Genomic DNA, 125,790 nt, shown 5'->3' on the forward strand with positions numbered 1-125,790 from the left:
AGTCAGCATCTTTTCAAGAATAATTTCTTCACTGAAAGGTTTGTCAGTTGAACCAGTCTGCCCAGGGAAGCAGCAGAGTCCTCACACAGCACTTGGTGCTATGGTTTATTTGATGGTGATGTGAGTCAAAAGTTGGACTCAATGATCTTGGATATCATTTCCAACCTTAGTAATGATTCTATGGCTGTATGATACAAAGCAAGCAATAATATCCATCTTTTTAAGCTACCACAAGTTGTTCACAGGGTAAATACTACTGGTATTGAGCTGACAGCTAATTATGCCAGATATAAATGATGACTACAGAAAATCTAACCAAATCCACTAAATATACCTTAGATAACTATCTAGAACAATGTTTGACAGAGCAAGAAAAGCTCTTCAGAAAGGTCTAATAGGAAAATAACATCTCTGAAAACACCAGTTTTCACTAGTATTTGTTGCACTTGGGAAGACCTAATTATAAATGCTAGGTTTTCCCATTTCTTTCAGTAGATTCTGCTATCCCTTGAAGCCTGCCACAAGTATTTAACAAATATTATGTTATTAATTTCTGGAGGGAGGCGGGGGTAGGGAGAAAACAATGTGTTAATCATTTCACAAACCATACATTTTTATTTCCATATGAAAATATAAAAAAGCTGAATATATGCTTTTTGGTCAATTTTCATCAGCAGTCTTCTCCAACATGCACTATTTTCCTTGGAAAAAGTATCCCTAGAATATAAATAATGCCATAAGGTCATGTGCGCTCTGTATTTTGGAGGATATTTTGGAGACAGTTTTATGGTGAGAAAATGATGGGAGTTAACATATATGATTAAAATATCAATGATGTATCTCACAATTTAAAAAAAAGTTCATTACACAATTATCAAACAATTAATTAACCTTCTGGTGAAACTGCAGAAGATGCTTTTTGAGGATCAAAAATCAGTGAAAATTCATACAGTTTGTCAAAATATCCCTGTGGATGAAGATAGATACATGTTTGAATAAAGTCTCTGTCTTGATGTGGAATGAGGCACAATGTGCCTCCCTTCCTCAGCTGTGGCTATTGTGAAATTACCACAGTATTTTGCAAATAGTTATGGTGAGCAAGATGTTTCTGTACTCTCCCTTTGAATTTTAATACCAGATGTCCTTAAGTAGCTCCTAATGATCAAAGCCATGTTGAGTTCTGTGGTGTCAGGTGCTGAACAAAAACATAGCAAGTAAGTAGGCAATGTTGATAATTTCCAGATAAATTGGCTGGGGGGTTCCATCTGCTTTGTGTTGAATTCTAGAAGTGTTTCCAAGGATTAAATGAGTAATGGCTGTGCACACTTTATAACATGGTTTTGACAAATTGAGAAAATGCTATAAAAACATTGTAATCCTTTCTTCAACCAAATAAAATATCCTTTTACTACCCATGCCAGTGACAGCAGTCTAGGTAAATATTACTTTGGCATTTGGCATGATCTGAAGATCAACAAGACTAAGCCTCCTTATTTTGCCCAAGTTTCAATCAATCTATACATATTACAGATTGGATTACTTACCCAGAACTCCACTAGGTGTGTTTTAGGTTGTGATTTAGTATTCCCCATTGTTAACAAATTTTGCTACGCTATGCTTTTTGAAAATGACACCCTGTTCTATAATTCCCTTTAACTTGTATTTTGATCTAAAATGGCATCCTAGAACATTGGCAATCCATACATTAAAATGTTATATGAATCATTAACAAGCTTGTATTGTTTCTAACATTGAGTTTTTTTGAATTTTGACACCCCTCCAAAAACAGTTTGAATAATTATTTTTTAGTTCATAATAACCAAGTTTCCCACCCAAGTTTTGTTTGTAATCTAGAGGTACTAAAGGATTGTTGCTCAGCAGCCTCATGTTTTACAGAACTGAAAATTAATTCAGTAGATTTTGAAAGGGAGGAAGTATATCAAACATAATCAAAAGCTGATTTGGGTCACTTTAATTGCTGGGTTGCTTTTCAGGTCAGTCCACTTTGTCTGTGTCTCATCCCTATTCACCTTTGTCTGCTTCCAGTAAAAACTGAAAGCAATAGCTAAATACTTCAGTATAGTCAACACCTGTCTTTATGCTAATTACACCTAGAGACCAATAACTGCTTTCAAAATATTGACAGCTCATGAATAAACCAATCTGACTTTTCCATTCATCCCCAAGAAAGTCACCTCAGGAAAATCTTTGGGGTCATTAATAACAAACATTCTGCAAAACACTCAGAGATTTTTATCTTGGTACTTGGTCAGTACATACTGATGAAATCAAAATTCAAAAGTTCCAGGCACTACCAGTGAATTAATTTCTCATTACATAGGTCAGTTTTTATATGCTGTTTGTTTTTATAATTTATTTACATTATTATCATATTTAGTGGTAAATTTTTTGTTAAGCAATAAGTACTTCAACAAAAAGAGGCAGCATTTCAGTTTACACTTTAATGAACTGATACAATAAGTTACATGTTCCAGTAATTAAATAAATTTTCTTATTACAGACTTAATATCACTTCATCACTGTTTGATTCGTCGCAATCATGAAGATAAATATCACCACCACTGGTTATGAATATTTATTGCACAATATCTCACACTTCAAGTTCTCTAAGGTTTGGCTGGTATATAATTAATTTTCTTCTTGGTCACTGGGAGAGTGCTGTGTTTTGGGTTCAGCATGAGAGTAATGCTGGTAGCACACTGATGTTTCAACTGCTGCTGAGCCAAGGACCTTCCAGTGCCCCATTCCCCATCAGTGAACATGTGCACAAGACACTGGGAGGGAGCTTGGCCAGGGCTGCTGACCTGAACAGGCCAAAGGGATGTTTCGTACCACAGAACATGATGTCCAGGATGTAAACTGTGGGGATCTGGCCAGCAGGGCTGACTCCTGCTGTGGGTGGGCTGGGCATTGGTCAGCAGCTGGTGAGGCCTTGTGTATTGTGCATCACTTGTTTCTCTTGGGTTTTATTCCTCTCTCTCCTTTTCATCATGATGAGTAGCAGTAGGAGGAGTAGCAGTAGCGGGACTAGCAGTAGTGGCAGCAGCAGTACTTACAGTAGCTGTTGTAGTATAATAATATTTTATTTTGTTTCAATTATTAAGCTGTTCTTATGTAATAACACGATTTTACTTTTTTCTTATTCTGATTTTCCTCCCCACCAGGGGAACGGGGAGCGAGCGAGCAGTTATGCAGTGCTTAGTTGTCCACTGGGGTTAGACCACCATGCCAGCTAATCATTATTTTTGAATCTTTCCCCCTAAATTCTTCTAACTCTTTTACTAGTTAGGTAAAAATTACAGCTGTTTCAAGATAGTTTTTTCTTTCTGTTTAGGTAGTTTACATATTGTGTTTTAGCTCTCTCTTTTTGCTGCACATCTCACAGGCTTTACTCACGTCTCTGCCAGCACAGCGATGCTCTGTCCTTGAGGCTGGAGTCAAGGCATCCCGAGCAGAGGCATATTGGCTGAGGAAATCACTCCCTCTGCTGGATATTCGAGCCTCTTGCTCTCACTGCAATCTCAATCCAGCGTTTATCAAATGGATCTCAACTGAGGGTTTACATTTCCCTACGTGCTGGTGGCCCACTGAAACCACAGCCAGTAGTCATCTCATATATATTCCTATAATCAGCAAAAGATACGGTCTACATGTTTCTGCTTAGCTCAGAAATCAAAAGAGAGAGAAAAGCTAATGGAAAGAGAAGACATTTTGAAAATAAATGAAAGAAAAAAAAGCACTGCCAGATTAAAAGAAAAAATGAAAATTGAGTGCAGATAGGAAAAGGGTAGGTAAAAAACTAGAACAAAAGGATATTAGCACCTTGCCAAAATAAGGTTCCATGTGCAAATGGAACAAAGGAAATGTTTTAGAACAGATACCATGGAAAACACATAGAAAATAAGCAGGTACTAGAAGTGCCTAAAAAATATAATTAGGTGGAACATGGAAAACTTTTTAAAAATGCACTAGGCAGCAGATTTCCAGAACCTAGAGGGGCTTACAAGAAAGCTGGAGAGGGACTTCTTACATGGGCAATTAGTGAACAGACAAGGGGTAATGGCTTTAAAGTGAAAAGACAATAGGCTTAGGAATTTAGGATATTAGGAAGAAATTATTTTCTGTGAGGGTGGTGAGACACTGTAACCAGAAAAACTGTAAATGTCCCATCCCTGGAAGTGTTCAGCGCAGGGTTGAATGAGCCTCTGATCAACCTGATGTAGTGGGAGGTATCCCTGTCCACGGTTGGGGGATTGGAACTAGATGAACATTGTGGACCCTTCCAGCCCAAGCCATTCTGTAATTCTGTGGCTACCCCAAGCATGTGCTTTTTGTGAGGCAAGGTGAGAAATTCATGCATCCTATGTAGTGCAGGACCCTAACTGTGCAGGACCATCAGCTTACATCAAGGCTGTAATGCGCTCAGTCATTGACAACTCAGTTTCTGGGGAAAATATGAAGAGCTGAAAATTCAATTTTCCTGACACCTCTATTTCAAAATTGTAATATTAAAAATATGCCAAACCATACCTCTGATTTCCCAGCGTAGAAGATGTGTGAACATTGTAATGGACATGAGTCAGACAATAATATCTATCTGATGCAGAAACAGCATCTTTAGCTCTTTTGGTCAGTGATGTGATATTTGAAGGCCTCAGTACAGACGGGTCACTTTAGGAGGTGCCTATGTGTTAGAATCATTCAGAAGCATCCAGAGCAGTTTCAGATGTTCTGCCCACACACAGTGACTACTCAGAAAGAGAAACTTCAGGGCAGGCATGTGTCTAGGAGGGAGAACCCCAGTTCACAAATTTCTCCAGCTGTTCTGGAGTACTACAAACACTAATACACTCTCACTGCCAACTTGACAAAGCTGGGGAAAGTGACTCTTTGATACATCAGTGGTTTCAAATTGAAAGAGAGTAAGTGTAGATTAGATATTACAAAAAAAATTACATACTGTGAGGATGGTGAGGCACTGAAACAGGTTGCTTAGCGGATATGTGTCTGTCCCATCCCTGGAAGTGTTTAAGGTCTGGTTGGATTGTTGTTCAGAGCAACCTGGGCGGCTAAAAGTTATCCCAGCCCACAGCAGAAGGCCTGGAATTAGATGATCTCTAAGGTCTGTTCCAACCCAGGCCATCCTGTGATTCTGTGATTCTTTACTGTGAAGGTGACAGAGTAGTGGAACAGATTTCTTAGAGAGGCCATGGAGTCTCCCTCCCCAGAAATATCCAAAATCTGGCTGGATGCAATACTGTGCTACATGTTTTAGGTGAACCTGCTTTAACAGGGTGTTAGACTAGATGACATCCAGAGGTCCCTTCCAACCCCAGCCATCCTGCAACTTAGTGATCCTGTGAACAGACTCCATTTCCCACCTACTTTTTGTAGCAGGTATTTCTGAACACCAACATTTCTGGGGGCATTCAATCTATCTAACATAATAAAATTCTTATGTTCTTGTGAGCCCACTTCTCAAGCTTGTCCAGGCCCCTCTGGATGACTTTCCATCACTCAGGTGTGTCAGTCACACTACTGATCTTGGTGTCATCTGCAAACTTGCTGAGGGTGCACTTGGTCTTTGTCTATGCAATTGATGAAGATATTAAACAGTCCTGGTCCCTGTACAGACCCCTGGGGGACACCAGTCACCACTGATCTCTGTACAGGTGGTGAACCCTTGACCACTACCCTCTGGATGCAGCCATCCAGCCAATTCCTTATCCACTGTCCATCCATCAAATCCAACTGGGAGAGAAGGATGTTGGGGGGTAGTCTGTCAAAGGCTTTACAGAAGCCCAGATAAATGACATCTGTAGCTCTTCCCTTTCCTACTGATAGAGTCACTCCATCATAGCAAATCAGAGGTTGATCAGGCAGGACTTGCCCTTGATGAAGCCATGTTGGCTGTCTCAAACCATACCCCTGTTGTCCATGTGCCTTAGCAGAGTTTCTAGAAGGATCCTTTGTCATTTTCCCAGACACAGAAGTGGTGCTGACAGGTTGGTAGCTCCTTTCATACTTTTTAAAAATGGGTTCCATGTTTGCTGCCTCTTTTCCACACACCCAGGACATCATCTGACTGCCATGAATTCTCAAATACTAGAGAGTGGTACAACTACAGTGGCCAATTCCTTTAAGACTCTGGGATGCATCTCACCACGTCCCATAGACTCAAATACATTCAATTTCCTCAGGTGGTCTCAAACTTGACCTTCTCTTACAGCAGGTGTGACTTGGCTCCTGCAGATGCTTCCTTGAGTTCCATCCACTTGAGAGATGTGGAAAGAGAGAGTGCCACTGAAAGCTGAGACAAAAAAGCTGTTGAGTACCTCAACTTGTCCTTGTCTACTATTACTGGATGTGTTAACACATATTTTCCTGATGAATTTGTTTTTCCGTAGTAGAAATCAGTAAGGTCTTTGAACAACTATTCTAAAAACAAAAATCTCTTTTAAATAGGCAGATTTTCATTTAAAAAGCTCTGAGTTTAAATTCTTTTCTTTTTCCCAGTAGAAAATGTAGATTTGAAAGTCATCACTATTTTTTTTAATAAGAAGTATGTCTCTGTTATTAAAACTTGAGAAATACAATAATCAGTTAGGGATGCTAGAGTGTCTGGATCTTCGTCTTGTACCAAAGTCAATTTCTTTGGAGCAGTTCCCATACTTCAAAGTTTAACAATTTTTCTTTTATTATCTACAAAACACATACAAAAGTATTTTATATGTCAGGATGTGAGAACATGCTACCACATAAAGAGATTTTAGGAATGGTTTTATTTTTCATTTTTCCTTCCATTTCTTCTTCTCATTTTTCTTTGCTTTTCCTTTCTTTTCTATTTCTTCCTCCTTTCCATTCTTTAACCTACTTATTTTATGGTAATGATAATTAGGTCAAGTTTCAAACATAAGAGAAAAAATAGGACAAAGTTTCTTGGAGTTCAGTCTGCTACAGTTTTTCTGTCTCATGTATTTTAAGATTCTGCTGAAATGTGTCAAATATTCATCACCTATCAGCTGATAAATCTTGATATTTTCTCATATTTGGAAAATCCTGTATATAAAATGCTGTGACTAACTACTATGTATTTTGGGTTCACTCAGCAGTATGTGTGTCCTGAGACATGACAGGAAAATATATTTATCACAGTATGAAACTTATGATGCGTATAGCCAACTCTACTGGACTAATAAGGCTGCTGAACTTCAGGTTCCTTATTTTAAAGTTTAAAAACTTCTATTTTATGTCCGGATTTGGCAAAGCAAACAGCAGTCAGGGGAGTGAAAGCAGAACATTTTCATTATCTTCCCTGGAATCATTTTTATCACTGATTTTCCCCTCACTATTAACAGTAGATTTTTTTTTTTTTTGTGCCTTGTTAAAAATTTTGACACTAAAGGAAGTTCATAGTCTCAGCATAATAAGTTTCACAATAAAATTAATGGGCATATTTTTTAATATGTACACAAAAGAAGGAAAGTACCTGTGATACTAAACTGCATTAAGAGTTCTGCATGATCTTTGCAATTGCTGGAAATTTCTCTGTGTATAAGAAACCCGGGAAAGAGTTTCTATTGCTCCTAATGGACATACCTGGCCATATGCAACCTACATTTCAAAACAGCAAGTCTTCCTATTTTGTTGATCTAAAGGTGGATTTCTGACACCTTCTTTCAAAATTGATGCAACAGTCAATAGCTCCAGTGCAGACAGCGTCCCTGTGTTCTCATTCCTAATGAGAAGGCAGACAGGGAAGATCCAGCTTTTGGGGACTGACATAAGGGACAGACCACAGCATGGTACAGATCAAATACCTGGGCTTTTGTCAACTGTGCAGTTTTTTCCATCACCAGGTAGGAGCAAGCTCCCAAACATGGCATTTCTGGATGCAAGCATTGGCTTTGAAAACCAAAATGGAAACAGCAGGTCTCTCCCCATAAAAGGCCACACAAACACTTCCAAAGGCCGGGGAGACGAGAAGACAGTACAGCCTGATTGCAGATGCTGTGAGTTCCCATATGTTCAGAAGCTCTTGCCAGGTTCCTGGCTAGAAAGGCTCTCTTTTCACACACCATGAAGTGCCTCTACAGCAGAGTTCCACACAAATTTCCCCAGACTGCTTGCAACACACACAGATTATGTTGGGAAGATGTTTACAGTGAAGCACACCTTTGCTAAACCCAGGGCATCCCTGAGGAGCAGTTTGATTTAAGTCATTCCCATCTTCTGCCCAGGAGATGAAAGCAAATGGGATTGTGCCTCTGCTCTTCCCAGGATCTGAGCCCCACCCTGCCTGCCTTCCACATTCCTGGGGTGGAAAGGGAGAACCTGCACCTCCACCCTTGAGCCCCATAACGCAGGATCAGGCCACAGCCATTGCCAGCAGCTGGATGCAGACTCTGCAGTCTGCTCAAGACCTCACAGACGGCTCAGGCATGGTCTGCCCAGGATGTGGCCTGGCCAGCCTGGAAACGGGCTGAGCTGCCATAACACTTTCCCTGCAGACCAGGTGGCCATGGTGCTTCTGTTTCAGTCCTGTGCACCTCATGGGAGTACAGTGACAGCTCTACACAAAGACCAGAACAAAGTTGTGCTTCTGTGCAGAAGGGAGTATTGAGTGCAACCATACCAAGACTGTAGTGAGCAGCAAAGGCTGGACAAGAGCTTCATGGTGTCAGCACAGAGTGAGGCATGGAGGAGGCCAGGTCCAGGCTCATGAGCAGTGAGGCATAGGTTGGGCCTGAAGACCTCTCCATCCTGGCAAAGCACGACATGGCTGTACCCCATCCCACCAGACAGGCCCCATCAGTCTCAGGCTGCCACAGACACATGAGGGGAAAGGTGTGCACAGCACCCAATTAGGAAAAAATTTCACAAGTGGGCATAGCAATACCAGCTGCAATACTTTGATGGGAAACCAAGACTTTTCCTGTGGTTTTATATTCTTCTTTTACAAGTGCCTTCTTCTTAGGGGCCAGCATATTTCCCAGCTGCTGACTTGCCCCTGGTTTCACTGCTCTAGTGTTGCCAGAAGTGTGACTTCCTGGCCCTCCTCCTTGGGGGTCACTTGCCTCCAGCAATGTTGATGAGCTGACACACAAAAATGACTGTCTGGTTTTGTAGAAAGGGCTGCAAGTCCCAAACAAAGGCATCCTCACTCAAGTGACAACTTTAAGTAGCACTGAAGACATATATGGGGGGTATCTCAATCAAGTCTTGTATTAAAAAAGACTCAAAATACCAGCTGTCCGTGGCCAAGCAGCTCCTAAATTGTCTGCAGTTTATAATGCCCAGAATATAAACTACAAGATTTTTAAAATATTTAAGCCTAGAGTCTTGCTCGGAGACTGTGGGCACATAGGTTCTTCGTTAAGCATTTGTCCTATGGCTTAAGCCTGAAGTGAGAGTGTGACTAAGTCATGTGAAAGGGAATAAAAGCAATTGCAGTGTTAGTTTGTGGCATTACTGATTCTACCTTGAGTTCAGAGTCATGGCTATGTGGTTGGTTGTTCTTACTGAGAGCTTTGGTAGCATCCTCCTCAGTGCTGGGTCAGAGAACATTTTAAGGAATCTCACTCTGCACTGACTCTGCAAGAAGCATAAGTAAAGCAGAGAGCATCCTTTCAGCCCATCAGTACTTAGTTTTGGCAATTGAAATGGTTACTTTAACAGATCTGTTAGTTGGGATCAAACCAGACTTTACATTCAAGGATTCAAGAAAGATTTCAATGGCAAAAGCAGTAAGGAAAGAAGAAATTTATATAGAATCTGGTAACAGATAAATAACTAGAGTGAAAACACTATTTACTGTAGCATCATATTATATTACATATTTTCAATTACTCTATGATAAGAATTTTGGATCTCTGTGAAATCTGTCTGGAGCATTCTTAGGCATCATGTTTCAGTAATAATGAAAATATTATGCATAATCAGGGATGAGTGTAGGAGGTTCTTTTGACTACAAGAAAAGAGTATTTGAACACAGTCGCATGTTAGAAAGCCTCAAAAATCTCCATTTTAGTTTTGTTATGCCATCAATTTGCAAATAGCAAGTGCCACATAAAATTTGTCAGACCACAATTCTCAAGTCAGAAACTGTGAAACAGAAACAATTTTCAAAAAATAGAGCTAGAAATATCTCAAAATTCTTTGTGTCCTCAACTGAAATTGTTATCTGAATGAGAATATTGTCTTCTGAGTGTAAGACAAGTATATTTTTCAGAACTAAATATTTTAATTACATAACTGAAACTGGAACATAGACATGAGCAAGATAATTTCAGAGTATTTCAGAGGTTGATTGATTGCCCATTGATTTATTACATACCAAGATTTTTATCTGCTGAGTTCCAGCAACTTCAGAGACTAAAGAGAGTTCAGAATGGCATAAAAAAGAAAATAAAGAGAATTGTAGTGGTTTGAAAGCAAAACAAATGAGAAGCTCCAAGCCAGAGATACAATTTAATAGAAAAAAAAAAAAAAAAAAAGAAAAGAAAGTAAAATAAAATAGATGCAATAATACAAAAGACCACTGACAGAATCAGAATACAACCTGAGTGGAGTGATGGAAGCAGTCTAGATGAGGTGGTCTTCCTGAAGCAGTGATCCTGTAGAAACATCTGGTAGCTCGGGTCCTCTGGGATTCCAGTGGGTAAGCGCCCCTCTGGTGTTCAGAGTCTCAGCTTATATCCAGGCTGGAATGCTTGGTTTCTCCCTCTGGGCGGAGCATCTCACAATGGGATGGTGAGTCATGTGATAAGGCCTGATGGGCCCATTAACAGGAGGTAGTCCAGGAGGGGGTTATCTGTGAGCAGTGTAGCAAAGGTGCTGATGGGCCCATTCACAGAAGATAAGCCAGAGTGGAGGAGGCAGGGAGCACTGCCTCACCTGGTTTCAACAGTTCATGAAGATGGTGATAGAATATACTTCAACCCAGGACATAATTTAATACATAAAACATAAAAAATCTGTGGAAATCATTATCTCTACAAAATTACTTTGTTCAGAGTATATATCCACTCAAACAGGTCATGCAAAATTAATATTTTGATCTGTTCTCAAGGATAATGTGATTCTTTAAGCTGGAGTATCTTCTAAAATCAAAAATGGATTATATTGTTTTCTTCAGCAGTCAAACAAGTTAATAATTCCCTCTGCTTACTCTCTTTTTAATATTTGTAAGGAATAAAATTAGGCATACTTAAAAGACAAACACTACTTAAAAGCTAAACTCAAAACAATTTTCAATTTAACAGGATAGTAACCAGGCAAGAAGTTGGAAAAGACCCAGCCATGGGCACTCACAGCCCAAAAAGCCATCTGTGTCCTGGGCTATATCCAGAGCAGTGTGGGCAGCAGGGCAGGGAGGGGATTCTGCCCCTCTGCTCTGCTCTGCTCTGCTGAGACCCCACCTGCAGTGCTGCAAAAGCTCTGGGGTCCCAGCACAGGAAAGATGTTCACTGGAATGAGTTCAGACCCAAGATGATCAGACTTCTGGAGTACCTCAGCTATGAAGAAAGGCTGAGAGAGTTGGGGCTGCTCAGTCTGAGAAGAGAAGGCTCCAGGGAGACTTTATAGCATCTTCAAGTGCCTAAAAAGGGCAGCCTACAGAAGAGCAGGAGAGAGATTTTTACAAGTAGCAATAGGACAAGGATAGCAGTTCTAAATGGAAAGAGGGCAGTTTTAGATTAGATATTAGGAAGACATTATTCAGAGTGAGTGTTGTGAGACACTGGAACAGGTTGCCCAGACATTTTGAGGATGCCCCACCCATGGGAGTGTTCAAGGTCGGTCAGGATGGATGGGGCTTTGAGCAACTCGGTCTCATGGGAGATGTCCCTGCTCATGGCAGGAGGGTCTGGAACCATATGATTTCTAAAGTCCTTTTCAATCCAAACCATTTTGTATTTAATTTCGTTATATCTCAGCCTCAGAACAAGTCTGGTACATGTAGGTATTAGCACTAACAACTGAAAGAAAAGAAAGAGTGGAAGATTTTCACTGTTTTCCATCCATTTCTATTGAAAAGGTAAACTGATTATTCTAGAAAAGAAATGCATTTCAAACTGCTTCATATAATGCTGCAATAAAAGTATATTTACAGAGATTTAATTTAGATAATGGTGAAACAGGATGATGCTGGAGTGTCATGAAATATTAAACTTCACCAAACAGAAATTACTGTGCAGAACTGCTCAGAACCTTTGAATGACAGCAAAACTGAAAAAACCTGAATTCCTTCATATTCCCTCTGAAGGATATAAAAGATATTTTTACAATACTTAGGAAATATTATCTTCATATACATATTAAGCACTGACAAAGCAGTGCCTCTCATGGGAAAGGAAATCAGGACTAAGAACACGGAGACATAAGGTAGTAAATTACCAAGGATAATCTTTTCACAGAAAGTGTAAAATTAAAAATAAAAGTGCCATCACTAATTTTGGTAAACTTCATATCATACAGCTGTACTACAAGCTAGATGGTGTTTTTTTTCTTCAGTATTTTTCTTAGGAAGCTTTTCCAATAATTTCCCAGCTAGTACGACTAAAACTTTTCAATAACTAAATTTCTTATTGTTCAATTAATTTGATTGTTGGTTGTTTTTTTTTTTTCTTTTGGTACACACTTGCTAAGTTATATAAGGCTGCAATAGTATTTTATTTCCTCAGTGATGACCTATCAAGAAAAACTTTTCACAGCATTTTTTTTTTTGCTGCACTGAGTAAGCAAAGCCACTTCTGTTTTCCCATAAAGCAAGCTCTATCAATTTTTTATCACCTCAGTATTTTTCTTTGTGTCTACTCTGGCCCAAATTTTTTTTTTAAAATTATTATCACTATCCATATCATTTTAAATTAAAAATTATCAGGGCATTGATATTCACCTGCATGTACTGGAAATTTACCCACAGTCCTGGGCAGAATTAGTCTTTTCAGAGCTGCATCACACAGTCGATGCACAGACACTCTGTGATCAATTAATATACTCCTTTACTTAACCTCTTTATTGCTTCCAATAGATGAGTCACCACCTGACAGCAGTAATTCTTGCCAGCAATCTCAAAGTGCATAACCTTGTATATTATTCACCTGAATCTCATTCATTTTGCAATTCTCCAACAGCCAAGGTTATAAAATTAACTTTGCAAGTTCTAATGCAGCTTCAATTTAAGCAGTTTTAATTGCTATTCCACATTCTTAAAAAAGATGTCATCTGCTGATCAGTATTTTTTCTTTACTTTCTGATCTTTTCTATTCCTTAAAGGTCTATTGAAAATACTGCTTCAAGTAATTATCTGTTTCATTCTAAGATTATTTCTGAAAGTATTATCCTTGCTTGGATATAAATTCATGGGTTTTTAAAGAAATATACCTTCAACTTGAGGTATCTTCCTCAAATTCCTGAGCAGTTCAGATTGGCTAAATTTCTTTAGCTTATCTAAGCTCACTTCACAAGTCAAGCACTTAAGTTGAAGACATACTTTTGTTTTTCTTTACTGTAAACTAAACTGAACCAACTAAATCAAAAGCCCTGATCAAAATTTACAAATACAAGCCTAATGGTATTACTTCCACAAACTAAATATAACATAATACAAAATCCCCTTTCAAAGGGTTTTTAGTGCAATTTTACATCTGTTTAGTGAAAAACACTTAAATTCTTCCTTAAAGATCCTTGACACTCCCTTTCTGACACAAGCTCCACAATCTATTGGGCACAGACATGTTTTTCTCCATCCTGTATATTCCCATACACCACAAATCCTTTGAAACCATGCCACCATGGAGAAAAAAACACAGTGCTTTATTTTCAGCTGGATAACTAGTATGTTCTCCCAGGTTAAGGGAAATGTGAGATAAATCTCTTTTCTGTATAAGTAGCTTCCATTCTAGGAACTAGCTTTCAACAACTGATAAGCAAAAAAGTTCAGTGACTTACTATATTTGCAGTATATTTTTAAATGTTTTCTTTTGTCCTCTCTCAAGATAGCAGGATTCCTTGACTAGCAGGGTTGTGAAGCACAGAAAGGATCTCTACATTTAACATAGCTCTGTATTCTGTTCCAGAGAATGAGCAACCACAAATTAAGAAAACTACATTAAGAATTGCTTTATTAGATCTAGTCTTATGTGACTTAAAAAATATTTTCTCTAGCTATAATCCAGCCAATAATTATAATTTTAAATGGACTTGATTGTTTTTCAAAAAGAAGGAAAAGCAAAGCAAAGCAAATGTGTTGTTAATTGATGGATATTCTGTATAGACTTTGTATTTCTTACAGAAGCATGACAAGACTTACAAATCAAATATAAACCATTATCTTCCAGTAAAAGAGCATGAAATGTCATTTTCTAACAATTTACCTTGTAATAGGAAAAGATTTTCAACAGTGTGCTGAATTGAAAGTCAGGCTGTATTCTCAATAGGATAGTAATACACAAAAATATAATCTCAGTAAAAATGTACAGTAAATAATACAGTAAAAATGTTATGCTTGATGGCTATTGTAGCGCCTAGTTTTAACAAAAGTTTATCCAACAATTAATCCTATAGTGAAGGGTGAAAGAGGCCACTGTTACTCACTGGGCTTCTGATACAATGCTGTTCAAATATGCAAGCTGCTTAGAAAAGGGGGGGAAAAAAAAGGGAGGGGGGGTGCCGGGGAGGTGGAGACGAACAGGGCAAACAAACAAAAACAACAAACGAAAAAACCCAAACTAAACCAAAAATCCCAACAGGTAATGGCAAAGACTATTTTCCTTCGGTGCTCTGTATCAAGTCCCTAAAGTTCTACCCAACAATTTCTATTTCTTCATTTTTTTCTCCTAATGCTCCCTTTTCTGGCCATTTTCTAAGATATTTTACTCCAGAACACATGACTAAATAATAGCTATGCAGGTCTTGGAGATGACCCCACGTAATGGAGCAGCCTAATGGGTTGAAGAACCAGGGTTCACAGACTGGGCTAATGCCTTGGGTAGTCATTGGTGCACTACTGAACAGCTGCAGAAAATGTAACTTCTTATGTTGAAGAAGTATTTTGGTAAATAAAGAAACTCTACAAGAATGACAATAAGGTCATCCTTTCCCTTAGGCAGCCATATCAACAGAATTGGAATGGAAATGACACATTGCTGGTGTGATTATTGGAATACATGGCCACTTGTTAGAGGTTCTCACTGAGTACCTGTGAGCTGGATACCCTCTCCATTGTCACAGCCATGAAAACAGAATGTGCCACTGTGTATGCACCAAACACTACAGCCCTGCAGGGTGCTTCAGTGTTCAATGACCACTGCACAGACCTTCAATGCAGTCTTCCCGAGACAAGATCAATGGCTCAGAACTGCAAAGACACTCTCTGGTTTCTGACCTACAGTGTTCATTTGGCAATGGTCCTTGAACGCCATCACAGACTTCAGGGGCTATCCCAGCAAAAGGCATTTCATATATAGCCCATCTTGGAATTAACTATTGCATCAGCCTGTCATGAGTCCCAAAGCCACAGCACAATTCATTCTCTTTAGCCTTCCACAGTCCAGCTGCCCTGTGATAGACAAACATTATCTATAAGATAATCAATACAGTTAACCACACAGTACGGCTGAATGGCTCTGAATATAGTCTTGTAGTCAGCAGCAAAGTTTCATTTTTCCTCATTCCATTTGCTGTTGCTGTGATGTGAGCCATATGGTCCTTTTCATTTCTTACTCCAGTGCCACCTTCATGACTATTTCTCTTTATCTGTGGGATTCCATTAAATTCAAGTAGTCCAACCCTATGTTCTACTTAAACTGAAGCAAATGAGATGAAAAACATTGAAAACATCTATCTCCTAATATTTTCAACATTATTTTATGTCAGAAGTTGAGACCTTGAATGTCTTAAACTCATTTTAATCTGTGTTTTATTTCTTCTGTTCCTCTATTTCATGTGTTTCTATTAAAAATTAAAATGTGCCTTATAAGCTGCAATTCTTTATGACTGATAAATATTGCTTTTTCTAATACTTCAGTCTAAATTTGAGCATACTGTAGCACACTATAAATTATTTGAAAATAGCAATCTGTTTCTTCTACATGTAGTTACTGTACTGTACATGGCAGAGTAAAACAGAATTTAATTATTGTGAGCATCCTACTTGTAACATTGTTTACAGGGTCTACACTATGAAAGAAAATGTACCAAATAGCACAACATCTCATGTTGTAATCTCATGCAGTGCACTTTGGTCGCCATGAGAGCCCAGATCTTAGTGTGAGCCCTACATTATCCAAAACAGCTCCCTGATAATATAACCTTGTCTTGACCTACAAGGATTGTGAATTGAAATACAAGAAAGATCATCGAACATATTTATCATAAATATAGGAGAAAGCCTGAAATGGAGGTTTCAATTTTCCAAATCCCCTCCACAGGCAAAGAAGTGAACAGACTCTAACTCAATTTTCCTCAGAAGTCTCCCAGCCTTTCTTACTCTCACATTGCTTTAAAATTGTTCCCTTCCCGTGTTTGAAGATTGTCTTTGGTATCTTTCGCAGATCGTCAGCTACGAGCACTTTTCAGCTCCTGGTCAAGTCACAGGGTCACCGCAAGAGACAAGTCCCCACTGAGGTGCAAAAGACGCCTCACGGGTGAAGTCCTCCTCCTCCCCGGCCAGGGGCCGCCGTGCGGCCCTTCCTTCCATGGAGCCCCTCGTGATACGCAGCAATTTCCTACACAGGTTCTTAAGTGTGTTTCGTCCCCTCGCCCCACTTCATTTAATGCTTCCTCCTTTCTCTTGCTACTTATCAGGACAGTCGGGGGCTGCCGAGGACACCCAGCCTAGCAGGTGACGGACGCCGGGCGCTCGCGGGTACCGGCGATGTCCCAGGCCTCGCTCTATGAGAGTACGATCTCTGGGTTTGGGTTTATTCCCAGGGCCTGAGGGAACGTAGTTTCTGTCCCAGGGCGCATTGAAAAGCTTCCGTCCACCCTCCTAACCTTAACTCCCTCCGCCTCACTTCTCCCCGGTCACAGCCGGCCGCCGGAGCTGACCCCACCCCGCTCCAGTTCTGCCAGTCAGGAGACGAGGAGCCGTGCCAGCCTCAGGGCTCGGCGCGGCGCAGGGCGGCCCGGGTGTTTCCCCCGTTCCTGCGATAGTCGGGCTGGCCCCGCCGCCGCCGAGGGTCCCTGCCGGCCGCAGCGGCCGCCGAGGCGGCCACGGCTACCGCCGTGTGCCTCCTGAGGGCAGGGGCAGCGCTGGCGGAGCGCTTTCCGCCGCCGTTTGTCTCCCGTCTCTTCCCGTTCGCGGGAGCAGCTGCTGCTGCGCAACCCCTTCCCCGCCCGCCCGGTCGCTCCAGCGCCGTCGCCTTCTCCTCGCAGCCTCGCACGGCGCGGCCCGGTGAGCTGAGCGGGGCCGGGGCGGCGGGAGGCGCCGCAGCCGCCCGTGGGGCCGAGGCGGGCCCGGGCCGGGGGGCGAGGGGGGCGCGGGGTGAGCGCGGCGATGCGGACACCCGGCCGGAGCCGGGGGAGCCACCGGCCTGTCCGTCCCCGAGTGAGCCCGGCGCCCGCCCGAGGGGCAGCCCCGCGCCTTCCTGCCCGGGGTTAACTCGGCGGGGCCGCCGCCGGCCCTCAGCACCCGGCGCGCCCCGTCCGGCCTGGGTGGGCTCGGGGGTGTCCGGGGGCAGCGGCTGCGGCAGTGCTCAGCCCGGTGTTCCGCGCTGTGCTGGGACAAGGGCACCCTGTTCTTGCTTGTTTTGGTTTTACTTTGTGCAACAGCTAATGCCTGTGTGAGTAGGAGCATGAAACAGGCAGCTCTGATCTCGGGATCTCTTTTGGGAAAACGGGATTACACGCCGATCCGTGGTACTCCAGTGACGCGCCAGGTCTGTTCCCTGTCAAAGCCATTTACACACTCCGTATCCTAGCTGTGTCTGAAGACCTGTTGACTTAAGCAGCATGCAGTAGGAGATTTAGCAAGTCAAGAAATAGGTTTCAAGTAGCAAGTAGGTTTTCTTTTTTTAACTTCATTTTAATTACATATGTTAGTCTTGCTACAAAAGAAAGTATCACAGTGGCCACCCACTGACATCAACTGGTCATCACTGTTAATAACTTCCATGATAGAGAAGCTGATCACACAATGGCTGAACTGGTAGAAGAGTTCATAGACAGGAAGGAGATGCACAGAAGCAGATGATGCATCTTTCTGCTTCTCTTCTTTGGCAGCCTGGAGACAGGTCTTTAAATTTTCTTTTCTGTCTCCCGATTTTTTGTGCTATTTAATTGAGAAACATTGTTGAAGTGGGTTTTTTAAAGTGTTTCTTTAATCAGAAATACTTTGAAGTTCAGAAACTAGCAGCAAGTTTGTGACTGTACACTGATGTCTTCCGTGGTTGTTTCTCTGTCTGGTAAAGTATCAATTCCTCCTTTTGTGGGGACAGGAACTTGGTGTATGGACTCTTGTTGGCAGGACAGCTCATTTAACTTTTCTCTGTCATCCTCCTGTGAAGCTGACACTCTTCTAGTTTTTTTCAAGACTTTCAATAACTATTGTTGACATTTCAGTGCCCTAGTTTCTTGCTGCAACCTAATTATTATTGTGATTTTCATGGTTGCAATATTCCGAAGGGGTCACAGGTGATTTTTGAATAAACTGAATCGATAACTGCTTGTGCTGCTACATTCATTTTCTCATTCTTCTGTATTTGTGAATGAAGGGCAAGTTAGTTGAAATTCTAGACCAGGTTTCAACAGAAGTTTAGGGGATTGCGTTTAGTTCTTCACTGTGAACATATAAGAATTTTTAATTGGAGTTGTACTTCATGTTTTTTAGTGATCTTTTTGAAGACAGAATGACCAAAATGTAATACATTATACAATTTGGATTTTATAAGAAATTTAGATATAAATAGGCTCTTTTTTTCTCCCCCTTGAAAATTTATGTAATCTGTCTAGTCTCCTCCTAAAACTTCAGTGAGTTCTGCATCTAGAACATGGATTCAGCAAGAATAGCTGACCCATTTGAAAGAGTTCACAAAACAGCAGTGGCAGTTGGAGATCAAGAAAGCATTATCTCTGAGGAAAAAGAGAAAGATTTATTTAGTTCAAAGACAAGATTGAAGGGAAGCTAATGTCTAATAAGTGTTTAAAGTTGTAAAATATTCTGCACGGAAGAAAAAGAGCAATTTTGCTCGCTGTATCCACAGCAAATAAGGGAAATTACATAAAATTCCATTTAAGTATTAGGGGAAAAGTTAATAATAAAAGATAAGGAGACAATGAAATAGTTTTGGAAGGCTGTAAAATCTTCATCAAAGGTCTCTAAGAGTATGTTAGACCAGTGATTTCCAAGAAAGAGAATTGAGACTGACTTGGAAATCTCAGGACTCTGCTACTAGTTTTACTGGGACTAAATAATAGAAAAGGGTTTGAAGGTCATCAGACAAAAACCATGGAAGAATATAGGCGTTTTAACACTCTGATACGTCTGCATTCTATTTTGGAGGCAAACATGAGCTCACACAAAGCAACTGACCTGAAAGCAGTACAGCCACAACACACATGACCTGGTACTAAGATGAAAAGTCCTACTCAGGGCCTGACATTATTTTGGAGTTCCAAATGAAAAACCTTTATCTTTTTGTAGGCACGTTTTGCTGAAAGAGAACAAGATGCCTTTACATACAGTTTTACATGCAAACCAAGATAAATGAAAGGTAGGAAAATCTATCCCAAACACTAAGGTTAAAGTACATTTTACAAAAAAACCCCCAAAACTTCAAAATCCTGTGTTCATATGCATTTTTTTGAACTTATGTGCAAAACAGAATAAAAGTGAGTGCTGATGTGATAAATGAGAAACATGACGTGTGTAGAAACCTCTGCAATGTGTTAAAATGCATCTGTAGAGTTTTCTTCTGTCCTTTGTAAGAACTGCAAAAGACACGCACATGCAGATATTTAATACACCTACAGGAATTTTACTTTTTAAATACTCCTGGGCCAGAAGAACACTTCAGCCTTCTGTACCATAATATTAAAAAAAGTATCCACTTGAATTGGATTTTTTCCATGTAGTTCCGTATCAACACTCTTGTTTACACAAAATACAGCCCATTCTATGTGTGTTATTGCACTTATACCACACACTCATTGCTCTTATGTAAGTGTAATTTTAAATAAAAGGGATATGCCAAACTAAGAAGAATTTTTCGAAGGGTATAACTAACTAAACAAAATAAATAAAGACTTTTTGCAGAAAATCTTGGAAGATGTTATATACATGAGAAGGATGTTTACATCAGCTCAAATGCCAATGATCCTTAGAGAACCTTTGTCTGCATGATTTGAACCTTGTGTTTTAAATATAGAAAGTGCATTTATTCATCAGTCTTTTATCTGATTGTTGAGAGGTCTGTCACCAAGTGGGTTTTGCCCTGCTCCAGGCAGCAGCTTCAAATGAAGCAGCTGTTCAACAGATAGCAAGACATCCTCTTCTCAAAGGGGAACAGAATGTACAAAGAGACTTAAGTAAATCATTTGGATGAAAAAGTACAGCATAATAAGTGATGCAAGGTATATATCACCTCATTTCAAGAAGATATTTGAGTATACAAGGATATGGCTATACCTAAAAAGAATGTCTGAGCTGGCTGTGTGCAAAATTTCTTTCAGTCCCTCCTGGTTGACCTTAGATTTGAGGCTCTCACTGAACTGTTGTAAAATTGAATTCATTCTAGAAATGTGTTACGAATTTGTGAAGAATAAATTAATTAGAACAGCTTTAAAGTGTTTGAATGATATAAGGAAATTCGTAAATGATAATCATTCTCTCAATACCCTGTTGTGCCTAATGTTATAACGGCAAAGTGATACCAAGTACTTATGAAAATTATCAGAGACCGAATTTACTCTTTAGAAAGAGAAATCATTCATAGACAGGTTCATTATTTTATATATTCCACTTTTGAAATATGTCTGATACAGAAAGCAGCAGCACTGACATATGTGTGTTAGCAAAAACTAAGTTTAAGTAAAAACTGAATTTCTGCTTAAGTCAAAGAGTTCAAGTCATTCCAATTTTGTCATGAACAAAACAGGTTACTAGTATAAGTTCTTAACTTTTATGTATCTTTTGCATGATCTTTTGCTTGGCTGTCTTCAGATTCATTAATGGACCCTTAAAAATTCATTTTAATTGTGATATTGCAAGAAAATATTTAATGTTTGCCCTAATTTCACTTTTTAAGCTGAGAGTGGATCTGATTGTTAAAAACTGCATGTACACTTGAGCTTGGAGTCTGCTGTATGTACACACATTTCTGCTTGTCCTTGTCAAACTATATTTCAGACCTTTACTTTTGTAGAAAAGAAAAAAATGCGAATGAATGAAGACCTCAGATGTAAATAAAGATAATAAGTAATCTCTCTGTGTGTTTCATTGTCTTTGATTAAATCAGGAAACAAGGCAGAAAACGGAAAGGTAGAAATGGGGATGATGCAAAAGTCCGTATGTTTCAACAAGGCAAACTGCTCTTCAGACAGCCTGTAGTGAAGACCTCAAAGTTTCTTTAGTTAGTGAAAACTAAAAAAATTTAAATGTTAAAATAGTTGAAAAATCAGATGGTTGGACTCTGAAGCTTTTGGCACTGATTTTTGGTTTTATACTACAGCATGCCCATCAGTGAGTGCTTTGCACTTTAGCACTCTGAGTAGACCTAACTCTGGTATAGGGCTTGAGCTGCCATGTAGAGGAAAAAGATTGTCTTTTTTTTTCTTTTTTTTTTTCTTTTTTTTTTTTTTTTTTCATGTAGCTAGCACAAGGGGGTAAAAACATAAGTACTTCGAAACAAGAGTTGGAGGATCTTTGGAGAAAGCATGACAAAAAGGGAAGACTTTGGAACAAGCTAGAGAAGACCAGAGAGACAATCAGGACACAGCAACACACAAGAAGAGAAAAATAGAATGTATGTCTTGTCCTGGTTGTCTTAATTTAGGTCCTCTTTCACAAGGAGGTTGATAGAGATCCATGAAGAATGGTTGCACCAGTAGTGCTCATCCTTCCACACAAAATAATTTAAGAGAACAAGCCTCCATGGACATACTGAGGAAAGAGTATGTCTTCTATAGTTTTATGTTGGCATTCATTATTGTTATGTGGCATTATATGTGTGTACGTTTATTTATTGCTTATGATAGTGTTGGAAATGATGAAAGTTTACAAGAAGGTTTTACAGATATGTAGGCTTAGCAGAAGGCTCTCTGAATTTAGAACCTGAAAGCAGAATAGAGATAGAAGCAAGTGTTGATACAGAAGAATAAAAGATGTCTAAATTAAGGCTTGCTGAGCCAGTTGTTACTGGACAAATAAGAAAGCAAAGGTTAAGTTGAGTTGGAAAGAGGTTTTATGGCTAGAGCAAAGTATGTGTTGACCACAAAAAAAAAAGATGTTTTTAGCAAGCAGAAAGAAGTCTAAAGAAAGGCAAAAGATACCATAGGCAAACAAAAACGTGTTTTTACCAAGTAGAAAAAGGTGTAAAAATTTTCCACTGCAAGAAAACTGAAAAACAACTTTAAGCTTAAACTGTAACATGATATGGTAAAGATGGTAGTTATGAAAGGCTAGAAGTAATAGTAAAAATATTGTGTATAATGCTGATTGGTTTTTCTGTATTAAGGTGCTCAGTAAAGAAAACTATATAATGCATTGTAACCAGGGCTAAAGCAGCTTCAGGCATGCTGTAGCTGTAGCTGGCAGCTTTAGGCGTGGCTCTGTCACCCAGGACCCAGGACTGCTGTAATATCTTTAATACAATAAACAGCATTTTGAAGAGCTGCCTGCAGTCCCAACATCTTTCCTCAATGCATTCTTCAGCAAGATAGCAATGACTTACTCCTATGGACATATTCCAGAAAAACTGAAGTTCTGTTATCTTTTGTCCAAATATTGAACACAATTTTTGTTTGGTTGATTGGTCAGTTTTGTTTTATTTTATTTTGGTTTTAGTTGTTTTGTTACTGTTGCTTTCTAGTTCTTTGTGCAACCTGGAAATAAAGCCAGCTGTTTCACGTTACTATTTAAAACACCTAGATGGCATACTATACAAAATCAGAGAATGTTGTAAATGAAGTATTAGTTTCCTCTGCAGTGGTGAGAATATTTATATAGATTTCAGGGTCTCAAGAGAAATGTGGTATTTCAACAAGCGACCAAATGGTATATTTTGTGGTCTTTACAGGTCAACACACAGAGCTGCAAAATCCCAAGCTGACATAATGAACAACCAAGAGGCTGGTGTTCTGCGTTGCTGGAGATGTAGGAAATGTGTAGCAAATTCTGGTTTTCTTGCAAAATGTAATGGGAAAAAACCATCCAAAGTAAGTATAGCTTCTTCTGAGGGAGTTGGTGCCATTTATTTTAAATGAAGCAGAAGTATTAGACTTAGCGTCACTTTGTAATTAATCTCATGTGGAGGTAAGTAGAAAAGTAGAGACAGTTCTGTAGACAGTAGTGTAGGAAGTAATTTTAGTGAAGTCAAGTAGGCAGTGATCGACTTCATGTTCTGCAACATGCAGGCTGATGTTCATGGACACTTGACTACTACCCTGCATAGAACAATACCATTCCTATTATCAATATGGGGTTTGGTTTTGATGGCTTTAAAGCAGTCATTTTTTTTTTGTTGTTCTAATATCTCTTAATGGACAAGTCTTTGTGCCTAAGGTATATTTTAAAGACTGATTCTAATTTCCATTGTGGTAGTGAACTGTGTGTAAAATATGCCTACATCAGAAAATTTTACTCTTCATTTTTTAAATATGGGCCGTAGTCTGCACACAAAAATAGTTCAGAAGATTAGTCTGCCCTGAGCAGGGTTATGCCCTGCTCAGTAATTTATGTTGTCTTTGTTAAAATAAACAGAAGGATAATTACACAGAATAAAACCATGACAGAGTATTTCCTACTGTTTTATAAGGGGAGCTACTAATCATAAAGAGCTAAAGTCTTCCCAAATGTGCCAGAAAGGATCTTGAATCAAAGTTAAAAAGCAAATAGAAGAGAATGGGGTGAAATTTTTTATTAATGTGTTAGGAATGCAATAACATTCTTTTTCACAAATAGGTACAGCCAATAGATGTAGAAACAAAATTACTTTTTAAGATCATGATAGCATTATCAATAAACCCCATTTTAATCATTCTGCTTACAGAATTTGAAGTTCTGGAATAATTTTCACACTTTATATTTGATGGTTCTTTTTTTGTATGGTTTGAAGTGATTTTTAGGGGGGAATGTGAAAATTCCAACTCCTTCCATGGAAAAAATGTAGTGAAAAGAAAGAGGTATCTTTGTCCGACCTCCCCATGGTGGAGTTTTCAGTTGTGAGTGGAGATCCACCGATCATCACACACATGACTGAAGTAGCTTCTTCTCCATTTATGTAGATAGCAAATAAAAATCTGTGATTTAACCCTGTATCTAAAGGGGTTGGGAGGCAAAGACAGTATTATGATGTGAAGAGTAATGTTTTCAGCATGTTTCCACAGGTGAATTTTAGACCTTCAGACAAAGATATAGTTGAATTATGAATGAAAAAAATGTAGAATTAATTATTTTAAAAATGTTGAAGTTACAGACGCAGTATAAACACTAATAATTATATCCATATTGAAGTGCAGGTGGTCTCCACAGATAGGGCCAAAAAACCAGCATAGACATAATAAATGGATCGATCTGTCATCTGTCAATACTTGGAGAATTTTTTTAAGCTTCTATCTTCTGTCTCAAGTCCCACTTTTAATTTTTAGCAGAATGAAATCTTTATTCCAATGACTACAATAACATAAGCATCCACAACTTTCCATATTCATAAATTTTAACAACTGATTTCAGGACTTTCTCACCAGAGTTTTCTTATAATTTTAGCCATCCCTGTGACTCTAGTTAGGTAATTGCTTTTGTTTCAGTATCAATTAATGAAATGCTACAGATTGTTAGGGTTTTTTCTCTTCAGCTGATCACATTATTGCAGTAAAAACTCTAAAGTTGCTAAGATTACCTGGTTACTCTGTTAGTTTCTAAAAAGCATTAGAAAATTAATTCTGCTTGTTGCATTTGTGCATTGCTGATCACAGTCATCATGTAAACTATAACTTAGATTTTTCTGTCTTTCCTGAAAAATTGTGCCAGCTGACAGTGATTCTAAAATCAGTTTCCAGATATTCTTGGAGGGCCTGCAACTACATGCTTGCTGTTCTTTTAAACCAAACAAAACCACCTCCACACGCCTACATTTTCTCAGTGGAGTTTGCCCAATGTTCTTAGATTCAGATAGAGAATTATTGGCAGTTTCTACCTGATTTTTAGCTTAAAGAAGCACATTGTATTTGAGGTTTATCGTTTGTTAATGTTTACCGATTTTGGGGAGCTGACCTCTGGCTATATTCAAAGAAAAAAGTACATAAATTTTGAGTATCAATAAAATTGTTTTATTAACAAATGCCAAAACCTTCAGCTGCTGCTCAGAATTCTTGCAATGTATGGCATTTGCGCCTAGAAGCCGTTCCAGAGTGGGTGAAATGTATCATTGAAAAGGTAGATTTTTTTTTTCTTGCATCTTTATTATTCAACATATAATTAAGGGCCAAAAATTTGAAGGACAGTTTTCTGGCAAGGGCCATGTATGTTGCAGAGACCTCATAACTGAAGGAATTCTTCTCAGGAGCTTCTATTGTTACCATTTACAGATTTTTTTTTCCTCTCTTAAGTGTTTAATTTTGGTTTGTGTTTAATATATGCAGAAGTGCCTCAAGTGATAAATTTTGTTTCCTGCTCTTTAATAGATGAATGTGTTTATGGCTGTCCAGATAACTGTCATGGGCATCTCTCCATGTTTGTCAATGCTTAATATTGTATTTGTTACCTAGACTTTGGGGTTTGTTTTGTTTTGATCATCATATCTTGCAGTACTAACACATAGGTTGACAGTGACAACAAGAAGTGTGTTTCCCCGTTAAAGTGGACTGGAGATTTGTTAAGAGATCAGTTTTTGGAATATGATGTGTTTTATACTTACCGTTTTTATCCTTAATGTTCTCTTATGTCATATGAATAGAAAGTAGATACCTTCCTGCAAATTCAAAGTTTTGATAATAAGCCAGTGTCACTGCTTTTGAGTTTTAACTGCCTATTTGAAATTACAAACCATCTCATAAATTTCCTGTTGTACTAACTGCTTCAGTTGGTATTTTCTTTGTTTTAGATCTAGAAATTAATGTTGTGGCATAGATACTAACAAGCAGAAGCAGTGCTTTTTGCTGCACAGATTTTCTTTAATGAATCTGATTTTGATAAGTAAATGATATTTGCATTCCTTTCTCCCTTCACTTCCATGTAAAATTTCACTACATTTTAAGTGACTTCTGCCCTAAGCAAACCCATACAGAAAACAATGCATAAAGAGAAAAAGCTTGTTATGACTCTAGAACTAAACATTCGAAAATTTTAAAAACTTCATCTTTCTTCTTTGTATTGCTCTATATGGGTGTTTTGTTAAACATTAATTAAACTTTTTAAAATTAGTGATCTCTTCTACTTCAATGAATATAACAGAATAGTTATGTTCAGAAACACTAATCTTGGAGGTGTGTTGGAAAATTACGGCTCATGACTTATTTCCTCACTTTACGATATCATCTAATCATGAACCTTTAATAATGAGGCATTTTTACAGGATTTTTGCCTCTTAAATTATTTCAGTATAGTTGTATTTAATATTGATAGTAATATTATTGTTTCTACCTTTAGCTCTTAAATTATTCCTTTGCACCTTTAGCTTCTGCATTTGAAAACACAGAGGGACAAACTGGGGACCAAGGAAATACAAGACTGCTTGGCACATTTGTTTAAGGCTGCAGAGGAGCAGTTCTCTGCTGAAAAAGGCAGACAATGCAATTCTCTGTGTACACCTTTGACACCTTTGACTGTTCATTGTGTCACTTGATATCCTTTGAACTCTTGCCTCATTCACTTTGTCTCCTCTGGCAAGATCCTGTGATTTTATGGATAAATGTGGGGGGTGGGGGGTGTTAAGCAATTCTGACTTATCTCCAGATCTTCCTGGGCTCTGAATAATTTTGTGATCATGTGTTGTTTTCTCCTGTATGACTCCTGAATCAAAGGCTAAATCATTTTATATAAGCACCAAATCTATTTGCAGGCTGTAAAACCCACTGCTTCCCAGACGGTTCTTTTTTGCCATCTGTCCCTGTTCTTAGCCAATCTCCTTGGATTTCATGTACATATTAGTGTATAGATAATCTTCAATAGTTACAAATACGTAGCTAGTGCTGCTAGTGGTCTTTATTGACCTGGATTTTCTTTTACCCATCACTTATCACTTGTTTTGGTTTCTTTTTCTAACCATTTCCATTTTTTCATCTTTATGCAGTCCATCACTAAATCTGTGTACCCTCGACTCCCTTTCAGATCTTTCTGATTTTCCCCTTACCACCTCCTCCACTAGTAGGCTGTTACTTCATTTACTGAGTCAGTGCTTCCACACTCCATTGCCAAACTCATGCTAAATCAGTCCCAGGCTCCTTGATACCACACCTCATCTCCCAGTCTCTGTGCACATGGGACATAGAGATGTCCTTTTTCCTTCACACTGCATCTTGCATGTCCATTTTTTCCAGGCTTCTAGCCTTTTCAATTTTCACTATTCACTCCACCTGTCCGTTTGAAGATTCAGGTTGCTGTTCCATGCCAGAGAGACCTAGTAAAGTCACTAAAAAGTGCTTTTTCCCTTAATTTTAGTGTCTAGTCCCTGGCATGGACATGGATGTGGAGTGTGGCAGACTTAAGAATAAATCTCAGAACAAGCTTAATTCTTTGGGAATGGCCTGTGTACACATTGGTCAGCTTTATAAACTGAGAGGGATTACGCATGTTTACAGAATTCTCAAGAATTTGAAAGCCTTTGGTTATATGTAAACTATTCGTTTTTCTCCAAGTTAAAAACCTTTCAGGATTTACATAGATTTTCATCGGTGCAGTGAAAGACATATCTGTGATAATTTGTGTAATCTAGAGGTTTTAACCCATAAGGCAGAAGTAAGTTTCTCAAATAAGTGTTTCCAAAACTTCTAGCATTGCGTGTGAAAAATAACCTTTTTTCACACAAGTTGCTGGAGTGTTTTTTTTTTTTTTTTTCTAAAACTGCCAAATTGGGTTTTCTGACATTTTCTGTAGTTTTCAATAGGACAAACATCAGTCATGGACATACTTTTCCAGATCACCTTGAAGGACATTTGCAACTGAAAGCAATGCTTAAACTAGAAATGTTGGGCAGCTTCTGTATTCATGGTTCTTTAGACACTCAAGTGAGTAAAGTGTGACTGGAGTTGATAATGAGTTTTGTTCTCTGGGCTTTGATCCTGCAAACACATAACTTTAGTCCTCAACAGTGCTCCTAACAGATTAATGTAATTGCTGAAAATACTAGTAGTTGTCTAAATATGTAGGAGAACTAATAATTGTTTTAATATGTAGGCGTTTATAGACCTTTGATACGTATTTCCTTTTGAAAAAGTGCCTTCAGGGTTGAAAAGAAATTCACAGAATTATAAATAATGAAAATAACTGTCTCCTTACCTAGAGAGTATTAAGGATTTGTCATGGTATCTGCACAGAGATTATGTTGTGATGCTACATATACCAAAATACAAATACCATTTTAATAGGCTTTTGTGGGGTAATCAAAATGAAAAGCTATGTTCTTTTCTTGAGAAATCTCCTTCCACTGTACTTAGTATGCAAGAAATGTATCAGCACTCCAAACACTCAGCTGAGAAGTTGCGCTTGCCAGTTCCAGATTAACGTGGGAAATTGATTTCACTGCTTTAAAGATCTAATGTTTTTATTAGTATTACAGCATTATTCTATCTGTGGACAAATTTTAAACGTATTTCAAAGCTCCTACGTTTTACAATATGTGTTTTACTTTCCTTAGAATTAGTTACCACTGTAGCAAGCAGAGCTTTGACCAGAATGTTATTTATGGAGGATTTGCTTACTGCTGTGAAGTGTCTTTTATTGTATTTGAAAAACAAGAAGAAAATCCTCTTACCAAAGGAGAAAATAACGCCAGTAACTATTTCTTGCTAATTTATTTTCAGTGAACATATTGTGTGTTTTATTTTTTTCTCTTTTTGTCAATAGGCACAGTGGACAGTTGGGAAACTGCACTGTCCATTCTGTGAGGCCTGCTTAGGGGGTTTTGACTTTGTTGGCAACAAAGAATGTTCCTGTGGACAGTTAGTAAATAGACATTTCTGCAAATATTGGACTGAGCATCAGCCACCTTTCTCTGTTAAATTTTCAAAATCATCAGAAAGGCATTTGCTTCTCAAAATTCAGACTGGTTTTAACAAGGATACCTGCCATGAAGAGGTAACTGCAACTTTAGAAGTCAAAAATCAAGGACTTTCCTATGCAGCTGGAAGTAATAATGGTGCTGGAAGATTAACAGAAGCACTTTGTCTAGAAGTAAGAGCTCCCAGGTATGAGATAGAAAGTAAAAAACTTCCCTTAAAGGCATTAAATCTAAAAATAACTCTCCCTTCTTCCTATCCTATAAAAGATGCAAGCATTGTGAAACCTTTTCACAGAAGGTCACATAGCTTGGATTTAAATATCAGAGAAAGACTTGTTTTGTCACCTGTGTTACATGAAACTTGCAGCATGGGAACACTTTACCATGGCCAAAATGAAAATCCACCTACTTACGTACAGGGGAGCCTGCAATTAGAGTCCAACAGGAAAGGTGGTAGTTCTTTTCAGGATCTGTATAGCTCCGGTGCTGACATACTACAAAACCAATTTCAAGTTACTTCCATTACCACATTGCTACACAGCGAAACAGAAAGTGAATGTGATTTTGAAGTTACTGGACAATCTTCAGGGTGTGTCACTGCTGATGGGTCACTGTTTGTGGTGAATCGTTCCTCGCCTACAAGGGCTGTAGAAGACGAGCAGTACATCACACCTGGTGGTCTTGTGCAGCCTACGAGTACTTCCCTCAACCAAAAGCTGAGTAAGAGGGAAAGAAACAAGTCAAAAAGCCTGAGGAGAAAACAAAGAAGGCAAGAGCAATGTCTACAAAAGCAAGTAAGTGTTTAAAATTAATTATGCTACTTTCTTGGTAAAGTTTGACTTGCTTTTAGAAATCATTCCAAGTTTTTTTTTTTTTTAAATTGTCTTTAAATACTGTTTAATATGGAATTGTCTTGAGTCAAGTAGCAGGCAAGGAAAAATTTATGACCCCTTGCTACATGTAGTTTTTTTTCTAATTCCATCATATCAAGTTTTCTTTCTGTGCAAAATCAAAACATGATGAGTTTTCATTGGCCTTCATATTATTTTGTGATGTAATAATAGACTTGAAGTGGGAAAAAACACAGTGAAATTTAATCAGTGGGATTAAAGAAAAACTAAATATTTGAATCTTCTAAATAAAAAACCCTACCACGTCAGAATTTTCTAACTTTAAACTAATGGCATTTTGAGTTAAATTTACAGTTAAGAATATTTTGACTTGTTTATTATTTGTTCTAGGACAAGTATTTTTCTATGAGTAAAGAGTTGATTATTGCTATTTAAAATATTAGTCTTTAGTAGGTAAATATTTTGTCTGCAAATCTAACACAAACTGTTACATATCCTTATCGATTGTGCAGTAATGGTTTCCTTCTTTAAACCATCTAAAGCAGAACAGATTTAAGGGCCGTCGGCAGTTGTAACTTTTGGTGGAAAGCTGGGAAGAAAAGCAAGTCATAAAATGACTAACACAGTTTTGGTTTGCTCTCAAATTTAGTAGAATGACTAATGATAAATATGCCTTTGAAAGAAGATTTCTCATAATAAATGTCCTGCAACAAAATAACTGTGTGGTAAGTAGGAGCAAACATACTAACTAATCAGAGAAGTAGTATCTACTCAAGGAATTATTCCTGCTTTGGGTAGGTTTGTCATTCAAGATTTCAGAGAGATACTTAGAGGGTGTCTCTCTATATAATATGTGAGAACCAGCTTGAAAATGTAATGAGTCTGGGAAATATTATGAGTGTTTTCAGTATGGTATGCATATATTCTTTCTTTGGGAAGGGTTTTGGTTTTGCTTTAAGACTTAGACTGGTATTGAGACCTTTTGAAAACTTGTTCTTGTAAAATGCATCTCTAAAGCTGAGAGTCTAGATGTCTTAATATTGAGTACTTGTTTTCTAGTAAGTCTATAATGATTCTTAGCTGTCTAGATCCCTAAAATGGCTTTAAAAATTCCAGATCTCATTGTTTTCATAAATGGAATGATGATGCACAAGCACAATGTATATGGGCATTTTCACCATCATGTCACCTACAATCTCTCCAGACACTTTAATATTTAGATGTTACTTTCAAGAATAAAGCATTGCACAGATTTTCTGAATTTTGATAGCTAAGAAAAAAAAGATACTTTCAGACCTTTTTCTTGTTAAAACATGCTTATCCATACATTATTTTAGTTATATTCGTTAAGATCCGATTACTGGAGAGATGCCTCAGCCCAAATTAAGTTGCAAACGAGACCATATGCTGAAGCCAATATTATGGATTTCATTTAACAGTAAATGGGAGGTAGAGAGAGATAGAAAGAAATAGAAAAAGAAAAAGAGAAATTAAAAAAGAGACAGATAGACAGATTAAGTAAAGAAGGTATCACCACCCATGGCTCCAGACATCGTCCCACTGGTCCTCTTCTGGTCCTCTCAGTAGCAGCCATCCAAAGTCACTCAAAACTTCTCCCCATTTGTACATTTTAGCAAACAAAGGAATCAATGCTCATTGGTTACACAGCTCTCCTATTCTCTTGGTTAAATGATTCGCTTGCATCCAATGCTGATTAGTCCCATGTTAAGTCTTCCTCTTCTTTTGAGTCACTGGGCCATGGCCTCCTCCTTCCAGATCCAGTCAGAGCTGATTGTCAGCACAGTTGCTGAGTTGACTTTCCTTGAGGATTCTTTGTGTTCATTATCAGTGCTCCCCCAGCTTGTTTACCTCTTCCTAGTCTGAGATAATCAGACAATATTATCGCCTTTATTTTACCTCTAGTTCCTGTCATGTGACTTAATTTACTGTCCAAATTTCCAGGAATTCAGAAAGGCATATCCAACAGTGGCAGGGTGGGGGTCAGGGGGTCAGGGTGGTCACCAATTAGCAGTTGCCTCTTGTTATGATTTGCCATAATGAGCAAAGTCCTTTAGTGATCTTAATGGTCTTTGAGGCAATTTGATCTTTAAGTCTATTACAATGTTATGTATAAAATTATAGACAGTTTATAAATCTGTTAGTTCTCATCAGTAAACATACAGTTTACCAAATACAAAAATTTCAAAATTAGTGTGCCAACTTAGTGATTGATTTCAAGTAATAGCTTCCAGAAGAAGATGCTTTGGTTTGGATTGATTATTTTGTCCTTGGTGAGAGTTTGCAACTGTGGCATGGAATATTTAAATGGGTCTACTTCTTTGACTGTGTCAAGCTGCACATGTGTCTAGTGCAGCTGTGTTTCCCAGTGCTGAGGTATCTTCCCAGGAGGATGTCAGTCTAGATAGTTACATCCTCTGTACAGCCTGACTTGTTGTAAATGGGAATGGCCCTCTGCCACATACTCCATTTCACAGCTGCTTTCCTCTCATGTCAGTCTGGTGTCCTTTTTTCTGCAAGTTTTACTTTTCATCATTTTTCTTCAGTATTCTAACAATCCTCCTTGTAAAAATGTGGATTTTGTCACTCCGGTGTACTTCCAATAGAAAGCTGATCAATGGTACTTTGTAACCGTGATTTCTATAATACCATATATGCTTAAGCAATCTGTAAAACTTCATGAAGAAAAAATCATAAGTCTCTGGGTGAATGTAGTGAAAAAGTTTTAATAAATGGCAGTGAGAAGTATATAATTTAAGTGCTCTTTTAAAAATTACTTCAGTGCAGCAAAACCCTGATGTGAGGTAAATATTTTCAAAGATGTCTCAGAAGTACTGAGCGTATCACTTTTATCTTTAATTGAAGCTTTTCTGGAGAGCAGTCTGAGATAACAAACCTATTCAGACTTTGGAATTTCTTTGTAAATGCAAGGGCTGCTTTACGAAGTTTATATTCTAACGAGATAACTATCTGTCAAAGGTTTTCTTCTATCCTGCAGGAAAGCAAAGTGCAGCCATAAACATTGTGTGGTGGCAGAACGCACTCGGTTATTAAATTGAAGTGTATAAAATTAAATTGTTAATAGAAGCAATTCTGTGAGCTTCTGACCTGCACTTCCCCCAGAGGCTTGTGCTGGTGCAGGTTCTGAGGTGTAGGAGCAGGACTGAGCTAGCTAGCTAACAGCAGAGGGACCCAAGCTTCCTCTGTCCATTCTGCAACGGACAGCTCTTCAGGCCTCTGCAGGGGATGCTTGCATTTTGTGTGTGTGTGTGTTCATGGGCGATTTTTAGGCTTCTGTTAGGGTATGATTATATTGTTAGCGTGTGTTAATTATGTAAATTTTTAGGGTATGATAATAGCTACTTAGGCCTAGGAATTGCCAATATTAGTAATGATTCTTGTTACGGTTGCTCTAGTTAAGCAAATGAGGTATTTCTTTTATAAATTCCATTTGGTGTGTATCTTATACATTTACATTGTTTCCTAATGTCGAAGCTTGTATTAGTTTTCTGGAAGATGTCAGAAAAATATAATTCGTGATTTCTCCAGCCATATTGCATATTTTTTCTCACAATAATTTTACCCAGAGAAAGGCTCTGTAGTCAGCTTCAAAAGTGCAGTGTCCTCTTGGAAAGAATCCTGATTTGTGGGGGAAAACACTGGGAGTTTTGCTTCATTTCATAATGACACTTCATTGGTTCTTTTCTGTCTTTTTGGAAACATCAATGTTTTATCTGACCAAGATGGCTAATGCTTAGTTTCCCAAAATTCAGTTTGCTTTTCAGGCTCCCAGTGATAATCTGAACTCTGGATAAACAGGTAGGTGAGATACAGTGTTGGTTATCCACGTTGTCAGGTGCTGTTATCTTGCCCCACAGCCTTGAGTTTTCAAATTCATCCTGGTTCCTTCTAGCAGCTTAAAGTGCTAAGCTTTCAAAGTTTAACTTGTGACCAAAGGTAGCTTCATCTATGCAAGTCTCTTTTTCATGAACATATTGCTTTACAGTCCTTTTTCTTGCACGGCCATGTTTTTATTGAAATTATAAATCCTTTTTGTGTCTAGTTATGCATTTATGTACTTGGATTTCATTCACTCTTTCTGTGATGATACTCATGACAAGATTTATTCTCACATTGCTTATGGATCTCTCAGCTGGCTGCTGGGAGGCTAAAAACATTATTTAGTGTTGGTGCCAAAGCAAAGCAGGATGAGAAGGAAATGTAATGAAATCACAGCTAGAGCAGGCAAGCAGTACTTACAAAGTTTCAGAAGACCTTTTTTAGGGATATATGAGGACCTGGAGAAGTCACTTACATAAGGAAAGACAAAATACAGGGCAAAAGGGGAAGCTTTTATGTTTAGAGTATTTAATGGAGTGTAAATTGACATTTATGTTGATGGTTTCTTTTTATTTACCCCAGAATCTATTTGTGGCCATTTTTGTGTGTTTGGTAACATACTTTCATACTTTCACTCTCTCTTCAGGAAGCTGCAGCTTCATGCCACGCCCAAAGTATCTTCTGGTGTGTAAGATACACTTACTATGTTCTATTTGTTATGCTTAAAACCAATTCTCTGCAGGGCCAGGTCTGCATTTCTTTAACAGATCTCTGTGAAGTTTCTCATAGCTGTTTTAGTCTGCAGTGCCAGCCCCAGTATGATCCCATGCACGTACTCCTCCATATCATGTCTTGGGTCTCCATTTTGCACGATCTCTGCTATTGTTAACAGCCCTGCATTTCTTTACACTTTACATCATTATATTAGCAATACAACTATCTCTTTATATATGGAATAACTGCTGTTAGTTGTTGTACCATAGAAAGATAAGAAAAGTAAAACAAATTAGCTGCAGACATCTGGTCAATTAGAGGAACTGCTGTCACAGCTAAACAAAATAAAGCCAAGCAGCCGGCAGGACAGGGGAACTCAGCCACAGCAAACATGGCTAGCCTCAGCCCTGGTGCCTTTCAAGTTCAGTCCTGAGGTAGTGGCTGTTCCTACAGCAGCAATGCAGCATTACAGGGCCACGTGGGTACATGAAGCACTGTCTTTTTTAACTTCCTGATAAAAGGAGGGGAGAAATTTCAGACGTGGGTTGCTGCTGAGCCAAAGTTTGTCTTTGCTTTTGCTCTGGTTGTAACTATTGTTGCAACATGGTGACCTTTGTTATTAGGACATTCATTCTGTCACTGATCATAACTGGATTAAGAAGAAGGTATTAAGAATGATGGATTCTTGCCCAAATGCATGATGTACCTTTGTAAAACTGCAGTTGTGACTTCTGTGGAAGTTGTATCTGAGTAAAATAGCATGTAAAAGCTACTATTTTCTGAGGTGCACTTGATTGTCCTGTTGCAAGCATTTAAATGTCAACGTTTTATAGTTTTGATTACTTTTAGATGTAGTCTTTTTATGCCATTATTTGGGATTACAGCTTTTGAAGGTATTTTCTGACCTAACCTCTTCTGCTGTTTGATGTGTCTTCTACACAATTTGGTGTTAATAGTAACAAGTGGAACAGATAGTTTTGCAAATTTGCAGGAAGAAGCTTTGCTTGCATTTGGTTATGAGTTGTGTTATAAACAAGTTAGCAGTTGTATTGGAAAGGAGGGAAAATTACTCAGGATGCTACTGGATAAAAATAGTATATCAGGATTGTCTGAGTGTATCTGTATGTACTTTAACATAGTTTATGGTCATCTAGATTATTTAGACTAGAATATAGTGTAGCTGAATTGTTATGGTAGCTCTAATGAAGGCCAAGATAGTTGGCTATGCTGTGAATTTATTCCTTCATTTAAATGAAATATATTATTAAGCTGATTGTCTATAAAGCGCTTTTAGGATATATAGGTATTATAGAATGATCTCAGCAGAGTGGGATTCCAGGGGCTGTTACGCATTATGTGCTCATCTTGCAAAAGAGGGAGGGGATCCTCTGCTACCTGCTGTGCCAGGCCAGCATTGGTGGTTAGAATGCTAAGAGGCAATAAGTGTTCACTGACATATTTGTACTTTTCTGGCATCCTTGGTAAGGTGTAGTTTTTCTGAAGAGGGACACAGAAAGGTTCCAAATGCAGACACCTCTGCCTTCTGTAACAATGTATTCATAGTACTACAACCCAAAGAGTCAATAGCTGGGGTAATGTCCCATGCCACAGATAAGATCCTCATACATCCTTAGTGTATCCTGCTGAATAAAAACAACAAAAGAAAGAAACAGCCCATTGAAATTAATTACATATTTTATTGCTGACTGTCTGAAAAAAAGAAAATTAAAAAGTATGTTTTTTCAATAGATAACCACAGAATCTTTGCTGCTGTTACAAGGCTATATTGGTTGCTATTCCAAGAAAACACTAATGATCAGCCTAGAACCATAGAAGTACCATTTCTTCTTTCTCTTTTATAAATTGTAAGGTTTAGAAACTATTATTTTAGTTTCTCTAGAAGCTCACAGAAAACTTAGATCATAAGAATTTATGAAAATTTTGGTCTCTCAGCTGAGAAAGACAGTGACCTGTTCACAGAGGTGGGTTGCAGTATTGTGCAGTTAGGTGATCCCATAATATCAGCAGGGATTCTTATTACATAGGTAGAGTGAAGAGCACACTAAATTGCAGTTACATAAGATGCTTTGTGGCAGATGAAAATCAAAGTTCAACGATGGTGGGAACAATAATACAGGAGAGCTTTCATATTACGAGTTTTACAGTGTGTAACCAGAAGAACGACGTCAAATACACAGTAAGGAGAGAATTTAAGATAGAATTTTACAAAAAAAGAAAAGCAAAAAACCCTGAATTTCATGCTCCTAGTCCTTCCTTTCTACGAGTTGTTACTGACTCATTGTCAGTGACTAAGAGCTTGAGTAGGTTTTGTATTTCTGATTAGTTTTCAGGGTATTAAACTCTCCGAATACATATAACTGAGGTAAATTGAATGTGGCTTGTGTGGAGATTTGAGTGCAGGATTTTGTCCTTCAATTTATTATTATTATTATTATTATTATTATTATTATTATTATTATTATTATTTAAAAAAAATTCCCAATGTCTGTGGGAATCAAAGCTCTGTACTATTTCACAGAATCAGAATTGTAGGATGGTTTGGATTGGAAGGGATTTTAAAGATAATCTCATTTTCACCCCTCTGCCTCTCTGTCTTTCTTCCAGTAGACCATGTTGCTCAAATCGCATCCGACATGGCCTTGAACACTTCCAGGCCAAGACACCACAGCTATTTCTTCATGGTTTGTAGCAGTCAATGTGTCTATGAATGTTTTTCATCCAAAACCTCCCATTAATTTTTATGGGATTCAAATCCAAAGCATTTTTCTTTCATCATGTCTACTTCTGGGAGAAAATAATGCTGTCTGAAAATAATGCTTTTCTTTACATTACTTTCATTATGCAAGCAGTCACTGAGCAAAAGACATTGTACACATCCAAAAGACATCATGCTAATAGAACAGACCAGATTACATGCAAACTTCTTCTGCAGTTGATAAGCAATCAGTGATTCTAGTATGAAATGGTAAAGTTAAAGTAACAAATTAGTGAAAGGAATTTTTATATCTAGTACTGCAAAATGCTGAATAAGTCTTGTATGGTAACAGCATTTCAGAATTAAGGAAATAATTCAGAAGTAAGGAAAGTCTTTCGGGCATAAGAATGTCTTTGTAACATCAAGAAACAAGTTTATACCAAAAAGTTAGATAAAACAAAAGTTTCTTATGCCATGATGTAACACCCTTATGTCTGTAAAGCTATGATAATGTCTTTTTTTAAAGCTAGCTTTGCCAAGATTTTATTTGAAACACTGCTTTTTCTGGTTTCACATGATCCTCTAATGTTTTGTATCAACAGCTAAATTATAATGATTTGTGATTCTGTAATGTTTTATGTCAACACCTAAATTATAATAATTATACATCAGAAGAGAATTATTTCCTTTATAGATGATTTAGCTAAACATGCTTCACATTTAATACAATTTAAAATTATGGGGAATGGAATGTGTGGGGGGGTTCATTTCTCTTTTAATTTGCTTTCAGGAGTATATCTGTTTTATATGAGAATGCTAGAAATTTGTCAGTTCCCCTTATTAATTTGTAATCAAGTTTCTATTTAAAGTTATTTTGCCTTTCATTTGAGCATTAGGAGATAGGGTGTGTGGTTTCTAAAGGCTAACAGAGTATGAGCAAGAAAACATGTGGACATATTGAAAATGAAGAAATTAAATGTCCTGATTCATTAATGATCTTACCTTTTTGAAAATGCTACCAGTCTGAAGAAACTTACTCATTAGACAAGACTTTCTCCCTATAGTCTTTATTAAAAAAAATCTAAAACTTTGACAAAAGGTCAATCAAACCTTAATATTTGTAGGTCAAAAAGTTGAAGAGATCTTATTTTCATATTTTGTATATCTCATTTTCTTCTGTCTACAGTGTAAGGAGAGATTGTACTACTTAGACTAATCAATCTTGTATGATTAGTAGAAATTTGTACAATCAAATAAATATTTGACATTATGAACACTCAACTAAATAAATAATTCGATGCTTCTTCCAGATGTAATAGCATTATTTCTTTCATTTGTGTTTTGTTCAATAGGTTTTAAAAGCTATTTTGAGTTTTGCTTTGGATTTATACTTTTTGCTAAAAATGTACTGCTAATACAGATTCTGAAGCAAATTGAAAATAATTAACTAGCAGCTTGGAAACTAAAATGGGATTTTACCTAAGGGAAGCTGAGAGGAAGCAACTGGTGAAGAATGATGATTCTCACTTTCTTCCATAAATGCAAAAATTTGACTTCATATTTTGGTAAAAGATGTATAGAAAATGGAGAAACAACTAATGAAAAAAACCCCTACCAAACAAAAACAAACTCACACACACCGAAAATGTGTAAGAAACAAGAATTACAGGGACTTTTTAAAAAGTAAAATTAGAAAATCAAAAATAGATGTATTCTAGAATACCTCAGTTTCTATTTTCGAGTTAAAATTAGTATGCCTCAGGAAGAGGAGAGCTAGAATTTTAGTGCAACTCTGAAATGCTCTTTACGAGAAAAACAAAACTCCATCTGTCTGCTTATCCCTCTGTTTTTCTTGTCATACTAGTTTTCAAGCCAAGCAATTTACAGAATAAGAAAATTAGTCATGGAAACTATTTAATTAATAAAAAAAACAGAGCAAACATTCATTAAAACATCAAAAGATCAGACATGGTGAAGGAACTAAAATACATTAAATAGTGAAAGAAACCAGGCAACGTGTTACATTGAGTGGGCTCCCTGTATTGGACTCCAGATGACTCTGGAGCATTCTGTCTGTGTTCCGATTGGATGTAGCAAAATGTTTGTTAAAAAAACCTAACAAACATGTATGAATAGCATGAACCGTAACACTTATGATTCTTGGAAGAAGGTAAAAACTGCATGCCAATCATTCTTCTGGAAAAAACTAAAAAATGTGGACAGATCTTTTGTACAGAATAAAATTTACAGTCTTCTTTTTGTGTGTTTCTTTGTTGTTTTCCGCTCTCTTTTTTCATTCCAGCTACAATTTATGATTTGGTGAGTTTTATTCAGATAATTGCTAATACTTAGGAAACTAGGTATACATAGGAGACTCCTAAATACTCTATGTGGAATGCTGTACAGGAACTTTGTATTAGGGAAAGATACAAGTCATAAGGCAAAAATTTGTAGAAACCAAGCCCTACTGCAGCAGACCAGTCAGCACTGGCACATCCAGAAGCAGTGTGTCCTCCTGCATAGGATCTGCTGTTCTTCAGTGAGATTAATTTGCTTTTATTCCTCTACTCTGATGCATATCAAATATGTGGTTTAGAGAACTACTTAGTTTTTTATTTGCAAGATTGGAAAATAGGATTCTAGAATAGCAAAGGGAAAAAGGCAGCATCCCATCGGGGCAATTGCATATGGTTTTTGTAATTTGAATTTTCCAGAAAATAACATGAAGTGGGTTTGGTGCTCCATCTCACTTTCTACAGGACAGACAAGGCTGTAAAGAAATAATGTGAAGAGATTGTTTAAAGAGTAGACATGGGCAGACCTGCTGGTTCCTCTTGGTTGCATAATGACACAGCTTGTACTGTTAAGTAGTGCTTCTTTTGAGGTAGGTCGAAAATCCAGACTGAATTGAGTATGTTAATTATGTTATAGTTAAGAGGAATACTGCTTTTGGTGTATTATAAAATTGAAATTTGGATTTCTGCATTAGAAAAACTGCTGAACAGAAAGAATTCTGTTTCATCAGTCAGTTTCATCAGGGAACCACCAAACTGAAAGGCAGAACACCATTTTTGTAGTTGTTGTGACAATATGCTGCTGTTTCTGTCTGCAGCACAGCACAACAGACTGATCTGGTTTCTGAAAGTAAGCTGTTTCAGGAGGATATAAATAATGTATTAGAATTACTGCTAGATTAATCTTTCTGGATTGAAATCTGTTAATCTATGGAATCTATATTTAGAATGGTACTGTGGGGATGTTTGTCTTTTGGATTCCTTTTGTTCCAAAAGTAACCCAATTCCCTTTACCTTAAGTATAAATATAACATTGACTAGTGTGTCGAAACTGTTGTAATACATATGTGTGAGCAGTACTGAATTTTTTGGGATAAATGTGGAAAAGCGCAGTGTGTGACCCAACACAGTGGGGGCAGAATGTTTTGAGGATCTCCTTGGCTTAACTTGAGCCAGTATAAGTATAACATAATCTTACTTTATAATGGAAAGATGCAGTAGAATGTTGTTGGGCAGCCAGAGCGCTAAGATGGGGTCGCCGTTGTTCTCCTCTTTTTCTCTAGGTTGAACTTTGTAAAACCTGTTAGGGGCAACAGCAGTGAGCATTTTATTGTCTCTTGCAGAACATTGTATGATTCTCCATTTATCTATACCACTATTTCATCAGTTACAGTTACAAAAATACATTCTTCTTGCTTGTTCTCTTGCTTCAATGGCAGATTTCGTTTGACATTTTGAATCTCAATACATCAGTGATCTGATTAGATAAAATTCACAGTATCTGTTTATCTGTCATAAGTTTCTCTACCTAATATTCTACCTGTGTTCTTGGCAGCAGTTTGCCTTTTTTGCCCTTCCATGTGCTGTATATGACACCATATCAAAAGACCTTGGACCACTGCAGTTCCTTTTTTTTGAATTCTTATGTGTTTTCTCAGCATCTTATCTTCAGTTTCTTATTTGAACTTCAAAGTAAGTTTGGGTGTGTTTTTCCACTTGTCTCCCATCAATCTTTTGTCATTTTTCAAATATGGTTGTGCATGTGCTGTGGGGACAGACTTGCTGTACTTTTGTATGCAATGTGCTTTTTATCATAATTTATTGTTATGTAGCATTCAATTGTTCAAGTAATTCTTCAGGAAAAACAGGAAGAAAATGGGGTTTCGTGCATAGTGGAAGAAAGCAATTCTTATACCTCAAAATGGATATCATAAAAAACTTTGTCAGTATTTTCCAGCCATACACATGGTGTATGGAATGTGAGGTGTTACATTTTAGTGCCATAGGTATAGAAACTCTGCAGCAAACCCCCCCAGCTGGTGAATCATGGCCCAAACATAACTCACATCACTGTCTGTGTTCCTTTGTGTCCCATTCTAGTTTGCAAGCAGTCCTTTATGTGTGGAGAGGGAAGAGACCTGGCACAGGCAGAGCTGATTGTAAGTTCATTGACAAGCTGTGCCTCTAGAATCCAAGAGAGAGTATTTAGCCTAAAAAAATTAATTCAGGTTTTTTTTCTTTAGCTGTCTCTTGTCATGCTTCTGCTGTGATGCATAGGACTGCAGCTGAAGGTGGAAGAACAACAAAAGGTAGTGGAGCTTGAGTGTAAATACATGTACCTTTCCTGCTTCTACTGTGCTTTCTTGTGAAGCTAGACTATTAAAAAAGGGGGGAATGGGGTGAAACAGACCAAGCTCACTGGAGGCCATGACTACTTACACAAGTGAAATCTAAGCAGAAAACAGTGATGCCCATCAACTTACACTTATATTTGGATATTGAAGTAATAGACCAGGAACCTGTGGGTGTATGTGGAACACACAGGATGGAGTGTCTTTTATTCATTTATCTCTATCTTTTTACTTTTAAGAAAGAAGTTAAGACATATTAATAAAAAACAAAGTGCAGCCATTCCATAGTTTACACCAGAAGGTCACTTGTTTTTTCATCTGACCTAAGGAATTTTTCTAAGGACACCGCCCCCCTAATTTAGTGTAGAATGTTTATGTTTCTCAGATTCGTATGGTTAGTTTCAAAATTATTCAGAAACAAAAGAGTGCTTTGTTTAAATTTAGTTTCACCAAAAATTTGAACTGAAGTACAAACTTCTTGTCAATGCCAGTAGCTCACCTTTCCTGATTTAGAGCCTTTTGGTGCAAGACACATTCTTGTGGAAGCTCACTAGGAGGTCAAGGTCTCTGCTACTTTACAGAATAGTCCTTTTGACAATTTACTAACCAAGGTAGATTTTTGGCACAAGACAGAACAAAAGGTATGATATTGTATTGTGCTGCATCATGTTCCCTTCTATGGGGTTCCTGCTAGTGATTTTTTAGACTGTCTGAACAACACCAGCCTGTCAGAATGGTGGATGGGCACAGGGTGTTTGTGACTGAACCAGAAATTTCCAGGAATTATGTTACGCTTTTGTCAAGCAGGAGCATCAATGAAAGGTACATGACTCACCATCTTACTGATACACCACTGCAATTTAGTTTTATGAATTATATTCTGGGAAATTTCTACAGTTCTTTGTTCAAAATACCAACACAATCAGAACCACATGGCAGTTCCAAAATATGCCAGTATCTGATTACTTTTTTAGTTTAAATGATAGTGTGAGTAGGTGGTGGTTTCATGTTAAAGTGGATGAAAAGAAAACCCCATACAATTCTGGCCAAAACTGTCCGCTTCTCTTGTCTCATCTGACCCATGTTGCCCTGATTCAGAGATGAAAAAAATCTAAAACTAAATGCTTCTCTATTGCTTTTTCTACTACATCAGATCATGGTGGGTTTACTAGTTTGCTGTAGCCAGCATAAGAATATAGTTGGAACTGTGTGATTGGAGGTAAACAGATGTTAGCTGGTAGATCAGCCGAGCTAGAACATGAAAATATGGCTTATACTTTTGATTTTTTGATACTAATTTGTTCCATTAGTCAAACAATCTTAATAGGAAATGTTCTTGTGTTAAAGTCTTGGTTGCTTGGAGTCATACTATTTCCTATCAGCAAATCATCTTCACTTGATGGATGTTTCCTATGATGGCTATAAAAATGTGATTATTCTCAGTGGAGGTGTATGAGACATTATCCAGAACTGATTTGCTTATGAACAGAATTAAGTTGAGGACTAGAGGATAATCACTGTGTGTTGAAACCCTGACTTTATAATGTGAATATGAAACTGATCCAGCTTCTATCTCTCTAAATTTTGAAGATGGACTTTTGTACCTGCTTTTGAGCTTTTCTAGCCTCACATATTTAATGTATTTAACAATCTAGACTTAAAGCATGTGGCATATACAGTGATACACTGCTTTGCTGTATGGTCGGGTAGTTTGTGTTTTGCCTCTATAGCATTTTTATGCTGCTGTAGAAATCTTTAAATACAGGAAGGTGGGGAGGAGGGATGGGGGAAGGACTGGAGTAGGAAGAACCAGTATTGTGGAAAAATGTTTTGTTTCTTATTTAATTAAGATCAGTTAAAGCACCTGCACAGTGCCATTTATGGAGGGAATTTATAAAAGATATAATACAAGTATTTATTTTTTCAGTTCTGAAATTACATATCTGAGTCCCCAGTTCCAGCTATCTGCTCCTCCTCTACTTTTCCGTACTTCTGTACTTCATTACTTCTCTAATAAAAAGTATTTAACAGTGATAACTTTAGGGAGCACTTCTTAGGCACTAGGAACAGCCTGCTCTTCTAGTCATGCAATTGCCCACTTTCCACAGGGCACTGAGGATATTTTTGGGTTAAAAAATGGGTATGGTGACACAGCAAAAGTACAATGCAAACTTTGTATCTGGTAAATCCTGTGTTTCCTAAGACACGAAAATATTTGGGGGTGATACATTTTAATTTACACTCAATAATGAGCAAGAACAATGAAAAGGAGCATGCTGCCTACCATTTGTGCCTGGGTAACCTGCATTCTGGTAATCTTAGATAACCAAAGTCTTAACCTTACAACTGAACTTAGTCCTCAGTTTATTCTAGAAAAGACAGTTTTTTACTCTCATTTTTGTCTCCTTGCTTTGTACTAAATTTGGTTTCAGTGGACATGACTGTACATCATAAGCATATTAACTACAGAATTAACTACTCTCTACAAACATTTTAAAAACTGAACTGAAATTACAGAACTGACTATTTTTTAACATTTGATAGCAGAAAAAATGCCCAGCCATTTTTCAGAGAACTTAAAGGTCTCAGTGGCATTTTATCTCTGTAGAAAATTTTTAGTGTCATGTCAGAATTTCAGAAAATTAAAAATATTCTCTGAAAAAGAGAATGTGTTCTGGAAATCATAGAGTGAGAATGATTTGGTTTAGAAAAGACCTTAAAAGCCATATATTTCCAAACCCACTGTCATTGGCAGGGAACCTTCCATTAGGCCAGGTTACTTAGAACCCCATCCAGTCTGGCCTTGAACACTTCCAGGGATGGGACAGCTACAGATTTTTTGGGCAACCTCTGCCAGTGCCATACTTCCCCCACAGTAAACAATATCTGATCTAAATCAACCCTCTTTTGTTTTAAAGCCATTCCTCCTCGTCCTGTCACATTATGCTCATGCAAAAAGTCCCTCCCCATCTTTCATGTAGGTCCCTTCAGGTGCTGGAAGGTGCTATAAGGTCTCCATGGAGCCTTCTCCAGGCTGGATGAGCCTCAGCTCCAGCCATCTGAGGCTCTCTTCAAAGGAGAGGTACTCCAGCCCTCTGATCATCTTAGTGGCTCTGCTCTGAAGACCAGTAGTTAGACAGTTCAGTGAGATTAAAGCTGGAGAAAAAGTTTTTAGAGACTGGTGTGAGAAAAATGGCATGCTATGGTGAGGTTGGAAGACCAGGGGATGCTAATTCAAATTTAAGTTTGAACTGGTGCAAAGCTAAGCATGTCACATTTTCCCGGAAGTATTTTCTTTGAGAGTATTGAGTACAGTGCAGGTACTCTATTGGAGCACTAGAAATCCTGGGGTATTTCACAGGGCAAAAAAGATGAAAAACCCAAACACTGATTGAGTTATCATCTTACCTATATCATATTCCAAGAATTTTCTTTTGTATATATATATGTATGTAAGTATATGCCTGGTGCAAACTACTAATCATCTCCAGTTTGAAAGATTGTAATTTTACGTAGTAGTTTTCTCAGATGCAGTAAAGATGCTGGATTGATTGTGGTAGTGTGGAGCAGTCTGAATTATTAATTTAGTTTAATTTTAGAAGTAAAATATATTTTAATTGATTATGCTACAAATTATGATATATGCTTTCACAGGGCTGTTATCTCTGTGTGAAATTTTAAATAAATATCTAATTTTGATATTCATAAATCAGTATGCTCAAAACCAGTATAATCTAAAACTAAAAATACGTATTATCAAAAGTGCTTTAGAGGCTCTGATTCAGGTAATAGATTTTAAGTTTCAAGAGATTCATTGTTTGCTGGGTTGCTGTTGCAAATCACTTTGGAATAAGTAATTTTGTTTAAAACTTTAATTGGCAAATAACCTCTGTATAGTGGGTACAAAAAATTCACACTTAATTTTCTGGAAGCATAGACAGTAGCTGTCTGTAGGCATAGTTTCTGATAGTAACATACATTTGTTTTGCTATACTGAAAACTGAAGTTAAAACAGCTATACTCAAACCTGGGAGAGCCTGTGTTCTCTGAGGATTTTTCCTGAATTCTCTTGTAAAAATTGTTGGAATTTTTAACTGAAATGACCCATAGTTCTTCTAAGAGTCTTGTTAATCACTGAATTCTAAAAGAATTCCAGCTCTGGCCCAAAGAACTGTATCAGATAGCCATATGACAATTCTCATGTTCTGTACAGCTAGACATTTTATGAAATAATATTTGAGGCTATTTTTCCATTATAAAGTAACTTTTTCCATTATAAAATATTTTTTCCATTATAAGTAATCTCATTTGATACAAGTGGAGAGCTAAATGATGGTATCTGTTCTATAAATGTGTGTAAAGAGAAAAATGAGAACCAGCATCTGTTTGATGGTATACACCTTTTAAACTTCTGCAAGACTGTCCTTTTGAAACACAGACCTAAAAAACTGTATCGTTTAGATTATCAGATTATGTGCTTTTGTTGTAAACACAGAAAATTAAATGTTCTTTTAGTGAAAAATGAGAACAAAGTCATATTCTTTGTTAAGGGTGATGTCTGAGGTCCCTTCTTTTCAGTGTCATTGCTACCAAGGCAGGGATGTATTGTTCACACTATTTGATACAAGTTTTTGTTTGTACCACATTTAGATGCTCAGAAAGTCATCATTCATTGGAAATCTACAACACCTAGAGATAAGGCAGGCATAATAATCTGGCATTAATTTATCAGATTCTGTGTTGATGTGTTATCTTTGCAATCTCAGGAGTATCTTAGTGACTAGATTTGGTGCCAGGAAAAACACAGGCTGAAGTAGTGAAAGCAGGTATGCAGTACAGACCTAGGGACCAGTTCATAGTCTCCTTTCCAGTGTTATCTGTCATTGATTTCCTTCCTCTTAGTTTGAGAAGCTTATATTGATAGGTTTTACAAAAATCATAGAAGTAAAATTTCACTGGGTTTTATTACATTATAAATTGGTTTGGGTTTTTGACAAGATCTTTTTACATAATGTTATAAAGCATTTGCTATGAATTGGTGTCTTCTGGCATCGAAAAAATAACTTGAAACTCAAAGTTTGCAAACAGTACTGTAAGGAGTAGGGTGAATGAACTGTGTTTGAAGGCCAAAGAACTATTAAAAGCTTGTGTACATCATTTAAACTAGTGTTATAATGGTATCTTGTATTTGTATTGTAGAATTATCATCCATCATTATAACAACAAGTGACGTGGTTTTCTTGTTTTGTTTCATTTGTTTGTTGTTTTGGGTGGGGGTTTTTGGGGGTTGGTTTGTTTGCTTGTTTTTAATAAAATTATTTATGTATGCCTCTTTATTCCTGACAAGGTAGAGTCTTTGGAAGAATAATTAAACTTGGTAATATCTTCTCAATACCTTCAGGACTGTGATAGGCTGACGCCAGCAAGCAGCCAAACACCTACCCACCCAGCCCCTTGCTCACTTTTCTCTCTTGCAAAGGCAAATAGGGGGACCATTCTTCTTGGGACAAGTAGAAGGAAGGTGAGGACACTCACGAATCAAGATAGTGACAATTTAACTTAATTGTTAAATTAATTATTTACTTAATTTAAATTAATTAATGACTTTATTTAATAAGGTAAAAGATCTGTGTGTGCAAAAAAGGAGTTTATTCACTCCTTTCTATCAGCAGTTAGATGTCCAACTACTTCCTAGTAATCAGGGCTTCAGCACATGTAATGGTTGCTTGCACAGAGAAATATAACCACAAACATTCACCCCTTCATCTTCATCTCCCTGAGCATTTATTGCTGAGCATGGCACTAGGTGGTATGTGTCACCTGTCTTTACTCTGTCAGCTCCAACCTCAAGCCCAGTTCCAGCCTGTTTGAAATAGGAAAGGAAGCATTCCAAGGAATGAAGCAATAGCCAAAACACAGGTGTGCTATCAGCACCCTTTTGGCCACAAATACAAAGAACAGACATGTTTCTATGCCATATATCTTTATATTATGTATGAAAAAAAATATTTCTGCATTTGGTAGTAGTTTTTTGACACACCTTCCAGCTTTTCTCTGCATTTTCCCAACAGCCTCTCCAGTTCCTGAGTCTGTTTTATACACTGTGTATCCACTAAATGATCATGGTTAAATGACTAAAGTTGACAGTGATGGACTTCAGAGCTAAGACTGCACTCAGGCTTAAGCAAGACAGAGCTCACATCACTGAGTTTTTCTTTCAGGTTGTCTCCATCAGTTAAATTTTATTACTTTTGAAGGTTTATCTGTAAAATGAGGACTAAGACTTCTTTTTAGTAACAGAATGTTAGGTGCTAGAAGATTTGAATTTGTCATGCAGTCTAAGAATTTGTGCTGGTTGTACCCTTCACAAAGGCTTTATGTTACATCTTCTGCTTGAAGGCTTTAGCTTGTGTCCTTTAAGATCCAAAATGAAGTGCTACCCTTGCATTGAGTGCACTGTGAAAGTCATAAAATGAAAAGTTTGTAGCTGAACAAGTTTTATTCTTTGTAAGATTGGCAGGCTTTTGAACAGTGTAAAAGCAAGCTTTGTTGCTCCAAACATGCCCTGCTTTTGCCTGAAGAACTGACATAAATAATACATCTAAAAATGCTCACAGTTTGTCAGCTACAAACTTACATTAAGGAGGCAACCAACCTAGCACAATCAAATTAAATGGCATTGGTTTGCTTTGTGTGCTTCACTGTATTGGGTCTTTTGTCTTTCCTTGTTATGTTTCCTCATTAGAAAAGGCTTTCTCTGTTCTGCTAAACTAGGACATAGCATGCTGCCCACATTAAGGAGATGAAAATTATTAGCTAACATCAGAAAGTTTCTAAGACCTCACTAGAGAGTCCTAGGATTATGAGGGAGGCTGTTGGGTGAGGTCTGTCCTCTACCTCAGTCCACTAGCATTATTTTTATAGTTATTCCATTTTTCCCCTGACTGTTATACTAGATGCAAAGTACACAGTACTGTCTTTGCTTAATGTCGGTGTAGATAATTAAAAATGACACAATCTTTAACTATTATGTTAATAGTAGTGGGCAGTGTTAGAAATCTGTTGAATTTTTCAGAAAGGGGATAGATATTCTAATATCAAACTATGGTACAGTACTTTGCCACAAAAATTAATTGCAGTTTATTTTACATCATGTAGAACAGTAAGTTTGAAATAACCTTTCCTGGTGTTCTTTTTTTCTTGTGTATATTTTAAACTGTTTTTCACATGAAAACATTGTAAGCTGTGTGTTCTAGTTTCTCTATATCTCTACAAAATTCCAAACTCTTTTATATCTTCTTGATGTCAGTCTTTTTAGGATGTAAGTATTTTTAGGATGTCAGCAGGGAAGATTTTGAGATGCCTTGTATTCTGATGATTAATTATTTTTTATGTTGGCTATCGTAGCCAGATCCAAGTATTCATTATGTCTTATATCTAAGTTGGGTCAAATATGTGAAGTATTAGGGCAGTGAATTCACTTCAGTATATCCGTGTATTTTGAGAATTTAAGTAAATGTAGATGGCAGTTTGTTGCATGAGGAGTTAAGCTTTTTGGATAAGACTTACCAATGCTAAGCAAAATCCAAAAGTTCAGGTTCATTCTAGATATGAGAAGATGATCATGCTTATGGTGAATTTTTTTTCTGGGGTACCTTTTGAAAAATTTTAACCCTCAAACAAGAATTTTGCCTTCATCTAAATCAAATCATATTTCGTGAAAGATACTTTTGAAAGGTAAGTAGTAACTGCTAAGATTCAGTTTTCTGTTGGTGTGTTGCCCCAACATTTGTAGTTGCATCCTACTTCTTTAATCCAGGCAGAGAAATGTGAAATAGATGTTCAGCTTGATTTTTCTGTTTCTAGCATCCTGCAATTTCAAAGAAAACTTCTACACACTCTGATTTTTTTTTCTGCTAGGCTGGATTTTCATACTCAGTTTCTGAAAGAATTTGTGAGATACTTCATTAGAAGAAAAATCTTTAATAATATTAAACTGTAGCAAAGAGAAAAGATTGAAATCTTCAAAGGTCATTATTCAGACCCCTCAAGGCTTTTCTAGAAAGGCTCATGAGAAAGGATGGCACCCTAAAATTTAAAATGGCCTCACTGTCTTCATAAATAACATCCAGGGAAAATGAAGTAGGGTGCAAATTTCTTGCGTATACAACAGAGAAGATTTATGCCTTGCATAAAATAAAGCATTTCAATAGCTGTTCATGTAGTTTGCTCTGCATGAAGTGAAGTGTTTATAGACATATATATGGAATTACTAATAATTACAAAATGATGCATGCATACAAAATTTTGCACTTATACTATGAAATAAAAAGTAAGCAATCATTTCTGATCTGTTTATCAGGCAGAAAAAATAACAGCAGCTTAATTTAAGTGTCTGTAAAGTGGATTTACTCAGATATCAGAAGACTAACAGCTGACCCCTTTGAATCCATCCATGTTTAGCACTTTCAGATTGTGGCATCTAACAGTTACATTTGAGGAAAATAAGCTTTTGCACAATTTGGATGACTTTGGATATGACCAAATAACAAGGAAAGAAAGTACTGCTTATTGCTGGCTACTGCCAATACCAGCCCATAGTTTATAATAATATTTCTGATAAACTTTCTGACAAAGTATCATAAAGATTAAGAGTTGGGAAGTATTAATCAAACTGAACATTCAGATATTATTTGTCAGAAAAAAACAATATGCACAACATTTGCTCTGCAGAAAATGACTACTCTGCAGTCATTACTGCAGATCCACCTGGATTACTTTTTTCAACAGCTCAGGACCAAATTTCAGTGTCAGTCTCCAAGGGTTGCATGAAAAAAAGAAACAAAAGGTACATATTTTTCTATTGCTGCATGAGGACATCTGAAACATTTTTGTATTTTGGTTGTTTATTGTTTTAGTTTAGCATTGCAATGTCAGCTGCAGATGGTTTACAAACTACAAGTTTTACTTAGATAATTATGTTATAAAATGGAGATAAAGGTCTTGTTGTTGATGGCCCTTAGAGTCTGAATCTTAAATAATTTTTTACTTTTAAAAATGTCATTTACAACTTTGGGAAAATCTCCAGAAAGGCAATACAGCTTTTGTAGGAAATCAAACAGATTTGTACTTCTTGTAGGTTTGTAGTAATGGAAAATATAATGTAATTTTCCTGATTTTTTTAAAGTAGAAAGAGATACTTGTGTATTTTGGTGATTTGTTTGTTTGCATTTTAAGAGAAAACAGTATATGAATTTTTCAAGTCATCCTGACCTGTGTACGAAGTTAATTAAAATATTTGATTCTGATGAAGCTAGGATTATTCCATAGTCATCTTAGTAGGTATAAAAAAATTGAGAAACAGTGATGCAATCTGATTGCCTTTACCTGAGTTTCTCAGATATGTTTTTCTTTGAAACCCTTTGCTTGTCTTAATTTTCCTTCAGAACAATTGAATGCTGTACCCTGAACACTGTTTAGTGATGGAGTCTATTGAAGTAGTCAATATTTAAATTGATTTTTAAAAACTTACCCAACACACTTTAAATAGGTGGCCTGATTGTTCTAAGGAAGATGATCACCCAGTTGCTCCAGCCAGATAAAGAAACTTTTGAAAACTGGGACAGTCCTTTAATTGTCTAAATATAGCTTTAGGTTCCTAATTTTAGGGCAACTTATTTTAAAGCAGTTATCTCACTAGGTGGATCTTTTAATGTGATATCTCACAAATTGTATGTCAGTTGTGGAAAGAGAGGATACTTGCAGATTCATACCTCTTGATTTTGGGGTGAATGGTGAGATCAATCTAAGGCACACAGTGGTCACCCACCCCAGAAAGAAGGGTGTCACATTCCACAGGTGTCCGAAAGAAGGGTTAGAGTTGGTCGTGCTATAATGAACATCCTGGTGAATAAAGATAAAAGGAGAGCTGTTTTATCTGGGTTAAATACCTCCTTTGGTCACATTGTTATGAATCCTAACTAAATTCTCTTTTATCTGATGAATAAAAGGCAAGAATTCTGTGACTTCTACCTCACCCTGTGTTGGAAACATGTTATTATTGTTTGAGTGGTCATGTAACCACCACAGCTGATGACTGAGAGGATGGTCATGGCTACATAATAGTAGTGAGGAATTAGTTTAAAAAAACATTTGAAGACATTTTTGAAAAAGCCTGTTCTGAGAGTTCAGTTCAGCAAACTCATCTCTCTGTCCCAAATGGTAAGAAGTCTTCTGTAACTATCTAGCAGCCAAAAACTCTGTGTAACTTTCATTATGTTGATCTTTTGGTATTTGCTAGCAGACAAATATTTGTAGTTACTGTAGACTTTATGAGTAGAAAGAACTTTACCTTGGAGCAGGCCAATGCCAGTAGCAGCGAGACTTGTAGGAAACTAAAAATCTGCACATTTATCTTACTATTTTGTACATTTTGTACATTATCTTACAGTGTTCCACAGATGGAGTGTCATTGAGTTATAAACGTTTTACAAATACTGTTCAGAACAGGAACCAACCTCCACATCTGACCAACACTCTTCCATGTTGCCTGCTCCACTTTCTGCTGTGTAGTGCTGGGGAGGAGACCTTTGTAAATGATAAGTCGGTATTCTTCTCTAAGTTGTGATTGTGTTACCTCAGATTGTGTCATACATCACTGTAATTTGCCTTAAATTTAGACTGAGTGACAAGAAGCATTTCTGATGCATTCTTTTATGTACTATACTTATGCAAAGTTGCCAAAATGTAGAAGTACTGTTCAAGACATTCTTTTTGAGGCATTTTGTTATGAGCATTTTCCCTAAAAGTAATAGTTTATACTTTCACACAAATCCTAGAAAAATAATTTAAAAATAAGCACTTGTCTGTTATTTCAGTGCTGCAAATCTTTTTGTTAAAATGAAAAAAAAAGCTGGTTTTCTAGGTATAAAATTAATATCAAAGCCAAAATATTTTATTGATTCTTGATCAATAAAACTGATCGAGTGTGTATGTAAATTGACAGGACTGTATCTTTTTATCAGCAACGAGAACAACTAGAAGTTTGTTCTAGGGAGGAGTTGCACTCTCACTGTACTAGAGAAGGGGACTTCAAGTGTAGATAGCGACTGTTTTGCTCAAACTAATAAAAAACATCAATTCATCTACTTCTTTAGGACTTTAATTTGACCTTCCAGTTCTAATATGTTTGTAAAATCGAGCAGAATGTTTAGTACTCATGATAGTGCCCATTCTGTATCATTTCAGTTTCCAAAATGCAAAGGAGATATATAATACCAAAAGGAGGAAGAACAATCTCATTTTCTCCCCTACAACTTCTGTAAAAAAAGAAAATAAGTTGTAAAAAACAAAAGTTTTCTCTGCAGGGAAGGGCCAACGGATCCTTTTGTCTATCATTGAAGCATCATATCAAGGCTCTGTGAGATTCACAGAAGTTTCTGCAGGCCTCTGGGAATGAATTTTCCTTCTCTTTGTTTGAAATAGTGATTACAATAATGGTGAATAATATTTAACATTTGCTATATTCTTAAATCTAGTGTCACTAACATCTGTGCCTGGATGTTTATTTTTGGTGGAAAGTGTCATTTGCCACTTAACTATAATGCTGACATTGTCTTACATACTTGTATAAACTATGTATGTGTTTTATGAAATGCAAAATAACAGCAAAGATAAGCTTGTAACATAGCATTAATTTCTTATATACTAGTCAAGGGTGATTATAAATATTAAAGTGTTTAGCTGATTGTGGTACAAGTGCTTTGAGTAATATTTATTCCAGTATCCTGTCTCTCAATTCTTCTTTATAATTGAATTATTTTAATAGGGATAAAACTTTATAAGTCTATAAAGCAGTTGCAGGGATCTTCCAAATATTTTCATAAAAGCTATGTTTACAGATGTCCCTTAAATATAATTCTTCTAAGAGAAATTTCCAAAAGGGTAATAATATGCAAAGCTGCCAGTTTAGATGTATATTTCTAAAACCTAAAGGCTAGTACTCCATAGAAGGAACTGCAGAGATTAACCAAATTGCATAACAAAAAATGCTGAAATAATTTCAAATCTGTCATAAGGAACTGAAGTATATTATATAAGATGCTTGGAAAGAAAGGGGGTAAGTGCAAAATACCCATATACAATGTCTATTACAAGAAACAGTTTTGTGTGGCCTGTTTCAACTTAGTTAAAACAATATGAATCAGAAATAAATTACAATAGTCATTATTCTTTTTTCTGTGAGATATGGACAGGAATAAAAAGAAAAAGTACTAGATAATTTTCTTCCCCTTTTTTGCTTTTTCCTGGCGTTTTTTCCACTTCTTCAACAAAATACGCCTTTATCTCCTGACAAAGTGAAAATATTTCATTGACACAAATTGGTTAACTTGCTATGTCCCAGGCATTTTGTAATTTTTTCTTTCTTAAGGTACTGTAGTATATTTGTCCTATCAGTAGTTGCCTTAGAAGCCTTGGTCTATAATGCAGTTAATCACAAAAGATCATAGCATTGGGTTGGAAGGGACCTTAAAGATCATCTACTTCCAATCCTTTTCCATGGACGGGGATTCCGCTCACTGGGCTGGGTCACTCACAACTCCATCCAACCTGTATTTGTCCTTGATGAGCAACTCCAATGCCTAAGGGAACTTAGCTTCTTAGCTCTAGAAAGAAATTCCTCTGGAAAAGTAATGAAAAAAATATCTTTCAGTTGTTTCCCCTAGAGCAGTTTATCACTCCCAAATGCAGGAGAGAGGGTCTGAATTAAATAGCACTGCTGTCAGATTGCGGACCCTGACAACTGCCCAAGAAGACTATCCTGGGTGCATGAGACATCACCTGGAGTGTTGTGTCCAGTTCTGGGCTCCTCAGGACAAGAGACACATGGAGCTCCTGGAGTGGGTCCAGCAGAGGGTTAAGAAGATGATTAAAGATCTGAAGCTTCTCTCTTACAGGGAAAGGTTGAGGAACTGGTCCTGTTCAGCCTTGAAGAGATGACTGAGAGGGAGCCTTATCAATGTACACAGGTGTCAATACGATGTATTCAGCTCTTCTCAGAGGTGCTGAGTAATGGGACAGGAAACCATGCACAGGAATTGATGCTCAGGAAGTTCTACCCGAACATGAGGAAGAACTTCCTCACTGTGCAGGGGAGCCAGCACTGGAACAGGTTGTCTGGAGAGGTTGTGAGTTTCCCTCACTGGAGATATTCAAGAACTGTCTGGACACAATCCTGTGCCTTCTGCTCTGGGATGACCCTGCTGGAGTAGGGAGGCTGATTGAAATGAGTCACTGTGGTCCCTCCCAACCCGACTCATCCTGTGGTTCTGTGATTTTGAACAGAGAACATGGCAATAGGTAGCTCCACAGAGCTCTGCTTTGAAGTTTTTGGCTTGCTTTTGAGTTTTTCTGAAATGTGTGGGGAGAAATTTAGAGTGTAGGGAGTTTAGACTCAGTTATTGATTTGTAAAGATATTTAAGCCATGGGCATTGATCTCTATACCCTATTATGATTTTTATGTTTCAAGCTTGGATTTGCCAAACACCTGAAAATATGTCCTTTTGTATTCATTATACCAGTCAACTGAAACAGTGTTCAAAGGCATGCAAACCCTGGCGTACCTAATGGTCTGATTTGGAAGAACTGCTAGTATAGCTAGCAATATTTTTTGGTAGGGTTTTTCCACATTTTAATATTGGATTAACTTTTTTTTTTTTCTGAGATTAATTTTGAAATTCCATTAAAAGTCACTAATTTATTCTACAGAAATAAGGCTAGATAAATTCTGTTTGAAGCAACAGAACACTTAAAGATTTTCTCAAAACAGTGACAGTCATTTCAGCCCCTGTACCCAATATACCAGTCAATTTTAAGAAATTCTCAGGAAGCAATGTACCTGATGTAATAATCCTTATGCCATATTTGTTTGCAATTGACTAAGAGGTTCAAAATCTGTTGTGGGAAAACATAAATCTACTGATATTTTTTTCCAGCAACAACCAAGAAGCATTTATTTCTTTTTGTTATGTTTTTTGTATAAAACAGTATCAATATTCATTCTTTTTCACTTTTTCAGACCTGAGGTGTATGATTCCAATTCCACATTATAATCGAAGACTTAAAGTCTGGTTTAGAGCTGCAAATCATTCTAGAGGCAATTTTCTTTGCAAGATAATCATGTGAAATATAGAACTGATTTTTCCTCAGTCAACATTCCTTTCAACTGTGGACATTTTTGAGCTTACAAAGCATTCTGAATAGGTCAGTTTAAAATGAAGGGTTTTGCAGCTTGGTTTTTTTTCATAATGTGGTGTCTTTGTCAAATGTCATATGTGCTTTATTTGGTTTTATCAGTGTTCTGATCGTATTTCCATGTTATATGAACTTCCTCTTACTGATAGCATTCATACAAAATCTTTTCCTATAAGTGTGTATGACCACTTGGTCTAGGTCTTTCACGTGATTACAGGTAAATCATACATTAGATATCATGTTATTCAGTGGTGCATGTGTTCTTTCTGAATGTGAAACTGAATCAAATACTTTCTTTGATTCAGTAGTCCAGTAGTCTTTGATTCGGTAGTCCAGAAGCAGTGACTTCTTACAAGCTCTAATATCCGTATTTTATGCCTCCGTGCCTCTTCTCAACCGCTGCTGTATTGGACTCCTTGTTACTTAACATGCTTTATAGGCTTCTCAAGCAGAAGCTGATTCACTGTTCCTCTCTTTTCTTGGTTAATATCCTTCAGGTGTCCAACCAGTGAAATATCAGGGATTACTGTCAAAGCCGTATTAGCAGTTCCAAATCAGCATAGGATGAAAGGCTCTTACGTTTTTTTCCATTTCCTAGGAGTAATTGTTTTGCTTTCAAGCCTTTGCTGTTATTTGGCAATCTTTCACTGTCCTTGATGTTTACATGTCCTTTCTCAATTTTGTTCATACTATAATCCTGTAAGAAAACCATTCTGATTTATGCTTGTAGTTTTCATACACCAAAGCCCTGACTCTAGTGATATATATAGGCATCACTTAATTGCAAACCAAGAAAAAAATGACTGTTTAAATTATTGTGCATTAGCTTCTAGCATAAGGAAGTTTCTCTGGTTTTAGCTTTGCAGTACGGAATAATGCCGTGTGCCTACTTAGATCTTCTTAAAAGGGGCACAAAACTGTAGAAAAGATGTCTCTTCCACTAAGAAAATTTGTCCTAACTAGATCTTGTTTGCTCATTAGAATAATTTTGATCTTTCTAATTGCAATTGGTTCTGAGATACCTCTGTCATGCATCTTACCATGATTAGAAACCTGTCTCAGAACCAACCACTACCCATAAGTCCTCAGCAGTTTTGCCTTTAGCTCTCTTAGTTACTTAATTGCCATATGAAAAACATTTATCTTACAGTCAGCTCCTCTGGTATATTTTCTTTCCAAACAGTGCTCATCAAAATCAGTTAGTTAAAAGGTTTCTGTTCCCTGTATTTTGTTTTTGTGCTAGATTTCAATTTTGATTTTGACATTACATAGGATCATAGAGTCATATAGGTTGGAAAAGACCTTTAATATCATCAAGTTGATGATCTTAACACTAACCCAGCACTGCCAAGCCCATGTGCCAGGGTTGGAGGGAACTGTTACTTACACAATGTGGTTTCATGATTAGTGTTTCATGATTTCTGCTGGTGGTTGGTCATATAATTACCTGAGATTACTTTCTTCACTTTCTCTGCCAAATTATTTTCCGCTTCTTTCCCAAAGAAATGGCATTATGAAGCTTCTTTCATTCTAAAATTATTTAGCTGTAGTCAGTTCTGTTACCCTTTGTCATTCTGTTCTGGTGTGGGTTTTCTATGCTGTAAGTGTAGAGACAGTCCTGGTTAAACAGTTCTACTGATAGTTGTGGTACTCTGGTATTTAATGTTGGTTTATGAGCCTTTCCTATCGCATGGAGCTGGAAGTAATGGTCCCAAGCTGTTCCTGTCTGTGACTAGCTTCTGTGGGTGTTAGTCCAGCCAGACCTGTGCTTCCAGCATATCCATACAAGCCTAGTTGCCTGTGTAGTAAATTGCAGTACACACCAAAGTTTTCTGCAGCCCTGTCAAGTGGAGAAAATCACACTCAGTAAGTTCTAAGGTAGAAGACACACAGTCACGGGCATTCATGGTTGTACAAGAGCTTGTGTTTGGACACAGTGGTAAACCAAAACTATCTCCATGCATTTTTGGCACAGCAGCTCAGAATTTACAAGCCCTCTTGCCACATAATATCCTGGAAAGTGCAATGCAAAGCCTACGGTAGAATGACAGGACAAATGTTTGTCCAGAACTGATAAATCTCGACTAAGTACTCCTGCTTTGTATTTTTAACGCAATCTGCAGTACCCATACTGTTAAGGATTTATTTACTATTTACAGAGTTCAGTGTCTCCCATAGCGAGTGATATTCTTTGGGAATAATGAGAGGCACAGCAATCCAAATCAGTATAAGCAATTAATGTAATCTCTGAAACGTCTAGAGATTCCTGTATCTACAGTAATCACAATATTAACAATTGTCATTAATTTTTGGTACCAGTGTCAGGCAGTAGTGACCTGTCATGGCCTCTACTGTCAAAAGTGTCCTCTGTAATACACAGTGTGATAGATTCACCCTGGCTGGATTCCAGGCAACCAGCAAAGCTTCTCTATCACTTCCCACCACAGCTGCACAGGGGAGGCAAGGATTGGGAGTTGAGAGTAAGGGGCATGAGGGAAGAGTTTTGTCACTCAGCAGTGTCTTGATACGCTCCTGTCTTGGATTTCCTGGTGGATCTCTTGGTTATTGGACTATATTGGGTTCTGTGAGCTGTGAAAGAAAATCAGAAACAGAAACTCAGAGGATGGATAGAAGAGGTAAATTTCTCCTGAGTATCTCCCATAAAGATGAAAAAGTTGTTTTCTTCTTTAAGCCAATATCCTCATTCCAGTTGGGATAGGGTTACCTTTTGCAGTAGCCAGGAGGGGGCATGGCTAAGATCTAGGAGGATTGTTCTATTCTATTCTATTCTATTCTATTCTATTCTATTCTATTCTATTCTATTCTATTCTATTCTATTCTATTCTAGCTCATGTTATTGCTGGGGTCAGGGGAAGGAAGTCTCTTCCAAAGAGAAGGGCTTCCTTCCAGTTCAGGAAGCATGGTGTGGGTTGTGAGCTGGAGGGAGCAGTTGGATAACATTAATTCCAAGCTGGAGGGGCCAGTCAGATGGCACTGATTCTGAGCCAGAGGGAGCAGTGGGGTATTTATCTGTTGTCAGGGGCTTCCACAGTGAGCAATAACGGCGTTTTTTCTTATACTCTCTGCCTTTACTATTGTTGCTGTTACTGTTCATTTTCTTATCTCACTGCCATTCCCACTAAATTGTTCTTATCCCAACCTGTGATCTTTACCTTTTGTGACTCCAGTTCTCCTCTAACCTTCCACAGAGGGGAGGGCAAACGAGTGGCCCATGGTTTGGAGAGTCTCAGTGGGAGCACTAAATTGTGAAGTACCATTCCTAAACCATGACAGCCAAAAACCCAGGGCGCCATTAATACCTGATCTTCAGGTTGCTTGGATAGGTTTAGTCGTCCTACAAGAGCAAACCAGAAACATGGCAATACACGCAAGTTGTTATGTTTATGGGATGAGCACCATTTGGGAAGTCCAACTGTCTTCATGCAAATACAGCAGTGCAGGCAAATTTGAGGCACATGTGCGGACAAAAGCAAGGTGTTACCAAAGATGGTAGGAGTTCCTAGACCACCTAGTCTAAGGTTCACATTGTGCTTTGTAGTAATAAAGTTGTGGCTTGCTTTGAACTTGTTCTTGCTGGAACATACCCTTCACAAATTACTTTTCAAAGGCAGAACAATCCACATTTTATTTTTAGAGATTTTTATTTTGTTTTGCCTTTCTTGGCAAAGTAATGGTATTTTCACACCTGAAGGATGGGGTACCATCCAGAGGAGCATGGACAAGCTCAAAAAGCAGGTGTACAGTAATCTCATGAGGGTTTAATAAGACCAAGAGAAATGTGCTACACCTGGTTGGAGCAAGCCCTGGTATTAGTACAGGCTGAGGCATGAAGAGATCAAGAGCAGCCCTGAGAGAAGGACCTGGGGGTGCTGGAGGGTGAGGGGCTGGACATGACCCAGCCATGGGCACTGACAGCCCAGAGAGCCAAACGTGTCCTGGGCTGCATCCAGAGCAGTGTGGGCAGCAGGGCCAGGGAGGGGATTCTGCCCCTCTGCTCTGCTCTGCTCTGCTCTGCTCTGCTCTGCTCTGCTCTGCTCTGCTCTGCTCTGAGACCCCACCTGCAGTGCTGCATCAGCTCTGGGGTCCCAGCACAGGAGGGACATGGACCTGCTGGAGCAGGTTCAGACAAGGGCCAGAAAAATAATCAGAGGTATGGAACACCTCTCTTATGAGGAAAGTCTGAGTATTTGGTTTGTTTGTTTGTTGAGTATTTGGTTGGAAAAGAGAAGGCTTAAGGGTGATGTAATTGAGGGCTTTCAGTACTTAAAGGGAGCCTACAAGAAAGATGGAGAGAGACTATTTACAAGGAATCACTGAATAGCGATAGAAGAAGGGAGAATGACTTCAGACTGCAATAGGGTGAGTTTAGATTTGATATTAGGTAAAAATTATTTACTGTGAGGGCAGTGAGGCACTGGAACAGGTTGCCCAGAGAAGTTGTGGATGTGCCATTATTGGAAATGTTCAAGGCTAGGTTGGATGGAGCTCTGATCAGCTTGGTCTAGTGAAAGGTGTCCTGCAATAACATGAGGTAGACTAGAACAAGGACAGGAGGGTAGGAACTAGATGATCTTTAAGGTCGTATTCAAGCCACACCATGTTTCATCAATTTTTGTAATGCAGATACCTATAAATTGTTAAAATTCATTTTAAAAGAAGAAATCTGATCATAATACAATTTTACTCTGTCTTTTTGGTTTTATTACTTCCTTCTTTTACTGTCTTATGATTTTTCATCTTTCCCACAGTGGACATTTTCTGACATTCCTGTTTTATGTTTCATCATCTTGTTAAAACCTGCATTAAATTTTAAGAATATCACCTGTGTGTACTATCTTCATAAGCATTACTGAAAATGACCTTCCAGACAAGTAGTTTATCAAAAACAGTTATGAGCTGAATGTGAAAATATGTTCTCTTTTTCTTCTTGCAGCCTGCAAATGAAAACCTGCACAGAGATGATGAGCATGAACTCAGAGGAGATAAAGAAAGCTATCTCTGTGCTGTGTGTCTGGATGTTTATTTCAATCCTTACATGTGCTATCCATGCCACCATATCTTTTGTGAACCTTGCTTAAGGATGCTTGCCAAAGACAATCCAGCCAGCACTCCATGTCCACTGTGTCGCACTACAATTGCCAGAGTCTTTTTCCAAACAGGTATAAAAATGAAAGTTTTTACACATAGGAAAATGTTTGTACTTTTCCTTCCTGTATGCATTTGGGGCAAATTTTGGTAATGTTAGTCCGCTGTGAGATTTTCTTTCTGTTTACCTTCTCCTAAGAACATTCCATGCAGGTTCTGTTCAATGTCAAGAAGCTATTTGGGACATGTACTTATAAACTTTTTATTTTAGAAGTGAGATTCTGATATTTTTCTTTTCTGGTAGAATTCTGGTAGGTTTTTTTTGGTTCTTCTTCCTGAATAATAACAAGCTCCAAACATCATAAACATTTCTCAAACTATCCTACTGGAAAAGTATTTTTAAAATTGCTCACTTAAAGGCACACCAAAAAAAATTCTCCTTTCATTTATGACATTAAATTTGGACACAGGTGAAAATAAAGGCTGGCAAAACCCTTGATAGTCTTAAGTTCTCCCATCCTGGCCTCTTATACCCTCACCTCTAGTGTTCCTTACAGGAGGAAAATATTGTGATTAGGGGATGTTTGGTGTCAGATTGGGTATAGAAATAGAAGAGGGTATGTAGTCCTGCATATGGAATACCTGGAACAGCATGAGTCAGTCTTTTATGTCCAAAGCTTATACGGCAGATTCAAGTACCATTGATAAAACTGCACTATGGTATCTGGAGCTAGGTCATTTACAGCACTTAAAACTGTGCATAGACTGATCACAAAGTAATGGAAATGACTCAGCCGTGCAGGAGCTTTTTCATTTTAGATGCTACAGAGATCTTGCTGAGATCCTCTTTAAACTGTTGTGAGTGCTGTGATGATGACAGGTTAGGAATGCAGACTGAAGTATGATTTCACATTGATCAGCAGAGCTCCTCACCTTCTGTTTCTGGTTGTGCACAGACTCTGCCTTCATACAGGCATAACTTTGTATGATTTGATGTCAGGTCAGTTTGAGGAACTGTCTGGAGTACATAAGAACTCATTTCTGAGAAGGAGGCATTTTTCAGATGAACCTATTGCCCCAAGATGATTCACTGAGCAGCTACTGGTGTCTAGGGATAGAGACTAGCTATCCCTGCACTAACTGCACTGCAGCAGAGAAAATGGATGGAAAGCTGCAGCCTGAGCACTCTCAACCCCCTGCCTGTCTGGTGTATAGAGATTTCAAGCTGTTCTCATTTCATTTCCCTAATTTTTGATGCTCCATTCAATCTGATGTACAGATGAAGTGTGTTTCACTGATAGAGACTTAGGTTTTTCTAGGGCTATTTAAATTTTAAAAAAGCAATTTTGCAGATTTGCTGCAGGAAACTACTACTGGTAGAGCACAAAAGGAGAATAAAGATGCTTCCTAAAATGTATTTGCAAAACTTTCTAGCATGTTACAGTCGTCTAACTGAAAAATTACCTGGATTATTTGTAACCTTTAAGTATGATGTGTAAAAATGCCTGGGGGGAGGGAATGAAGAAGGAGCCAGATTCTTCTGAGTGGTGCACACTGCCAGCACAAGAGGCATTCGGCACAAATTGAAACATGAGATCTCCTCTGAACATAGGAAAGCACTTTTTTTCATGTGAGGGTGTCAAACAGGCTGGTCAGAGAGGCTGTGGAATACGCATCAGAACACAGTTGGACATGGTTCTGGGCACCTGTGCAGCTGACCCTGCTTGAGCAGGTTGGACTAACTGTTCTCAAGACATCCCATTCAACCTTACTGCTTTATCTGTTAAAATATTCAATAGGTATGTAGCTTTTTTGAGGAAAAGGATTTATGTGACTAAGGAGGAAATGTGGTGTCATAGATATATAAATAGAGTCTACTATAAATAGTGGGCCGTAACAGTATATAATATGTTCTGTATTATCAACTTCATATGAGAGAAATCTGCAACTATACAAATGTATATTGCCTTTCAGTATTTAGCAATATGTGCTTGACTTAGCAATGTATTTAAAAATAGGTACACTAATTTAGCTTTGTTTAATTATATATACTAAGAAAAATATTTTGAAATTTTCCAGTGCATAACATACTGAACAACTTTTAAATGAACTAAGGGATATTGATGATGATATCATATCCTTAGAGAAATTAGTAAAATCAGCACATTAAGATGGATGGGGCCAGAGCAATGTAAAGCATGGTAATTTTTTCTTTAATTTCACTCAGAAGAGCTATTAAGCCTTTTGAAAGTTATGCTAAAGTCACTGCTTCTATAGGTTTGTGCAGGCTGCAAAGGAAAGTTACTGGTAGTCTTTAGATACTTCTCTAATGCTGCAACTGGGGTGTCATACTTCCCTCACTAATTTATTTTGGATACTTTCTGCAGCTTTCCATTTGTATATGTGCATTTATTTTAGAAAGATATGTCAAAAAGAAAAACAATTAAGAATCTATTAGAAGTTCACTTTTTAGCTTGCACAGTTTTGCAGACTGAACATAACTGCAACAGAAGGATGCAGGTGTAAAAGAAAAAAAGCTAAGAGGTCAATTACCCATCAGTTATGGAGGACAAACTGTTTAACTGAGAGCTACAAAGCCATACTTGACTCAGGAGGGTAATTCCTCTGGCCAGTTGCCTTTATCAACTGAGCCTTTTTTACAGGATCCATTCAGTATGAGTTCCACTTCATACAGGTTGCTTTGATGATGTTTATGATGCATTCCCACCTTTCTTAAAGGCTTTCTTAGAAGTCCTTCTCCCATCAGGATAAACTCACATCTGTTCAGATGATAGAGTGCCCAGGATACACCTAAGAAAACAGTGCTTGAGCTGGTTCCACCAAGTAACTTGATAAGTTACCAAGTTATCTAAGTTATCTTTTAAGTGCTTCACTTGCTGGGAAAGAGTGATCTTCTACACTTCATTAATATAAAGTTTCATTTATGTTTTTTGCAAGAAGGGCCAGGTCTGACACGCATGTGCCATTAATCCACCACTTTGGAGAAATGCAGATTGAGGGTAGTGCTTGTGCAAGGGAGGTCCAGACACGTGGCAGGATCATGTACATACAGAAGGACAGGTGATCTGGCCAGCCTGATCCTGAGGGGATCTTTCATTGAAAGTCTGGCCAAGTAGCCTTCTAGAAGCCAGTAAGACTTGTCACCACTACCTTTTCTGAAAAATAGGAATTAGATACCTCACCAGAGGTTTCAGTGTTTAAATTTGAATAAAATTGAAAGAACTGTCTGAACTGAAAGAATCTTTTCTACAGTCTGTAGCAGGAAATTAAAATGTTCTCTGTCTATGCTGTGAGAGGCAAGCAGAATCTCGTCAGAAGCCTGAATCTGAATAGTACCTAATCCAAATATGTTCAGTAGCATATAAAGCTCTTTCATAAAAATTTAAAAAAACACTAGTGAAAAATATACAGTTTGTTCATTTTACATTTAGGAGAGAAAAAGACCTTTCTTCCTTCAGTGACAGCAGTTAATATGTGCAGTAGCTCTATTTTCACACAAGATAGATGGTTTGAAGATTCTGTGCTCTTCATGTATTGTGTCGCCTCATTCCACCTGCATTGTGACATGGTGAAATAAAGGGTAATTTTTAGAATCAGACCGGCATGGGGTTTTTACTTCAAATCTGCTAATGTCATCCTCTTACACAGGAAAAGCTACTGGAAGCAAAGGAATTTTTTTCTTCTTTTTGGAGCCTGCTCACAAAAAAGCTTATCTTTCTTAAATTTGCCATAGAAAAAAGATTTTATCCTTTCATAAAATATTTATTATTAGAAAAGTATGTTCCATTACATTCAACCACATGAAGTAATAAAACACAAGACTTCTCAAAAAAACCTGTGAATGTCTTTTCTTACTTTGAAAGTACAGAAAGAATTATGGTACCAATTACTGTTAGTATTTGTCTGGAGACACAAATTGTGCAGGGGTTTGATGGGCAGGGCATAGAAGTTTTTCCTGTTAACTACTAGCTTTGCAACCCCGTTTATTATCAGCAGATCAATTCTATGGTAGGAAAATATTGTTGTTTTTAAATTGTTTTTCATTGCATTGCTATGGATAGATTAGTCTGGCAGTTTGAGTTGCAATCATGTAGGTATTTCCCCAAATTATAGCCTGAGAAGATGTTGATTTCCTGAGATTAGTACATAATGCCAACTCCTCCGATGTGTCATGAATCATCCTACAAATGTTTTCTTAGTTCCTGTTAATCCAAAGTATTTTTTAAAATCTCAGAAAAATTTCAGGCTCTTCTCCTTCCTTTGCATTACTGACTTTCACTGAGTGGTGATATTAAACAAAAATCATTATGAACTGAGATTAATACCACAGTCATTTTTATGGATATAATTTTTATTCATAGAGGTCATCATAGTTTTGTAAGTTAAATAGTTGATTTTTTAAATACATCATTTTGCCAGAACCTGACATCATCTTTTCTAATTTTTTTTCCAAAGAAACAGAATGTTTATGACCTGCTCTTATTATATATGGAAATGCTTGGGTAAATATGATTTTTTTAAAAAATTAGATGTTATAATCAGAAGAAGGATTACATAGTAGATATGGCATTTTTATTTTGTATAAATTTATGCAAATTATCATTTTATTTAGAGCATTGATGCATGTATTCTTTCCCCTAATTATTGTAGATCTGAATAACTCTACCAGATCTTTTTTCCCTATGGAATATTTGAATCTAAAGGAAAATTTTCAAAAATCCAATTCTGCTAAATGGCCTCTACCGAGCTGCAAGAAAGCATTCAGGGTTTTTGAAGGTAAGATTTTTAAATTTTTGCCTAAATGCCCTTCAATCTCAAGTGTAGTATTTGAAAATAAGACTCTGATTATTACATGCCATTGGCAAACAGACTGATGATTCTTAAAGTAGAGATGAGTTTAATTCTCGTAGGTGATTCATGCACAGTGCTCTGAACCTAAAGATAAACTGCTAACTGTAAAAAGACAATTTTGTATGTACCTTTTCATTTACTTTTGAATCTTTAATTCTGTGCACATTATCAGGATAATTGTATGTAGCATCCTCCTAAGAAAAAATTCTGTCTGCATAGTAGAATAAAGAAAATTACTCTAGGAAAAATGTTACTGGTTCTGAGTGAGGTAAATAAGACCGCTAAATAAATTCAGAATCAGTCTTTTATGAAAAAAGTCAAATAAAAAGTTTTGAATAATATATATTATTCCATACATTATACATATGAAATAGAGTAATTGATTTGCATGTTGTAGTTTCGTTTTCTCTTTATTGTATGAGGAAAGCTTTGTCCTCTTGTTGCTACTTTAACACTTAAACATTTTCATGATTAACTGCTTATTAACTGAACAACATTTAAGTTAGACCACCCAAATGCAGGATTCACTGTTTACCCGTATTTTCCTGTTTTCACTCTAATGGCCTTTCTTCACTAGGTCTCATGTACGTTTGCCTACGTAGTTACTTGTATATACTTTTCATAGTGCTGAGTCTTGCTAGCGGATATATGTTTCCTGTTTGTAGGAACAGATTGCTTCTAAAGTATGTGGAAAAAATAAAACAGAACTTCCATTTTTATATTCCTTTTATAAGTCTACCCTGACCTTTGTAAAGGTGAAATTTGGTAAATTCTGGTACTCCTCTTATAAAATCATGTCATGTAAGGTCACAATTTGATACTGAAAATATCAAGAAATGTTCCTGGCTGTCAAAAATAGCAGACTTGAGAAGTTTGAGGACTGGTAAATTATCTTTGGTATTAGTCAGAGAAGAAACTGTTGGCAGGACAAACTAAGATGACTATTTATTTTCTCTAACAGGAGTTAATGTTGTATGGATATTAATGCTAGGCTGATTGGTTTATTTTAATGTATATTATGTATGTGACATAGTTCCTTTATGTTTTGTAGTGTTATATGGATTATGCCTTTCATAAATATATTTCCCAATGTTAAGCACTGTCAAAGCATAAATAATTTGAAATAAAAGGAAGATCTGGAGAGGTCATACAGTTTCAGTATTGCACCACCTGAAAATTTACCATATTGTTTTAAAAAGGTAATTTTGAGTGCTGGAATTATGTGTCTCCAAAGGGTAGCCTAAATGCCCCACATTAAGTGGGAACATGGTTAGACCTACTTATGAAGACACACAAACCACAAAGCTGTCTGAAACTTTGTCTTTGTGTTCCTAAATAAAAAGGTAGCTGCCATGTCTCTCTTCTGACTTTCTATTTCAATAAAAAACTACTGCAGGTTTGTGTGCTTTCAAAATGCAAATATATAGTATTTTCTTCCTGGACTGTTTATTTGGACTTATATCTAAATTGTGCTCAGCATCACCTGAAGTTTCATATTTGGTTTTTATAATTACTTGTGTTCTCTGGCTCAGGAGGCTGCTAGGAACTTTACAGGTATAAAATACTGAAAATGGTGGCAGCAAAAGTCTTGTGACACCATATTGAATTCCATTGCAAATGCAAACCCTGATGCCACTGTGATCTGAAGGGATAAAGGGGGTGCTTAAATTCATTTTCTTTTAATTAAGAACCTAATAGCCTAACAGGACGTCAGAATTTCAGAAGTCAAAGATAAAGAATGGGAAGAGGAATAGGGTAGGTACATAAGTAGAGTGACTGGAGTGAAAAGGGATATGATAACAGTGCTTAGAAAGCAATGAAATCTTGCAAATTTGAATGTGAAAATAACCACCTCTATATAGGAATGCACTGTCAAATACTGCAATACAACACTCCACTGTCAAATAATAAATTCAGTAGCCAAGTCAGAAATACATATGTTCTTTCACCTTCATATCCAGCAGATCCAGATTCACTGAGAATCTAGAAGCTCTTTTTGTATGATTCCAGCTTTCATTGTGACAAAACCTCTTCTGCATTTTAATAACACAGACATAAAAATAGTAAACCACTAAATCACTCCTTACAGATGCCAGATAAAATCAGAGCTCAGAACTAGATTGGGATATGGGGAGAGAAAGATGGCTTTTAGGAAGTTTACATTATATACCAAATTTATCAGGTTAACTAATTTAGACTTTCTGAACATTGCAGGGCTGTTAGATAAAATCAAGCACTTGCTCTTTTTCCTTGCTTTTTTTCCTGAACTGATTCACTAAGCCAAATATATTTGGTCATCTACATGCGAGTCTTCTTTCTTATGGGATTTTCCATAAGGAATGTAGAATTATCTTTGATAGTACAACCAACTGTAGCTTTTCAGCTCTTATACCAGAAGAAAGAAACTTCAGCACTGCAACACTTTTGGGCTTTAAGCTGATGAAAATTTCTCCAGATTAGTTTGCCCTTGTATTGCACTGTATTTTTTCCGATAAAATAATCAACAGAATTCTCATTTGTTTCATAAACATCACTTATCATATTGCTCTCTATATGGTATCCTGTGTTTGGTCAAGGATATGTTAATGATAAAATGGAAATGCTATTCAAGAAGGAAAGCAATTCTTCTTTTCCCATTCAGATTTTGAATACATGGAAAAGGTAACAAGATAATTTCAAATATTTCTCTAAAATACCTCTGTTTCATATGAGATAAGCAAAGATATTATATTAGTTATTATTTTGAGTACTGGCAACTTTAAAAAATTATAGCACAATAGAAATAATATCTCAATTAATGGTTTCCTTAAATAGATTTTAAAACAGATAAATAGTGTAGTTTTAACAGAAGAGTTAAATAGAAAATTGGATCCTATTATCGTATATTCATAGTTGAATAACTTAAGTGTGGCCTTTGTATGGAAGTGGAATTGCATTCTGGAAGCACTGTACAGACACAGAAAGCTCACCAACCATGATTAAGTCTCCAAAAATAATTTGATACAGAAATGTGGGCTAAAATAAGTGATTAGGATAATTTAAATTGCAAATATAATACTTAAATTAACAGTGATTTTGGTATAATCAAGTGCAGAAATTCAAAATGACTGAGACATTTAATACACTGGGCCTAAAAGAGTGTTATTTCAAAAGCTTTTGCATAAATCTGAGATAGAAATACGTTGAATAGATAGAGGATAAAGAGGTCAGGATAGTGATGGTAGCGTTGCAGATGGATACTGACTGCCTACATATAGAGTAAGGTTGTAGAGATGGCTCAAGTAAGTAGGGGTAGGTGTTCAGAACAGGAAAAGGGGACTATGAAACCTCTGTTACAGCCCTTGGTGACTATCTAAAATCATAATTATTCCTAGGTTAATAGGAATCCCCTCTAACTGTTACTGTTGCTGATGTTTTTATTTAAAATATGGCAATTAAATTAAAAGTCCAGTTAAAAATCGAATATTTCTTTCTATCTTTTCAAGTGTTTAATCTAGAAAACATTCCCCCTGTGTTGGATACTATGAAACCTGTGAAGGTTCTTTCCTGATCTGGTCTCTTTAGGTACTTAATAGAAAGATTGCCTTAATAGAAAGATTGCCTTCTGCATCAGTCAAGGATTGCACAATAGAGTGTTTTCCAAGCCTACTAAAACCTGCTGGAAATTATCACCACCTCAGTAGGTCATATCTGCCATGTCCTTTCATGTAATCATTCTCTAGAGAAAATGGTGAACAATTTCCTTTAGAGAAAGCTTTTAATAGTACCTGTCGGTACATTTCTTTATTTATCTGTTTTTAAAACAGGGGTACAATACTAAAATTTACTTTCTTGATTCAAGATTCTTGTTATTGTGATTTCAATTTTATTTTGATAGGCAACAAAGATAGGATGTTAAAACCAGAAAATTTACAGGTTTCAAGTTCATACTTCCTTGTTAAAAAGTACCAAAAATAAGTGATACAGGTTTTCAAGTTCAGATACTGTGATGTACTGAGAAGAAAACAAGACAGGTGTTACTGAAAATAGAAGGTTCAGCATTTACTTTTAGCCATAAAGAGTACAAGGCTCCCAGAATAATCCTTATTTTGGATTATTTTTCTCAAGTTCTACTATTCCATCCTATCAGGGTCACCCCGAGCAGGTGGCACAGGAACTCATCCAGGTGAGTTTTGAGTATCTTTGAAGAGGGAGGCTCTACAACCTCTCTGGGAAGCCTGTTCCAGTGCTCTGCCACCCTCAACATAAGGTTCTTCCTTATGCTGAGGTGGAACTTTTTGTGTTTTGGTTTATGGCTATTGCTCCTTTCCCACTCTCTGGGCACCACTGAATAGTCTGGCATCATCCTCTTGGCACCCATCTTCGGGAAATTTATATGTGTTATTGAGCTTCCCTCTCAGTCTTCTCCTCTCTGGACTAAACAGGCTCAGCTCCCTCAGCCTCTCCTCATAAGATTCTTTAGTAGAGCTTGTGAAATCACAAGAAGTTAATTTGCACACATCTATTTCTCACAAAATGCATTTGCAATCTGCAGTCTTCACAGAAAGTGAATTTTCTGCCTAAAAAAGACACATTTCACTTGAAAGAGTTGTCTCAGAGTATCTCTTAGGCTTATAGTGCACTAATAGAGAAAAGACAGAATCCAAGCCTGCTGGTTGAGTGTCTTAGGTCAGCTCCATTGATGGAAACTTCGTCATTTTGCTGATTTGTCAGCATTTGGACCGTAACTCTTGCACCCATTTTCCTTCCACACAAGTTTTTTCAGCTCCTGCTGGTACCAAATGCAAGACTGATTCCAGAGTCCCCCCTAGGTCCCATGGAGCAGCTGTGTTCTAACGAACCTTCATGCCTCTCCTTCTACACCTTGCCAAGTAGAAGTCAATCTGAAAGGAAAAGAAAATGGAAGGGGAAGTTTAAAATAAAAAGGTCATCGGCACAGAGATGTCTTCAACTTCAGGGTGCTGTTATTTTGCCAATGGTTTTAGTACAAAACATTGTGTATCAATAGCCTTGTTTATCTTTTAAGCTGTTTTCCAGAGGCTGTTCTTTAGGAACTCCTTCAGAGCCACATTCTCATTGAAAAGGATGTTCTGTAACCTTTTCCACTCCTAAAGACTGCCTCCAGCATTAGGCTGTGTAAGGGAGTAATTTACTGCTCAGAAATTGTGGTTGCTGATTTGTCTCTATTGGTTCATCAATGCACTGAAGGGAATCAAATTCTATCTAATTTGTGTGTGTCATCAGGATTGCTTGTTTCCACTTAACCATGATATTGTAAGACTGGTGTACCAGGAATATTGATAGCTGTAATTATGCAACACTGAAGACTGTGATAGAATGGCCATGGCCAAAAAACATCTGGTAGACTTTCTCTATTTGACATATCCAGGAATGGATGTTAGATTGGCATCTTTAGTTCTGCTTAGGCAAGCAAGTGTTCACACCGGTCAGTGAGACAAGCTAAGAACAACATGGACCTCTTATGAAGCCGTGGTCCCACAGCTGTACCAGAGACACCCAAATGAACTTGTAGGGGAGTTAGAGGTATTGCAGTTTTGACCCTGCAGCTTAAAATTCCTAAAAGCTTTTAAGAAGGTCCTTTTCTAAAGATGCTTGATAAAATATAGCTGTGTTCAGGGAAAGGGGGAAAGTCCTTTGAAGCATCAATAGCCAGTTAAAAGACACCAAAGAATAGAAATATATGATTAATTTTTCTCACTCAAGAGATATCATATGGGTCCCATATGGGTCTATATTACAGTTTGTATTATCCAGCATATATTTTACAAGATACGAAGATGTAACTTTTGCTTACAGTACTGAAATATTTGGGATAATAAAAATTAAAACCAAGTGTAAGCAGTGGCAGGAGACTGTCTTGGTACCTAGTGTTCTTCAGCAATATTTACATTGTTTTTCTTTCATTGCAAAACAAGGTAGTTAGCGGGAAAGGTACAGAAAGATAAAAGACAAAGTCAGGTTTAAATTGTTTCCTGATGAGGAATCTGTGAGTAGACTAGAATGCTTCACACAAAGAAAGAGGTTACTAGAAGAGGGGGGATGATTGCAGTAATTAGGATCACAAAAGGCGTGACAGAAGTGTATGTGCTGCTGTTATTCACTGTCTCATAATAAAGGAACTAGAACTCTGCAAAAGAACTAAAAGACATTAAATAAATTATCATAACCCCAAACCATGGGTTCAAATAATGATGTTATTTGAACTTGTTCCTGTTAAACTCAAAGATACCACGTTTGTCTGCAGAGATCCTGGAAATGCAAGTCCCTGGGACTGAGAGGAAAAAAGTTTTGCGATATGCTTGTCTTGTTCTTACTTTTTTTCAATCCCAACCAATTCCTCATAGTTTCACTTGTCAGAGGAAGAATGATAGGGTAGGAAGACCTTTAGACTACTCAGTGTGCTTGTTTTATAAGATATTCTACAGTTTGATTAGTGTCTTCCATTACAATCTTATTTAAGCCATCATAAAAAGGGATTTGTTTTATTTATTTATTAAATAAGATCACATAAATATTTACTATTTGCTCTCTAGAGACAATTGAAAACAATACATAATCTTAGTTTAACTACATTAGGCAAACTTTGATTTACTCATTTTTTGAAGTGGTAGTCTTTCATTGCAGAATTTGTTCAGACCATAAAGTATCAGAGCAAAAAGTAATATTTATGTTTTGTATTAATTCTGCTGTGATTAGTTCAGGTTCGGATTGGTCTCTGTGAACAAGTGGAAGCAAAGATGCCTTTTTTCAACACCAATTACACGAATTACTAAGTAATTTTTATGTGTTTTATTGGAAGTGGGGAATAATCCTTGCCAACTATGCCAAGAAGAACAGGGGATAGGGAAAAAATAGTTATATTATATCCTTAATTAGCTGTTAACTGTTAGCTATAGCTGTTAACTACTATGTTTAGTAAATTCTATGTGGTGCATCCTTCCCCAGCACTGAAAAGCACTGCTAGTAGAGGCAGAAGGTATTCATGGAGAGCAGGAGAGCAGTTTGTATTCATGTAGCTACTAAAGAGTTTCAGCTCTGCTGGTGTAAATATATGTTAACTTAGAAGTTAAGTTTGCCTTGTGTTCAGTCCATTGATCTGGTATCTCACAGAAACCCTGTTTGCTACAAAAAATATTAATTTTTGATTGATAATAAATGGTAGATGTATCAGTTGGCTTCATCACTGTCCATGAGTTGATAGAGAAGAAAGCAGGACAACCGTATACAGTGGTTCTCCTGCCAAAAATGCCTGTGATTACTACTTCATACACCTGTACCCGGGACAGATAGTTCTGTGCCCATTCCAAATTTGGACATAAACACAGGTTCACTTTGATCCTGGAGCATTTATTGGACAGAAACCAGGCAAGATTTCTGGAAGGATATGATGCTTGCACAGCTTAATTTTTGAAAGGCAACGTTTTTTAGGCAATACAGAGTTGGGGAGACCCTTTAAAGAGAAAACAAAAGCTGACATTTTAATTTGATGAAGGACAAAAGAGGAACCATGAAAATGCTCAAGGTGATGTGTGAGAATAATAAGCAAGAAAAGGTGACCATATTTTAATTAGTTCATGAATAGCTCAACAGTTCAGAGTCAGACTTGGCATACCTTCTCAAAGAAGCCAGGGATGTGCAAACGGCGGAGTAAATTCAGGAGCTTTGGTGAGTATATTCACTGAGTAGATAAAGTTAAATGTTTGAAATGGCATCAGAAAAAATCAGCGATAACAACCATTACACATCTAACCAAGGATTAAAGGAAGGAATTTTTAACAGTTCATAGGCATTTTCTTTTTATTCCAAATAGCTTCTTTCTTGTTAACTTTTTAATTACCCTGCTTTGTGAAAATTTATTTTTAATTTTCAGTTGAACATCTATGAAGGCTTTTTCTTTCCATGAAATCTTGGCTAACTTCCTAAAAACTGTTTAAGTACTGTCAGCATCAGAAAACTTTCAGTTCAGAAAAACTGTGCCAGCTTTCTAAAGACAACAGTCTTGTAGTTTGGACTTTTCATTATCTGGAGGAATATTCCTTTTGTTTACTCAGATGGGAAATAGGAATTTTGAGCATTGACATTAGCTAAAGCTGAACATGCCTTTTTTTAAAGGCTAGTGGCATGGCTCCAAGATAGGTCATTCACCAGTTTCTCCAGAGAAATTAAGGGAGTCATGTTGCCAGATTTGCAAATAAACTAAATGTTTTGTGTAAATGCACAAAATCTTGTCTTACAGCGGGGTGTGGTGAGACATGCCTATTATGTGTATTCCCTCTGATCTCTGCTGTCACTGTCACGCTGTCCCTGTCTTAAGAGAAGTGGGGCCAATTAATTAATTTATTTTTAAGAAAGTTTTTGCATTACTAGTATCTACTGTAATCACTAACATTGGCTTAAAACATTAAAGCCTTAAGCCCTGAAAGGGTTCTAACAGTAGTTACAAAACTCTGCAAAGTTTTTGTTAAATCATCATTAGTATTAAATATTATGCTTTGACAAAATACAGCAATCATGCAGGTCACAAAGTTAAGAATCTAAATAAAAGTAAGCAGCATGCCAAGAAGCATTCACTGTAAAGACACAATATGTCATATTTTTAAAATGCTATTTTATACTTATTCAGTCATATTGTATAATATGTACACCTATAAATATAAATAGTGTTTGCCTCTCTGTATATTGTGAGGTAGCAGTCTGTACAAACAGAGCCTAAAGGGTTGTGAGTACTTAGGGAGGTAAGAATGAAACTAGAGGGAGCCAATGCCATTACAGCAATATGACACAAACTGGTGAAGGCTTTTGTGATGATAACTTAGCAAGAAATCCAGTATTTGGTCATCTGGGAGGATGACAAATACAATGTGATATACAGAAATGTTAAGTGGTAGAATCTAGGAACAGTAGGAGAGAGATGAATGATGTTGATGATGAGTAAGAGATTAGATGAAGAGAGAGTGGAAGAGACACAGAAAGTAGATTAAAAATAAGATGCAAACTCATTGATTTAAAACATTCTGACTACATTTTAAAATTATTTTTTCTTATAGATTGTTGATGCACTTATCACAGAAAGTTAAATACCTCAAGTTGCTGTTTGAAGTTCCCTGGTTTTCATTGTCCGCATTGTCATTGCAAAGACAGGTTTCCACAGGTTAAATTCACTGTTAAGATACAATTTATGTACAAGGAAATGTGGTTACAAAACAAATCAACAAAAGTGATCGCAACTTTTTCTTAAAGGCTAATGAATGAAAATTACTAGACTGTGATTCCTGTTTCATAAATACACATGTACAAGTCTTACCTTTATAATCGAAGGAAGACATTTTATGGTCTAGAATGTCTGCAATCTATGCATTTAGATATCTATGGTATGCATGAGACCATGCAGCTTCATTCATTGATATCAGTCCTCAGATGTTACATAATATCCTGGCTGCTTGGTACTTTTTCTATTATGGTTTAGGGGACGAAAGAAGAAGCAAACAGGTAACAGGTAATTCACCTGGTTACTTAAAAAAAAAAAAAATCTGCTTTCTGACTATCTTCCAAAATTCCTTCAAGTCTTCCAAAGACAAAGTGACTTTTACACTGCGGCATGTGGATTAATTACCCCCGATTTAGTATGTATCCCAGCAGTTAAGCTAGCCAAGTGGCTTCTATTTGTGAGTATTGATAATTCTAGAATAATCACAGATGATTATGTTTTCTGTGATAATAATCATAGACTGAGCTTGTCTTCTAAGGCCATTATGCCCTCCCATAGTCCTCTCATTTCTTGATTCCTTTATTTTCAGGAAAATAAGCAGCCCAAGACAGAAATTATGAGTTGTTTTATTTTTTTCTTTGAATTTGTGAGACAGACTGGATGTAGTAGTTATTGAATAATTCTCATAAAATTGGTAAATATATTTCTTATTTAATAAATGAGTGAGATTTTTAGTTATGCAGAATAATCAATGTAAAATGTGTATGAATGCATTTAATATGGCTTTATGGACTTTGGCATTAATTTTTGAACTTCCTCATTTTCTTTTCCAACAATTTGCTTATTTGTCATGATATACAAGCTAACTTCATGGGTTCGTATTTTTATTGGTAAAAGCTGAATTATTTAGCTATAAAATAGCAAGAGGTAAATGCCTTCAGACTTTTTATTTCTTTATTTGCTTATTATCCTGATCATCATTGTTAACTTGTAAAGAAGTGCTGTATTTTTTCTTAGAATTCAAACAAATAGAAGGAATATACAAAAAACTTCACTTACAAATAATTTTCCCTGAAATCTGTATATGAATGGAAAAAGATCTTATATTTATTTCCAATTCAGAGTAAAACTGTCAAATCTCTTTGTCAAGTGAAAATGTAGTTGTGATGGAATGCAATTTACAGTATTTCACAGAGGAAGAACTTCAAATGACAAGTTGCCTCCACGCTGTCCTAAAGGCCTGAGAGCTGTTAATTTAAGGAATTGACCATAAATGATCCAAAGAAATGCCAAATTCAAGTATGGCTTTTAGGTATTGATTTGTAATTAATACCTTAAATTCTGGGTTTATTTGTTTACATACTTCTGTAGAAAAACTCTGAGATTAGCTACCAAAAAATTGTAATTATAATATTGAAAATAATGCGGGAAGTTAGAGCAGTATGAAATAAATATTTTTAAGAACTTTCATTGTTACAGAAACTTCTATTAATTGTTTTGGTTGGGGTTTTTTATCCTTTCCATTTTGTACATTTCTGGTTAATTTTGGTATATTCTCTTCCCAGATCCCTATAAAAGTAGGATTTATAAAGTTTTAAGAGAGGGAAGACTATTCTTAGATAAAAATGCCAATAGTTTTGCTCATGCTAGACAGCAAGAAGCATTGTTTGTCTGGTGCATGGATCTGTAGGACTGAAGTTTTTACAAGCTTTTTGTTTTGAAAAATGAAATGTGCATCAGTGACACTTCCACATTTTGGGATTTCTGTGTAGTTTTGTCTGTAGCATGTTGTTCTTCTTTTCATGTTAAATGCCTTATGAAAGTCACAAAACAGACATCTAGCTGTAACATTGCTTCCCAACTCTGCCTTATGGAGTGTCCCTTATGGAATCAAGTCTTGTGTCCCATATGAAAGGCTTTAGGACATGGCTTTTTCAGATTTTCACATTAACCAGTTGCTGATCTAGACTCTTTTAAGCAGGGTTCTTTGACACCTTTAAAAAGTAGTTACTGTGTGTTCCTCACTAAATTGCTTGCATTCAATTGATTTGTTCATGTGCAGAGGGCATCTATATCATATGCTCAATGAGTTCAATAAATCACATTTTAAGCATGCATAAATTACTGCTTAAACACGATTTACCTCTCTGAGACTGTCATAGAATTCAACATTAAACCAAAAGTCTAGCAAAAGTCTATAACTGATAATACAGACAACATAGTAAATGTAAAAATAATTTGAGGAAGGTACATGTTTACACCGTAAGTACCTTTTACATCTAGCTTTTCTAAGGCCCAACAGCAATCAGAAAGTAGGACTTGGATTTTGGGGATGGAAAAGGAGAGATGTTTAGGATATCAAGTAAATTTAGTCATGGATGTAAGATGCTGGCAGCCTCTGAGAGCCCACAGGTGAAATCAGAAGAGCAAGAGCAGAGAAATATGCAAAGAGAGAAGAAAGAAAGTGAGAGGTAGGTAAGAACAGGATATTCAGGCAGTTTTGGAAATATGATTTTGCTGTGGAAAAGGCTTTGGAAGGTGACAGTAGGAGTTTTAACAGGAAAGCTGAAGGTTCTGGTGTGCATCCTGGAGAAAGAAGAGATTGTAATTTGGTATGTCTGTGTCTAAAAAAAAGACTTCCGAGACAACAGGTGAGTGGAGCTGAAAAACTGAAGCAAGACGAGGGTGAGGTTCTGGCTTTTCATGCAGAAGTGGATCTCTGGATCTGAGAAGGATGGTGGTTGCATTAAATGGCCTTGGTTTGGGGAAGGAACTGAATACTTAGGGAACTTGAGTTTCAGTGGAGAGCTTGAGACTGAGTTAGAGCTTGAGGCACGAGATGAGAAGTCAATGGGACATACATGCAGTCATTCACACAGGATAAGTGTTATTCTCTCATTAACCTCTCTGGCAATATATGACTTTCCTTTCTGTGAAATACAAATCTCACAGCTCATCTTGACTAGCAAATCTTGCAATTTAGCTATTATATTAGCATAACCAGAATATAATACCTCTTGATGTGCATATGGGAGAAAGCTGGCATTTATGCGAGAAGTTTGGGATGATGCCTCATTTATGAAAACATGAAAGCAGCATAAAAACACCTATATACTTGAAAAATTATAGAATACTTGGAATGTTCTTTTTCCTCCATGCTGTCATCAACTCTGCATGTGACAACAAATTGGTAGACTCAGTGATGTGGCTGCTATTTAGAGAGAACAAGAAGCTGGACTAATGCACCTACTTCATCAAACAAAGACCCTTTTGCCAGGCACCTAAAAAGAGTTAACAGGCACAAATAGGAGATGGAAAACACAGTGTAAAAGAGTGTGTAGCAAGCCAAATTGAGACCTTGTCAGAATGCCACAGTGGTCTATGTAGTTCAGAACCTTCATATGCAATTTGAGAAAGTGATACATATATAGCTGGTAAAATTTATAGTGATATTAAAGTATTCACTTAACTGGTGGTAGTAAATGTGAACTTGACAGATAACAGTTCCTTTGATCAGTGACCTAGAGGAGTCAACAGAATACATTTTCATCAGGCCTGCAGAGAACAGCAAAGTTAGGACAGATTGATAGACTCAGGATGGGGCTACCATTCAGAGATACCTAGACAAGCTGTAGAAATGTCCTGGAAGGGCTCTGGAATTCAACAACGACAAATGCTGAGACCTGCACCTGGGAAGGAAGAGCCCTGGCAATGAGACAGGCTGGACCCTGAAAGCCTGAGAACAGATCTCTGGAAAGAGCCTGGGCATCCTGTTGGAGGGCAAGCTGTGTGTCAGCTGGAAGTGTGCCCTGGCAGTGAGGAAGGCCAGCAGCATCCTGCGCTTTCTGAACAGGAGTATGATGTATGAAAACCTGTAGATGAAGCTTTTATCCCCTACTGTTCAACACAGCACATCTAAATTCCACAGTTTTGCCTTCCTCCCCTGTACAGGGAGGACAGAAGTAGACTGAAGTAGGTTTAGCAGAGTGACCCAGGCTTAGCTGGGATCCTCAGAGGCCTGGAGAGCCTGACCTGGAAGGAGAGGCTGAGGGAACTGGCTTTGGGTAGGATCTCCAGTCAACCTTATCATACCTATAAGGAGACCACCAAGGGGATATACCAGCAGTTCACAGTGATGCATGGCAAGAGGATGAACATTAAGGGATATGGAGAGTTCAGACTGCAAGTAAGGAAAACACTTTCATCACTATGAGGGCAGTCAGGTGGTGGAGCAGGTGCACACAGAGGCATTATGCATCTCCATAATGCATATTATTCACTGTGATGTGCTGTAATTTAGCTATTGCCATTTTAAAAAAGGCATTTAGATAATACTGAGATTAGATTTCTGAGAACATTTCATGCACAGCCACAGTAAAATGTTAAGCAGGAATTATTGAAATCATAAAAAAATCAAAAAAATTTTGTCATTGTCTAGATTTGTAGTGATCCCACAACACTAATTTTGCATATAGTTTTAGATTACATCATCTCAGAAAGATAAAGCAGGGTGAAGTATAATGTGGAAAGGATAGTCAGAAGTATAAAAGCTTTTTCCATACAAAGGAAATTCAGAAGTTATTTTGTTTGGAAAGCATATTAGGGAAGACAGATACAAGAGGTCTGTAAAATTATGAATGGCATAAAGATGTTTAAGAAAGGATTATTCACTGTCTCTCAGAGGCATTCCTGCATTAGCAATTATATCAGCCATAACAGAGCACAAAAATTGATGCTGTGTGGTCAGATGTCCATATTTGCATGTGAGGCAAGTTGCAATCCCAAGGGCTAAATGCCCATTAGTGGTTGAAGCATATTACTGGAACACTTCTGAGATCTTAGAGCTCATCTTCTGTTTCTAGTTTTACCTGAAAGGAAAACTATTTACTCCAAAACTACTCCACCAAGGGACACAAAGTGCAGTAAATGGAATCAGTGTGAGATCTGCTCCAAGAGCATGCAGAGACACATGTAATGCTGTTTTAACACATTGTTCTGAAAACAGCTTCCAAAGATCTAGTGCACTAAGCTGCCAGGTGCTGCAAGGGCACATATGGGAAGGCCTCAGTCTGTACTTGCATTTTTTTCAACAGTCTTTCAATAGCTCTCTCTTATCTGCTGCAGAAAGAAGAGACTATGCCAAAATTATGTACCTTGGTATATCTGATAACCTCAGAACACTTGTTCATATATAATTTTATTTTACATGAGCACTTACAATGTAAATGGTTGTTGTAGCTTGCATATTACTCATTTGGGGACATTTTTAGAGTAAAATTTTCTATCTGATACCTTCTATTTTCATTTTTTTAAAAAAACTAGGTCAATTTATAAAATAGGGAGAATATTTTAATTTCTTTTTGTGTTTCATTTTGTGTTTCGCTAGTACTTCAACAGAAGATTGCAAAGTGCAACAGATGTGCCTACTGATGCTGCAGCAAAAATCCTTTTTGGTTTGCATGCTTTGGTGCATATAGAAGTGTGATTTGCACACAACATTGTTTTTGTTATCTAGTAACAGGTTCCCACTAACAGTCTGCCAGACTCTGCTGGCACTGTGCATGCATATTCATGTGATTTGAATAGAAGTTCTTGTTCAGAGTACAGCAACACAGGCGTGTGCAAAAAAGTTAAATAAAATACATTTTTTCACAAATACGTGCCCATGCATAAATTATTTGGGGACTGTGTTATTTGTGGACTGAAATCATGTATAATAGGATTTCTTTAAAGAAGTAGAACATTAGAAGGCGTTTGATGCTCATTCAGACGTTCTGTTTCATAATTCAAACCCTTACTCCATGTTGCTGTTCAGTTTTTGAGGAACTCTACAGCTCTCAGCTTTTATCTGCAGATGGCTAAGAAATGTGGTTTATTTCTGCTCTAGCTGGAGATAAAGACATCTGAAGGTATTTTTCTTGTCAGAATTTATTAAAGAATAGAGTATGCATCATAAAAATTGCTCATTCCATAAAAGCAGAGAAAAAATCCAGGGTACAACTGTCCTGTATCAGAATGGGACAGATTTTCTGCCTTTGTACCACAGCTCCCAGGCTCTTTTTTGTGCCACAGCCTACTCTCTGACACAGCTACACAGTGTCTTCTCTAACCTCCTGTCTTGACATAGGGGAGAGCTATGCCTCTATAGTATCTCTTTTGCTACATGGAGAAGTTTAGGGAACAGTGAGGAGGGACAGACATTTTGGCAGGACCCCACACTCAGGCCATCTTGGAGTCACAGGATTTTTACTTCCACTTGACTTGTTTGCATCTGCCTATATATTTTAAGGTGTTATCAGCATACAAACAGCATGCATTAAATTAGACATAATGAACATCATATTGAAGCAAGTACAATTTATTTAGAAGACAGTTTTGAAAAAATCTCAGATTCTAGAAATAGGAATTTAAATGTGTTTCAGCTGTTGAACTATGTATGTACAAATATGGATATGTATTACTGAAGAATTCAGATGAGTAGACTTAGGGAGCGCAGCTTAGCTAATTACTGAAGTGATTGATTATAGCATGGAGCCTTTCACTTCTAAATCACTGAGTCAAACTCAGTGAAAGAAGACACCAAAAGTGAGGTGTTCAAAGATCTGGATAACATAAGCAGATAGCATTAGTTTATTACAGTAGAGAATTCCAAATCCAAACAAACAAATATATTTTCTAGACATGGAACACAGTGTTACTTTTTAAATCTTACAAAATCAATTCCACATTTTTTGTCCGACAAAGTGATGAAACTTAGCAGTGAGGTGTGAGATTTCCTACTTCTGTTTGTCTTTTTGATAACTGGAGGAAGGAGTGTTAACTTTTTTTTGTTTTTTTTTTGCTAGTCAATCTGGTTCCTTTTAAGAGGACTTTTGTCTCATAGTCTGTTCTTCAGCAGGTTTTCGAAGGCGCTCAAATACTGTGACGAGGAGGCATTTCCCACACGCTGCTCACAGGATGGACTATATGGACTTCGAGGATGATAGCCGTGGATGGCGGTTTGATATGGACATGGTGATCATTTACATTTACTCAGTCAACTGGATAATAGGATTTTTTATTTTCTGTTTCCTCTGTTATTTCTTTTTCCCTCTTTAGGCTGTAGAAATAACAACTAAGGAAAATGACAGTCATGTAAACCAAAAAATTGTGAATAGAAAAATATTGAAAAAGGCAAAATGTTTGATACTGCATTTTTATGATTTAGAATTGGAATAGACTGTATCAAGCATGCTGCGAAGCTGTTTGATACTTCTGCTGTATGTGACAAAGTACTTGAGTTTGGTTACAAATTTAATGTAAAATCCACATCATACTTCATTCAGTGGGAGTTTTGCCTTTGGGAGATTTTGATGGGAAAAGAATGGACCCCTACTTCATAAAATGATTACTCTGTAGAAGGACTCCCAGTTTTTTGGGGAGGTCTGAGTACTACAAAAGAATGTCATCTATATAGTCATTTAGAGGTTTGACTCTGTGTTGATACAATTTGCTCACTCATTGGTGCTTCAATTCTTCATACATAAAAGCAATAAAGATGCTTCCCATTTTTACTCAGATCTTTTGGGAGCGGGAGCGATGCTGTACCATGCATTACATGGATACTCATCAGAGCTATTTCAGTGGCATGATTTAAATCCTGGAAAATTTTGACAACTGATAGACCTGTCAGCATTCTGCTGTGGATATTTTGAGACTATTAACCAAAAAGAAAAATTATACTGCAGTGTGCTGCCAGTTCATCTTTTCAGCAAATAGCAATCAAAAGGAATGAGCTAACAAGAACAAGTTCTGCACAATTAGACGACCATTTTTGTGCAGATTCCCAGTGTAGCACCGTACCTTTTTTACCCATTCAGATGAGTGTGTTTGGATCCAGCAAGACAGCTAATGGAGGGCAAGCAGCAGGCCTGCCAGCTATGATGCTGCGAGACACTGACCCAAATAAATACTGGAGACAGAAGCATTCACCAGTTTAAGAAATGAGTATCATAATTAAATTGCGGTAATAATTGAGGATACTTTTAAATGTCTGGGCTCTCCAGGACTTTATGTCGCATGGGAAAGTTCATAAGAGGGCACAGTACTTATTTGCACCTTTCTTGTGAAACAATTCTAAAGCACTTTATTCTATATATAAACTGATGAATTACAGTACAAACTGCAGCCAGTTCAACAATCATTCCAGACTTGCTGCGTTATGCAGTATTTTCAAGTGAAAGTGAAAGAACACCTATTAAATTATAGTAAAAGATACTAGAAACGAATGTGGAAATCAGGTGCTGAGGAATGGCACAAGATAGTTTAGGGCTTTACTTTTCAGGAAGGTACAAGGAAGTTTTTATTTCTAGTGGCACGACTCTTCAAAGTACACTGTACTTTCATCTAGAAAAGCATGTGAGTGTAGGTATATTGTCCCTCTAGTATCAGAATTTGTGTGGGAGACCTGTGGTTTTTCAGTAGGTGGTGTACTCCCCTGTTCTTGTAGAGAACAAGGAGAAATGTGTTGTGGAAGGTGCCATCTGCCAAGTGTGGTGGAATGAAATCAGAGTTTTATTAAGCATGAGCTTATATTCCTTTACTGGAGCAGCTCCAGCATGGTCAGCCTCTTACAGGCTATGAAGAGATTGGGACCAGCAACTTTCATTTATTCTGAAAACCAGCAGTAAATCAACTACTAATACTTAGTTTTCTTACAGACTGCATAAAACAATTTTTTCAAGGACATATGAGTAGAATTAAAAACTACAAAGATAACTACACCGATTAGACTAAATAATCTTGGTCATAGTTGTTAATATATGCAAATTTAAAGAGGTGTGAGAACTGAAATTCACCATCACCACAGTCATGGTTTTGACAAAAATGCATTTTTGTAATAATAATAATAATAATAATAATAATAATAATAATAATAATAATAATAATAATAATAATAATAATCCACTTAGTTACTTTGTCTCTGCCTAAAAGTGACTGGTGCTATTATTAGTGACATTAAGCATAATGTTTTAAAAGCTTTAAGGCTGTAATATAACATTTGGTGGAAATCTTTTAAAAGCGAGGGAGTGTAAGTCATAGGCTCCTGTTTGGCTACATGCACATGTGTGGGTGTGTATGCTAAAATATTATCCATATCTTTAAACAATTCTCTCATATATGCCAGCACTGGCATTCTGACTGCAATTTTTACCTCTCTAAACTTATGAAATTATTGCTCATATGTCAGAAAAAGAGGGGACCAATTCACCTGTTAAGACAAAATTGCTTCTGCCTTTTGATCTCAAAAAAACTAAAATAAAAAAAGTGTCCTGAAAAATTACTTTAAGTGACATAGTCTAAAATTCCAGTAATAATGTTATTTAAATTTTTTAACCAGGCTGTCTGATTAAGCAGTGTCCTTCAGTACCTATTCAAAAATATGTTGAGACATAAGAAATGTAATATAAATGCTAACTAGTTATATAAGAAAAAAGTTACATCATTTTTAATAGCATGTTACCTCAGTTTTATTTGAAAAAGGGCAACAAAGAAGAGTAAAAATCCAGTCTAATATTGGCCTCTTTTGTACGTTTTCGGCAAGAATTGATGACTGAGAGTGGCTACATTTTTCTAAAGTTAGTAGGTCTCACAATTTTGCAGGACATTCATAATTGTTTAACTCTACCTTTCTTCAAGGCCTAAACAATAAACTGTTTCTTGAGCAATATTGTTTTACTTTATGTGGGTTGTTATTAATTCCAGAGGAAGATTTTTTTTAATTATTAAAAATGTACATAATAAAGACTACTCCAATTCTGAGAGACCCTCCATAGGGAAACACCTAAAAATTACAGAGTGGAGATGAACATTTGTTGTCATATGTTGGGTTTTTTTGAGATACATACCTCTATAAAAATGCAGTAACAATTCAAAGGCTCAATTTGGTTTTCCTTGAAGTCTGCTGTAAAATGCTGTTAATGTCTCCTGGAGCAAGAGCAGGTCCTTTGTAGGCTATTTTCTGGTTAAATTTATCCTGATCAGTAAGCTTGTATTTCTGAACTACCATAGTATTAAAATGTTTACAATAAAATTTGGGTTGTTTTTCATATTCTGCAGTCGTTTCCCTAGATTTTGCTTGGTGGAATTTCTTTTCATTCACTGTCTTCCATGATATCTCTTTTGTTTCTGCTTGGGGTGCAGCAAAGGTTTGCTGAATTTTTCACTGGGATTAAATCTTTTTATATTAGCAGCCTTTTATTTGCTTCAGTACTTTCCAGGTAACTTTTTTCAGATATCATCTGGGGGCATGGTCTGGATCTTAACACATTCTGATAATGAAAAATTTTCAGTACTGGTGCTGTTAGTCAAGACCATTTAGCTGTTGAAGACAGCAGAAATCCAGGACAAGACTTAAGTTTCACTTTTACAGGCAAAGGAACTTCATGCCTATTCAGAAGTCTATGAGTTTTTTGTCCACCAGTGGGTAAGTTTGTAGCACCCCTACCTGGCAAAGGTTCACTCATCTTGCTTCTCTCATGAGACAATTCTAAAAAAAAATTCCAAACAATAGCTGCTCAAGGAGCAGCTGCTGTGAAGCACAACGAAGCCTTTCATGGCTTGTACCTGCCTACAGAAGCTCAGATCCAAGTTTTTTCCAGTATTCTACATACACACCTTGTGTTTTTATCACATGTCAACAACAGTCTCAGTTAGTGATACTGAGATGGAAAAGAAGGAAGAGCCAGAGTTTAGATGTGTTTTGTAATTTTTAGAGAAAATTATTCCTGATAACATGAAAGTCTGGAAGTAAGATTGATTAGCCATTGTAGCTGTCATCTGACAAGTAACTGTCTTTGTGGTGTGTAGTGTTGCTTTTGTGGGTGTGTTTTCAGCATCTTTTGTTCTTTGCAATCCTGACAACATTTTAACTATGAGATACACACTCTCTTCTGGGGAATTCCAGGTCACAGATGAACATAGGAGAAAGGTAGGACATCAAGAGCATCTACTAGTGTTCAGCCCCATACCCAGGCATAGGCTGTGAGGAAGAATGCTTTGGATTGCTTTGGATCTGGAACAAGAGCCAAGCTATCCTTAGAGATGCCTTTTATTTAACAGAAAGTTCTAAGACAGACAGTAATAGTACAAGGATTTAAAGATCACAGTTTTCTGTCTCAAACACAGTTACCACAGAAAGACTTCGCTGTGCAATAAGCACAGAATGGAATGACAGGATGGCCTAGCTCCAAGCCTGTGAGGTCTAGCTAGCACATCCTGGGTAATCCACACAAAAATCCATGCTGTGACAAAGTGTGTAAAGAAGCTGCTGCTCATATGCTTATCGCTGGTAAAACAAAGATCCTGATCAGCCGGTTATGGGACAACTGGTATCTGCAACCACCAGAGCTCCCCTCCCCCAAATATGCCTCTGTGGATACATGAAACTTGGACTGTGAATTAAGACACCATAAGGAATACTTGGGACAAGATAAAGGTGGTACTGTTGTCTGAGTGTTATCTCAGGCCTAGGGGGAGGTAAACAAAGCTGGGGAAGATGAATGTATCAGTGATAGTGGCTGAATTTATGCACCGCAAGGAAAGCCAACTCACCAACTGTTCTGTAAGTCAGCTCAGGCTGGGTAAAAGGTAATTCTGGCAGGCGGAGTTTGAAGCCACCAACTCACAACCCAGAGGAAGGCTGAGCATGGGACTAAATAGCATTAGAAATGAGAGTATCATTTAACCAATAGAATAAGAGAACTGCGTAGCAAATGACCATTAATTCCTTTGTTTACAAAAATGTATAAATAGTGAAAAGTTTTGAATTACCTCAGAACCCCTACCACCAAGAACCCCTGGATAAAGAAGGACCAAAAGGACACTGCTGGATCCATGGGTGGTGACAATCTTCTGCTCTCTCTCCCTCTTTCTTCTCACTTGCTCTTTCCTTCTCTCTTTCACTCTCATTTTATTGTTAATAAAATCCATACCATTGACTTTGGCATATGGTCTCATTTGCACCTTGGTTCAGGCCAAGGCTTCTCTTAGTAAAAGGATCCTTAACAAATTGTGAGGTGGATTTAAAACTGGCTGAACAGCCAAGCTCACAGTGTTGTGATTAGTGGCACAAAGTCTACCTGGAGGCAAGTAATTAGTGATGTATCCCAGAGAACAAACCTGGTTCCTATCCTGTTCATTCATCTTCATTGATGACCTGGATTTTGGGGCAGAGCATACCCTCAGCAAGCTACAGAGGACAAAATAGGAAGAAGTGGATAATGCACTAGAGGGTTGTGCTGCTGTCCAGTGGAACTTTGGCTGGCTGGAGAAATGGACTGACAGGAACATCATGCTGTTCAACAAGAGCATTCTTGCACCTGGGAACAGCCCCCCCGTGCCTCAATACATGCAGGAGGTCACCCAGCTGGAAAGCAGCTCTACAGAAGAAAACCTGGGAGTGCTAGTAGATCTCAAATTGAATATGATCCAGCAGTGCTTCCTTGTGTCAAGAAGGCTAATGGTGTCCTCTGCTGCATTAGGCAGAGTGTGGCCAGCAGGTCACAGAAAATGATCCCGCCACTCTTCTCAGCACTGATGAGGCCATCTCTGGGGTGCTGTGTCCAGTTCTGGGCTGCCTTGTACAAAAGAGATTCAGAGTTATTAGTGAGATGTCAGCAAAGGATCACTAAAATGATTAAAGGAATGAAGTCTTTCTCATGTGAATAATTCCGTGAAGTCATCACGTACAAATTGACTGGTTGAGGACTAGAATAAGTGAATTCCTTAATAATGGGTAAATAAAACAGAAAAATCTGAGGAGAACATCATGTTTTCCCTTAATAACAAAAGGCAGTACAATGCTGGAAAAACTTAGCCCACATTTTTATCCATTTCTGTTCTTTTCTGTACTTATTTGCCCAGAATAATTAATTATAATCTTCTTTCACTGTTATCTTCAGTCAATACAACCAGTCTCTCTTTGGTAACCAGTGCAATTTTAAAGGGGTTATTTTTCTTCCTATTATTGAAATCTGTAGTTGCTGCAGTTCTCTGGAGTACTCAGTACTCGGAAGAGTACTAAGGAAAGAATCACAGAAGGTTTAGTTATTTTATTTCAGTATTAGTCATCTTACTGTGAGAAATCAGTATGCCAACTTTATATCTAAACATTATTTAAATGTTAAACTCTAAAATCTAATTTCTTACAGGTAAGGGTTTAAATTCAAATTTCAAACAGTACCTCCTAATTTTGGCTGCCTCAATTTGTCATTCCCAATGCGGTGGGTTTGGTTCACCAATTTTAGATTTCTCGGCCAACACACCAGATAATGAGGTGGGTTGTGTGCTGGCCAAATGCCAGGGCACCCACTAGAATTACATACTCTTTTTCTGCTGTCAGGTGGGATTAGGAGGAGAGCAAAGCAGGCTCAAAACTTTAAGGATATGAAGAAAACTTTATTTAAACAAAACTGAACAAAAGAAAAAAATGAACAAGAGTCGAAATAAAACCTTCAAAACATTTCTCCTCCCCTACAACCTTCTTTCCCTTCCCACTGACAACATAAAGAGACAGAACTTGGAACTTAGGTCAGTTTACCACCTTTAAAACAGTCTTTTATTAGTTCTTTTAGGGAGAGGAGTGTCTTTTACCATGCTATCAAGACTTCTCCATAAAAGCAGTTCTCTTGTGGCTTCAGTGTCACAGCGAACTAGCCACCTGGGAAAAAAAACTCTGTACGTGGTGTGAAAAGTCCCACCCATGCTTTGCAGCTTTCCCAAAGCTGCTTCCCTGCGCCATGTTAACTTATTGGGGTGCTATTTTAAGGATGAGCTGTTTTAGCATAAAAACAGAAGTTCTTTTTATCCGTATCTGGGAACAAAGGTCTTCCCCTTCAATTCCTGGGGCAAGGTTTCTCATTCGTGTCATCTCTCTCTTTTCTGTTCAAGTTTCTCATTGAATTACAGCTACTTTAACATTTTCTCACTGCAACAGTGGTGCCTCTGCTCATTACTGTAGGTAGAACACTACATTCCCCCAATGCAGTCCATGAATTTACAGGGGAAAAAAACCCAGGAGTTTATATATATATCAAAAATACATCTTCACCATAGCTTTATAAAAGAATTTCAGTCCAAGAATAAGGCATCTCCTCAATCCCCTCCTATCTAGAATTTGACTCCTTCTTTACTGATCTCAGTGTCTAATGTTCTCCCCTTGTGTCCTCGCCCCTTCCCTTTTCTCATTCAGGTGTGAAGTGGCATTTGCAAGTCCATCTCTTCTCAAGCTTAATCAATTGAAACAGTCTTTTATAGAGTTCTCCAACGCTGAAAGGTTGATCTCATCCAGACTCAGAACAGAGAGATCGCTCAGTTGCTGTGTCTTTGCTGCTGGTCACGCCGTCTCTGCAGATCCCATACGAGCCATGCTGGCCGCCGGCTTTCCTTAGTGCTTTCCTTCATGAGGAGCACTGAAAACAAGAAAAGCTGCTGCTGTTTTTGTCCTTCCATCCGCAGCATAGCTGGCTAGAAACAGCTAAGCAAACAAAGTCCATTGTGGCCACGCAATCTGCGCTGGTCCTGGCTGCATGATTGCTCCCAGCACCGGTATATCTCTCTGGCATGGACCAGTGGGCTCTGCCAGGAAGGGGCCCAGCCTCACAGGGATGGGCCTGGAGGCCTTCCTGGGAATAGGCCAGCTGTTGGAATGCATGCCATGTGAACAGCTCAACAGCCAGCACAGCAGAAGAGCCCAGCACAGCCCAGCCCAGGCCTGGCCATGGGGCCTGTGCAGGCCTGGGCTGGGCCCAGCCCAGGCCAACCTGTTTAAAGGCCAGATGCCAAGAGAGCTTTTCCTGGGGCTTGTTTGATTTTTAACATGTGTGTTCACAGAGACGTGTTCAGCTTTCTAATGGTTTAACAAGGTGTCCATATTCAAAACTAGCCACTGATTGGTTTTGTCAGGCATGGAGGAAGCTGTTGGCAGCTTCCCTTCTTCACTAAGAATCAGTCAATGCAAAACCAGCACACACAACATGAGACCTTCCTTCTAAAGTGACCTGATGCAGAACTGAAGATCACATTTCTCCAAGATGGGTCCTTTAGGATTTCTTATGTTGGGATCCAAAGCCTTAAATATATGTATTTATGATGGACTTAAGCAGTGATCTAAATCCCAGCAGAATCAATGAGAGTCATCACTGTAAAATCTAGTTTCTCATATACACCTGCAACTGGATTTGTGTCTTACAAACTCATTCTATTTCTGTAAAACGTATTCTGATGGCATTTCTAGAGTTTTCAGAATTTCTTATGAAAGCAAGTTCAAATTTTATATTTACTTATATTTGATTACTCTACGGCTGAAACTAAACTAAACCTCCAGAGTCTTAAACATATTAGGATTTCTTTGTTACTGTGATATAATCCTGGAAAACAAATACTGTCAATATTAGCTTAATAAAATTACTTAGTTTAAAATAACTTAATAATAATCTATTTCATTTTCTACCAAACATCTTCTTTGGTTGAAATATTTCTACATTTCTGATGAGGCACTAAAATGTAGTGAAACTCTTTGAAAGTACTTTCTGGCACTACACTCTGGAAGTTTAACCATAAAATGTAATAATTGAGGACATTTAACTTTTCACTTGATCATATTTATCATATTTTTACACTTTTTGTTTTGTTTTGTTGTTTTTTGGCTTTTTTGGTTTTTTGTTTTTTTTTTTTGTTGTTAAAAAAGGTTTCTAAAAGAAGACTGAGGGTATGTATAATCCCATATTTTTATTTCACAAAAATTATTTTATTACAGACAAATCCTACATGACAAACTTCATCTCTGATGAACACTGCAGAAAATGTACTGAATAAGCTGACAAATTTGATCAGAGGAACGATTCTGGACAGGTCATCAGACTGGCACTGGAAAAAAAAAGCTCAGAGCTTGCTTCTCAAGCAAAGACTCATATCAGGGCAGAGTTATGTAGGAGACCAAATGGATTTCCTTGTCCTTTGAGTTCCATGCAGGGCACTTTCTAATCTCCCTTGGCACTTTGGGGTCCTTGATTCAGCAGGTGTCCTATAACAAATCCTCAGGAGTTATACAGGGCATTTGATGGCACACATTGATTTTCCTTTTCTGTTTCCCCAATATTCCCATGTTTCTTAAGGTATTTTGGTTCACCTATAACTACTGGAATCTATCCCAAGAAGCCAAGATTATGTGCTGTTATTTTCCATTGGTTTTTGCCCTCTGGGGCTGCTCTTCTATTTCAATCTGTTGGTTTTGCTAAGGCATAACATTCCCCTCTTCCAAAATTCTGAACTTATACCCAGGTGGGAATCTGTAACCTGACCTATTCTACAGCTTTTAATGAAAGTTGTGGCATATATAAATGGATGGAAAATACATATGCACAACAAAGAGGAACAAAACACCTTGTTGTACGAGATATAAATAAAACCTCAAGGTCTTTTCAAAGGAACTTCTGTGTTCCTGTTAAATATTCCAGGAGCCAGAGTACGGTTTCTTGCAAGAAAGCAACCATGAAAATGTAAAATAGCAGACAAGCAAAGGATAGCAAAGCAACTGCTTCCAGGGAGGTACTGGAGAGCAGTACTGAGTAGCAATGCCAGGTACTGGATGAATGCCTTTCAGCCTGGCATAGTAAAAGCAAGATCAGTATTAACAGCACCAGATTATTTTACTGACCACTGCCTAGAAAACAACTGACTGTTCCCTCAGTTCTGTTTAAGGCTGGTAGGAACAGAAGAGTGGCTTATCAAACTGTTGGCTCATTGTTTCTATGAAGATGAAATCCCTCAAGGTCTTGGCTTATCCTGCCTAGACCTGATCTTTCTAAGGCTCTTTACACATTGGTCCTGGGTCAGGAAAGTATTCTTCTTTGTTCAGAATTGTTCATGATATATGGAAATGTTACTGAAAAGGCCCCATGATATTGTTTGAAATTTAAAATATATCTGTTAGCACTTCCTGTAATATTGTAGCAGCAGTCACTGTCCTGTGTGCACTTCTCTAACTAGTTTTTGAGTTTAAAAAATATTCTGGAACTCAATACTACAGATACCTTTTTCGTACTCAACAGCAATGCTGCCTTCCTTCAGCCACATTTTTTATTGTCCACTCTACTTAACAAAACATGGAAAGACTCCTTCAGCTTTGTGCCCTTGACATCTCAAAAATAATTTACAAATGAAATAAATTTGCTCCCAGGATTTCTAGATTGATGTTATACAAGTGATACAAATCCTTATGCCACAGTAATAGCAATGGCTTATTTAAATTTGGACTTTTGTTTTTTGATGAGAAAACTGCAGTAATTATATTCTGACTTTTCAGTAGATATCATTTTAACTTATTAATAATCTATTTCATTTTCCATCAAACATTTTCAACCTTTAGTTGAAGTATTTTTACATTTCCATTAAATCATTAAAATGTAATCAGGCAATCACTTAAAAATACTCCATATGTAATCTTTTATCCTCAAACAAGACAGTGAAGCAGAGAATGTAAATGCCACCAATAAAAGGATCATGGTAAGTCATTTGATACTGATGAAAACATTAAAAATTAATTATCTCAAATCTTTTAACTCTGTCATCAAACAAAGAATATTAAAGTGCTAATCATGTAATACCGTCTGCTGTTTCTGAGCTGCAGAATGAAATTCAGACTGGAGTTGGGAAATCTCATGTAACCTTACTGTATTACCTGTACAAAGTGAAGGATTTAGATATTGACAGAAAAATTCAGCTAACCATCCTGGTAAATTAAAATGGAAAAGTAATACTTTAAGAAATCCTTTGTAATACCAATCCACCTAAAGTAATCCCTGGTTTGGGGGTAGTAACTCTTCATATAATTAGGCTGCTACCCAAGAAATATTGTTTAGACTTACAATCAAAATATGAAAACAACTGAAATTCAAAAAAAAATGTCTTTAATCCATGCAGTATAGATCCTTGGGGAGATGCATGATTCCAGAATTAATTACCAGTTAGACCATGGCATCTAATGGTGCCTGAAAGACAACACGTTCCACTTAGAAACATGAGGTAAGAATGTGTTTGCCTTGCAGATGGCTAATGTATGCATTTCAGCTGTCAGAAGTTAAACTAGTTCTAAAATAATTTGAATTAAACTTCATGGGAGGAAGAATATGCCAATTTTCTTTTACATCTTATAAAGCAGAGAATGTGTGCAAGAAGTTAATGTTACAGTCAAATTATAGCCCTCTCTGGTTCCATCTTATAGAATTGGACTCCACTTTTTATCTTTTTTAAAGCTTGGGAATTAAAAGAACTTATAAGTTAATAAATAGCTCTATGGTCACAGATTTTTCCAATGCATATTCTGCAATTTTACATGAACAGCAATTGCGAGACCTACAAAATCATCTGATAGCTTTCTATTGTGCTCACCTAGGAATCAAGCCTCACAAACTAGGTTTTATTTGTTATGTAGATTATGATTTAAATTCTAAACTACTAATTTTAAATTCTAAACTTCCTATTCTAAAAAAATGACAAAAATGGTATTGAACTGCCAAGCACTGCTGCTATTTTATCTTAAACTGCTTAAGACAGGAATGTAATACAATGATATCAATAGCGTAAATCAAGAAACCCTTCTCTTTCCCTGACTATTTATAATCCCTGAAGTGTTTTATTTTCAGAGTAATTTGCAGGTCAAATTCTCATTATTTTTAATCTCTAAAAACAAGTTGTTCAGAACTTCTACTTCTTGTGCAGAGTCTAGTCGAATGCTCAATGTGCAAATCACTTGGGGCTTCTGAAGTTAAAGGCACTCTTACAAACACTGGGGAATATAGGAATGCAAGTATGACAATGTTAATATAACAGGTTAACACGTTTTTTGGCAACAGTAACTAAATTATCATATTACCATAATTTAGATCACAGGACAGCCAAATTATATATTCATGACTTGTATAGATACTAACTAAATTCTTTATTTACTTAAAAAATACTGAAAACATGCCCCCTACCACTGGTTTAGCATTTACTGCTTTACAGGAAGTTTAACATTAAAAGCCTTTCAGGGATGCCTATGGCCCACTGGCTGGAAGCGCATTTCTGGAAGATTCCTACTAGCTTCCACATACTGCTTAGCTAAGTACCCTCATCAGGAAAAGGAGAAAATGTCTAAACCCTTAAACAGAGCAGAGAGCAAATTGCTCCAGGCAGCAGAATATAAATCACAATGCTATTTAGTAAACAGTGTTTCTGGCTTTTGCGCTGATTGAAAAAAACCTAAGTTTATTTCACATCTCAGCTTTTTAATGAATCCAAGTAAAGCAATCCAAGACTTACTGCACATACCTGAGTCAAGAAATATTTCCAATGTTAGCATCATCAGTGGTCAGCAATGAGATCATAGCAGTCATACATTTTTATTTAAGAGGATGTGGACTGTCTTTTTGAAAAACAATATCATTTGGCATTATGTCAGAAATACATTGCAACAGTTACATGGGATGAATACAAAAGTTTTATTTTTAATTTTCTTGAAATTATTTGGGTTTAAACATTAATAATGTTTAGGTTTCATTATCAGGTAATATTATTTGGTAACATTATTTAAAATGAAATTAATAGCATTAAATTTCTTTAAATCTTCAAAATGCAACAACAACTGTGGGTAATTTTCTCCCTGAAAGGCAAAGCAGTGGGTTGAACAACTGCACAGTAACTAAGTCACAGTAAAAGTACAAAATCAAAGAGAAAGAGAAGATATCAAGTCCTGGAAAAGAGAGTCTTCCAAACAGATAAGGATGAAGTCCTGATTCAGCAATGAACTTTGTCCTTCAGCCCCTTCTTTTTAACCTACCTTGACAGACAGATCTAGTCTCTCACTGGGCCATTTTGTGTACTGCTGCAACAGCCATACTGCACTTGAAATTGCTCTGCTTTTCCCACCTTTTGTTGCAGGAATCCTCATGTGGACTAGAGCCAGCGTAGCTGGCTGTGTGCTGTACCACTTGGCATTAGGAAACCATGCAGATGGCAGGCAGCATGGTTAGGTGACAATGCAAACTGCCGAGGGTTTTCCAGAATAGGCTCTGAGTGACTGTTTTAAAAATGGATTTTGAGTGTTTGCACTTATCCAAATACTTTTTGTTTATTACCAAGAATGAACAGTAATGTAAAATGAATTAGGTCTGTACTTTCCAAAGGTCCTTGATGCCTAACTGCCCTTAGAATAACAGTGTCTGTGATGAATAATAATGCATGTATTAATCACAGACAATAGTATTTTTCTGCAGTTCAGTGGCCAGAGCGCTTCAGGAAAAGGGTCTAAACATACCCTCCTACGATCAAAACTTTCCTTGTCCATAGCAAATGCTCTAAGGACTAAACATATAGGTATGTCAGAGAGAAACACCACTTCCTTTCAGTGTCAAATGAAAGAAAGGTTCTGTATCAGTTGGACTTAATGATCTTAAGGGTTGTATTCAGACTCAATATTATTATCTGATTTTAAATACCTTATTAAGTACAGAAGATGGAGTTTCTAAGTTTCAGTTTCACTGAAAACTTATTCTGTAAGTAAAATGCTTTAGTCAGGGATATATGAGAAAAGGGGAAGAGAGGCAAACACTGTTCTTGGATATGCCTTTCACATTCTAGGGGCTGTTTCCCCAAGTCGTCAGATGATTGTCATGGATTCCATTCTCTGGACTCTCATTTCCTTCTTCTAGATAAACTGAATTTTAGGTAAACCCTATTCTGAATTTCAGTTCCCTTGAGAAACTAGAATATCTGAGCATGTTGATACCTTAAGCTTTTTTTAAATCACGATACTTTATTAACTCAGCTCCTAGACAACAACTTCTGTTTGTACTGCTTAGAAAAAACTTCCCAGTGTTCCAAAGGCAGCAACAGCTTTTTCTTTCTCTGAGGCTACTTTCAGTATATTCTGTGAGATCCTTTAAAAATTAAATAAATGCAGATAAAACCACTGTCTATTTAATACCTCTAAATATTTAATTAATGCAATGGTATATATGAATGTGCTTACTAGGTCTTTTTATAGTTCTGTATGTTGGCAGAGGGTAAAATTACAGTACTAAGAATATAAGAATCAGAGTATATCAAATGAAAACCCTACAGATTCTTCTTTTTTAAATTGTCATAAGCAAAAATAGTGGTGACATGTGGGGATTGAGAGCAGCCCTGCCCAGAAGGACTTGGGGGTGCTGGTGGGTGAGAGGCTGGACATTACCCAGCCATGGGCACTCACAGCCCGGAGGGCGCAGAGAACCTCCTCTATCAGGAAAGGCTGAAAGAGTTGGGCAGTTCAGCCTGAAGAGAAAGCTCCAGGGACATCTTACTGTGGCCTTTCAGTAGGACAATCTAAAAAATATGTGACAAACTGTTAAACAGGGCCTGTTGTGACAGGACAAAGGGTAATGGTATTAAATGGGGAAAAAAGTACTCTACAGGTGGTGAGGCACGGAAACACATTGCTCAGAGAAATTGGGGATGCTCCATCCCTGGAAGTGTTCAAGACTAGGTCAGATGGAGTTCTGAGCAACTTGGTCTAATGGAAGGTATCCCTGCCCATGGCAGGGGGTTGGAACAAGATGATATTTAAAATCCCTTCCAGCCAAAACCATTCTATGATTCTGTCATTCTATGAGCTTTAGCTAAAAGTTAATCTTCACTTTAACTACTACTGCTTTTTTCTAGACATTTCTTACCTGCCAGGTATACACGGCCCTGTTTTAAGATTTTGGACCTCAAATGCACAGCTTCAAAGAAGATGCTTCAGAAATACCATTAACATACCATGCAGTGAGTGCTCTAGAGATCTATGTATATGCCAAGTCTGATGTATAAGACATGAGCGTTTAGTGCTCAGGAGCTTTTCAAAGTTTAAAAATTACTGATACACAGACTCAAAGCAGTACATGTACTGTGCAAAGTGAATATGACGATCAATTAATTCATAGAAGAAAGTGAGTTGGAAAAGCATGACAACAAGAAAGGAGAGAGAGAAAATTGTGAAAAATAGTGGTTTAATTTTCACTGTCAGGAAAAGGAGTTTAAATATAATGGGGTGATAAGGAGGGAGCCAGTATGGAATTCAGAGAGGGAGAATAAATGGCTTGTCCTGTATTCATGTATCAGGAAGCCCATTAGAGAGCACACTGTTCTCATGAGCCATTTAAAGTAATTCATGGACTATGTTAGCTTTGGCCAGGCTGTGAATAGAATGACTTGCTGCTAGAAGCTCAACAGGAAAAAGAAGGCCACTTTTATTATACATCAAAAGATGCTTGTTCTAGGAGTAGGTACAGCAGGGGAAGGAAAAAAAAAAAAAAAAAAAAAAAAAAAAAAAAAAAAGTCACCATATTTTTATTAGCTTTTCAAAGAAAAAAAAAAAGATAAGGCATTCAGACAACAGTACAGAGATAAAGAGGAACAACCAATGAACCTAAGGGAAGACAGCAAAAGAAAAGTTTTAGAGGGAAAATGAGAAGCTTCTGTTTCCCACTGAACCTTGAGACATCTTACTTTAATCAGCAAGTAATTCATTATTACATTATCTAGAGCTCTCAATTGCAAAATCCTAAGAGTGTTTCCAGATTTATTTTGTAGCTTTGACCTGATTTCCTTCATCCTTTCTCAAAATAAAGCCATTTACTGCTGAAAGAAGTTTTGAAACATTTACAGATATGGGTTAAAAATTACTTGACCAAAATTACAAATAGAAAATTTTAGTTTATATGAGTGCTTTGAGACAGACTTTTTGGTGTTTTCAAGTACCATGCAGAGAAGCATGTGGCCATTCACTTGGTTTACATAATTTAGACTTGTGAAAATGGTTTCAGCTGTCTTCAATTTTCACACCCTTCTTTGAATCAAACGTAACACACAGCTATCACAGAATGTCAGGTAGGCTACAGACTTCCCCATCCTGTTCTGGAAGAGATAAAAACATACTTGGTATTGCTTCTACTACTGAATGATTTCTCTGTCTCTCTGTACAGTGTACAGTATATTTTAAAACCATGCACCACAGTCCACATTTCCTCTCTAGGAAAGCAAAACAGTATCCTAAATAAGAGGCATATAAGAGGCATCATTGCAGATTTGCAAGGTGAGACCAGCACTTTATTCATACTGTTTTGGGTACAGCCAAAATTGATCAAGACACAAGGCAGCCAATATTAGAACATGACATATAAACTGTTCATTTAAGTTAAAAAATGTAGATGACGAGGAATAATTCCTCACTTCTTGAAAAGTTTGTCTGTTGATAGTGAAATCAGCCAGGTATGAACTTTCTAACACTGTTCCATGATACAATCTTATACATGGCCAGTGTGTTACAAGCCCCATGAAGACGTATCAAGTCTGAGGGGTGACCTGCAGCCTCTCAGAGTGGCTTAAAACAGTGAGACTTCTCTGGACATACTTTGTAAAGGAAAAGGTTTTAATGGGGACAAAAATAACAAACAGTATCAAACAAAAGAAATATAAGTCAAACACAGTGCAGAGAGAACTCTTGCACTGGCATCCAACCAGTATCTCTGCTTGGTACCTGGCCAATTACTGGGAAAAGAGCATCGAAGTTTCTGGGTAAACCTTTCCTTATATGGAAATACCTGCTCGAGTGTGGGATGCATTCCTACAGTTCTGAATATTAGAAAGCAGGCATTCTTTATTGCAGCCTGGTCACTCAGAAGATCCTCCCTCTAACTGAGTGTGACAAGCATCAGGTGAAGAGTTTTTACCATACACATTGATTACAAATTCATCAGCTATCCCTGCTTACTTGATGTGTCTGTATGACTTTATTTTACATAGTCGCACCCTTTATCAGAAGTCCCTCTATGGCTCTTTGGGGTCTGTCTTCAATGTCTGGTCCCCTTTTCAGGTGGCTGTTCCTCAACCCCCACTTCTGAGTAAGCACAATATAACTGTTTTGTAAAACTTGTGCTCTGTCAGCCTTGCAGAGCTGAGCTGGCATCCTGCTTACATTTTGCATGGGTCCTGCTTGCCTGAGTTACATCCTTTATCTATTTCTCCACGGCTGTGCTGTTCTATTCTACTGACCTTATCAGAATAAAATGCTGTTCTGTTCTATTGTCCTTATCACTGTCTTTGATTAAACTTATGACTTATGTGACTTACAGACAATTGAAAGGATTTCATTCATTGCCTTAAAGTGCCTGTATGTAAATTCCAATTTTTAGCTTTTTCTTTTGCTTGTCAAAACTGGGACAAAGACATAGTTTATAGGTATGAAAATAAGAAGAATGTATTTAAGTCTGTAAGATTTATGAATAGGTGGCAAAAGTATCTTACTGAGAAGACCTCTAAGTATTGCAGTCATCTAAAGAATTTCTTAAATAAATATTAATCCCTTCTTGTAAGTAAACAGTGCTTGGAAAGAAACAACTTCATACAATCATTAATAAGAAACTTAAAAAGCCCTTTGGGGCTATATTTATGAAAGAATAAAATTGTAGGTTTTTTAGACCTCCTCAAGTGAATTGGGCCTTAAAATCCACATACCCCACCCTTATCTCATGTATATCAAAGGTGAAGGTGTTCTTCAAGAAACAGTAAGGTCATAGCTCCCTTTGAAACCTTTTTTGGGGTTGAAGTTATTTTGAATTAATTCCAACTTTTGTAACCATGGAAAACACAATACAATACAACTTCTGCCATTGGTGTCTGGAGGAGATAGAGCAGTAAATCTTTGTTCTCTGCAGATATTTATGGATTTTTATGAAATGTTTCTGAGAGGCTGAGAAAGAAATGGAGATAGATGGTGACAATGCTAAAATTTATCAGCAGACCTATATCCTGCAAAAAATTTCTGTCCCAGATTCTTTTTGAGCATAAAGAGGCAGAAAGGTTTTGTTCCTTGAAAGCCGAATGTGCTGAATCCAAATCCCCTGTATGTCTGAGTCACGTCCCTACAAGGGGACTAGGATTTCAAAATAGGGTTTAACCTCCTTAAGAGTCTCTTCTACTTCCTCTATTTCCATATCTCTTCAGAACACATCTCTACATGCTTGCAGGAGTGGTTGCCCCAAAATGATCAACTGTGAAAAGCCTCTGAAGCAGACTTTATCTGAGGAATTATTACCATATTCATAAAGTAGCAGTTCTGTGGACTTAGTCAAGTATTCAAGGCTGTCACGGATCTTTTCTTCCTTTTCTCAGCTGCACTCACAAAAAGTGTGTGAAGTTCCCATAGACTGGTGCCAAATATTTTCTGTTTTCTGTATAACATAGCTTTATTTGCTTTATTAAAATTCCCAGTACACTAGATAATTAAAAGATGACCATAAAACCCAAGTCTCTGAGAGAAATAAATAGTCACGCTCCCATATATGATCATTGTGTAAAAGTACATATTAAATGCCTATTTCAAAATTACTTTAAATTGTAAGGTTCTAAAAGCATTAGTAATAAAAGTATTCAATTTTTGGTTTAGTGTATTTTTTTAAATTCATTTGAGAAGCAAGTTGAAGTTGCTTGGAGCTACCTTCTTAAATAACTTCCAGATTGAACATGTACACTTTGCCTGCAAATAAGATAGAGACACTGTGGCTACAAATAGCTATACTTGATTTGAATATGCAAAAATAGTATTTGCATGTGTGAACTTTACTAGAAGGCAAGTAGGAGAGTTTTAAAAACAGTGTTTGTTTTTTAATCTACTGCAGGATGACAGGAAGAATATTTATCAAACTAAAGACACATATAGGAGCGTCAGGAAATCAACAAATTTTAAAGCCGTGGAGAAAAAAAGGAAAATATAATTATAATCCCATATATTGTCATAATTTAGCACTCAATCATATTTTACTTGTTTTACAAGTAAATTATAATAAACATATCAAAACTTACATTAGCCAAATATTTCTTAGTAACAAGCTGGTAGACATTGCTCTCTTTCAGATACAGTCCCTGATCTTTTACTGTCTCCTACAGTTCTGTGTCCTGGTTGTGCATCTGGATGGAATTCAAATGCTATTCCTGCTGCCTCAGGAAATCTGAAAGTTAAGAAGACAAATACTGGATAGGAATAAAATTAATGAACCATTCAGAACAATAGTGTAAGAACCAGACTCAGAGCAAAAAGACATTGCTCTCAAAATAAGATTAGTGATCATACTTGCACCAAGTATTCAATATTGTAAGGTTCTTTGAAGCAGCAGCTGTTACCTTTTTTGCCAGCAGTCTGTAACTGATTATCTGTGTTAAGACACTACCAAATGGAAGTGTCTACAAGGAAGGGAGGGAGGGGAGGGGAGGGGAGGGGAGGGGAGGGGAGGGGAGGGGAGGGGAGGGAGGGGAGGGGAGGGAGGGGAGGGGAGGGGAGGGGTGGGGAGGGGAGGGGAGGGGAGGGGAGGGGAGGGGAGGGGAGGGGAGGGGAGGGGAGGGGAGGGGAGGGGAGGGGAGGGGAGGGGAGGGGAGGGGAAGGGGAGGGGAGGGAAGGGAAGGAAGGGAAGGGAAGGGAAGGGAAGGGAAGGGAAGGGAAGGGAAGGAAAGGGAAGGGAAGGGAAGGGAAGGGAAGGGAAGGGATGGGAAGGGAAGGGAAGGGAAGGGAAGGGAAGGGAAGGGAAGGGAAGGGAAGGGAAGGGAAGGGAAGGGAAGGGAAGGGAAGGGAAGGGAAGGGAAGGGAAGGGAAGGAAGGGAAGGGAAGGGAAGGGAAGGGAAGGGAAGGGAAGGGAAGGAGGGAAGGGAAGGGGAAGGGAAGGGAAGGGAAGGGAAGGGAAGGGAAGGGAAGGGAAGGGAAGGAAGGGAAGGGAAGGGAAGGGAAGGGAAGGGAAGGGAAGGGAAGGGAAGGGAAGGGAAGGGAAGGGAAGGAAGGGAAGGAAAGGAAAGGAAAGGAAAGGAAAGGAAAGGAAAGGAAAGGAAAGGAAAGGAAAGGAAAGGAAAGGAAAGGAAAGGAAAGGAAAGGAAAGGAAAGGAAAGGAAAGGAAAGGAAAGGAAAGGAAAGGAAAGGAAAGGAAAGGAAAGGAAAGGAAAGGAAAGGAAAGGAAAGGAAAGGAAACATAGAGGCGGAGAATGTACAGAAAAGTAGATAATATATGGGACTCACCAATACACTATAACCCATATATACCTATTTAAAAATTATTTATAGTAAGACTGTGTGTTTCTTTATGCACCAATATATTATTGTGCTTCAATAATAACCGTAGCAGTTAGCCTATGTGATTAGTTCATGGGTTAACATGCTGATATTTTTGGTATGTATTTTGATAGATAAACATTAAGATTTACTTTTTAAATTTTTCTGCTAATTTTAAATTTCTAATTTCTTCAGAGATTTCTTTTAATAGAATATATTTTAATGCTTCCTTTTGTGTTACAAATCCCTGACTTCTGAATTTGTCTTCTCAGATATTTTGAAGAACTACTCCAAACTAAATAATTAGGATACATTTCTAAAGTTAAATATTAATATATTCAGAAGATTTTAGATTTCCAGAATTGTTTTAAATGATGATTTGTAGTTACTCCTAGATCAGCGTAATCACCTTCCAGTATGATGTTGGCTACATAAATTTCCTAGATTGCTTTCTATTCTCACAGTATTTAGACAGCCATCTAGTTCTGTATCAGCTGAGCAAAGGACTACTAAAAAATGATGAATAATAAGATTTTCAATAAACCCATTTACAACAAACTGTCCATAATTTCTAGAAATCTGTTTTGAAACAGAGATTCATTTTGTAAGTTTCAGCAGAAAAACAAAAACATGAAAAATATTTATTATCTCTTTAGATCCCACAAATATATATCTGAATAGATATATAAAGCACCATTAGTTTTGCCCTTAATTAGTGCCAACAATTCTGAAGCCTCCTAGCTTATGCTCCTGCTTTTGAGAAATTTAGGAACACCGTCAAAGCCACAAAATACATCACTCAAGCTTATTTAAGCAAGGGGAATTCCTGTCTAGCATTTCTTTTCTTGTATATACAAGAAAAGAAATATACATGATCTGCAGATAATAATAGCAGACAGTAGAAGTGATGAAGACCTGCTGTAGGATGATAAACTTAAGGCATTTCTCCAAGACTAAAAATAAAGTTTTACCCATCATTATACTTAGGAAGAAAGATTGGATGGCAAGAGACAACTTTGAAAATGAACGAACTAGGGGAGTTTGTTCTCCTGCAGAGAGTCAGTTCTGACCTGTAAAGGGTATCTGGGATTTTACTTGTGAGCTTTGAAAAGCCAAAATCACCCTTTTGTTTTGTTTGTTTCATGCTTCCTCTTCAAAAGGAAGGTAAAAGGATTCTAATTATGCTAATAACTCCTATAGGGAAGACTGAAGAATTTAGACAGAACTTGAGAGTATATGAAAACAGCTCATAGTCATGTACATCAAATTAACAGATTGTATCTTGGTGCTTAAATCCATTCTTGGAACCATCCTCACCCACAGGCATTTCCTGAGCAATTTTCTTAACTATTCTTCCAGTTAAAGGTTCAAAACAAATTCACCTGTGGTAATAACAGAAACACTTCTGCAAGTTTAAGATCAGGGACTGCTGACGACTTCACAGCCAATCTAATAGTCTCAAAGTTTTACTGTAATGCTTGCTGGTTTTAGCACCCCTTGTGAGCAGCAATTATAGGAATAAAACAAAGAGTATAATGGAAGTTAGAAAGGAGCGTGATATCTTAGGCCTGATCGAGCAGAACCGTGGAAGAGGCAGACACAGACAGGCTCTCTGGGAAATAAGTGACCAAGAAACATGTTGTGGAACCTTGTGATAAAATTAATGACACTAGGTGACGTGATGTCCTAAAGAATGTGTAAACAATGAGAAGTTGTTACCAGAAATAGATCCCTATTTCAGTGCCATCCATACAAGAAAAACCCTATATGAACACCTTGTATGCTCAATAAATTTGGCTTCTGATCAGAACTCATAATGTCCCCATCTCTCAATCACCAATAACCAATGCTCTAACTTAAAATGTCGTGTTCTCCAGAGTCCCCTCTGAGACTATCTAATATCTATGAGAGATATATTCTCTGTATAGAGGATTTGACATGCTACTACAGTATGTTTTAGAGATAAGCCTTATAGAAATGTATCTGTGGTTGACTGTGAATGGTATGAGTGCTGCGTATCAGAGAAATTAGATTATTTTTAAGTAATATTACGTAAGAAATATTTTATTCACAGTAAGAATCTCACCAAAACTCAGGAGCAATAGCCACATAGATAATTCAAGTATAAAGGTCTAGGAATTGTAATACTACTAGTACTAAGTACTATGTACTACTGATACATAATTATAATAAAAGAATTGTTAAAATCCTTATAGATGTTTATCTTTCAATTAGGAAGTCCCAACATCCAGAAAACAGAAAGTTATTGGATGCTGCATTATTTCATTCTGCTAAATAACAGTCTCCAACAGTTTAATGAGTAGCTGTCAAGAATAAATTTCTTCTTATTAATTCATATACTATTCATGTAACTCCTATGTCACAAAATTCATATCCTCTTATAAAAAAATTCTCTCATGAATATAGCAAGTAACAGATAGGGTACTGTTTTTTTACTATCTGCTTTCATTTATTATGCAGGTAAAGTAATATTTTAGAATCAAACTGCATAAATGGTAAGATTTCTAAATCCCATTACATAGTGGAGCTTAAGACTAGGTTTGATGATGTGATGTTGGCTGTGCAATCGCAAACCATATGAAGTTTACCAAGGATATGGACCAGGTTCTGCATCTGGGATGGGACAACCCTGGATGTACAGACAGACTGGGGAATGGCAGCTGGAGAGCAGTGCCGTGGAAAGGACCTGGGGCTCCTGGCTGATGGCAAGATGAACGTGGGTCAGCAGTGCCCTGGCAGCCAGGAGGGCCAAGTGTGTCCTGGGGGGATCAGGGACAGCATCTCCAGCCAGGCAAGGGAGGGGATTGTCCTGCTCTGCTCTGCCCTGGGGCAGCCTCACCTCCAGTGCTGGGGGCAGTTTTCAGCAAGGCAATATAAGAGAAACCTGAAACTGTTGGAAAGCATCCAAAGGAGGGGAGCAAAGATGGTGAAGGGCCTTGAGGGGAAGACTCATGAGGAGTGGGTAAGGCCACTTGGTCTGTTCAGCCTGGAGGAGACTGAGGGGAGACTTCACTGTGGTCTGTGAGGGTAAGCAAAGGGGCAGGCACTGATCTCTTCTTTCTGGTGAGCAGTGACAGGACTCAAGGGAATGTCACCAAGCTGTGTCAGGAGAGGTTTAGGTTGAATATCAAGAAAAGACTCTTCATCCAGGGGATGTTCAGGCACTGGAACAGGCTCCTCAGGCATAGGGTCATGTCCCCAAACCTGCCAGAGCTTAAGAAGCATTTGAACGAGGCTCTCAGGCATGATCACACACAGTGTGTGTCTTTTTTTGAGTGTTTTGTGCAGAGTCAGGAACTGGATGCAGTAATCATTGTGAGTTCTTGTGGGCCCCTTCCACCTCAGGATATTCTATGGTTCTATGACTTTTAAGGTAATCAATTCATAGATCCATTAGAGTAACATTCCATTAAGAATTAAACTGAAACAAACACATAAAAATAGACTACATACCTCTGTGGTCTAAGTTTACTTCAGTAAACTTATCTCCTAAAGTATTAGGAGAAAGTATAAATCTAATTGCAAAATTCTCATTCAGTCTCATTCTTGCTAAAAATAAATGTAAACTGCATTTTTTAAAAGCAGGAGAATCCCAGGACTACAATGTTATCACAGTATAGTTAATCACAACTAGAATAATACAGAATATAGGAGAGAGTACTTACAGCTTCCCACCACCTGAATTCATGCTCAGATGTGAAGTCAAGATGCATATCTTATAAAACTCCACATCCAAGAATATGGAGCTGCTTTCTGGCCCAGTATTCATAGAATCAGAGAACATGCTGAGCTGGAAAGGATCCATTACGATAACTGAGTCCAGCTCCTGGCCTTGCACAGGACACCCCAAGAGTCACACCTGTGCCTGGCAGCATTGTTGAAACACTTCTTGAACTGTCAGACTTGATGCTGTGACCACTTCCCTGGGGAGCCTGTCCCAGTATTCATGACATGGACATTGAAAACAACTGATTTAAAAAAAAAAAAAAAACCAAAACAAAAACAAACAAACAAACAAACAAACAAACAAAAAAAAAAAAAAAAAAAAACACAAAACCACACCACCAGAAAACACCACCCTAATTATTTATTGTTCATTCTTTTTAAAAATAAATCTTTAAGAAAATCATACCCACCTGACAGTTCAGAGTATATTCAATGGTCACTGAATTTATATAAAAATCTTTTTCTGCATTTCCCAGAATGCTAGTTTTTTTTAAAAATCAAACTTAAAGAATGAACAAAAGTTGGAGGAGTTTTTTGTAGAAATTTCTAAACACAGATTTTTTTCCACAATGCCTGTTCCATTAATCTTTTTGACCCTTATTTGTTTCATAAATTGTTATAAGCTCTGCCCCTTCTGTTTTGAAAATGTCTTTGTTATCTCCTGTTAGGTTTAGCTTAATTTGCTTATAGTAGCATATCTAGTCTGTTAACCTGGTTTTTATACTGTTCCATATAAGTTTGGGGTTTGTGGCATTTTTTTGACTGCTCTGTGGCCTAATGGTTCCAAAGTAAATCTGGCACATACACAGTGGAACAAGCCTGAAAAACTGCACATTTTGTACATATTCTTCAGAATACCCAATGCTAAAATCAAATTAATGGTTTCCTAAACTTAAGTTCAGAAAGTAACTTTTTGAAGTTAATAAGAATAACTGTACATTTCAGCCAGTGCTTCTTTTATGTATTGGTACTTCTAGGTTTGAAAGATAGGTGTCTGCCAAGGGAGGGGGGAACATCCCTTGGAATGGAGAATATGACTCCCTTCCCTCCACATTATTCCAGCTTTGAAATTAAGGGGCTTTCAGGCAAAGAGATGAGAAAAGGAATAACAGTTCTTTACTGTTATGTGTGTGTGTATAACAAGGCAAACAAACAACGACAGCAGGAACAACAAACGGCACCAGAGACCCAGCCACAGCCTTCCTTGGGCCTCAGGTGCTTCCCCGTCACTGCAGTTCTGGTCACAGCCAGCGGGGGCGCTGCTGGCTCCCGGACGGCCAGGGGGTGTGATGACTTCCCTGCGCCTGCAGGGGGCGCTGTGGCGCGGGTCCGGCCGTCTCCCTCGCGCGGTGATGGCGGACGGGCTGAGTGGCGAAGATGGGCTGCTGCAGGAATCTCGGAGCGGAATGGCAGGGCAGGCTCACCCTGGGCAGCAAACAAGAGGCAGCAGAAACTCTGCAGCTGTAGCAGGGGACATGGGGTAGCCGGGGAGATGTGGCCTCTGGGAAGGCGAGGGAATCAGGGTCGCGGTCTTTTGCCCTGAGGCGCCCAAACAGATGGCACGGGTCCTTTCCAGGCTGGCAGGGTGCCAGTAAGGTCCCAGTTCAGCGGCTGCTCTCACAAGCAGAGGCTCACCCACAGCACAAGAAGCAGAGCAGGGCTGGGCTCCGGCAGTGGCAACGAGTTTACACCCCAAGCAGCAGCTTGGCTGTTCCCCTCCGAAACAGAGCAAGAGAACTGGGAGCTGTGCCTAGCCCCTTTCCCCCCCCTTTTTTTTAATTCTTGCATATCTCTGCCCCTCTGAGAGAAACCCCTCAGCTGAGAGAGTTGCCAGCTGCACCCCTCCCGTGCAAACTTTTGTCCCTCCTTAGAGAGACATTATGGTTTCTTAGTGACAGGCAGGACAAAATTCCATGAGAGAAAGAAACAGAAGGAAAAATCCTAAATCCTAACAATGCACCATTTACCATGAGCTACAGATTGAGAAAACATTTCACCTTGTCCTTAACATAAATTCAATAGGGAGGTTTAGCCAGTCTGTCTGTTATAAGAAGAAAAGCTGGATCAATTTAATTTATTTTTGAAGCTGTTCTAGATACACAATTGTAAAGGGCACTTGTGCATATATTTCAGTTCACAAAGTATCTAAGCTAAAACAATTATAAATCATTCTTACAGGAGCAACTTTTTATTAGGAAGAAAAAAAAGCTTGCATTTAATGTTCAGACAGAAGACCAAGGTAAAAAAAGAAAATCTCAACTTAGTAAGATACTACTTTCTGCACCAAACATTTAATAATATGGAGGGGGAAAATAATGCTGAGTAGCCTACAAAAAAACCCCATAAAACAGTAGAACAGGAGGCTTAAGAAATACTGGCCACAGTATTCTCAAATCTGTGTATGTTACAGAAGCCTACATACAGCAACATTAAGTGGCTTTTTGAACCGGTAGCTGGAATCCTGGTGTAGTGTCTGAAAAGATCCATTTACAGTGAATTATCCTAGAAGGTTCTGGATGCTCAGCTGCTTCAGGAGAGGATATAATTGCTAAGTACAGAAATTCAACATACTTACTCAACTTGAAACAACACTAGTATTAGCAGAAGAACTATTTACTATAAAAGTGAACTGGAAGTACCCAGACAAATTTTTATGGATACAACTACTTCCAGTACCTTTCATTGAAAAATACAACGCTTTCATGTGTGATTCTTTTGAATATATGTAAAACAAGAGCATAAAACAAAATTTATTGTAAGGAATTATATCTGCTTCCTAAAATTAACTAGCCCCTGAGTTTCAAAAGAGTAAGCAAAAATAGTAGGAATTGAAAAATTACTATGTCATCCTTCCGCCCAACTAAATCCACATATGTCTGGAAACACAAAGCAAAACAAACAAAAAATCCAGTAAGATAAATCCTTGACATATTTCTGCTTTCCCTTTTTGGTTCATAAGAGGTTTTTTTGTGTTCAGCAACTCTAAAGGGCCCTTTGTTTACTTATATATGTTGTCGCCAAACAAGCTAACTTGTGCTTTATCATTTCCTGGGTTACTGCACTGCTGTTCTCAACAGCCAGTTTTGTTGGTTACTATTTGACACAATCTCTTTGGGAATCTGAACACTTTCTGCCTACAATAAAAGAAAAGTCTGTTTCAACTAAGACTTAATTACTCTGTTATTAAAAAGTATTTCTTTACAAAAGCACGGTTTATATGGTGTGATGTTAATTTCAAAGAAGATTGTAGGCCAAACCAAAAATCTTACATAGATTCAAATGGTCTTGGATTTATGCCTTCCCTGAAGTAACTGTTCCTGAAGATTGGAAGAGCTACCAAGATGCTGCTACCGTACAAATTATATGCTTGTCCTGCTGTGACAAGGGCTGTTTTGGGAGGCCACTTGTTAAAAACTATCTTTCTATCCATCACATGAAGTAATTAGGCTGTATTGACAAAGAAAATACCACAGGCTGCATTAAAGGTAAGAATGAAAGATTATGTCCAAGACAAGTCATAATCAGAAAGCCACTGATGGAGCCACACGCCTGGAATAAACCAACAAACCACAGGTATTATGAAATTCATTTCCTTACTAAAGAGAGCAAATGGGAAGTACATCTGCAGGAATCATAGGCTATTGCTACACATAAAGCTAATGAATTTAAGCAATCTCCTCTAAAACCAGTAAGTGCCTTCAGGGAATCTAAAACCAGTAAGTGGATTCAGGGCATCAAACCTTTTATATCTATTGCAAGTCTACAAGAAAAACAACAAAAAAACCCACCAGGACCATTTGTCATACTCTTCATGCTGCTTATCTATACTTTTAGCCTCCTTTTGATTGATGTTTTGGTAAGGATTTCATTTGACATTTCCTCAAAATAACTGAATATATTTACAAACAAAACAGATGAACAACTTTAGAACACTACATTCTCTTTCAAATGTCAATAGCAGGTGTTCTGTGAATAGAAAGGGAAGGGAAGATAGAAAAAGGCTACAGGCAAAATATGAATTTGCTCTTTTTCTGCAGGGCTTTACCTACCCCATGGCAGATAACTTCTACCAAAGTGCAGTAACTTAACACATTTCCTTATAAGATTCCATACCTTTTTTAAAGATGGTATCTTCAGTCAGGGTAACAATGAATTCTCAGCTGAGTTCCAGCAGCTGTCCTTTCCCATTTGTGCCATCTAAATTGATAAGTATATTCCCAATGCCACTATCTGGGGAACATGGGAAACACTGGACACAGAGAGCTGGAATCTCAGCAGGCATCTGCTGAATTCCACTCACATTAGCCCCATATTAAGAGTAACCCACTGATTAAATATGGAGCTGTTGTTCAAACTATTTTTTCCCTCCCTTAACTGTAGCTCTCCCCAGAGACAAGAGGAAGAAATAATATACAGGCAAATATTATTTTATATTTTTATATATATCCTACATATATGTTGCACATATTTCACAGGATTTCTCCAGTCCTCTGTGGTTACCTGTGGTGAACAAAGATAGGACTAGGGTTTTGGCCCTATAAGTCTGTCATGTCGTGTAGTTTGGGTTCTATATGTAAATTTTTAATGTAATTTTAAAGTTCATTTGTATAATAAATCTTCCTCTCTCATCATAAGTTTTAGCCTGTTTCAGGTAAGCTTTGAATTTTGCTCGTATTTGGAGGTCTGACATGCTAACCTCAAAACTATAGTTTCATGTGTTGTTTAGAAGAACAAAACAGAAAACTGTTCTTTGATGACACAGAAAGAACAAATGTGAGTATGGACAACAGAGAAGTGAGTGAGAAATAAAACCAGAAAAATAAGTGCAAAGCATTGAATAGAAGGACAATGCGAGACTAGGAGGAAAAACAGAAGATGAAAATGGGTCAATTAAAAATATATTACATAAACTGTGAAGAACGTAAAGTGAAGAAACAATAGGACAAAGTTTAAAAGAATAGCAAAAAAAGATTAAAAAAATGTAAGTTCATAAAGTAACATTGGAACCAAGCACTTAATTCCTTACCTCTACACAGTAATTCAGTCCGATATTTTTAGGAGAACAGTCATACGCTCTCAGATCTTAACTTTAGGGATTTTAAAAACTTATTTCAAGAAAAGCATGTGTTACATCTTTCTGAATCGCTTCTTGTCCTCCCACATGTTCTTTTCTCAATCTAAGGAAGATGGTTTGTGTTGTTTTGTTTGTTTTGGATTGGGTGGATTCTTTGGTTTTTTTCATTTGGGGGTTTTTTGGTTGGTTCACTGGGCTTGGGTTTTAATTTTTTTTTTTATTTTCATACTCTATTTTTGGAAATTCCCTAGTTTATTCCCTTCTAGTTTTGCTTAAAACTCTCCCTGCTTCAAGTGAATGTCATTGGAATAACACCAGGCAACACATCATTGTCTCAAACTTTTTCTAGATTTTTGAAAGAATAACGTAATATTTAAAAGTTAAGCAAACAAAAAAGATAAGTCCTCATTATTGCCCTTGTCTTTTTCAATGCACAGCCAGATTCTCAGAATTACTCAGTGTTCATCAAGATCAGTTACAGGTTTTGTTCTGCCTGTTGAAAATTTATCCCCATGAATTTTAAAAAGTCAATTCTCTAGGTCAATGAGCTTAATGAATGAAGGTTGATGACTGATTAAGGACAAGTACAACAAAGGCATTTGGCCATATGTATTCCTATCAAGAATTTCTTGATTTCAAGGCAGTTACTTAGAGCAACAAGGCCAAAAATCTTGTAAGGCAGAGTAAGAGCTCAGCTTTCCCCCCTGGAATCCTCACTGATCATTTGATTTTTCAAGTAAAAATGAACTATGCAGTACTCGCCATGTACCAAAGTAGATTAAGTCATGATGGTGTGCTGTAATGACACTTACATGGAAACAACAACAACGGGAATCATTTCCCATGAGACCTAAGCTTTTATTTAAAGAAATTATGAAAATGTGACTCTTAAAATCAATCTTTCAAATATAAATCTTTCAAATGGGTATTTAACTTGCAATGTAACAGTCCAGATGATAGTTTTTAACAGCATGTGATCCATTTCTGTTCATTTCAATAACACCTTAATTCCAAAGTCAAGTAATGATCTTTTCAAAAACCTCCTCCAACCAGGTAACAGACACAACAGAGTAATTGAAATTGATGTAAAAAATTAGCCTTTGGGGCTACAAGATCTTTAACATGTAGCTAGTGAATAGTTCTCAGAGAAGGCAGAGTAGTAGAGATGCCAGCTGGACAGTTAACACTGTTTCATAAGGCCAAATTCCAATGGCAAGAAGAGATTTCAGAGCACTGCTGCTTCTTCCAATGAGTTCACTTATTCTGAGTTGCATTCTCATCTTCTTATAACTTAAATAGAAATTTGTCAAAATTACTAAGCCTAAGTGTCCAGTCTGATTTAGTGTCCAGACTTTCATTAGGTCACTTGCTCTGAGACATACATTTGGATTATTCCCTGTAACCGCACAATTCTTGTGCCATATTTACATTAGATACAGTAGCAAAGTTTTACTATCCTTGCCTTGCCTTCATTATCTGAAAATATTCATCCGTTTTTAAATGTTATTTGACTTCTGCTTTTAAAAATCTTGAAAGAGAACAGTAAAATTTTTATTAAAATACTCTTTATTTTAAAATGTAAACATATAGCCAGGTAAACATGCACCAGCAAGATTCCTCTTGTATGCATAGTTTATGCTGTTCCATTCCTGAGCACTGGGACTGCATGACCAGGAGGAAATACAGACAGTGGCAAAACCATTTCTTATACTGAATTAACCAGAGATTTTGTATATGCCTTTTATTTCTTGTAACCACTATAGAACAGCCATTGACATGACAATAAGTGGAAAATTTGCTGTCTCTTCCAGTTTTATAAAGTGCAGGACTGTTTATAATGTTTCTGAACATGTAGTAGAGGGCCTCTGTACTGATCCAGGCTTTTCTCCTGTCGACGTAAGCAAGATGAAGAGTACTTGGGTTTGGTATTTATGCATTACTCTCAGATTCTCAAAAGACCATACTTGTTTTTTTGAATTAAGTATATGTTCCCTGAATGCATAAATTACTGCAGTTTATATATTTAATATAAAAACACAAACCCCACACATTTCTGTTATGCATCCATTAAGCACTCTCTAAACCACTATATGCCAAACATTGCATTTTCTAAGCAGTAGAGCACTGATACATCTAAAGACTTTATTACTTTAATATCCATTTGGCTAAAGCTCTATTCTCTTCGTCGTCTCTCTAACAGCTCCTCACATATCCACAATGTTTTCATTTTCATAGGTCTTCTTATTCTTCTTTAATAATAGCAGTCTTCTACTTAGAGTTTAATCTTCACCAGTCAATTAACAATGTACAGATTCATTGTGAGACTTTACTCAAATATTTCATTCTGAAGTCTTTTATTAAATTTGTCATGAGAGTTGTGACTCATAAGGAATTTTTATATTATCATAAACTTAGCTTTTAATTGTTAGTTCTTACACATATTTTTGAATAATTTTGGGGTTTGTGTTTTATGACACTAAAGATTTTTTTCTTGGCTTTTTTACAGGAAGATTTATCAGTGGTCTCTTTTATCTTCCATTTCTTGGGTGGCTTTGTTTTATGTCAGATTTTCTGTGATGATAAAAAAATAGGAAATACTGAGGCAAAATTGTATTAATTTGTTGCATTGTCTACACTATTTAAAGTCATTTTCTATTGCATTGACTACACCGGAACTAAAAGTAAATACTTTGCTTTCATAATGAAAAACTCATCTTAACCACATTCCTTTCAGAAATAATTCTTCATTTCTGCAGCTTGAAGATTTTCTGTGCTAATGCTTGGGTTTTTACAAAAGGCTTTTTTCCCTCTTCTTAATAACAGAAGTGCTGATGGCTTTAACATTACATTAGTAATGATACGGTGTTTTTAAAAAAATACAGAGGTGAAAGCAAAAGATACCTGATTCTATGGGCCATTTTCTGAGATTTTCTTGTCATTAGATTCTATATTGTGTTGGGCAAATCCAGATAAATTTGAAAAATTTAGGTGGCTAGCTTCCTGACTGTTCCCACAGATATTTCTGTGTAAGTTCATGTTGGAATTACATATGTAAATATATGTGCTAAAGAACTGGAGAAGGTGGGAACATATCTCGGATTATCTGATTTAGAATTTCTGTCATTCTCTGGTTTAAAGAGAATGACATATGCAATAGTTATTAAGTACCAAATATCCTACCATAATAATTTCTAGAATCCTCAAGGCATGAACAATCTTTTGCAACACTTACAGAGAAGACAAGTAAAGCAGACGTAGCAACTTCTACATTTTTGCTAGCTTAAGCATGCTGTTTCATCCATTCCTAACCAAGAGCAACACGCCTGTACTGGGCTGACAGCTACAGTCTCTCTAATGATTACATTTCTTAAAAACTTGACAGCTAGCAAAGTAAGCCTCTTCCTCAACCTCTCTGCTGCTAATACACTGCATGGACATTAGCTTCCTAAGTGAACTTGGAAATTCTTGAGACTTCTAAGACAACAGAACTTAGGAAAATGTTTCTGTTTTCTTTTTAAGTTTAACTGATAGACTGCCTGTGTTCATGGAATTGACAGACTATACATTTCTCAGCACAGATACGTTTCTTTGATTTGAAGTGCATCTATGTAAATTGTTTTTAGATTCAAAATGCACACATGGTCAAAAATACTGACTTCTAAAGAAACTGAATATGGCAGTTTCGGAGACAGGCAAGCAACAGAACACACCGAGGTTCATGTCAAAACAGTCAACTTTTACTGAGTACTGTTCTCCTTTTATAATTTTGAAAGTCCACAGGGTAAGTCCTGATTGCCTGAATTAGTTGCCACATGGCTAACTGGCCAATAGCTGCCCTTGTCCACTTTGACCTAAACCTGGTCCCCAGTGGCCCAGACTTGTTGAGTTATATAACCAAGGTAGTTATATAATTGGTCAAATTTCAGTTATAGAATTATAATTAGGATTATTTATGACTGAGGCCTTCAGACCAGCTGTCAGCCACCACAGTTCCCCTTTTTGTTTTTAAATACAAAGGAAAGTGTCTGTCATCCTCTCCAGGGGCCTTGAAGACAGGATGACAAACACCGTGCAATGTATGGAACAATCATGATGACACAGATAAAAAGCCTAAGTTAATGAGGCTTTCCACCCAACTCGACAAGCCTACCCTCTACCAGCCAGTGATATATCATACGTATCACTGGAGATGTAACATTCATATCCAGGAGATGTCAAACGGGATTACTAGCAATACAAATTCTCAAAATAGCATGCTGCAGGCCCATTATTTAGAAGTTACAATTTTACAACTTAACTCTACAAACAGGAAACAATCCAACTTTAGAACCCTGAGAAAACCAACTAAAATGAGAAACAATTTGTCTTAGTTAGGGTTTGTGATTCATGTCCTTCAACAGATAAAATCCTTAAGTCCTCATATCTTTAAATATGTAAAATCTTCATAATCTTAAATAGATAAAAATCCTTAAATTGTCACCTCAAAAGTCCCACATCTCCACATAGCAGGTGTAAACAAGTTGTTTAAATCACTGCTCCACAACATCTGTTGGGGTGTTGCTTCATCTATGTCCCACTTGCTTCTGGTCGCAAGTGGGACATAGAGCAGGGCGTATACACCTGGCAGGTACCCATCATGTTCTGGTGTCTACGGAAACACAAGCACACCCACATCCCCATGTAAGGCCATCCCCATGCCACAGACTTTCCCATTTATTAGTGATAAAATCTCGTACCATTACATTGGGTTTAGGCAACTGGGCATCACTGGATGATTGCAATGAAATAAAGTGATTTTACTGGATTCTGTTAATTTACTAATACTGTTAAATGGTTCAGGGTATATATAACTTTAGCCACTCTACTCTGTGGGGTCTCACCACACATTTCCCCTTTCTATTTATCAAGTGTTTGTTTTAAAGTGCCATCTGCATGTTCCACGATGGCCTGTCCTGTTGCTGCGTGGGGAATACCAGTGTGATGTAAAACACCCCAGAGTTGTAGGAACTGTCTAGTGTTTTGCAAAATGTATGCAAGGCCATTGTCTGTTTTGATGGGGGATACCTAAAGCAGCAAAAGCTGATCGACAATGTGCAATCGTATTCTGACTCCTTTCCCCTGTGTGTACTGAAACCCAAATAGCTGATGAGAAGGTATCAGTTGAGACATGCACATATTTTAGACATCCAAATTCAGGGATGTGTGCGACATCTGTTTGCCAGACTTGTAAAGCTCTCAGATCACAAGGATTAACTCCCACCTGCAGTGCTGCAGTGTGGCCTTGGCAGTCAGCACAGGTGTTAACTATATAATGAGCCTTTGTATTTGACAGCAGGAATTGTGGCTGTAGGGCTCAAACACTTTGATAGAAGAAGGCGTGTGATGCTTCGCTTGTGCAAGCACATCTGGCTGTCGCACTATCAGAGCAGAGCTAGCTAGCCAATCTGCTCAAGCATTGCCCTCTGCAATGGAACGTGGTAAATTTATGTGACTTCTAATATGTAAGATGTAATAAGGGCAAGTTCTGGCCGGGATGGTATGCCACACAGTTTTTAGTAGGTCAAATAATGGTGCATTGTCAATTTCTCTCATTAGGGCTCAGTCTAATCTCTGTACAATATCTGCAACATATGCAGAGTCAGTCACCACATTTAAAGGAATATGGGGAAAAGGTTGGAAAGCCACTGCTACAGCATGTAGCCCCAACAACTGAGGTGATCCACTCTCACAACCTTCCCATGTTTGCCATTCACTTTTCTCTTTCTACATTACAATGGCTTTTCCCATTTTCCCAGAACCATGAGAAAACACTGTAACACCTTTTAGGGGTGTGCAACTATGCAGAGGTTTTAGGGATAGTGCAGTGGTTCCACTGAACTGCAGTAAATTATGGCTTGGTAGTAATAGTATAGTATAATACTGGTATAGCTTGGTATATATAATTTGTCCCAAAAAATCTTGCAAGGCACTTTGCAAGGCTGTGCTGTTGGCAAAGCACCATTCAAATTGTTCTTCTGGCACAGGACAATAATAATAATAATAATTTTAGAAGGATCTCTTTCACTTAATTGCAAGCATCTCAGATGGCATTTGATGATTAATTGTGCAATTAACTCAAAGATGGTAAGGGCTGTCTTTTTAGGTCAGGGAAATAGAAACATCCACTCTGAAACATGCAATGGGTCACGCCACTGAGTATCCCCCTGTCCAATAATCCCTGTAGGATGGAAATCAACAATGAAAATAAACACAGTGATGCACACCTCTGGGCATGTCTGGTGGACTTGTCTGTGATAGCACGCTCTATTATTTCAAGACTGGCTTTTGTCTCTGGGGTTAATTTTCTGGGGAATTTAGATCAGGATCACATTTTAGGATGTTAAATAAGGGTGCAAATTGTGGGGTGGTCAATCCTACATAGGGTCTAACCCAGTTTATGGTACCCAAAAGTTTTTGTGTATCATTTAGAATTTGAATTTTTGTTGAGAGTCGAATTGTTTGTGGCCGTATGGTCTGATCCATTATTTTGAGTCCAAGGTAGTTTCAGGGTGGTTGCTGCTGCACTTTTTCTATTGCTACCTGTAGCCCAAATGGTTTTAATGCTTGCATCAGGCTTGGTTGAATCTGTGAAAGATCTTTTTTGGTTGCGGTTGCTATCAAGATAGCATCCACGTAGTGAGAGCACTATGCCCCTGGAAATTTTTCACTTACTGATGAAAGATGCCTGTACAACATGCCATTGACAAATCATGGGGCTGTTTTTCACTCCTTGTAGTAAAACTTCCCATTGATAATGCTCGGCTGGTGCAGCATTATTAATGGATGGCACAGTGAAAGCAAACTTTTCGGTATCTTCAGGGTGTAATGGGATAGTAAAAAAGCAATCTTTTAAATCCACAGTCAGGATGTCCCAGGTGGCTGGTATCATAGTAGGAGATGGCACACCAGGCTGCAAAGCACCAGTGCTTTCTATGACTGCATTGATTTTTCTCAAGTAATGGAGCAACCTCCATTTACCTGACTTCTTTTTTATAACAAATACCAGGGTGTTGAAGGGTTCGTGGATGGTTCTATGTGCCTTGAGCTAATTGTTCTTGTACTTTTAGGCATGTGGTTTCTCTTTCTCAAGGGACCACTCTGGTACCCACACAGGTGGAGCAGCAAGCCATTTTAGGACTAGTGTGGGATATTTTATGCCCTCTAATACAGTGGTCCCTGTTAAAAATCCATTCCCACTTGGACTCCCCATGCAGACAGAACATCCTCCCCACCCAGGTTAAATCGTGCAGCAGGGAGGTATGGCCAAATCCTGGCTGTCTGACCCTCCTGATTTTTGACAAACACAGATCTGCTACTCGAACGGCTCTGTGTGGTCCCTCTGAGGCCAGCAACTACAGATCCCACAGCCATGGTGGGCCAAAACAACGGCCAAATGTTGGCAGAGATGATGGTGACATCTGCCCCTGTGTCAATCATCCCACTGACCTTTATCTACGAGGGCCTTGCTTGAGGAACTGTAATGGTACAAACCATATTAGGTCTTTGATCACACACAACTTGGGTGCAATACGCTTGGGGTTCTCCTGTTGACCCGAAGCCTCGGTCTCCTTGCACCTTAGGATCTGTTTTTGGGACAGGGGACTTAAAGGGGATGAGTTAAGCAATTCGGGTTTTTGCAGGGATAGTCATGGGTGGAGTAGGGGTTGATACCAAGGCATGCATTCGTCCTGTAAAATCAGAGTCCATAATACCAAGGTGCACGAAGATACCTTGTAGAGTCGCACTGGATCTTCTGATCAACAGTGCACTCAATCCTCTCTTGATGGGCCCCTGGGCCGCAAGAGGGATCTTATGTACCTTTAAAGTACTCATAGTTGTTGGGATTGAGATGATAACATCCATTCCAGCTGATCCTCTTGTCCTTCCTGTGAGCTGGTCACATAGGCTTGTACAGGAAGGCAGAAAGATACTTGTATCGGCGTGTGTCTCCCCCTTGCACTCAGTCTCTTGTTTCCCTGGTCCTTAAGAAGTTGTCCATGAAATAAGGGTTCTGGATTTGCATTGTCTGGCCTCATGACCGGATTACCCACACTGGTTGCAGTGTATGTTTACATTCCTCTGTCCTTGAATTGTCCCTGTTTGAATGGGCTAATGGGGGCAGTTTGCTCTCTCAGCTGGCTTTGTCCACATCTGTAGCACTGGGATGTAGCACTTTACAGCAGCTGCAATGGAATCTGCTAATAAAGATGCACTGTGGGATTCAGATCCAACTTTGGCATAGGCATTTATCATTTCATCTAAAGATGGATTTTCATTTGGTAACAGTTCAATGATTTTCCTGCAATCTTCCTTCATGTTGTCTTTTGCCAATTGTGAAATAATTTATTTCTGGCCTCAATGCTTATGATTTGTTTTTCCTTGGCACCTTTCAGTCTCTCTATGAACTGCAGGTATGGCTCTTTAACCCCCTGTCTGATCTTTGAATACCCTTGGGTCGAGTTAGCCATGTTTGCCGTTTTGAATAATGCCTGCATCCCCAAGTGTTTTACTTGTACCAGCACTAATGGGTGTAACTGGGCTTGAAGCTGTGGATCCTCCACCAGTGGCAGTCTTAGTAGGTGAGAAATCCCTGCCCCAAAACGTGGGTCTTCTTGTGAAACTCTTAGGTTTCTTAGCTCCTGCTGATCTGCACGGCTTTGCCATGTTGACTCAAAAACCAAATATTGAACTGGGGTATAGATCAATTTTGCTAACTGCTTAATATCAAAGGGTGTTACTGCTACAGTAGTTAAAAACTGCAGCATGTTGGCAACTGCAGGAGACCCCAGTCCATGCTTTGCAACAAGCTGTCGTAGTTCGGAAAGAACTGGCCACTGGAAGGGTGTATATTTATCAGGCACAGCTCTGCTGCCTCTTAGCAGTGGGTATACTTCAACCATCCCAGCCCTGGGCTCCCAACCACCTGACATGGACATGTCAATTTTGTCTGCTCCCTCAAAATCCCCGCTCACAACAGCTGCTCACTTTACCTGTTGCCAGACACTGACTGGATCAGGTGTAGCTATCAGCAGTGCAGTGAGGGTGGTGTTCTCTTGGGGTTCAGCAGGAGAGCGATGACTCAGAATCCCTCTGTAAGTGTCTTTCAAGTCCCTTACTGGTATTTGTCCCAGGGGGCTGTTCCAGCTCTGTGACTTTGGGAAACTCCGTCTTGCAGCTGCTTCTGGGAATGATGTTGGTATGGCATCCAGGTGTCTGTGGTGAACGTATCTCTGGAGTCCACCCAAGAATTGCAGTGGTGAGCGGGCATGCCCCACAGAGGCTGAGTCATAGGCACAGTCTCGGAGCCAAGCCAATCAGCCCCGGGAGGGGGCAGTCCGAGCGTGTCCGTGATGACAAGGGGTGTTTCGGCATGCACGCTCGGTGTGGCTGCAGAGCACTTCATTTCTGTGGGGGGTCACACACTGCCTGCAGGGCCAGCATGGTCTGGTGTGATTGCAGAGCACTCGCCTGACACAGCGTCATGGCACGGCTCAGTGGCAGACACAGCTCCACAGCTTGATGCAATTTCACAGCAGCTAGGCATGGCATTGCAGCAGCTTGTCTCAGCTGCAGGACACTCGGCTGGCAAGGTGTTCTGGCACAGGGTGGCAGCGTGGTTTTGCACGGCTGCGGGACACTCCACTGGCGAGGCATGCCAGCACAGGGCAGCAGTGCAGCTTTTGCATGGCTGTCTTGCCCAAACACCTCTCCCATGCACCCAGTGTGGCATCCACGCCTCCTCCTGCTCCTCCCGGTGCCCTGTCCTCACCACACGCCTTGGTAGGCAGCGCCCACGTCATCCCTACCACTGTCTTTGCATCATGCTTGGTCTTTAACTGCCTCAATAAGTCAATGATAAGCCTCCAGGGCTTTCTGACATTAATGGTGGTCTCATCGCCTATGGAAGCTGCCTCAATTATAAATCTGCCAGCCTGTTCCCATTATTATTTTATCCCACATTTCCTTAAAGAGAGGGTTCATACCTTTATCACAAAGTCTTCTTCCACTGAAGCCTATGCTCCCATGTTTCCTGGCAGCGTCTTCTATTTCCAAAGGTCCAGACCAACATGGCTTTCCCCACTGCTCTCTGCAGCTCTCCATGCTGCTCACAGCTATACCCGCTGCTCCACCAGGACTACCACAGCTCTCCTCACCACTCTCTGCAGCTCTAAAGGCTGCAGGCATCTATCCCTGCTGCCCTCTGTCCTCCCAGTCTACCTGTGGCAGCTGTTGCATCATGTCAGCAGGTCACCACTAGTCACAGTTTTGGAGACAGGCAAGTAAAAGAACACACCAAGGTTCATGTGACAACAGCTAACTTTTATTGAGTACTGTACTCCTTATATAATTCTGAAAGTCCAGATGGTTAGTCCTGATTGCCTGAATTGGTTGCCACACAGCTAACTGGCCAATAGCTGCCCTTGTCTATGGCCTAGACCTGCTCCCCAACGGCCCAGACTTGTTGAGTTATAAAACCAAGGTAGTTATATAATTAGTCACATTTCAGTCATAAAATTATAATTAGGATTATTTTTGACTGTGAGGAGCCCAGGCCAGCTGCTGGCCACCACAACTGGGTATTTTATTTTTCTATATCTTGGTATTAGACTGGTACACACTGAAAATACACTAATGTATGTAATCTTTGCTACAAAATAATTTGACTTGGTAAGAGATGCACTGAGCACAGGCTGAAGAGAAAGGGTGCTGGGAGCTGTCTCTGCTGGAAGATCTCTGAAGTCAAGAAGACTGACACTTTGGATACATAAAAGACTTTATGAAATCGGTATGGAATGGTCCCTCTGGTGGCACTCCTTACCTTAACTTCTCAGTCTTATGAAATGATTTATGATAAAGAAATGGCCATTAAAGTTCTCATTTTCAAATGCATTACTACATTGTTATTCATGAAAGTTAAACTTTTACTCCACAGGACGCCTGGTACAAAAATCAAGTACTTTATCTCCAGACACTGATCTCACCACACATTTTCAGGGTATATATCTGTGCTCTGTTTAAAATGTACCATACTTACTTAGAAAGACAGTCACTTCAATTTCTTTAAAAATATATATCTTATAGAAATGTGCAAGTCTATATTTTTTTTGTTTACATTCTCAATTTAATTTTTAAACTTATTGTTTATTTTTCTGTCTTAAGAAGATCATGCAGAAATATTTTCCTTTTTTCTTCCTGCTTCTTGGTTTCCTTTTCTCACTATATATCTGTATCTAGAGAAATGGCCTTTTTTCCTCCTCAATTTTATATATCTCTTTCCCCTTTTTCCCCCTAAAAGGACATCTCAAGAATTTCTCAGAAAATCAGTCTCTCTTTCATAACTTATCTAGTCCATTACATTCTACACACCATTGAGAAATATCATCAGAAGCCAACAGCCAAAACAATAAATGGATCAGACAAAGATTACAACAAAATGTAACAAGAGAAACTCACAATTTTTTTAAAAAAGGTCATCTCAGTTGATTTTTTGGAATTACCTTACAGGCTAGGCAGAGGAAAGCCCACATATCTACTTTTGGTTCATTATAAGTTATAGAGCTGCAAGGAATTTGACTGTAACAGGCCATGTACTTTCTGAACTTATCTCAAGGGCACCTGCCTGTGGTCTTGAGAGGATGCCATGGGAGGGAGCAATAAGCCTCTGCTTCTTGCAATCCATCAAACATCAGGAGATGAAGCTAGAGTAAGGAAAAGTTTACAGAAACACTAGTTCAGAAAAGAAGAAAGAATCCTGTCTTTCTCTTCAGGAAAGTTTTCAACATACATACCTCTGCTTTCAAGAGAGCATTTTGTTTCCTGGTGATACATATTTTCAAACAGAATCTTGTTGCTTCCACTGCCCACTCTGCAACAGCCTTTGGTGGCTTAGCTTAGAGCTCTTTCCCCCATCTCCATTCCTGGGACACCTATGAAAATCATTGTTTCTTATGCATCCCAGACTGAGCTGATACCTGTCACTCCAGGCACCTGTCACTCACATGTTTCTCCAACACAGACCTGGGTTATGCTGATGAAGTGCCATCAAATTCACCACATTCCACGATGATTTCAGAGGTCAGGCAGAACAATTATGAAAACATGGAGTCTTACAAATTACAGAAAGAATCACCATATCCACTGCCAAATCTGGACATATTGAATATACCATGTGAAGTGAAGTAAGTCACTAGAAATTCAAAACTGTTCCAGAAGTTGGATGACGGACAAAACTGAGCTGTGACTCAGCTTTATAGAGGGCAGATATATCACCAGGAACTAAATTATTATCTTTCTTTAAAGCCAGTGAGATTTTGGTGCTGATTTGAAGGGACAAGAGCTTCGGCCAGGACAGGTAACTTAAAAACGAACATGCTGCACTTTTTGATAGATTTATTGTTATTGTTATTCGTTCAGTATTAGCATTATTTCATTATTGCTATTGCAGTAGCTCTTAATACAACTAGAAATAGACCAAAAAAAAAGACTACAACATTTGACTAAAATGATCCTTAAGCAACAAAGATCCTTAGCTGTGGTATGGCATAGTGTTATATTTAATTTCCCTTTATAAATATATTTTTTCTCACCTACATAGATGTGAGGAGAGGACGTGTTCATTTTGTTTTTTACAGTATTAAAAATATTCTTCTTGCCTTTAGGAAATGTCTTTTCTCTATATTGTAGCAGCATGATATCCTGGCTCAAAATATAATCTCATGCATTTATTTCCTATAAAAGAATTTAATTATCTATGAAAAAAAAAGTGTTGTCCTTAAAATAGGCCTAGAAAACTGCAAGTTTTTCTGGGCTGAATGCTGAAAATCTCGTAGTATGTTTACAAAGGTGAAGTTACAATTACAAGGTCATTTTGGTTTTAACTAATGTGATGACAGTGCTTGCAAGTGCTACAAATCCATCCATACAACCACATATCCAGTAGCTTACAGTTTTTGTGAAAAATAGCAGGAAAAGTCTAAAAAAGACTTTCAAAGTAGATCATGGGCCATACCCAGATTAAAGTGGATATCAGGTTGTTTGTGTTACAGTAATGTTCAGCACAGCCTGAAAAGACTTCCTCAAGCTGCCAGAGTGCCATTGATGGCATATTCAAGCTCCCTGGCAAGACTAGGTTATCCCGTGTGATGTGTTTGATGTTGCTTTGGATTCAAGAACATTACTGAAACACAAAAAAGCTCTTACTTTATTATATCAGAAGCGAGCTAAGCATCCATAGCTCCCTGTGTGCAGAGAGAAACAGGACCAGCAGAAGCTGAAGCTGGCTCAGGCAATAGCTCATGCTGGAGCAGTGCAGTCCCCAAGAGCTCCCGGGGAAGGGAGCTACAGACACAGAACATGCACAGCCCCACAGCCCTCTGCATCTGAGGGGCTGGTGCCCGCAGCCTCAGAGGACTGTGAGCATCAGCCTGGTGAATTGCAACTGCTCCGTGGTGCTGGTCCACAGAGGAGTTTCTCCACTCCATTATTATTTAATCCACTCAATTATTATTTAATCTTTCCTACAATTAACAAATACAATCTTGTCGCATCACACATACCAAACATTTTGTTAGAGCCCCAAAATATGAAGCTTTTAGAGACAGAAAGAAAGTCATGGTATCGTAGAATATGCTGAGTTGGAAGGGATGTATCAGGACCACTGAATCTGCTCCTGGCCCTGTGCAGGCCAACACAAGAATCCCACCATATGAATGGGAATGTTGTCTAAACACTTCTTGAACTGTCAGGCTTGGTGCTGTAACACTTCCGGGCAAGCTTGTGGCAAGCTTGTGGCAAGTGCTCATTACCCTCTGGATGAAAAATTTTCTGATATCCAACCTAAACCTCCCCTGACTCAGCTTCAAGCCATTTCCTCAAGTCCTGGCACTGGTTGTGAGAGTGACGGGATTGGCACCTGCCCCTTTGCTTCCCCTCACGAGGGGAAGACCACAATGACGTCTTCCCTTAGTCTCTTCTTCTCCAACCGGAACAAACCAGTGACCTCAGCTGCTCCTCAAACGGCTTCCCTCCAGATCCTCCACGCTCCTCGTATCCTCGTTGGGACGCTCTCTAACATTTGACTAAATTTGATAAAATTTGAGCAGCGAACCAAGTCTTTTTTAAAAAAGAAAAGCGATGCCTGGGCACGCCTCTTAAAG

The 125,790-nt window shown here is 37.8% G+C and overlaps 1 protein-coding gene across 1 annotated transcript; it reads left to right on the top strand.

The window, feature by feature from the left end:
• Positions 1–17,390: 17,390 nt before the first annotated feature.
• On the top strand, positions 17,391–85,713 carry RNF180 (ring finger protein 180). Its single transcript, XM_066182372.1, has 6 exons — positions 17,391–17,419; positions 23,259–23,397; positions 29,243–30,190; positions 61,389–61,614; positions 66,212–66,337; positions 82,540–85,713. The coding sequence occupies exons 2-6, from the start codon at positions 23,296–23,298 to the stop codon at positions 82,737–82,739; spliced, it is 1,602 nt and encodes a 533-aa protein (XP_066038469.1). The 5' UTR covers positions 17,391–17,419; positions 23,259–23,295; the 3' UTR covers positions 82,740–85,713.
• Positions 85,714–125,790: the final 40,077 nt, after the last annotated feature.

The sequence above is a fragment of the Chamaea fasciata genome, unplaced genomic scaffold (assembly GCF_029207755.1).
Source record: "Chamaea fasciata isolate MVZ Bird 193981 ecotype frontalis unplaced genomic scaffold, bChaFas1.0.hap1 SCAF_4, whole genome shotgun sequence".
NCBI lineage: Eukaryota > Metazoa > Chordata > Aves > Passeriformes > Sylviidae > Chamaea > Chamaea fasciata.

Coding starts and splice junctions, on each gene's coding strand:
- RNF180 (XM_066182372.1), top strand. CDS start 23,296: ATGAACAACCAAGAGGCTGGTGTTCTGCGTTGCTGGAGATGTAGGAAA. Junction 61,615..66,211: donor CAGAGTCTTTTTCCAAACAG/GTATAAAAATGA, acceptor TAATTATTGTAG/ATCTGAATAACTCTACCAGA. Junction 66,338..82,539: donor AGCATTCAGGGTTTTTGAAG/GTAAGATTTTTA, acceptor GTTCTTCAGCAG/GTTTTCGAAGGCGCTCAAAT.